Below are 118,390 nucleotides of genomic sequence, written 5' to 3'. Positions count from 1 at the left end.
GTAACTAGAGAAAGCCTGCACGTAGCAACGGAGACCCGATGCAGCCAAAAATAAATAAAACAAATAAATTTATTAAAAAAAAAAAAAAGAAATGAGGTGAACAATTCTACACACACACAAAAATTATTTAGGACCAAATAACCAAATACAATTGTAGCCTATAAAGATTTTCTTACGTTCTTCCTATCGTGGATTTACCAAGCTTCAGGCTTAGGTACTGTCTAAGGCCCCTCTGACTATTACTTTCAAACTCAAGTCTTAGCTATCACACTGGCAATGCAAAAACAGAACCACTCAAGGGAGTGGTTTACTAGTGTGTAAACTTTACACAGTTACACATGTACTGCATCTTACCTTCTCAGTCACAAAAACTCTAGTTGGAACAGGCAGAAATGCCATCGTGACCACCTCTGACATTTTTCTGATGCATAAAAACCTTCAGACGAAGGCATATACAACCGAAGCAAAATTTTGAAAGGAGTATTAGGTGGAAAAAAGCCCTACTTCTTTTTTTTTTTCAGAAAGCAAATATATCATTTATTGCAACTTCAGCATGGAGCGATGTATTGGTTTAAAATAAAGTACAATCAACACAATTTGGTCATTGTGAGTATGCCAGCTGGGTCCACACTTTACTACACATATGTAACTGTAGAGCTTCTTGTGCCCCAGAGAGGAGACATACTCTTGTGTCTAGGACAAGGGAAACATGTGTTGTTATTCAGGAGCTGGAAGCTACAGCATGACAGGAAAGAATTGAAAAACCCTGGTCTACACATCACTTTACCTTGTTCGAATCTTGTTTCCTTGGCTTGCTTCATTGTTTTCTCTCTCCTGGGACTGACATTGTGTGTTATGTATCAGGCATGTAACGTGTAGAAGTTTCAGAACCCAAAATCATATAGATCAGTAAAAATGTATTTCTATATTTTTGTTTAAAATCTATTGAAAATAACACTGGGCATAATTCATATATTCCAAAATTAGTTTGACCCTCTGCTCATGAGATTCTTTTTATGGTATGTCAAAGAAAATTTGGACTTCCATCCCCAATAAACTTTGAGGTTGGAGGACACAAAAGCTTTTGCTCAGACCTAAATTCTGTCTGAAAAAAAAAAAAAGGGTAAATATTATAAGCCCTTTCTAACCTCTCCAGGAGCAGAAATGATTTACAGCTATGGCACTGAACCATAATTTCTTTTTTTTAAAAATAGTAATCTTGTTTTTTTTTTATATATATATTTATTTTTGGCTGTGTTGGGTCTTCGTTTCTGTGCAAGGGCTTTCTCTAGTTGCGGCAAGCGGGGGCCACTCTTCATCACGGTGCGCGGGCCTCTTCACTATCGCGAAAAGCCCTACTTCTATTAAGTTAGCTGGTTGGTCTTTGGCAAATATTTAATTCTCTAGGCCTTAGTTTTCCCATCTGTAAAAACAGGAAGATTAGAGATGAAAAGACTACAGAACACATTTATAATCCTGAATCATGTATATTAGGACACTGTTTGAAAAATATTATTGAAGACTTTCACCTCCTGATATGAATGCAATAAAATGTTTATAAGCTACCACATAAGTATTTTGCCCCACTACCTGGAAAAAAAGTCAAGATTTAATCTAGTCAATCATCTACCATTAAATAGCAGTTTATGGGAAATACACATGATAGAACAGATTGAGTGATAGTACGAAGACGAAATCAGCCAAATCCAGAATATGGGAAATTCAACTAGACAAATGACCCAATCTCTACAACAAATAAATGTCAAGGAAAGAGAGGGGAAGAGAGCTTGTTGAATATTAAAAGAGACATAAGAAATATCAAATGAAATGTATAGATATAGTTTAGATCCCAATTCAAAGAAACAAGCATGAAAAATAATTTTTTTGAGAAAATTAGAAAAATCTGAACACTGGATATTAGATGAAATGACAGCTAAGATTTGTTTTAAAATAATTCTGGCCGAGAGTGGGTTGGGGTGTGTGAAGTGTGTTTACTTCACACTTGTGGCCTGGGTATGTGGCCTGGGTGTGAGGAGGGGGAAGGAAGAGAAACAAAACTGGCCAAATATTCATAATGGCTGAAGTTAGGTGTTGGGTTCATTTTACTGTATTCTCTTTGAAAAATTTCATAACAGTAACAAAAAGTATGACCTTCAAATCTATTAACTTTATGTACATTTACCTGATATATCATTAGGCCTTACTGAAGAAATGGAATTCTCTGAGTACAAAATCTTAAGAAAACAAAAAGACAAAAGTAGTCATTAAAGGCCCAATATAATTATCTAGCAAGTGATACATTCTATATTTATTAAGAAAAGAAACCACTGAAACCTATAAAATTAATATACCCAACTAGCCTCAACAACTATCAACTCATGGACCACCTTTTTCCACCTAAAACCCCATCCATAATACCCCACAAACCCTGGTCTCATATTAGAAATGGCTGTTTTAAAGGCTCATTGGTTTGATTTTGAGTTGCCTTGAAAAGAATTTTTTTAGTCTTTGGAGCAAAGACCATTTCCTATGCTTAAACACACCTAGCTCTATTCTCCACATTTGACAGGTTCAAGATCATACACATATCAATTGTTAAATATACATCTGTATATATATAAAATTTAAAACAAAAAAATCCACTTACTACCAGATATTAAGATTTATTATAAAACCATAGTAATTAAGACAATGTGATGCTGGTCTAGAGGTAGACAAAAATCATAATTAGAGACCAGAAAGAGAACCACATCATTGGCAGACGTGATGTATAACAGAGCTGCCAAAGACTATTCAATAAATAGGACTAAGACAACTGTTATTAGCATGGGAAAAAAATGACACTATACATCTACCTCAAACCAAACTTTAAAAAAAATCAATTCCAGGTACATTAAGGATTCAAATGTAAAACATTCAGAAAAAAAATGAGAGAATATATTCTTTTACTCTGGAGGTTGGGAAGAATTTCTTAAATAAGACATAAAAGAAGACAGGTCATTAAAGGATAAATCTTACTTTCATTAAAATTAACTCCTACCCATCAGTAATAAAAAAACAAATAACAGAAAAGAACAGTGGATGAAGATATAACAGGCATTTTATTGATACAGAAACAAGAAACACATGAAGATATTCAACTCTCCTTAACTATCAGGAAAATGCAATTAATATGACAATAAGATTTCATTCCTTTCCAACAGACTGGAGAAAGTAAAGTCTGACAATATCAGGTTTGGGCAAGGATGTAGAACAAGAATTCTCATACATGCCAGTAGGACTGTAAATCGGTCCAAGTACTTTAAAAATATATTGGCGTTACTAACTAAACTGAACTTGTGCATAATCCTACCATCTAGCAATTCTAACTGTATTTGTTTGCTAGGGTTGCCATAACAAAAATACTAGAGACTGGGTGGCTTAGACACCAGTTTATTTTCTGAGTTTTGGAGGCTAGAAGTCCAAGAATATAGTTTGGTTTCTTCCCAGGCATTGCAGATGTCTTCTTGCAGTGTCTTCGCTGGCCTTTCTTCTCTGCATGCACATGTCCAGCATTTCTCTGTATGTCCTAATCTCCTCTTCTTATAAGAACAACAATCAGACCAGACTAGGGCACCCCCGCCACTCCACCACCATCAAAGGTCTCATTTTAACTTAATTACCTCTTTATTAAAGACCGTATCTCCAAATGCAGTCACATTCTGAGATATTGGGAGGTATTAGGAGTAAGGGCTTCGACATTTGAATTTTGGGGAAACCCAATTCAGTCCATAACACCACCTCTAGGCATATTAGCCAGAGAAACTTTTGCACATGTTTGAGAATGCTAAGTTTAGTTCATAATAGTAAACAATATAGCAGATAACTCAAGTGTGTTGCATTTCTAATACAAAATATTATATGGTAGTGGAAAGGAATGAACTATAGCTGCATGCATAAATTTGGATTACTCTTAGAAACAGTGTTAAATGGAAAAAAAAATTAGTTACAAAAGAATACATGCAAAATAACTACATTCATAATAAGGTTAAAAAAAAGCAAAGATACAGTGCATATTTTGGGGATACACCTAGGTAGCCTTATAATAAACTCAACTCTAAAGAAAAGCAAGGTAACGAATAATATAAAATTCATGATAGTGGTTTCCTCTGGGAAAGAAGGAGGGGGAATACATTAAGAAAGAGACATAAGAGACTTAAAAAGGTACCTTGGTATTCTATTTCTTAATTAGGTGTTGGGTATATGTGTTCACTTTTTTATTCTCTTGTGGTATAATAAAAAAAGTATTTGATCTTTGTCCCTGGTCCCTGGTAGAGTTCCTGAAACCTCCTGAATTTGCTGAGTGATAGAAATGTCATTTGTCATTCCTGAGTCCCTTTCAACCACACTTGAGTTTATGCTAATGAGGTGACTCTTGGTGGGTTGGGAGACGCTAGATAGCTTCAAGATAGAAGCTGGTCACCAGAAAAACCAGCCAGGTGATTATAGAGTTGTAACTTTCAGGGCCCATCCCCCAATTTCCAGGGAGGGGAGAGGGACTAAAGATTTTCAGTTAAATAGCCAATGATTTAATCAATCATGCTTACTCAATGAAATCCCATAAAAAACCTTGAAACAGCCAGGCTCAAGAAGCTTCCAGGTTGGTGAACACACCAATGTGCTGAGACGGTGGCACACCCAGGCAGGCCATGGAAGCTCTGCACTCCCTGCGTCCCATACTTTGCCCCTTTATAATAAAACTGGAGTAGGTAGTATAGCGCTTTCCTGAGTCCAGTCAGTCATTCTAGAGAATTATCACAGCTGGGGGCGGGGGGGTGAGCAGTCATGGGAATCGCTGAATTTGGAGTCAGCTGGGTAGAAGTGTAGGTAGCTTTGGGATACTTTAAACTCCTGGCTGGCATCTGTTGTGGAGGCAGTCTTGTGGGGCTGAGCCCTTGACCTATGGGTCTGTTCTAACTCTAGGTGTCAAATTATAGGACATCCAATTGCTGTCACAGAATTGCCGTTGGAACTACAGATCTTTAAATGGTGTGTGTGTGCGCGCGCGCACAGAAGTGTGCGCACAGAAGTGTGCATGCATCGTATACACTCTTTTCTCTTACTGTATATTATATATTTAATAAGGAAAAATTCAACTACTGTGTATTTAAAGTTAAAGAAAGAAAAAAATATGAAGTAAAAAAATAGGCATGTCATATATACCTTTAACCATAGGGAATAGTCTTAAGTACTGAAAGAGCCAGAATTGCCTGTATTTGGAAATTTATCTTTCAGTCTAATAAGAATGGCTTAATTAATTTTATACACAAAACATTATCAATCTGGGCATTTTCTGGCATATTTCCCAAGAACTTATTTAGAATCTGGCACCCTCAAAATTGAACTTCATTGTTATTTGCCTCAGTCCTTAAAGAAAACACTGATCAAACTTATCCCCAGGTGGCATTATAATGACAACCATTTGATTTCCTCAAGTTCACAATTCAAGACTTTAATAATAACTCATAAAGAAGGTACAATTCATGCAAAAAAAAAAACCCAGAAGCTATAATACTAATTTCATACATACGTGTACAAAATGTACATTTAACATAGTCTCAAAATAATCCTTGTCTGAAATATTTACTAAATAATAAGAATGAAATAATTTTTGAACCAAAAAAAATGGTCTTTTAACTTCCTTGCTAAGTAGAGCACTCATTTAAATATATTTACCTGAAACTGTTCTTAAATTTTTTAAATTAAAGCTAGCATTATCTATTAAATCAGCTTTTAATCATGATCATAGTTTATCCTACAGAAAAAGGTATTATTTATAAGGTCACTTTAATATGACAAATATATGTGTATGTAGGTATGTGTGTGTGTATACTATAAATTAATTTATTTATATTATATATATATTTAGAATCCTAGCTGTTTTTTCTCTAAATTATACAAGTCCTTAAGGTTTTCAATCTGGTAAATTTTTAAATGATATACTCACTCCCTGTGAATGTTAATAAAAACTGGCAAAATTTCCGGAATACTTTCAAGAAGAAAGTAAAATAATTAAAATAACTTGAAATGTCGCTGTCTTCATCTTCCTTCTGTTTGGTTAAAGAAATAATAAACTGCTGCAAATTCTATTTCTCACTCTGCTGCAGGTTCATATTTACACAACATCATAGCATATTTAAGGCATAAACAAATGCCTCTTGAAAAAATGTTTTATTGACAACCAGAAACACAAAACAAATCCTTCACAAACTACATTGATAAAAGACTTTATTTCTAGCACTAACCTAAGACTCTCGGTAATATGAATAATTTTCATTAAACTAAAATCTTCACTCTTTAATAACTCTTAATCGTCTATCCAGAAGAATAAATTGTTGAGAATAGACTTGAGTAATCATTCACCCATGTCTCCTGTTTTTGAGTTACTGCTGTCATGGAGCAAGGCAGCATAGATTTTAAAATATCACATAAGATTCTTTTGATTCTTCTCTACATCCTTGAATCTATTGAGAAACACGTATCAAAGGCACAGTTCAGTTAAAAACGACAACAACACTGGTCTGAATTCAACACTGCCTTTTACAATTGACCCTTCCCATCACACAGCAATTTCTTTTTTACATATATGTTATCATTCTAACTCCTATTCTCAAACTGTTCAGGATTTTACGTAGAAATTTTCTCATCTATCAAAAAACATGCCCCCAATCACTTTCTAGTTCCTCCCAATCCACCTAAAAAAAAGCAATATCTCTCATACGCTGCTGATGGGAGTGCAGAATGGACCACTCTTGAAAGGCCAACTGTCAATATTTATCACATTTACAAAAACATTTCCTCTTTAAACCAGCAATTCTCTTCAGAGGATCTAAGAGTTACCCCTGCAAATGTAAGAAATGACATTTATTCATTAAAGCATTGTTCCTAATATCCAAAGGCTGGAAACAACACAAGTGTCCATCTATAGGAGATTGGCTACAAATCTGAGTATATCCACAAAATGGAATATATGACAGCCGAAAGAAAAAAAAAAAAAGAATGCGTAAGTTTAATTAAATAGTGACAAGAAGGAATATCCAGAATATACTGTTAAGTGAAAAAAAAAACAAAGTGCAGAACAATGCAGAGCATATGGAAGAATCTTTTTGAAATCCTGCAAGTAAAAAAGGTAGTAGCTTGGGGCTTCCCTGGTGGCGCAGTGGTTAAGAATCTGTCTGCCAATGTAGGGGACACGGGTTCGATCTCTGCTCCAGGAAGATCCCACATGCTGCGGAGCAACGAAGCCCATGCGCTACAACTACTGAGTCTGCGCTCTAGAGCCGGTGAGCCACAACTACTGAGCCCTCGTGCCACAACTACTGAAGCCCACATGCCTAGAGCCCATGCTCCGAAACAAGAGAAGCCACCATAATGAGAAGCACATCCACTGCAACGAAGAGTAGCTCCCGCTTGCCACAACTAGAGAAAGCCCGCGTGCAGCAAAAAAGACCCAGTGCAGCCAAAAATAAATAAATAAATAAATAAATTTAAACAACAAGGTAGTAGCTTGAGGTAAAGAAATGCTTTTTGATTTTGTCAAAGTCATGTAAAGTCTTAGAGTTGAAATTAAAACTATTGTATTTAACTCTTTTTCTATTTCTTAAACTAAATTATAATAAAAGGCTAGGAATACAGGTTTTCCTCCATATCTGAAAGTAGAATGTTTCTATGAAACCTTTCGTAAGCCAAAATGGTATAAAGTGAAGAAGCAATTACCATTAATTTATATGGGGAAAGTTTGAGCATTTCCAGACTCAAAAAATAACCTACCAAATCATACCAAATAACACATAAAACCTAAAATAACACTAGCATATAGTAAAAGCAGGTATGATATGATAAACACACTGCCTGGATAAAGTAGAAATAATGTCTGTACAGTATAGTTTCACTTAGCAGAATCGACAGGACAGCGAGCGGCACACTGGAAGGCTGAGAGGTGGTGATGAAGGTGTGTTAGGCTGTGGTGGGGGCGTGTGGAGATGGGGACGTAGGAGACAGAGGAAGGGGGTCACCTATTAACATCTCACCGTTGTTTGAATCCGTCAGAGCAAGCAGGTCCCTAATGTCTTCACCTTCTTCTATAACTGCCTGCCTCAGTGTCAAATGTTGAGGTTCATCAGCTGTGGCTGATGTGGAAGGCTTGAAATATGACAGTATTGCTTGACTGCTTATCCTCATGCATTTTTCTATCATGCAGTTGTTTGCAGGCACTCAAAACATCCTGCAAACTTGCCCTAAACCTACATGCCCTTTCAAAATTAAAGTCATACCTCCTCTGCTATCATTGCAGCACTGTCAATTACAGTGAAAATCTCATGCAGGTGCTTCATGTTGAGTTCCTGGAGGGCTTTACTTTTAGGCTGTTCACTACTGTGTTCGGTTTCAATTAGTATTCGAATAGCATCCTTTCCTCTAGCAATGGCATCACCCCTTCATCTGTCAGTTCTTAGTCATGGGATGCCAAAACCTCTTCAACAACATCTTCAGGGTCAAACACTTATACAAATAACCACCTCCTGTAATTATTTTCTTCAGTTCCGGGAACTTTTTGGCAGCTTCAGTATCAGCGGAAGCACTCTCTCCAGTAACTTTTAAGCTAAGAACCTGCCCTCACCAATCAAACCATCCATGACTACCTTCAAATTCTACTGTTGCAACACTTTCATCACCGTGGTCCAAGTGCTTTCTGTTTCAGCTTATTGGAAAGACTGACCGATTTCTCCATAAGATAACTTAAACACCTCGCTTTGTACAACCATCAGTCCACTCAAGCAATAGACTTTCCAGTTTACCCACTGCCGGATGTCAACTGAGACCACTTTGCTACTAACAGAAGCAATAGTAACTTTGGCAGCTTTCAAGATTCTTTCTCTCTGCGTGGAAACGGTGGACCCAAGCAAGTTCAACTCACACACAATGCCCAGTTCGTTCACCCCAATCAAAACACTTAAAACTACATCTGGTTTTATGTTAAGCTTTTCTGATACTTTAGGACACTTGCTGACGGATGCACGAAATAAATCGAGATGCAGCACAGATGCTCACAGACACAGTTCCAAGCTATGGGGGCTTGATGCTGAGACGCTGAGTGTATTTCCAGGGAAGGAGCCTGGCTGTGCCACTCAGGCTGCCGGGTCTGCGCGCTGCCTCGGTAAAGGATCCCTGCAAAAAAACCGCTGAAGGCTAAGCATACCAAGTACTATCGCTTTTTGCCGTTTTTTCGTAAAAGTGAAAACCCTCCAGATTTCCTTCAGTTATGAAAACAGGTACTAATACAATACAGGTCTTTTGTAAAAGCGAAGTGGCCTAAATCGAATTTTTGAAAAGTGGGGGGACACCTGTATATTAACCTGAAAAATAGTTTGTAACAAAAATGAACTTCTTTGCACTGACTTATTCTGTTCCTAAGAAACGTGTTTTGTTAAAATCATTACAGGGCAGAAATACAAATATATATATTTAATATACATTTTATATCTATTTAATGAAATGCAGATTTATGTTAAAAATCGGTGAACTTCTAACCTAGAGACACAAGCCTACTATGATTACAAAGAACAATATGGTTCTCTAAATAAGTAAACAAGGTAAATGATAGCAGAATTGAAAAACATCTCTGTAATTCCCTTACAAAGACTGACAAAGTAACGTGCTCACGGGTGTACCAGGCGGGGCGGCAAGGGGTGGCGGGGACCGCCGAGCCGTAGGTGCGGCTCAACGCCACCACCAGCTTCGCCCGGTTCTGATGCGGCTGCTGCGCAAGCTGGGAGGCCTCCTTAATCGGCAGCAGCCTCTTGGCCCCCACGGCGCCAGAACCCGGCCGGGACGAATGTGTCCGCTCTCGGCTGCATTTGGCTCGACTGACCACAGCCAGATTTTCAGCAGACAAAATTCACACTCCGGTCAGCCGGCCGCGGACAGCCGAGGGCGTGGTTACCGCCAGAAAGCTCAAATAACTCTCGCGGGAAAAGGCAATACCGCGAGACGACCGCGAGGGCAGGGGCGACTCTTAGCTCCGCGCATGCGCAGAGGACCGAGTCAGCCCTTTTCCGGCTGGAAGTGTGAGTTCTGTGAGTGTTGAGGTTAGACTGGAAGTGGTGTTGTGTAGAGAATGGGGGGCGAGGCGCACCGCGGGTCGGCAGGCGAGGCGCGAGGCTCGCGGCGTGAGGCTGGAGGTGAGAAGGAAGAAAGGCAACCTCTGGTGGGAGTGGTCCGGAGTCCACTGAAGGGAGACATTCCGGGGTTCGTTGGCGGGAGGCACGTTTTGCTTTTGCTCAGGGGGCGAATGGACGTCTCCCGGGGGAAGGGGTCAGCGGTCCGGGATCCGAGGGAAGATGTTCTCGGGTCAGCTGAAGGGGTCAGGCTGAGGTTCTTAGGCCTAGTTAGGTCCCTGGAGAACTGGAGCAAACGGGAGTCTCCTGGGAAGAGGGTTACATTCTAATCTACCTAAAGCTCGTACCTGCAAGTTCCTACTCTTAAGGCCTAAGTATTACTGATGTGTGCACAATGGCAATACAGGAAACAAAGGAGAATACCAGAGACAGAAAGAACATAATTTTAAATTACTGGTTATGGGACAGGTTTGCAATGCCTTCAGGAAGGAATCACGCTTTAACCATCCCTTTTAAAAATAGAATATCTTTAGACAGACAAAAAGTAGAAATAAAACTATAACTAATACATATGTACTTGACACCCAACTGGAGAAATAGTTATTATATAACTGATGTCCTTTGTCTGCTCCACCCAATCCCGTTATGTTCCCTCTTGACCAAGGTAACCACCCTTTTAATTTCTGATTGCATATAGTGCTGTTTTGCATAGTTTTAACAATCAGAAATTTGTATATCCTTTGGCAGCTTTCTTTAAAGTAATGTAAGATTTGTCAGTGTTATGTAACTCTAGTTCATTCCTTGTAACAGCTGAACAGGTGTTCCCTTATATGAATATATCACTATTCATTTTCTTGCTTTGTATCCCCAGGACCTGGCACATTGTAAATACTTGCATGTTAGTTGATTGGATGAATGCTGTAGCATTTGAGCTAAATCATGAAGAATGAATAGGATTTCAAATGACTTAAGGCAAGGAGAATACCAGCCAGAACGAAAGCAGAAGCATGAAAGTGCATGACGTATTTCAAGAACTCCCATAGTCTTAGAGCTTAAAGTGTAGAATAGTATGGAGATATGGGATGAAGGAGAAACCTAGAGAGATAGGATGAGGCTTAGATTTAAACGACATTATCCTGAGGAGATTACACTGCTCAGAGCCGATAGAGATTTTTGAATTATGAGGAAACTGATCAGAGCTGTATTTTTAGAAGATAATAGCACCATGGAAATATGTCTGAGAGGTAAAAATTCATGGCAGGGAATTAAAGACCACACCTATCAAGCATCATAGCAGTAATGATCATTGCATTAAGCATGTAAGGCAATCATGCAGACCTGCTTAAAATCCTAACACATTTTCCTAGTCCATTCGTAGCACCACTTTTGTAAACAACTATTTCATACCTTCTTCTGTCAAGCTTGCAACATTTTCTACTTCTGACTCCCATTTAGCTGTTACCTTGCATCCTCTTTCAGTTAGAAAAGGATTTCCCCATGCTTTCATCCCCACATCTATCAGGTCTATACCTAATATACTATGTCTGCTATTATTGTAGGTGAATTGTCTGCTTGAGGAGAGAGAGTAAGCCCTTTAAGAATACTTTTTGGATATAACAGTCTGAAGTATAGCCGATTATGAACGCCCACAGAGAACTGGATTGAAATGAGAATAGTAAAAATATAACAGAACAGAATGATTTAAAGACAATTGTTTTTGTCTAAAAGAATAATTATTGTAATACAAATGAGATATTAGTTTTTTTTAATGTGTTTCTTATTTTCAGGTAGATTTAAGTGTTAGGCTTTATAAGATAAATCTGAATATAGTTTACATTTATGTTTTTATAAGACCATTGTTTCTACTACTTAACATTATAAGCAGTTTATTTTGAAATAGAATATCGTTGATCCAGTTTTAAAGAATAGGTCTTACTAACCTTTGTCTTACATATTACCAAATTGTTCAAATATAGTTTGGTAACTTATTTTTCATTAATAAAAACAATGTACATGGTACAGTTTGCTACAGTTGTCATTCTCTCATTCAATCTTTCAAATACATTTACTGAGTACCTACCATTACAACAAACACTGTTCTAGGAATAGGTCATTATTATTGCACCTTGGTATATAAGAAACTTTCAGCTACAAGTATTTGGTCACCTTAACTGAAATTCTCTCCTAAAGAATGGCTAAGATAGATGCACACCCAATTAAAGAACATTATTGCTCTGAAATGTGGTTATATATCCACAGCAGTCAGCCTCAACACACACATCTTAAGCATCAGTGCACACATCTATAGATTTTTGAAGTTTTGGCCAGAAAGGACCTGTCCCAGCAGAACCCATCTGGGTTATGGAATCACACATGTAGTTATTCATGTTAACATATGTATATGCTCTGATTTACATTGAGTTCTAATTGAGAATATCTCTGTTTAAAGTTCCAAAACTTACGGTTAGACCAAAGCCCTCAGGTTTGAACCTGTCCCTCCAAACTCCTGTGACTTGCCATTAAGGCACCTTTCAGAGACATAGATAAAGAAAAGAGAGGGCAAACAAAAGACTTTGGAGAGCGTTTTAACACTGTTTTTCTTTAACTGTATAAGGTAAATGTCTATAAAATATCTGGGGAGAGGTGGCATACAGGATAAAATTGTAGTGGTTTGAAATTTCATGTGGAGGGAAGGAACATTAAAAACAAGTGAGCATCCTTCACTGTGACAGGAAGAATCAATAAATGTTCTCTTTCAGCTATTAAGGGCAGTTATATATCTGAGTCAGATTGCTTCAAGGCTGTTGTGAATTGCTCTCCAACTCTTCTTATTCATCAAAGAGATTTAGATGCAGTTGCTTTTTCAGCAGTTTAGTTCTGATTTAATGTATTGATGTTGTCCACAATGCTGTGACATCCAATAGGCATCTGCCATAAACTCTTTAGTCCTACTAACTACCTTGGCAGACAGGACATAAGACCTCCAAAGAAAAGCTTTGCCCATTTCTCAGACCAGGCCCTGAATTCCCCCCAAATGTACTCTTTTTTAAGTATAATCAGGTACCATATACATTAGATCTCTAGCAACTGGTCCTAGTTAAAGCATTCATAATATAATAAGTAATCAAGTTGATATTTTCAAGCCCATCCTAAGGCAACCAACACCTAAAAATGCCACCATCCTAATAAACCCTGACCTTTGCCCCTATTTGTAGGTCTTCCTGTTGACACCAATGCTTTATGTTACTAAACACGGAAAACTATGCCAAGAGACTGCTAGCCTAGAGACAAGGTTATACATTTTGATCTTGTGCATATTACAACTTAACCCTACTCTCTATAGCAAAGTTTTCTCAGATGGCTCCTGCTGCCACCTTCCTGGCACATTCCTGAAGCTGCATTCCAACAGCATTGTTCTAGAATGCCCTTTAAAACTTTTAATCTCATAAAATATCTGCTCCTAAATTCAAGATTTAGTATTTGTCCAATGCCAAACTGACCAAATAGTCTTATCTTGACAGCTCCCCATGTCCCTCTTTCTCACTGAATTATACTAAATTGTGTAACCCATCTCACCAGCCACCTTTACCCCTCAGTTCTGACTTGGTTCTGTTTATTGGCAGTTCATTTCAGAGACATCAACAGAATAACTCAGTACCAGATAGGCCATCACAACTCAGGAAATCCTAGAGCAGTCCCTTTGGCATTATTTGAAGTCTGTCAGCGTGTGTGAGTTATGTTAACAAAAGCTGGCACCATTTCAAAAAAAAAGTTGAGCAACATCTATGCTTTATCTATAAAGCATAATCTGTGCCCACAATATTGACAAGCTCCAGCAACAAAAGGATACACAACCTTTGCTGGGATCCTCTTTAAAAATGTACTTGTACATACGATGCAGCAGTCAGGTTCCTTAGTATTTACCCAAAGGAGTTGGAAACTTTTGTCCACACAAAAACCTACCAATGTTTATAGCAGCTTTATTCATAATTGCCAAAATTTGGAAGCAACTAAGATGTCTTTCAGTAGGTGAATGGATAAATAAACTGTTACAGCCAGACAATGAAGTATTTTTCAGTGCTAAAAAGAAATGAGCTATCAAGTCATGAAAATACATGGAGGAACCTTAAATGCGTATTACTAAGTGAAAGAAGCCAATCTGAAAAGTCTATATACATATAATTCCAACGGTATGGCACTCTGGAAAAGGCAAAACTGTGGAGCTAAGCTGGTAAAAACAGACAAACAAAAAAATTCAGTGACTATTAGAGATTGGTGGCAGTGAGAGTGGGGATAGGAAAGAAGGGAGGCAGAGGCACAGGATTTTCAGGGCAGTGAAAATACTCTATGAAACCATAATGATGGATACATGTCATTATACATTTGTCAAAATCCATGGAGTGTACAACACGAAGGGTGAACCTTAATGTAAAGGGTGGACTTCGGGTGATTATGATGTGACACTGTAGGTCTATCAGCTGTAACATGTACCACTCCGGTGGGGGGTGTTGGTGATGGTGAAGACTGTGCATAGGTGGGGGCAGGAAATATATGGGAAATCTCTATCTTTTGCTCAGTTTCGCTGTGAACCTAAAGTTGCTCTTAAAAAAAATAAAGCTTATTAAAATTTTAAAAAGTGCAGTATACATGACATAATGTAAGTCCCCTTCAAGTTTACTGTTAAAAATAAGTAATGAAGTCTCAGGGAAGAATCTCACTAAGGCCTTCTCCATCTGGCAACATCTTGTTTCAAGGTCACCATCTGCTCTGATGCCTCTTTCAAAGCTGGCTTTATTATTAAAAGATTAGGCCCCCACATAAATACAGTGGTGACAGGCTGGTGAAAATTGATGGCATTCAGATAATTTGTAACACATTTTGAGTGCTGCCTGGTATTCCTGAAACCTATACCTTGTGTACTGTATGATACTGTTTCACTCACAGGTGAAGGATGGGTGATAGCTAGAATGACAAATATTTAGTATGTCCCCAAAACTGAAGGATTCCAATCTTCCTCTCAAGTGATTGGGGGAATCCATTCACCAGGCAAGTAATAAAAGTAATCTCGAGATACGGGTGTTTCAGCTTTAACACTATGACTTAGAAGAACTCATGGAATGCAAAATTTATGCTAAAAAATAACAGACATTATGTGGAAAATAGGATTAGGGCCAAACTATGCAACTTTGTAACTTTGTAACCAGAACAAAGATGAAGTAAAAATGATTTACCTACAATTTGTTTTAATCAGGTATGATAAGGCAAACAGACTTGAAATGGCTGTCATGACGTAGGTAGTTTTTATACTCACAGATCCCTAGATACAGGAGGTAGGGCATGCTGTGCCATGCTATACAGGGTGGCCACATGGGAAGCACCAGGGTTGGGCAGGAGGGAGAGGGGGTGGAAGGGGAAATGTGGAAAAGCCTGTATTGTGGTTTTCTCAGGAAGGAATTGGCCAAGCAAGGTAAGCAGGTTTCAGATTGGCTTTCTTAACAGTTTCACCAGGATTCAGGGCATGGGGGCTGTCCCTAGTTCATGGTTACCTGGCCCTGGGGTAAACAGGGCAGGGGAATATCTGGAGAATAAGAACCTGATTTGGGAGGGTGGGGGAAGTGTGGGTAGGGCTGGCTCTAAAGTTGTGTTCCTGGGTTGAGCTATCAGTCAAGTTGTTTGCTATCTCTAGGAATTACCCAACCCTGGGAGGATTAGTTCCCTCTCTGATTAGTGAGAACCCAAATGCCAGAGCATCAAGAATTACAGAAAATAAAATCTAGTTAGTGCAAACAATCCTAATAAAACTATTAACACTGTTAAAATGTTTAATTTCTAATAAACACTACAGTAAATGTAAGACTTTACCCTTCCTCCCCCACCTCCCCAAAGTGGCATTATTTGATGGAGTGGTTTGTAAGGAAGTGCTGTATTATGCTGATAAGACCCAAATATCCTAAGTTCAAAGAGAGCAGTGCGGGAAGTACTTACAAGATGGGCATGGCCAGACTGAACTAAGAGGAAGTATATATAGTGAATGAACTGTGCTCCTCCATGGTTTGCTGTGTTTAGCTTCGTCAATGTACTTTGCATCTCCTGATGCCAACTCCCAGGTCTTATATCATTTTTTCTATCTCCCAATCTTGGTTGAGGTGGTTTGCCTTACAGAAAAAGGCCTAAGCCTATATAACATTGTGTTGAGAGCTACCAGCTTTTTGCTTCAGCACCCATGACCTTGGATTCTGTAAAGGTCCCTATAGCTGGCAACACTATTTCTCTGTATTGTAATGCTTAATGTCATATCTCTGGTCTTATTCCCAGGTCAAGGATGCATTCCAAGACAGTTCTAAAAATATGTCACCAACTCCAACCTTATAGTTGACCTAGCCATGGAAAACCTCATTGGAACCTCACAAGATCAAACCATACTGGCACTCTTAAAAACCCTTCCCATCAAAAAGTATCAGGAATGAAAATCAGGAATGATATATACCTACCACTTCAAGAAAGTTTCTGTATCAGCCAACAGTTTAGCAGATCAGCTAGTTTCTTTGATCATCAAGCAGACGTAGTCAAGCCACTAACACAAAAGAGGAAAACGTCTCTATATCAGTGTTTTTCACATTATGCATGTGACCCATTTAGTAGGTCATGAAATCAATTTTGTGAGTCATGACGAACATTTTTAAAAACAAAATAAAATATAAAATATCAGAGTGCTTTACATGAATCCTTTGCCAGAATTATACACCTTGCAAGGAATACTAAGGTCAGTTTCAATATGTGGAAAGATATTTGATGGAGGGGATATGATGAATAGAATGTACATTGATTGCCTAAGAAATGGTTTTTAAATCATTGTCCGCTGATGTCTTATTTGGTTTTCATAATAACAAGGTTGATCTGCAGTCTAGTTGTATATTACCATGACTTGCAAATGGATATAAAGTCTGAGATGTTCCACTGAGATTCAGTTGCAAACTGCATTTTTTGGAAAGATGTTATCTAGGCAGTAAAAAAAAAATATATATATATATATATATATATATATATTAGTGACAATTATAGTTAGTGGCAATTATAATATTTTATTCAAAATTGCTTTTAAAATGGATCATTTCTTTTTTAAAAGAAAGAGGAATAATGAAGCAAAGTATGCAGAAGCATGTTCAAGTTCTACTGCTGGATCTGGAAGTATGAATAGTGACAATATTGAGAAAACTATTGACTCTAATCTGCAGACATCAACTTCGTTTGAGCCACGTTTCAAAAAGAAAAAAGTAACTGCAAGGCGTTATAATGAAGATTATTTAAAATACGGTTTTATCAAATGTGAAAAACCCTTTGAAAATGACAGACCTCAGTGTGTTATTTGTAATAATATTCTTGCAAATGAAAGCTTAAAACCTTCAAAATTAAAAAGGCACTTAGAAACACAGCATGCTGAACTTATTGATAAGCCTCTTGAATATTTTCAAAGAAAGAAAATAGATGTAAAATCATCAACACAATTTCTTAGCTGCTCTACTACTGTTAGTGAGAAAACCTTATTATCATCATATTTAGTTGCATATCGTGTGGCAAAAGAGAAAATGGCTCACACAGCTGCTGAAAAAATTATTCTTCCAGCATGTTTGGATATGGTGCGTACAATTTTTGATGATAAATCTGCTGATAAATTAAAAACGATTCCTAGTGATAACACAATATCTCTTCGAATTTGTACAATTGCCGAACATTTAGAGGCAATGCTTATTACTCGGTTGCAGTCGGGAATAGATTTTGCAATCCAGCTTGATGAAAGCACAGATACTGGAAGCTGCACAGCACTTTTAGTCTATGTCAGATATGCGTGGCAAGGCGATTTTATGGAGGATTTTTTGTGTTGTTTAAACTTAACCTCACACCTAAGTGGATTAGATATTTTCACAGAATTAGAAAAGTGCATTGTTGGTCAGTATAAATTAAACTGGAAAAACTGCAAAGGAATTACAAGTGATGGAACAGCAAACATCACTGGAAAACAGAGCAGAGTAATTAAAAAATTGCTAGAAGTTACTAGTGGTGCGTGGAATCATTGTTTTATACATCGTGAAGCGTTAGCATCCAGAGAGATTCCACAGAAGCTCATGGAAGTATTGAAAAAGGCAGTGAAAGTTGTTAACTTTATTAAAGGGAGCTCACTAAACAGCCGACTTCTTGAAACGTTTTGTTCGGAGATTGGAGCTAATTATACCCACTTACTGTATCACACCAAAGTTCGTTGGTTGTCTCAAGGGAAAATACTGAGCAGGGTTTACGAACTCAGGAATGAGATCCACGTTTTTCTCATTGAAAAGAAGTCTCATTTGGCAGCTATTTTTGAGGATGATATTTGGGTTACGAAACTGGCATATTTAACTGATATTTTTGGCATCCTTAATGAACTACGTTTAAAACTACAGGGGAAAAACAGTGACATATTCCAACAGGCCGAACGTATCCAAGGATTCCAGAAGGCGTTACTGTTGTGGCAAGCGAGGCTTAAAAGCAACCGTCCTAGCTACTACATGTTTCCAAGGTTTTTGCAGCACATTGAAGAGAATGTTATCAATGAAAACATTTTGGAAGAAATAAAACTAGAGATATTGTTGCACCTCACTTCTCTCTGCCAAACCTTTAACCATTTATTCCCAGAAGAGAAATTTGAAACATTAAGACAGAATTGTTGGGTAAAAGATCCGTTTGCTTTTCGAAACCCAGAATCAATAATTGAGTTAAACTTGGTGCCTGAGGAAGAAAATGAATTATTGCAGCTCAGTTCTTCATATACATCGAAGAATGATTATGAAACACTAAGTTTATCAGCATTTTGGATTAAGATAAAGGAAGACTTTCCTTTGATAAGCCGAAAGAGTATCCTGCTGCTATTACCATTCACAGCAACTAGTTTGTGTGAACTAGGGTTTTCGGTCTTAACCCAGTTAAAAGCAAAGGAAAGGAACGGATTAAATGGCGCAGCAGATATGCGAGTAGCATTATCCTCCTGTGTTCCAGACTGGAATGAACTTATGAACGGGCAAGCACACCTACCACGTTAAATAAATCTTTTTTTTTTTTTTAATTGGAGTATAGTTGCTTTACAATGTTGTGTAAACAAATCTTACCTGGTTTTTGTTTCTGCAGTTCTTATTTTGTGATTTTTTTATCTGTTGTATTTAAATGTTAATACAGCAGTGTATGTGATAACTTTGTTTTTATTTTTGTTATATTTTAATACGAATAAAATCATAATGTAATTTTATGTTCATTGAACAAAAATTTAATGAACTTCTATTAGAGGTCAGGTACCGTTCTAGACACATTTGGGATACAAAATGAAGAAAACAGACAATTCTCTAGTGGAGCTTATGTTCTGTCAAGGAGAGAGAGAGACAATAAACATAATAAATAACCTTTATAATATTTAGAAGATAATAAGTGCTATAGAAAGTAATAAGAAAGGAGGTCAGGGAACTATTTGGGGACCAAATCATGAAGGGCTCTAGACCATTATAGGGGCTCTGGATTTTTGTCAGTGAAATGGAGAGCAGTTGGGTTCTGTGGAGGAAAGACATGATGTGAATTAGGTTTTAAAAAACTCACTCTGACTTCTATTTTGAGAATAGATTGAATTATATGTTACTTCTTTAAAGAGGTCTTTCCTAACCACTTTAGTTTGGGTACATCCTTCTTTATTCTTCCTTTTATTTCTTTGTTTTCTTGGTAGTATGTAATTTGTAATATTTGTATTTATTTATGTGATTACTAGTTCTGTCAACCTGCCACCTTGGAATGAATGCTCCATAGGAGCAGAGATCGTGTCATCTTGCATGATACATAGCAAATGGATATTCCATTTACATTTGCTGGAGAAAAAAATCAATAACATCTAATACCTGTAACATGAGGTCATATTCCCAGGAATAATAATTAAATGTATGGCAAATTTCTTTGCCGCTTTTACATTTTAAAATCTGATTTTGTCAGATAATCTCTATAAGCATCCCAAAACGGCATTGATTGATGTTGCTTCCTCACATCATTGCTGAAAATTAAGCAATTTAATTGCTTAATATGTCTTCCTCAAACTAATTTCAACTTCTGCCTCTCTTTACATATTTGCTGACCCCACTGGGTGATGTTTCTTTGGGTGTGGTCTTTCTCTAAAATCATACAGGTTAGCAGAAATATTTGATTTTTCAGATTTTCTATTCTATTAAAGGTAATAGATTTTCCCCCCTTCTTGGTGCTTAAAATACAGTTGGAAGACAATTTTCCATGAATAGCTCACATTTCTGCACAGTCTGGATCCTCTGATTGAAAGTATTTGCATTTAATTTAAGAACACTTGTGTAAGGGGACATTCCAGAATGGTGAAACTAGAGACATTTTCCCAAGAAACATCCCAGGGAAATAAAGATAAAGCCTTTTCCTACCTCCCTGGAGACATTTGCGTGCATTCCAGGAGTAATGAGTAATCTCCCTGTAGGGAAGGGTGAGAGGATGTACCAGCAGCCCCCACTGTGTGCAGAGCTAACACCTGTGGGAATTGGGGCATGGGAAACCAACCCACAATGCTGATCTGGCTCCTTTTTTTTTTTTTTGGCTATGAGTAATAAATTGTATCTCTGACCCAAAGGTCTTGTGTCTTTATGTCAGTATATGTCACTTCTACAAAATCCCTTTTACTATGTACAACATATTCACAGGTTCCAGGGATTAAGACTTGGCTATCTTTATGGGGTACCATTATTCAGCCTATCACAGTCCACTGCCAGTCCTCAAAGACTCATACATCCCACATGAGAAATACCTTCACCCATTCCAAGGCCCCCCAGAGTCTCAGCCCATTACAGTATCAACTTAAGTCTAAAATCTCATATCTAATCATCTAAATTATGGGTGCAGTTCTGGATATAATGTGTCCTGGGGCAAAATCCTCTGCCTGTGGAGCTGTGAAACTAGAAAGCAAGTTTGTGCTCTAGAAATACAGTGGTGGGACAGGCATAGCGTAACAGATCCATTCTCATTCAAGAAGGGAGAAAATGAAGAAAAAGAGTCAGTTAATCACTTTTGAAGTCCACCTAGGCAAACTCCATTAAGTTTCAAAGCCTGGAAATAACTTACATGGCTCATGCCTCTGCCTTCTGGACCCCTGACTCCACTCTCTGGAGCTCTCCACCCTTGGAATCATCCTTTTTCATGAAGAGTAACACATGTCTGCCACTGAGTAGTTTTTCTCAGCATGTTTTCTGCCTGTAGAATTTTGAGAGTCTTTTCATTTTTGTCCTCTGTCCCTTTTAGTCCAACTTGACAATGTTTTTGTTGGTATAGCATTCTCAAAAACTTTGTGGGTCACAGAGATTCACTTTATTAAAAAACAGGCTACTCCTCAGATCTTTCCTGAATAATTTCATCTGTTTTTGGCTTCTGAGTCTTACACCCCTTCAAAGAGCCCTCTATATACTTGAATGTGCTAACCTTTTGTACTTTCCAAGTACTAGCAAAAGTCTATCCACACTTAAAAATGGTTAAGATGATAACTTTTATGTATATTTTACTACAATTTAAAACATTTTTAATCAAAAAGAAGCTGTGCAACTACATCATTGGTTTACTCTCCAGAGCATGCTTTCCTGGCAGTGGATCTCTTAACTTCAGCATTGTTTGCAATCTGTGTAGGCTGAGAATTTCCCAAATCAAATTCTGCTTCCTTTTTGTAACAGTTCTCTCCGTTCCTCTCTCACATTTTACTAAAAGCAACCAAGAAGAAACCAGGTCACACCTTCAATATTTTGCTTGGAAATCTCAACCAAATACCCAAATTCATTGCTTACAAGTTCTGTTTTCTGTATAATTATAGGACACAATCTAAGCTTTCTACCATTATATAACAGAACCCCCTTCCCTCCAGTTTCCCAAATCACGTTCCTCATTTCCTCTGAGACCACACCAGCAGTCTTTAACACCCATATTTCTACTAACAGTCTGTTCAAGGCAATCTAGGACTTTTCCATCATGTTCCTCAAAATTCTTCCAACTTCTACCCATTACCCACTTCCAAACCACTTTCATATTTTTAGTATTTGTTACAGTAGAGTTGCCATAGTTTGGAGCTAGAAAAACATCTTTCTTCTGATGACTGAACTCACCTCACTCCTTCTCCAATCTCGCTTCTTCTTTGGGGCAACCTCCTTGCAGACTCTGGCCAAGATTAGCGAAGAGTAATAATCCTGTGCTAATGATGTCCCAAGCTCAGTCTTGGAACTGAGGACAAAGGGAGGCAGAAAGAGGGATACTTTCAGATACCAAAATCTGTACTCATTTACTACGGCTGCTGTAACAAATTACCACAATATTAATGGCTTAAAACAACACGAATTTATTCTCTTTTGGAGGTCAGAAGTCCAATGATAGTCTCATTGGGCGAAAGTCAAGGTGTCAGCAGGGTTTGTTCCTTCTGGAGACTCCGGGGAAGAATCTGTTTCCATACTTTTCAAGCTTCTAGAGTCTGCCTGCATTCCCTGCCTCACATCTTCAAAGCCAGCAGCAAATCACCTTCAGATATCTCTCTGCTTCCATCATCACATTGCCTTCTCTGTACGATCACCTCTCTGGGTGATTGCCCTTCTCTTATGATTACATTGGACCCATCCAGACAATCCACTGTAATCTCTCCATCTCAAGATCCTTAAATTAATCACATTTGCAAAGTCCCTTTTACTATGTAAGGTAATGTATTCACAGGTTCTAGGGGACTAGGACATGGACATCTTTGTGGGGCCATTACTCAGCTTACCACAACCCAAAATAAGCACAAGGAACAAATAAGCTGATGATAAGTATTTGAAACATTCATTGAGAGGACACTACGAAACACCGTTTAGGAACTTCAAATTCATGATCTCTCTTGCTTCATCCTCAAGCAAGCAAAAATGCCAACCAACAAACAAGACAAAATTTTCGATAAGGAAGTTCAGAAAGTATTGAAAGCTCTTGATGTTCAAGAGCGCAAATTTTGGAGAGCACCGAAATCACAACTAACTGCTGAACAGTCATCAACAGGAAGACACTGGAACTCACCAAAAAAGATACCCCACATCCAAAGACAAAGGAGAAGCCACAAAGAGATGGTAGGAGGGGTGCAATCACAATAAAATCAAATCCCATAACTGCTGGGTGGGTGACTCACAAATTGGAGAACACTTACACCACATGAGTCCACCCACTGGACTGAAGGTTCTGAGCCCCACGTCAGGCTTCCCAACCTGGCGGTCTGGCAATGGGAGGAGGAATTCCTAGAGAATCAGACTTTGAAGGCTAGCAGGATTTGATTGCAGGACTTTGACAGGACTGGGAGAAACAGACACTGCACTCTTGGAGGGCACACACAAAGTAGTGTGTGCATCGGGACCCAAGGGAAGGAGCAGTGACCCCATAGGAGACTGAACTATACCTACCTGCTAGTGTTGGAGGGTCTTCTGCAGAGGCAGAGGTGGCTGTGGCTCACTCTGGGAACAAGGACACTGGCAGCAGAAGTTCTGGGAAGTACTCCTCGGTGTGAGCCCTCCCAGAGTCCGCCATTAGCCCCACCAAAGAGCCAGGTAGGCTCCAGTGTTGGGTCACCTCAGGCCAAACAACCAACAGGGAGGGAACCCAGCCCCACCCATCCACAGACAAGCAGATTAAAGTTTTACTGAGCTCTGCCCACCACAGCAACAGCCAGCTCTACCCACCACCAGTTCCTCCCATCAGGAAGCTTGCACAAGCCTCTTAGATAGCCTCATCCATCAGAGGGCAGACAGCAGAAGCAAGAAGGACTACAATCCTGCAGCCTGTGGAAGGAAAACCACATTCACAGAAATATACACAAAATGAAAAGGCAGAGGACTTTGTACCAGATGAAGGAACAAGATAAAACCCCAGAAAAACAACTAAATGAAGTGGAGATAGGCAACCTTCCAGAAAAATAATTCAGAATAATCATAGTGAAGATGATCCAGGACCTCGGAAAAAGAATGGAGGCAAAGTTTGAGAAGATGCAAGAAATGTTTAACAAACATATTAGAAGAATTGAAGAACAAACACCTAGAAGATTTAAAGAACAAACAAACAGAGATGAACAATACAATAACTGCAATGAAAAATACACTAGAAGGAATCAATAGCAGAATAACTGAGGGAGAAGAACGCATAAATGACCTGGAAGACAGAATGGTGGAATTCACTGCCATGGAACAGAATAAAGAAAAAGAATGAAAAGAAATGAAAACAGCCTAAGAGACCACTGGGACAACATTAAATGCAACAACATTCACATTATAGGGGTCCCAGAAGGAGAAGGGAGAGAGAAAGGACCCGAGAAAATATTTGAAGAGATTATAGTCAAAAACTTCCCTAACATGGGAAAGGAAATAGCCACCCAAGTCCAGGAAGTGCAGAAACTCCCAGGCAGGATAAACCCAAGGAGAAACATGCCAAGACACATAGTAATCAAATTGACAAAAATTAAAGACAAAGAAAAATTATTGAAAGCAACAAGGGAAAAATGACAAATAACATACAAGGGAACTCCCATAAGGTTAACAGCTGATTTCTCAGCAGAAACTCTACAAGCCAGAAGGGAGTGGCATGATATATTTAAAGTGGTGAAAGGGAAGAACCTACAACCAAGATTACTCTACCCGGCAAGGATCTCATTCAGATTCGACAGAGAAATCAAAAGCTATACAGACAAGCAAAAGCTAAGAGAATTCAGCACCACCAAACCAGCTCTACAACAAATGCTAAAGGAACTTCTCTACATGGGAAACACAAGAGAAGAAAAGGACCTACAAAAACAAACTGAAAACAATTAAGAAAATGGTAATAGGAACATACATATTGATAAGCACCTTAAACGTGACTGGATTAAATGCTACAACCAAAAGTCACAGGCTCGCTGAATGGATACAAAACCAAGACCCATATATATGCTGTCTACAAGAGACCCACTTCAGACCTAGGGACACATACAGACTGAAAGTGAGGGGATGGAAAAAGATTTTCCATGCAAATGGAAATCAAAAGAAAGCCAGAGTAGCAATATTCTTATCAGATAAAGGAGACTTTAAAATAAAGAATGTTACAAGAGACAAGGAAGGACACTACATAATGATCAAGGGATCAATCCAAGAAGAAGATATAACAATTATAAATATATATGCACCCAACATAGGAGCACCTCAATACATAAGGCAAATGCTAACAGCTATAAAAAAGGAAATCAACAGTAACACAATAATAGTGAGGGACTTTAACACCTCACTTACACAAATGGACAGATCATCCAGACAGAAAATTAATAAGGAAACACAAGCTTTAAATGACACAATAGACCAGATAGATTTAAATGATATTTATACGATATTCCATTCAAAAACAACAGATTACACGTTCTTCTCAAGTGCACATAGAACATTCTCCAGGATAGATCACATCTTGGGTCACAAATCGGGCCTCAGTAAATTTTAGAAAATTGAAATTATATCAAGCATGTCTTCTGACCACAATGCTATGAGATTAGAAATCAATTACAGGGAAAAAAACGTAAAAAACACAAACACCTGGAGGCTAAACAATACATTACTAAGTAACCAAGAGATCACTGAAGAAATCAAAGAGGAAATCAAAAAATGCCGAGAGACAAATTACAATGAAAACACGATGATCCAAAACCTATGGGATGCAGCAAAAGCAGTTCTAAGAGGGAAGTTTATAGCAATACAAGCCTACCTCAAGAAACAAGGAAAATCTCAAATAAACAATCTAACCTTACACCTAAAGGAACTAGAGAAAGAAGAACAAACAAAACCCAAAGTTAGTAGAAGGAAAGAAATCACAGACATCAGAGCAGAAATAAATGAAATAGAAACAAAGAAAACAATAGCAAAGATCAATAAAACTAATAGCTGGTTCTTCGAGAAGATAAACAAAATTGATAAACCATTAGCCAGACTCATCAAGAAAAAGAGGGAGAGGACACAAATCAATAAAATTAGAAATGAAAAAGGAAAAGTTACAACAGACACCGCAGAAATACAAAGCATCCTAAGAGACTACTACAAGCAACTCTATGCCAATAAAATGGACAACCTGGAAGAAATGGACAAATTCTTAGGAAGGTATAACCTTCCAACACTGAACCAGGAAGAAATAGAAAATATGAACAGACCAATCACAAGTAATGAAATTGAAACTGTGATAAAAAATCTTCCAACAAACAAAAGTCCAGGACCAGATGGCTTCACAAGTGAATTCTATCAAACATGTAGAGAAGAGCTAACACCCATCCTTCTCACACTCTTCCAAAAAATTGCAAAGGAAGGAACACTCCCAAACTCATTCTGCGAGGCCATCATCACCCTGACATCAAAACCAGACAAAGATACAACCAAAAAAGAAAATTACAGAAAAATATCACTGATGAATATAAATGCAAAAATCCTCAAAACATACTAGTGAACAGAATCCAACAACACATTAAAAAGATCATACACCATGATCAAGTGGGATTTATCCCAGGGATGCAAGGATTCTTCAATTTACGCAAATCAGTCCATGTGATCACCATATTAACAAATTGAAGAAGAAAAAGCATATGATCATCTCAATAGATGCAGAAAAAGCTTTTGACAAAATTCAACACTCATTTATGATAAAAACTCTCCAAAAAGTTGGCATAGAGGGAACCTACCTCAACATAATAAAGGCCATATATGACAAACGCACAGCAAAACATCATTCTCAATGGTGAAAAACTGAAAGCATTTCCTCTAAAATCAGGAACAAGACAAGGATGTCCACTCTCATCGCTGTTATTCAACATAGTTTTGGAAGTCCTAGCCATGGCAATCAGAGAAGAAAAAGAAATAAAAGGAATCCAAATTGGAAAAGAAGCAGTAAAACTGTCACTGTTTGCAGATGACATTATACTATACATAGAGAATCCTAAAGATGCCACCAGAAAACTATTAGAACTAATCAATGAATTTGGTAAATTTGCAGGATACAAAATTAATGCACAGAAATCTCTTGCATTCCTATACACTAATGATGGAAAGAGAAAGAGAAATTAAGGCAACACTCCCATTTACCACTGCAACAAAAAGAATAAAATACCTAGGAATAAACCTACCTAAGGAGACAAATGACCTGTATGCAGAAAACTATAAGACACTGATGAAAGAAATTAAAGATGATACAAACAGATGGGGAGATATACCATGTTCTTGGATTGGAAGAACCAATATTGTGAAAATGACTATAGTACCCAAAGCAATCTACAGATTCAATGCAATCCCTATCAAATTACTAATGGCATTTTTTACAGAACTAGAAAAAAAAATCTTAAAATTTTTATGGAGACACAAAAGACCCCGAATAGCCAAAGTAGTCTTGAGGGGAAAAAACAGAGCTGGAGGAATCAGACTCCGTGACTTCAGACAATACTACAAAGCTACAGGAAACAAGACAATATGGTACTGGCAAAAAACCAGAAATATAGATCAATGGAACAGGATAGAAAGCCCAGAAATAAACCCACGCACCTATGGTCAGCTTAGCTATGACAAGGGAGGCAAGGATATACAATGGAGAAAAGACAGTCTCTTCAATAAGTGGTGCCGGGAAAACTGGACAGCTACATGTAAAAGAATGAAATTAGAATACTCCCTAACACCATACACAAAAATAAACTCAAAATGAATTAGAGACCTAAATGTAAGACTGCACACTATAAAACTCTTAGAGGAAAACATAGGAAGAACACACTCTGACATAAATCACAGCAAGATCTTTTTTTGATCCACCTCCTAGAGTAATGGAAATAAAAACGAAAATAAACAAATGGGACCTAACGAAACTTAAAAGCTTTTGCAGAGCAAAAGAAACTACAAACAAGATGAAAAGACAACCCTCAGAATGGGAGAAAATATTTGCAAACGAATCAACGGACAAAGGATTAATCTCCAAAATATATAAACAGCTCATGCAGCTCAATATTAATCAAACAAACAACCCAATCAAACAATGGGCAGAAGACCTAAATAGACATTTCTCCAAAGAAGAGATACAGATGGCCAAGAAGCACATGAAAAGGTGCTCAACATCACTAATTATTAGAGAAATGCGAATCAAAACTACAATGAGGTATCACCTCACACCAGTTAGATTGGCCATCATCAGAAAATCTACAAACAGCAAATGCTGGAGTGGGTGTGAAGGAAAGGGAACCCTCTTGCAATGTTGGTGGGAATGTGAATTGATACAGCCACTATGGAGAACAGTATGGAGGGTCCTTAAAGAACTAAAAATAGAATTACTATATGACCAGCAATCCCACTACTGGGCATATACCCAGAGAAAGCCATAATTCAAAAAGACACGTGCACCCCAATATTCATTGTAGCACTATTTACAATAGCCAGGTCATGGAAGCAACCTAAATGCCCATCGACAGACGAATGGATAAAGAAGTTGTGGTACATAGATACAATGGAATATTACTCAGCCATAAAAAGGAACGAAATTGGGTCATTTGTAGAGACATGGATGGATCCAGAGACTGTCATACAGAGTGAAGTAAGTCAGAAAGAGAAAAACAAATATCGTATATTAACACATATATGTGGAACCTTGAAAAATGGTACAGAAATAGGGTTTTCAGGGCAGAAATAGTGACACAGATGTAGAGAACCAATGTATGGACACCAAGGGGGGAAAGTGGCTGGGTGAGGGGGTGGTGGTGTGATGAATTGCAAGATTGGGATTGACATGTATACACTAATATGTATAAAATGGATAACTAATAAGAACCTGCTGTATAAAAAATATATATAAAATAAAATTCAAAAAAAAAGAAAAAGAGCACAAAGTTCAAATTATTATTGTGTCCAAGGTCTTTAGGATATAATATATAGGGGTGGGATAGGGAAGGTGGGAGGGAGACGGAAGAGGGAGGAGATATGGGGATATATGTATATGTATAGCTGATTCACTTTGTTATAAAGCAGAAACTAACACACCATTGCAAAGCAATTATACTCCAATGAAGATGTTAAAAAAAAAAAAAAAAGAAAAAGAAAAAAAGATATATGACCCTAGGAATTCCCTGGAGGTCCATTGGTTAGGACTCCATGCTTTCACTGCCAATGGTATGGGTTCAGTCCCGTGTCAGGGAACTAAGATCCTGCAAGCTGCGAGGCATGGCAAAAAAAAAAGGTATGACCCTAACTTATTTTGTCAAGTCTCAACCTGTACCCTATTTATCAGTCAAAATAAAATTGTACGTTTTTCAGGAGAAGCCCCATGCTTTCCCATTATTCTGTCTTTGCTCAGGCAATTGGTTCCATCTGAAATCTCTTTTCCCCCAATTCTGTATATCAGCATCCTATTCCTTCTAGAACTTCATGTAAGGAGAATAATAAAGTGTGTATTATTTTACATCTAGCTTCTTTCATTTAGCATATACATTTTTCTTACATTCTTCAGTGTATCAGTAGTTCATTCCTTTGCACTGCTTAGTAGTATTTTATTGTAGACTATATCACAATTTGTTTATTCTTCTCTTGTTGGGTATTTGCATTGTTTAGGGGTTACTATGAATTAAGCTGCTATGAACATTTCATGTATAAATCTTTGGGTAGACATATTTTCATTTTCTCTTTGGAAAGTACCCAGTAGTGGAATGTCTTTTTTGGTGAGGTACCTGCTCAACTATTTTAAAAGCAGGTACCATTTTAAAATTTGGGTTGTTTTTCTTATTTTTGAGTTGTTGAATTCTTTCTATTTTCTGGATATAAATGTTAAAGCAGTAATTGAAACTGTGAACCTCAGATTGCGACTCGAACCCACGTGGCTGGGACTTGAACATGGCCAAAACCCTGCTTGGGACTCGGACTCACGGTGTTTTAATTAGAATCACTCACCTGGTGTCTGGACTTACTGAGGCTCATGTTCTTTGTGTCTCACGTGGAAAGAATCCAGTGAGAGACAAAGTGATAGGTAAGAAGCAGATTTATTTAGAGTGAAACACACTCCACAGACAGAGTGTGGGCCGTCTCAGAAGGTGAGAAAGGCACCAGGGTATGAGGTTGTCAGGTTTTATAGGGTGGGTAATTTCATAGGCTAATGAGTGGGAGGAGTATTCCAACTGTTTCAGGAAGGGGCAGTGATTTCCAGGAATTGGGCCACCGCCCACTTTTTGATCCTTATGGTTGGCCTTGGAACTGTCATGGCACCTGTGGGTGTGTCATTTAGCTTGCTGATATGTTACAGTGAGCATATACTGAGGCTCAGGGTCTAGTGGAATTTGACTTATCTGCCATCTTGGACCCATTTGGTTCTAATCAGTTTATGTCATGTCCTCTGGCTATGTCATTGTTTCAAAGGTTGTGCCCTGCCGCCTTCCCTCCTGTTTCATAATCAGCATTTACTTTATTATGACTTGTGAATATTATTCATGGCTGAGCTTAGAGTATTATATGACTATATATATTTTTCTTATAAACTTGCTTAACTAGAGGTAGTAATCGCCTCCCTCCCCCTCCCCCCCCCCCCAGCTTATTTGTTTGATTGGTATTCTACATACATTTATGATTATGGTTAAATTCTCCGCAAGACATATAAATCTTACAATGCATTCAAAAGCATCAGTCAATACTTCAGGTGGTGTGTGTGTGATTTCTTTCTCTCTGTCTCTCTCTCTCTTTTTTTTTTTGTTTCTTGGAAGCATCCTTCCTAGAGCTGTCAGCACAATGAATGGAAATTACTTGCTCTCAAGTTCATCTCCGAAATTTCATACTCTTGAGATTTATCCTAAAAACTTCCAGAGAGAAGGTCCAATAAACAGGATTAGGAAAAGGGCTCTAGATTTTTCAATAGTAACATAGAAATCAGAGAACAGTGGAGCACTGCCTTCAAAATTGTGAGGGAAAATGATTTGCAACTTAAAATTCTCTCTAACCAAACTTTCAATCAAGCATGAGGGTAGAATAATGACATTTTACATTATTATGCAAAAGTCAAAAAATTTAGCCCCTATGGCATCTTCTCAAGGAGCTATTGGAAGGTGTGCTCTACACATGGGATCTAGGAAACAGGGCATCAATCCAGGAGAGACAAGAACAGGCATCTTCCTGGGTCACTGCAAGACAACTACGCAGCAAGTTGAGAGTAGACTGGGACAGTAAACTGGACAAAAAAGGGTGTTTCCAAGAAACAAAAAGAAAAGAGAGAGAGAGAAAGAAATCACACACACCACCTGAAATATTGACTGATGCTTTTAAATGCATTGAAAGATTTACATGCCTTGTAGAGAATTTGACAATAATCATAAGTGTACATATAATATCACAAACAAACAAATAAGCCAGTGGTAGGGGATGGTGGGAGGGAGACTATTATTACCTCTAGGGTAAGCATGAAGTTCACAAGAAAGGAAACAGAATCATAGAATACTACAACTCAGCCATGAATAATATTCACAAGTCATAATAACGTAAATGCTGATTACTGAGTTAAAGCTTTTGATAAAAAGACTTGGACAATGAAGGGTGCAGAAGGATGCCTTTTGAGGATGTGTGGGGTTAAAGATAAAATTTCCTTTGACGTGGTGGGAAGTCAAAGAATAGTATCCAAAATGGAAACATCAAGAAACAGCATACAGGCATATTATTTGGAAATGTGGAAGTAAATGCCAGGAAAACAAAAACAAAAAACCTGTTGAAATAATTTAAAATGCTTATTTCTGGAAAGTGGACTCGAGTTAGGGAGGGGCTGGACAGGACAATGAGAGTTTTGGTTATAAACTTTAAAAATAGAAAAGAGAGATTAAAATAAAATATTCCAGAACCCTCCACCCTACCTCCCACGGGCCTCCCACATTTATCCCGTCTGCCAGGCACATAGCTATCACTACCGTAGAAATTGAGGACTTGACCCTCCAGTGAGTTCTGTTAATCTCAGATCTCTACCCTGATTGTCTCTGGAATTTTGCATCTATCTGGAAGGGAGATTGTGACCTCCGACAACCTACTTAACTTCCCTGAATTCACTCACCTGTAAATGGGAGTGATAAACCTAGCTCGGAGGGATATTGTGAAAAGACAATGAAAATTATGCTTGTAAAGTGGTTGGCACATAGTAACAGCTCAATACATATTAACTTTTGTGGTTATTATTTCCTGAAAACAAACACCGTCCACTCATCATTAGCCAGTGAGAAAGAGGGTGGGTGTCTGTTAAAGTTGTCATAGTTTGAAGCCAGAAAAATCTTCCTTCGGGGGACTGAACTCGCCTCACCCCTTCTCCAACCTCGCTTCTTCTTTGGGCCTCCCACCTCGTGGACTCCGGCCGTGATTAGCCGAGGGCAATAGTCCTGCCCCCGGTAATGTCCCAACTCAGTCCCGGAGCTGAAGCAGAAAGAGAGACAGGAAGTGAGCGCAGGTTCCGGTAGGGCGAGAATCTTGCCCAGCGGCAGCTCGGGGAGCCACCTCAGCGCGACGGGAGGAGGCGAGTCCGGGAGGCACCCCCAAAGTGCCTGCGATGGAAGCCCGGGGGTGCGCGCGGTCCCGGCGGCCGCTGCCGGCGCTGCTGCTGTTCGTGCTGCTGCCGCCGGCCGCGGGCGCTGCAGGCGCTGCGACCGCGCGCTGGAGCGGGCAGGGCACCATCCCGCACCTGCAAAGCATCTTCCTGGGCCGCTGCGCGGAGTACATTGCGGTGCTGAGCCCCGAGCTGCGGTGAGCGCGGCGGCTGGAGAGGGAGCCCGAGAGGGAGGGGAACGGAGGGGGAGAGGAAAGGGAGGGGCAGGGGAAGAGGGAAGGAGGATGGGGAATCTACTGGGGAGGGTGCACTGGGTGGGATCTGGAGGTGAAGGGGGTGTGTGTGTGTGTGCGTGTGTAAAAATGCAGCAGGTGTTGCGGGGGGAGTGGATGAGGATTAGGTAGCGGTGAGTTTGGACGACAGCCAGCGTAAGGCTAACCAGAACCCATCAGACCCAGGAATATGGTCTCCAGCTGCAATTCCCCAGGTACTTTGGGAATTCAAATTTCAGGTCTTCTAATTTAGAGGACTTTTAAAGTTTGAGTCTCTCTTGCCAGCACTGTGCTTCTTACTAATTTTTGTTCCTTCCTTGGACACATTTTTTCTGTTTTCATAAAGTCCCTCTCTTGTGCCAGTTGTTTTTATTGTGACAGATTTTAGGCCAATAAAAAAGAACGGAAAATAATACAGGGAACACCCATGTTACCACCCAGCATAAGAAATAAGTTACAAATGGGGTGGGAAATGGTTTTGGAAAGCTAGGTTGGACTTAAGGAGTTGCAGCAGACCCTGGAAGTCATACTTTCTGCCTTAGCAGGAGGTGGAACAGTCTTTTTCCACACTCTGTGCTCACTCCTGATTTTACAGGGTCTTGCATGTCCACTTGATCTCACCTGGCCCCCAACCCCAGGATGGACCTGTGTCTAAATGAAGGGGCACCTGAAGCTGGCAGCCCATGTGGTTTATTGGAATTGTCACCGTCTAGCTCTGTGCATTTTCTGCTGTCTCTGTGAGCCTGTTCTAAGTTCTAAGAAATGTGTGTTGCACCTCTGAAAGACACTTCCACTGTCAGATTTCTAAATCCATCACCAAAGTTATTTTTCTTCCTCTTCTGAATTGGGTTAATGCAAGAGTTATGACAATTTCCTGTCTTTTTTGTATGCCCAGTTCTGAAGAGTTGATATTTGACAAAATCACTAGTAAAAAACTTGGAGAAACGGAAATATATCACACTGGAATGTGGTCTTTTTTTTCTTTTTCTTTTCTTTTTCTCTTTTAAACTTGTACTTTTCCGCAGGGACAAGAACTGCACAGCCATCTGGGAAGCCTTTAAACTGGTGCTGGATAAGGATCCCTGTTCCGTGCTTCCCTCAGATTACGACCTTTTTATTAACCTCTCCAGGCACTCCATTCCCAGAGACAAGGTAACTCTACCTTCGCCTCGCTAAAACGTTGCTCTGTCTCTATAGAGACAGACAGTGTCCAGGCCAAGCAACCAACTCACAATGTGCGCCAGGCTCTCTGGTGGGAAAGTGGCTCTGTCTTCAACGGTGCTCCTGGGTCTCCTGCCAGTCCTGGGCAGAAGGAACTTTCCTAAGTCAAGAAGTCAGTGCAGAAACCACAAGAACATCAGCGAGTCACCACACCTTTCCCACGGGGCCTCTGCACCTGGCCAGTTCTGAACAATCTCCATCCTAACTGGCTCCAAAGGCCTGAACCTTGAGTACTTCAGAAAACCCTCTATGTCAGTAGCCTCCCAGGAGACCAATACCTCCTCTTAACAGGTCTTAAGATTATATCCATTCAGGACCAGTTTCTTGAAGAAACTGGTTAACATATAATCATGTGGTTTACATGTCTGTATTCTGTCTGCACTCTAAGCACTAATACAGTGAAAGTAAATGAGAACATCTACATAAATTGCTTGTTTAGAACAGTACCTTGAGTTATTATTATTATGTGAAAACATTGTAACTTCATAGTGGAAACTATAAAGTATAATTTATTATAAAGGTAATGTATTTTTGAGACACTTTACCCTTTAGGAATTCATTTTGTGATTGCATATCATCCTAACCACAGCTCTGGGAGAAGAGAAAGGGGTCATACTCCCCATTTTCCACATGTGGAAACTGAGGCACAGGGAGATTACATGCCTTGGTCAAGATCACACATTTAGTATATGACAGACCCAGAATTTGAACCTAGGTCCATTGATTTAAAAAAAAAAACTATCTATCTATAACTACTAGAAAAAATATATATGTATGTATGTATTATATTTTTTCTCTGCTGGGAAAATATTTCATTAACATTTGCATGATACCCTTGGAATAAAGAAAAGAGCGCTGGTAGCACTCTCTGAATGGGTAACTAAAGACAAAGACAAAGAAGGCTCAGTTGTTGTGAGGCAAGTCCCAGGTGAATGAGAAATGGCTGGCCTGACTTGTCTTGATGATACTGTGCCTGAAGAAATCGGTTTTGATTTCATTTTGTGTTGGTTTTTCCTTAGTCCCTGTTCTGGGAAAACAACCACCTCCTTGTCACCAGCTATGCGGAGAACGGCCGCCGCTTTATGCCACTGTGCAATGTTCTGTATGGCGTGGTTGGAGATTTCTTGAGCTGGTGTCGACAGAAAAATGCCTCTGGTAAGACTTCTGCACGAATCACAAGAAACGTCAGGGTTCCTATTTACTATGCATTTGCCATTTGTGCTAAGTGCTTTCATATGCATTTTTATCTCTTTGGATCCCGCCCCCCTCAAATCCTCTCAGGTAAAGTGGTCATAATAATAATTAAATAATAACAATGATAATAGAGAAAGAGAGTCTGTCTTTTGCTAGGTACTGTTCTAAGCACTTTATGGACATTAACTCATTTAATCCCTGCAACAGCCCCATGGCATAGGTCCTATCCTGATTCCTATTTTGACAAACGAGGAAAGTGAGGCACAGCAAGATTGAGAAACTTGCTCAGGAGTGCACAGCGCGTAAACAGCAAAGTCAGACAGTCTGACTCCAGGGTCCTGCATGACTCTGTCTCACTCTCCTCATTTTCCAGAGGGGAAACCTGAGGCTTTGGGAGGTTAAATGACTTGAAGAACTAGGGCCAGGATTCTCCCCTCTTCTCACTGATTCTGAAGCTGCTCCAGGCCACCAGCAGATATTTTGAGGTTCAAATTATTGACTTAAAACAAAAAAGCACAGGGCTTCCCTGGTGGCGCAGCGGTTGAGAATCCGCCTGCCAATGCAGGGGACACGGGTTCGGGCCCTGGTCTGGGAAGATCCCACATTACCGCGGAGCGACTGGGCCCGTGAGCCACAACTACTGAGCCCGCGCGGCTGGAGCCTGTGCCCCGCAACAAGAGAGGCCGCGACGGTGAGAGGCCCGCGCACCGCGATGAAGAGTGGCCCCCGCGCTTGCCGCGACTGGAGGAAGCCCTCGCGCAGAAACGAAGACCCAACACGGCCAAAATAAATAAATAAATAAATAAATTTATTAAAAAAAAAAAAAAAGAAAAAAAAAAGCACAACGTGAAAGCTGAGAGTTAAGCTTTATTTAGGGCAAAATGAGGACTATAGCCCGGGAGACAACACTTCAGATAGCTCTGAGAACTGCCCCAGAGAGGTAGGGGGAAAGTCACTGTTATGTATGATTTTAGCGAAGGGGGTGGGTGTGTGCGGTCAGGTACACATTTTGGCAGAGACCTGCTGCCAGTCAAAAGGAACAGATGTCACCATTAGTGATTTTAGTACTTTCCTAGATATGAGGAGATGCAAGACTTGGGCTCATGAAATCTTCTCCTGAAAATACCTTAACCATCTAAAGACCCGTTTTGCCAGTTCTTCCCAGAGCACAGAGTGCCTCATGCTTGATCTCCACCCTGAACTCCTTTCAGGGGAGTGTTGAAGGTCAGCGGCTGCAGCGGCTCATGATTTGATCCTTGTAGAGGTAGATGGCAAGTGCCAATTTTGTAGTTGGCAAAATCACAGTGAAAGTTAAAGTCACAGGGGCCGGCCTGATGGTAAGGAAAACGCTCCTCATTCACCTCACCAGCTAGGAGCTGGTGATACAGCGGCCTCTGCCCTCAGGAAACATGTAGCTTTGTGAGTGTGGAGAGGTGTGCTCTGAGGCGGGAACGACCCAGAGCTAGGGAGTAGCAGAGGGAGACACCGGCATAGACCAGAGCCTCGGGAAGCTTCCTGGCGGCTCTAGCTCTTGATGAGCCTGAAGGCTGAGCAGGACGAAGGCCAGCAAGGAAAGCGGGTGGGGGGAGGTGGTCCCTTCGTGAAGACTGGAGGTTCTTCCTCCCTGGGTATTGGAGTCACTTAGATCCCACATGCCGTGCGGCATGGCCAAAAAAAAAAAAAAAAGTTAACCTAAGCTCAGTTTTGTTTCTTGCTCCTCCATTCATTCATCCATCTATAAAGTGTGTAGAGTGCCTCCTCCGTGCCAGTCCTTGCTCTTCTAGGCAGCAAGAGAATAGACCAGGAAAATAATACCTCATCCTTACATTATAGGGGCAGGGGTGGAGATAAGACCGTCAGCAGGCAAGTAAAAACATATATATACAGTTCGCCATAAGATTATAAAGGTTACAGAGAAAAACAAAACAGGGAAAAGAGGGTAGGGAGTGCTGGCTGGTGAGGAGGGGAGAGGGAAGCATTGCAGTTTTACACAGGCCCAGGGAAGGCCTCACTGTGAAGCTGATGTTTGAGCAAAGACCTAAAGGACTTGAGGAAGAGCATTTCCTGACAGAGGGAACAGCACGTGCAAAGGCCTTGAGGTGGGAGTGTGTGTGGCATATTTAAGGAACAGAAAGGCAGGCAATAAGTGAAGAGGCAAGTAGTAGACTGTGAGGCTAGAGGAACGAAGGAGGGCCAGACAGCACAGGACATCTTGAGGATGCTGACTTTCACTCTGCGTGAGATGGGAAGCATGGCAGGGCGCAGATCAAATGGACATGGCCATTCTTCCAATGGACTGAGACCAGGAGGCCTCAGCTTGATGATCCTACAGAGGGTGAGGGAGAATGGAGGAGGGGTGAGATGGAAAGATCATGAAGGGAGGGAGACTGCAAATTAATATTTGGTCTTGGTCCCCCTGGTTCCTGGCACACAGCTCCTGAAACCCTTGGACTCTGAGGAGCGATGAGTGTCTTTTGTATGGTAATGGGATGACTGGTGGTTGGGAGCCCCTAGATAGCTTCAGATGCGGGCTGGTCACCAAAAAGACAGAGGCATCATTAGAGAGTTGGGACTTTCAGCCCCATCCTCTGTCCTCTGGGAAGGGGAGGGGGACTGGAGATGGAGTTAATCACCAATGATTTAATCAATCATGTCTACATAATGAAATCTCCATAAAAACCCCTCTCTGACGGGGTTTAGGGAGCCTCCAAGTTGGGGAGCACATCGAGATGCTGGTGCACCCAGAGGGAGCAAGGAAGCTCCATGTGTTTCCCTTCAAGAAGTTCACATTTTGCCCTGCTTGGTTCTCCCTGGAACGAATTGTCAATTAACACTTTCTCCTTTTCTTATAGAGTAAATGGGGAACAAATCCCATTATATATCTGCTGAATTTTTTTTTTTTAAACTTTGGGTTTATTTATTTAATTAATTTATTTATTTATGGCTGTGTTGGGTCTTCGTTTCTGTGCAAGGGCTTTCTCTAGTTGTGGCAAGCGGGGGCCACTCTTCATCGCGGTGCGGGGGCCTCTCACTATCGCGGCCTCTCTTGTTGCGGAGCACAGGCTCCAGACGCGCAGGCTCAGTAATTGTGGCTCATGGGCCCAGTTGCTCCGCGGCATGTGGGATCTTCCCAGACCAGGGCTCGAACCCGAGTCCCCTGCATTGGCAGGCAGATGCTCAACCACTGCGCCACCAGGGAAGCCCTATCTGCTGAATTTTGTCCTTAAAATTTTTTAAAATGTAATACATTTTAACATTTTCTATATTTTAAATGTTATAAAATTTCTGTTTTCTGGTTAAGGACTGTTACTTTCTTGGTCTATTTTTCTTGTATTTACTTCGAAGACCTGGGTTAATTGGAGAAGGCATTTCTCCCAACAATGCAAAAAAAAAAGTTATATATGTAATAAATATCAATTTTTTAATGTATAATTTTTAATATGGATACAATGTATAATATAATATTATATATAATTTTTGGATATATATAGATCACTTGCTAGCGCTCCAGTAGAGAATTCACCCAGCTGTTTAGTTCTCCGCCTTCCTCACGTTTGTGCCGAGCACAGTGACAAATGTCTTTGTATCAGGGGTTGGGTGCTTCCTCACCAGGCTCCTTGTAGACTGGGTGGGCAGAACTATGAATGTTAAGCCCATACACATTATGTAGAATGAGGTTCAGTATATTTTGTGGAGCCAACGAATATTTTCAATTAATTCTTCCTTGATATAATCTTTGAAATAAAATGTGTTTGTCTGTTTTCCCTGTAGGACTCGACTACCAATCCTGCCCTACATCAGAAGATTGTGAAAACAATCCTGTGGATTCTTACTGGAAAAGTGCATCCATCCAGGTAATCCTGGGATGGCTGGCTGGGCGGCTGAGCAGGTGTGGGATCTGTGAACAGGGGACGGGAGGGTTCAGAGGCTGGGCCATTGGGTCATTACTAAACTTCTCTGAGTCTCAGTTTCTACCTTTGCGACATTCTGATTCACGCTCTCTGTTCCATAAAGGGGTGAGGACTTAAGAAGCTAAAATGCTTAATGCAATGCCTGGTACAGAGAAAAATACTGAATGTTAGCTCCCGAAGAAGGTATTAAACAGTCATTATTACTCTGGGGTTGTGGTTGTTGTTAGTAGTTCAAATCAATGTGATTTTGATTGAGGTGTGAAGTGGGGTAACCCCTGCTTTATAGGAGAGCCTGGGACCCCTAAGATCTAGAAGTGGGCATCAGAGATGTGCACAAGGTTGATATTAACTGAAGAGGAGGCAATAGGAGACCAGGGATAAACTGGAGACGAAGAAATGGTCCCCTAAATGTGGGTCTGTTTCTCGGAGGATATTGTCACCAGAGTTGATGATAGCTATCGGTAGCTATAACATGCCAGTGACGACAGCTTACATTTTCTGTCACCAGCGTTAGACCAAAGATTCCAAATAAAGAGGGTGCAGTCCTTAGCTCAACTACTGAGCAAAGCAGTCAACTATGAACTGTTAGCTGTACTGACTAGGAGGCTGGTGGATGTCAGGTCCTTCTACCCACTGCCACCAAGCTCCTTTCAGGGCTATCTGTGTCTCTTCTGGTCCTACTTCCTGCTCTGGATCACCAGGTGTCCACTGGGTCCACTGTTAATCAGGGTGAGAGAGACTTTGGTCAAATCCTCCACCACAGCTGCAGTTTGGATCTGAGCAGAGGACCCGCTCCAGACAGAAGCATTCTTATTCCTGTGCTCTCCTGCCAGCTCCGGTCGGAGCGCTCCGTCCATGCCCACTCCCCACAGGTTCTGCTGGGGTGCAGGCTCCAGGCAGCTGGCAGTGAGCTGCCCGAGCCCCTCAGTGAGGAGTGGGAGGCGGTGGATACATCATCACTTGAACATGGGATCATAACGACAACTTGGGGGTGATGTCAACGTTATATGTTAAAAAAAAACAACCCATATTCTCCCCAGCAGATCTGCCCAACTTCAAAGTGTGCTCCAAGCCACCATCTTATATTTCCTTCAACTGTAGAATGGGAATCTAATAATCTAATAACCATGCCCACATTTTATGAGCCCTTAGAATATGCTGGATAGTCTGAACATGAGAGATACTATAGTATAGTGATGAGGAGAGGGTCTGAACTATAGCAAAGAAGTATTCAATAAATGTTAAGCATTATTTTAAGTGATTTGATGTTTACAATCCTATGGGGTAGGGACTCTTATTACCCTTGTTTTACAGATAGGAAAAATGAGGCAGAGAGAGGCCAAGAAACTTGATCAGACTTATTACCCAGCTACTAAGGGCAGCAGCCAGAAACCAAATTTTCAACCATGACTTCATAGAGCCTCACTGTATCTGCATGCATTTTTTTAATGAAAAAAATTTTTATCATCAATGTAATAACTGCTCAGGATAGAGAATGACAAATTATAGAAAGTATAAATAAGAAAACTAATCATCCATATTCATGCTACCTAAGGGCAAATAGTGGTCATCAGACCTTGACATTTGCAGATTTAACTGAGACTGTTAGCCTCCTTGGAAGCAATCTGAGACAGGAGCGGCATGGAGTACATTGTTGCTTTGTTGCGGCTGGCATTTGGCGTGGCTCTGCTGGGCACGTGTCACAGAGCTGCGCGATACCCCCTGCCGTCCCCCCAACCCGGCTTCACACTAGAATAAACGTTTTATCAGGGAAATTATATGCTCCAGTAGTGTTCTCAGCTGGAGATTTGGGAACTTCTCTGGACCTGTCTGTCCCTTGGGAATTTCAGGGGTTGACTAATAGTCCCAGACTTCTGCCTATTTATTTTTAACACAGTGGAGCACATGCTCTGTCCACCTAGTCTTGCTTTTTGCTTTGAATGTAAGCACTTTCTATGTTATTGCATATTTTTGTAGACTTTTATTAATGGCTGGGTAATATTTCAGACATGAAAGTGCCATAATTGACTTATCCTTCCCTGTTGTTGACTGTTTTAGACTGGTTACAAACCATGCTGCAATATACATCTTTGCCCACATCTCTGTGCACCAGGTGATCCTTTGTGCTGTTTACCAAGTATTTCTGGCTCATCTTCTGAGCATGTGGTTTGCACTCATTCTGTCTCTTGAAGTTACTTATGTGTGACTTACACTGGCCAATAGGATGTGAGTAGGAATGACTGTGTGACATCTGGTTGGAAGCTTTTAAGAACTGGTCTGTGATTTGCCACTTTCTTCTCCCTTTCCTGATAACCAGTGACTCTGCAGTTGTGGAGACTTCATCAGCTTGGGTCCCAGAGCAAGGACATATGGAGCAAAACCCAAACCCCAAATCCAAACACTTGTGATAAACATGTAGTGTGTGCATGAAATAAATCTTTCTTGTTTAAAGCCACTGTGATTTTGAGGTTGTTTGTAATGGCAGCATAAGTTAGTGTACACCAGCTGATACAATGCTGGAATCTGATACTAGTTTGCATTATTTTATAATGGTAGATTCCCAGGCATGGAATTACTGTGTTTTTGACATTTCAAAGCAATTTGCTTTCCAAGATAAGCCAGTTTGCATCCCTCTGGCTCTATGAAATACCAAATTTATCACATTCTTGCCAGTATTGAAAATTGTCAATATAAAAAACAATTGACCATGTCATAGGTTAAAAATGACATCTTAGCTTACTCAAAATGCTTGCTTCTTTTCGCAGTATGCAAAGGATAGTTCTGGGGTGATCTATGTCATGCTGAATGGTTCAGAGCCAACAGGAGCCTATCCTGTAAAAGGGTAAGAATGCAGCACCAACATGTAAGACAAAGATGCCAAAATGTGTTTTTAGTTGTTTTTTTGTTTTTAATTTTTTTTTAAATTTAAAAAAAAAATTTTTTTAAATGATATTCTTGTCTGCTTACATTCTTTTTATTTATGTATGTATGTATGTATGGCTGTGTTGGGTCTTTGTTTCTGTGCAAGGGCTTTTTCTAGTTGTGGCAAGCGGGGGCCACTCGTCATCGCGGTGCGGGGGCCACTCTTCATCGCGGTGCACGGGCCTCTCACTATCGCGGCCTCTCGTTGCCGAGCACAGGCTCCAGACGCGCAGGCTCCAGACGCGCAGGCTCAGTAATTGTGGCTCACGGGCCGAGTTGCTCCGCGGCATGTGGGATCTTCCCAGACCAGGGCTCGAACCCGCGTCCCCTGCATTGGCAGGCACATTCTCAACCACTGCGCCACCAGGGAAGCCCTTTTTGGTTGTTTTTAATGGAGGCTTAAGAGAATCATCCACATCCCCAGTCTAATGCTTGCTTCTATAAGATCAGGTAGAGAAAAACAATTGAATGACCTGGAGATCAGAACCATGTCCATACATTTATACCACTAACAGCTGATGAATGCCTGAATGAAATAAGTAACCTAAAAATTAAAGCTAAAAAGTACCACCCCCCCAAAGCTTTAAAACAAATGTGTAAGTCTACTAACATTGATATGGGAACAGTATCATATTGCTTTAGGACTTTAAGAAATGTCTTTCCTTGTTTCTCAGGTTTTTTGCAGATTTTGAAATTCCTCACTTACAGAAGGATAAAATCACATGCATTGAGATCTGGGTTATGCATGAAATCGGCGGATCCAATGTGTAAGTTATGGTGCTGCTGGTAAAGATCTTTGTGCAAACATGCTTTTCTTGGATGTGATATGATCCAGTCTGATTTACATTTACATTTCTGGGGAATCAACAGTCTTCTCTGTTTCTAATGTGGTGGACAGAGAAAGGCAAAGGCTTGACTTTCTGGAAATGCCATGAGTCAGTCCTGAGCCCAGAGAGAAAATCTCCTTTATCCAGATATTCCTCTCAGCCTTTCTGAGTAGGTCATTTGTGTAGGTCAAAGCCAGTTTTTCTCCCTGGTCATTTAAAGCTCAAAAGCTTCACTGGGAGTTCACAGGATGGACTCATGGACCATGTAATGAAGACGTTCTTCTCAGAGAACAACCAGTTTCGCAGCTGGGTCTCAGGTAACTGGCTAAGGAAACTTTTATGATCCATATTTTTCTGGGAAGCCACTAACTCAAGTGGTTATATCAGCTCAGATATCAATGCAAACTTGAACTCATCCTTCTCATCAACAAAGGGCACTGCTGGCAAAACTAAAGATAAAAAACGTAAACCCAGTTGGCTCAGAGACAAGCCAATGAGGCCAAGCCTGGTAAAAGCTGTGCAGCCGTGATGGTGCTTCAGAAGCAGCTGGGGCCCTGTCCTTCAGAGCATTGAAGCTACATTGGGGAAAGCATTGAAGGGACGTGTTACTGAAAGAATGTTCTGGAAGAATCTTAGCAAATTCCCCATTTCAGGCTGCCAGGACCCCCTAAGACTCACCATATAATGAGTGATATTTTTTTTCTGTCTCTTGGGCAGTAGATTAAATTTGCAAATGACTTATTACATAGTCATACCAGAATCTGCTTTTCTCTTCCCAGAAGACAAATTATACTTATTGTTGCATGAAAAACAATGTGTATTGTTTTTCTTGTTTCTGTGAGAAGTTGCTTTTTGTCTAGATATTATGCTTGCTTGTTGTTTTAATGTATCTATCAGAGAAAGATCGTCCTTTGAATCTTTTTTTTTTAAACATCTTTATTGGAGTATAATTGCTTTACATTGTTGTGTTAGTTTCTGCTGTATAACAAAGTGAATCAGCTATATGTATACATATATCCCCATATCCCCTCCCTCTTGCGTCTCCCTCCCACCCTCCCTATTCCACCCCCTTAGGTGGTCACAAAGCACAGAGCTGATCTCCCTGTGCTATGCGGCTGCTTCCCACTAGCTATCTATTTTACATTTGGTAGTGTATATATGTCAATACCACTCTCTCACTTCTTCCCAGCTTATCCTTCCCCCTCTCTGTGTCCTCAAGGCCATTCTCTATGTCTGCGTCTTTATTCCTGTGCTGCCCCTAGGTTCTTCAGAACCATTTTTTTTTAGATTCCATATATACGTGTTTGCATACGGTACTTGTTTTTCTCTTTCTGACTTACTTCACTCTGTATGACAGACTCTAGGTCCATCCACCTCACTACAAATAACTCAGTTTCGTTTCTCTTTATGGCTGAGTAATATTCCATTGTATATATGTGCCACATCTTCTTTATCCATTCATCTGTCAATGGACACTTAGGTTACTTCCATGTCCTGGCTATTATAAATAGTGCTGCAATGAACATTGTGGTACATGACTCTTTTTTGAATTATGGTTTTCTCAGGGTATATGCCCAGTAGTGGGATTGCTGGGTCATGTGGTAGTTCTTTTTTTAGCTTTTTAAGGAACCTCCATACTGTTCTCCATAGTGGCTGTATCAATTTACATTCCCACCAACAGTGCAAGAGGGTTCCCTTTTCTCCACACCCACTTCAGCATTTATTGTTTGTAGATTTTTTGATGACGGCCATTCTGACCTCGTTGTAGTTTTGATTTGCATTTCTCTGTTGATTAGTGATGTTGAACATCCTTTCATGTGTTTGTTGGCAATCTGTATATCTTCTTTGGAGAAATGTCTATTTAGGTCTTCTGCCCATTTTTGGATTGGGTTTTTTGTTTTTTTTGATATTGAGCTGCATGAGCTGCTTGTATATTTTGGAGATTAATTCTTTGTAGTTGCTTCATTTGCAAATATTTTCTCCCATTCTGAGGGTTGTCTTTTTGTCTTGCTTATGGTTTCCTTTGCTGTGCAAAAGCTTTTAAGTTTCATTAGGTCACATTTGTTTATTTTTGTTTTCTTTGAATCTGTTTTTAATGAGATAAGGAAATTGCAATTCATTGTCATCTCAGCCCACTATTTCTGTGTCAGGAGAGATGATAAAGGGGTCAGAACACCTGGTTGTCCACATCTGTGCCACAGGATGGAGGTGCAGGTCATGAGCTAAGAAAATGAGGGTCCCAAACTGCTCAGATTTTAGGGGAAAAAAATCGTAGAGAGTGAAAAATCACATGGCTGATAGCTAATTGTGTTTAGCACTGCTTTGATTGCTTTTATTTAAAAAAAAAAAAAAAAAAGGTAAAATAACCCATTGACTGAGCTCTGTGTCTAGGTGTCCTGAAACCTCCATGTCATTGCTTACCAAAAAATTCTAAGTAGTGAACTTGGCCCAGAGAAGGACATAGTCCCAGATTTTGGCAAGGTTTTAAAACACGATGTCACTCAACACCTTACCCTCTTCATTCCCGTAATGCCTAGAATTCCACTTCTGTGAAAACTTCCTCCAATGGCTCATTTCCTCCCTGTACACTCCCTCTCTGTTAATTTTATAGTGGGGAAGCTGTTCACCTTCCCACTCCAGGTAAACTGAGGCCGGATCCTGTCTGCAACGTGAATAACATACCTACTCATCACAGCTGACAGTGTTGTACCCACCTCTGTTTGCCTTTATCAATCCCCCTACGTAACTATGACCATCGGGAGGGCACGAATCCCTGTTGATGAGAATGTGGGGAGATAGACATCTTATACTCTGTTGGGGTGGTCAACATGGGGTTCAGTGTGGCAGTGCCATCAAGAGCCTTAAAATGCATTCAAAACCTCGGTGACAGAAAACCTACTTTCAGGAATGTATGCTAAGGAAACAAATAATTAAGCCTGTGTATGAAAATGAAACTCCAACAAGGTTTTTTTGTAGTGTCAGTGACATTGAAATATAGGAATGAAACTTGGTCTTTAACAAGAGGCGACTGCTTTTATGAATTGTGTTCTGATTATGTAAGGTAGACCAGGCAGGAATTAAAAATGATGGCAGAGAGGTATATATGTATATACACAGACATGGGCAAACGCATATTACAAAATGCGTTGGGCAGCACAATCACATTGTAATATTTTAAAAGTCTTGTGGGAATAAATATATTGTAAAAGTCTAGAATGATGTACACCAAAATGTTAGCAGCAGTTATCTCTAGTGTTGTGAGATTTGGGTTTTTTTCCCTTTTGTTTATTTGCGTTTTCTAATATTTTTTGACATGTATGTTTTTGTTTCCATTTGAGGCTTAACTTAATACACTCTGGGCTGAACAGGTTGGCCCTCAGCTTTGGTCAGGCTCGGCGCTCAAGCACGGCGCTGCATTGGCGGGTGGGGCTATGATGAGCCCTGTGGCGCACCGCGCATGCGCCGGCAGAAGCCCTCCGAAGGCGTGTGACTTGCAAAACTTCGGGCAGTTTTGAAGGTTCAGAGCCCCCCGTCCTGGGCACTCGCGGTTTGACTGCTGGCAGCCCTTTTGGGTCCAGAGAGTTTGCCACGTATTTCTCCAGAGAGGAGAACATCTAGGGAGCACACGGTCAAAATATTTTTTAATTAACATAGAAACAGCTCCCCCCATCCTCTTCTTCTTTTATTTTGATAGTTTTTATGTTCTTGTGTTCCAGAGAATCCTGTGGAGAAGGCAGTGTGAAAATCCTGGAAGAGAGACTGAAGAAAATGGGTTTCCAGTATAGCTGTATCAACGACTACAAGTAGGTGGCATATTATAGTCAGTGTATATCTTCAAAGGAGGAGCAGAGTGTTGCCGAAAAGGTTTTTCAGAGATCAGCTCCAAAGGCCTCGGAACTGTGCCGTCTGGGTTGTCACTGGGTGTGGGGACTGGGAGTGCCTTCTGGCCAGGGTTCCACCTGGCCCCCGCCCACTTCTGTCCAGAGTCCTTTTCAATGATGCTGAAAGGACAGACAGCAGCCATTTGTCATTTGTGTATGTCTAGTTTTCTCTTCACTCGCTTACGGCATGTGCGTCACCTGAGAACAGGGACTGTGGTCCCTGCATCTCTGGATGCCACGCTGCCCATGACATGTGCCAAGGTGGAGTTTGAGATACTTACAGAGAGAGATGCACGGTGACTGTGGACCAACAGGAAAATCATCATAGCTACCATTTATTGAGCACGCTATGGGACAGGCACTTTATATACGTATAATCAGAGATCATTTCAGGGCGTTCCTGATACTTGGAAATGTAGGTAAATTTGGCTCAAACCCTGCAACGGTTGAAAGCCCTCCCCTGGACTGGGAATTACTCACCTTGCTGCTTCCTTCTTCTCTCTGTGTCGGCACCTGAGTCTGCAGGCCTGTTTGTCTCCTTAGGGGCTGGAGTCCAACACTGCAAGGACAGTGGCTTTCCCGAACGTTTGTGGGTATGGCAGGGTGCACGTTACATCTGCAGTCTTTGCCAGTGCCCGTGACCGTCCAGGTGGCCCTGCTGCCCTCTGCTGTCTCAAAAGTTCCATGGACCTGGTAACCGTCCCACCTGAGCAAAGCCCCCGGAAGTGTGGGTCTCCCCCTACTCTGGACTCCCCAGGAGAACAAGCCCCTCAAAGCTGTTCTTTTTCCACAGCTTGAAGCTGTACCATTTTACTCATCTGTCATTGCTAACGCTCTCAGGAATCTCTCAAGTTAGGTGTTGTTATCACCCTCTTTTGAAAACAAAGTGAAGCACATACTCTTTTTTGGAAATATAATCTGTGTACAGAAACCATAAGTATACAGGTGGATGAATTTTCTCAAGTTCAACATACACATGTACCCAGCATGTAGATCAAGAAACAGAGCACAACCAGCACCCCTAGTCTCCCCTTGGCTTCCCTTTCAGGCTCCCTGCCTGCCCACAATAGTAACCACTCTCTAGACTTGTAAGAGCATAGGTTAGTTTTGTCTGTTTTTTTTTTTTTTTTAATTTTATTTTTATTTATTTTTGACTGTGTTGGGTCTTCGTTGCTATGCGTGGGCTTCCTCTAGTTGAGGCAAGCGGGAGCTATTCTTTGTTGTGGTGCACAGGCTTCTCATTGAGGTGGCTTCTCTTGTTGTGGAGCATGGGCTCTAGGCATGCGGGCTTCAGTAGTTGTGGCACGTGGGCTCAGTAGTTGTGGCTTGTGGGCTCTAGAGCGCAGGCTCAGTAGTTGTGGCGCACGGGCTTAGTTGTTCCATGGCATGTGGGATCTTCCTGGACCAGGCCTTAGAACCCGTGTCCCCTGCATTGGCAGGTGGATTCTTAACCACTGTGCCACCAGGGAAGCCCTAGTTTTGTCTGTTTTTAAGGTTTATATAAATATTCCCTTTTCATGGATGGGTAAATTAAGTGTCAAGAGAGGTTGAGCAAGTTCCCAAAGGTCACCACTCAGTGACAGAGCTAAATTTTGAACCCAGCATTGTGTGGCCCTGAAGATTCCTCTTTTCTTTCTACTATAGAATTCTAATTCTTAACGAAGGCATCAGATTTTAGTAAATTAAATAAAAGGTAATTCTTATTCTAAAACAGCTCAATGATAGAGAAAACCATGGCTAAAAACTCCACAGTTATGACCCCTTTGCTTCGGTCCAGGACCTCCCCCAAGGAGGCTAGGCTGTCTTTTTATAAGGCATCAGGTCAAGTGTGGGAGCCCAGCCAGGGTCTCCTTCCTGACTCACGGCTGTGAGCCTCAGGGTCTCAGCCTGCTTTTACTGGCTCGAGTTTCCCCCACCAAAGCTGGTTTCAGGGCTCCTCCCTTGCCTGGCTCAGCCTCCCAGCTCCCATTTTTGTACTGCTCCTAGGCTCTCTCTGTGTTAAGGTAGGGTTTTTATTGCTCCTGGGAGCCCAGAGACGATAACAACAGGCTTAACATGGGAGAGTGAACAAGGTTAACAAATCAAACTCAAGCCAGATGCCTCTCAAAATTCAGGTGACATTGACCTCTGTCCTGTGGCAGTCGAAAGTTCTCCCCAGGATTCCTACAAATTTTGGTGAGGTCTTTCTTCAAAGCCTCTCTTGTCTCTTGATTGTTTTCTGTATTGATCCAGACTCAGTGAAACTCAATGCATCTTTTTTGGGGAGCGTAACACAGCAATAACAAACTACTCTTGTGAAAAATATCTGAATAATGTAGACTGAGAAGTAGGGAGTCCTACGGAGGGGTCACATAGCATGCCATAGGCCAAACGTATTTCCTGTTCTTCCAGAGTCCCCTCTGGTCCCCCTACCCAGAGATCCTCCCTTGGCCTTCCTCCCACTGTTACCTGGCTCCTGTCTTCACTGCTGCTTTCCCTTCCCTCCTGGCTGCCTGGACCCCACATCTTCTACCGCTACTGTACAGAGCAATTTAACTTTCTTCGCTGAAGCCTGGGCACCAGCCATCACCCGTGTGCTTCAAGTCCAACCTGCCCACAGTTCTTATCAAGAGGTTTTTCCAAGCAAAATCGTACATCCTTAAAGAAGTGGTTCCATGCTCGGGCTCTGGAGTGGAGGTTCAAGTTCAGCTCCACAGCTTGCTACTGTGAGAACTTGGGCAAGTTCCTCTGAACAGCTTTCTCAACTGTAGATTGGAGATGATAATAGTACCTGCTCTGTTTGGCTGTTGTGAGGATTAAATGACATAATCTATGTAAAATATGTAATCAGATTTCTTGGTACATAGTAAGTGCTCAATAAATGCTGGCTAATATTTTTAAAAAGAAACTATGTTCTTCGAGGTCAAAGACTTTGTATCTCCAGTACCTTGCAGGCCCCCCCATAAACGTTTGATGAATGAAAGTCATTTAAATAATCCCTTCAATATTACTTCTTTTCATTTTATAGACCAGTGAAGCTCTTGCAGTGTGTGCAGCACAGCACTCATCCCGACTGTGCCTTAAATTCGTAAGTGAATGTCTTAACCCAACTTCCTTGCTTCCCCAAAATAATCAGTCCGTACTATTTATAGAACGCTGGTGGATTGCAATATCATTTTACACCCACCCCCTAAAACGTCTGGCTGCAGAGTAAGACTGGTACTTCTGCAATGCACTTCTCTCCATCTCTGAGCTGCTGGGTTGGTGCAGGTTTGCTGAACATCTTTGCAGCTGAGCTGAATGAACCCCTGCCATGTACACAGAGCAGAGGCTGCCCTGATGCCTCAGCTTCAGCACAAAGGCTGGGAATGGGGTGGCAGGAGGACCTATTAAAACTTATTTCTGTTGCCCTTAGAGCTGACAGTTATTTTACCAGCAAAATGGGTTTATTTGGGAATAGCAGAGGAATTACAGTTTGGGACAAGCAGGCTATAGCAAAAGCCATAGACAAGTCCAATAAATGAAGGAGATGAACTTTATTTTATAGAAAAAAAGGAGGAAGTTGGGAAGGGGTGTTTTGAATGAAGATCCGTCAGAGAAAAGTGAGAATTCAAGGTGATGACAGTTTCTCATTGGCTGAGTTGCTGGGGTAGTCGATTTCTTACAGAAGATGCAGTGTACATCTCTCCTGCTGTGGCCTGTTGATGATTGATGATTGTTCCTGTGGATGATTCTGTTGGGGTCTGTAATCAACAATTCTTCCTGTAATTGATGTGAGTGGCACTGCGTGAGAGCTCCCCCTTCTGACCTCCTGACTTCATTTAAGTGGTGAGGTTTACATTTCTCAATCCTAATGTATATATTGTTTTAAATTAATTAATTCATTTGTTTTTATTTTTGGCTGTATTGGGTCTTTGTTGCTGCGCGCGGGCTTTCTCTGGTTGCGGCGAGCGGAGGGCTACTCTTCGTTGCAGTGGGCGGGCTTCTCATTGTCGTGGCTTCTCTTGTTGCAGAGCACGGGCTCTAGAGCGGGCTTAGTTGCTTCGCAGCATGTGGGATCTTCCCGGGCCAGGGGTCAAACCCGTGTCCCCTGCATTGGCAGGCGGATTCTTAACCACTGTGCCACCAGGGAAGCCCTATACTATTAGTATAAATGATACTATACATAGGATTCTGCAACGTGCTTTTTTCGCATAATAGTGTCTTGGTGTTGTTTTCCTATCTGTGGTGTTCTGTTGTGTGCGCACAGCACGATTTATTTAACCCATTGCCCATAGGTGGACATTTAGATTGTTTCCAGTATTTAGCTATCATCAACAGTGAATAAGATGAAGGCTTTTCCCTCTACTTCCATTTCCTGAAAGTAATTTCTTTCAACATTTTGGTCCATCTCCTCCCATACATCCCAGTACACACATACACATATGTTACCAGGCAGAGATGTAAGTTTGTTCATCTGTTTGTTTCTGGTTTGGTCTTATTTTCATTTATTTACTTGCCTTTGTTTTCGTACAAAAAGCAGTCATGCTGGACAGACTGTTCTGCTGTAGCCCTTTTTCACTTAACGATATAAGGCCATCATCCTTTTCTGTCTGTGCGTACTTTCTGACTGTCTTTTAGTGGCTGTGGAGTACTCTGTAGGATGGCCACTCGTCATTTATTTAACCATTTTTCAGTCATAGGCTGACTTAGTTGTAGGTTGTGGTTGTAGTTGTTTATTATTATAAACAATGCTGAAATATAATCCTTGATTCCATACCTTGAGCTCTTGTTCAAGTGTCTGTGTAGGAAAGATTACCAGAAAGGGAGTTGCTGGGTCAAAGGATGTATTTGTAGTTTGAATTTTGATATGTTTCAACAAAGCTGCCCCAGTGTGCACTCCCACCAACAGTATGTGGCAGGTGCCCCTTTCTCCCCTTCTTCACTAACCCTGGGTATTATCTGTACTTGTACCTGTATCTATACCTAATTTTAGTCAGTCTTATGGATAAAACATGATGCTTTATTGTTGTTTTGATTTGTGTTGGCAGGAAGATTTCCTGAGTTCTCTTCCCTTCCTTTCCTATCTGCTAAAATTTTATGTACCTTTGAGGACCCAACTCCAAATGTCCCTTTGTCTGTAAGGCTTTCCTGAGTCTGCAGGTGGGTGTAAGAACTCCCTTCTCTATGCTCCACTGACCTTGTACACAACCCAACTACAGCGCTTCCCTCTTTCCAGTCATGTTGTAATTCATTCCTCATCATCTGTCTCCAACACTCGACTTAGAGATAGCATGAACTCCCTCTTTGTGTGTTTCATCACAATTGCACAGAGTAGGTGCTCCATGAATGTCTGTAGGATCCATTTTTCCATCTAGAAGGAGAAGAGAACTAACCTGGGCTGGATATCAACTGTATGCCAGACGCTGTGCTGTGTGCATTGCATAGAACATTCCGTTCATCCTTCTAACTGGTCCATTAAATAGACACAGAGAGGGGAGAGAGAGAGAGACAGACAGACAGACAGACAGACAGGCAGAGAGACTGCTCATCATGCCCATATAGCTCCTCTTCCCATCTTCATTTAGTAATAGAACCCTTGAATGTTAGTTGGCCTCATGGTTGCCAAGAATAACAATTGTACTTCCCAGCCTCTCTTTCCTCTGTGGCCGAGTGATGTGGGTGACTTGAAAGGAAAGAACATTCATTCCCTCCCCCTTTATTGGCTGGTGTATGGACCCAGAAGGCGTGGTGGTGAGCCACCTTCGCTGGGCATGGCAGAGCACGCCATAGAGGGAGGCTGGGTGCCCCCTACCCTGGAAACACAGTATCAGCCTGCACAGTTATGGAGAGAGAGATAAACATCTGTCTTGTCTAAGCCCCTGGGATTTGGGGTCATTTCAACAGCAACCAAACCTATATCTGAACCGATATAGATAGGTTCTGTTACCCTCATTTCAGGGGTGTAGAAACTCTGGCTTAGAGAAGATAATGAAGGATTTGCCCAAGAAAAGACTACCCAGCCAGTGAGTGGGTCTGAAGTGAGTCTATGAGGTTTCCAGAATTCACCCTGGCGACTGTTAGGCTCTTTTTTTTTTTTTTTTTTTCACACACACACACACACACACACACTGTATTTTATTTTTACAAGAGATAAACAGACTGACACCAAGCATTGTACATGGATGACCACAACAAAAGCAACAATGATTGCAATTACCAAACATGAAACACACTCATACTATGTCATAATATTGACATTCAGTCCAGTAATCCTCCACTGTAACAGCTCCTTTACTTTGCAGTGAAAATTGATTTGTATATTCTTTGCCTCTGAGTCCTTGTGGGATTTTTTTTTTTTTACTTCAGACAGAAAGTCACAAAAATTATAGTCATCCTCATCAGTTCACTCAGTCCCATGTAATTAATTTTTTTTTTCATCTTGATCTTTTGTTAGCACTTTTATGAGTTCATCAGTTTTTCATTAGGGTTCTGAAAATGCTTATTCATTCAGTTCAGCAGTACAGTCAGTTACCAGAAACCTGTACTTGTCAGAGTCTTTTCCATGAATTTCTTGAAGATGAAACCCTTTTATAGGAACATATTTGCAAAATCATCAGAGCACACCCAGAACTGTCTGTAAATGACAAAAGACTTAAAAATGACCACGGTTAAAGATTTGATGAAAGTTCATAATAATGCAGTTGACAAGAAAATTAGTTATTTCTGAGATATACATTTTAAAGTAATAACTAGGATTGTTACTTATAACATTACACCAGAACATATAAGATTTTTAGAAATTTCATGTAATGTCTGAAACATTTATATTAACATATTTCCATACAAATAACCCAATGAAAGTTTAGTATTAGTTGTTTTGTTTGTTTTTTTATACTGCAGGTTCTTATTAGGCATCAATTTTATACACATCAGTGTATACATGTCAATCCCAATCGCCCAATTCAGCACACCACCATCCCCACCCCACCGCAGTTTTCCCCCCTTGGTGTCCATATGTCCATTCTCTACATCTGTGTCTCAACTTCTGCCCTGTAAACTGGCTCATCTGTACCATTTTTCTAGGTTCCACATACATGCATTAATATACGATATTTGTTTTTCTCTTTCTGACTTACTTCACTCTGTATGACAGTCTCTAGATCCATCCACGTCTCAACAAATAACTCAATTTCGTGCCTTTTTATGGCTGAGTAATATTCCATTGTATATATGTACCACAACTTCTTTATCCATTCGTCTGTTGATGGGCATTTAGGTTGCTTCCATGACCTGGCTATTGTAAATAGTGCTGCAATGAACATTCGGGTGCATGTGTCTTTTTGAATTACGGTTTTCTCTGGGTATATGCCCAGTAGTGGGATTGCTGGGTCATATGGTAATTCTATTTTTAGTTTTTTAAGGAACCTCCATATTGTTCTCCATAGTGGCTGTATCAATTTACATTCCCACCAACAGTGCAAGAGGTTTCCCTTTTCTCCACACCCTCTCCAGCATTTGTTGTTTGTAGATTTTCTGATGATGCCCATTCTAACAGGAGTGAGGTGATACCTCATTGTAGTTTTGATTTGCATTTCTCTAATAATTAGTGATGTTGAGCATCTTTTCATGTGCTTCGTGGCCGTCTGTATGTCTTCTTTGGAGAAATGTCTATTTAGGTCTTCTGCCCATTTTTGGATTGGGGTGTTTGTTTCTTTAATATTGAGCTGAAAGAGCTGTTTATATATTTTGGAGATTAATCCTTTGTCCGTTGATTCGTTTGCAAATATTTTCTCCCATTCTGAGGGTTGTCTTTTCGTCTTGTTTATGGTTTCCTTTGCTGTGCAAAAGCTTTGAAGTTTCATTAGGTTCCACTTGTTTATTCTTGTTTTTATTTCCATTACTCTAGGAGGTGGATCAAAAAAGATCTTGCTGTGATTTATGTCAAAGAGTGTTCTTCCTATGTTTTCCTCTAAGAGTTTTATAGTGTCCAGTCTTATATTTAGGTCTCTAATCCATTTTGAGTTTATTTTTGTGTATGGTGTTAGGGAGTATTCTAATTTCATTCTTTTACATGTAGCTGTCCAGTTTTCCCAGCACCACTTATTGAAGAGACTGTCTTTTCTCCATTGTATATCTTTGCCTCCTTTGTCATAGATTAGTTGACCATAGGTGCGTGGGTTAATCTCTGGGCTTTCTATCTTGTTCCATTGATCTATGTTTCTGTTTTTGTGCCAGTACCATATTGTCTTGATTACTGTAGCTTTGTAGTATAGTCTGAAGTCAGGGAGTCTGATTCCTCCAGCTCCATTTTTTTGCCTCAAGACTGCTTTGGCTATTCGGGGTCTTTTGTGTCTCCATACAAATTTTAAGATGGTTTGCTCTAGCTCCGTAAAAAATGCCATTGGTAATTTGATAGGGATTGCATTGAATCTGTAGATTGCTTTGGGTAGTATACTCATTTTCACAATGTTGATTCTTCCAATCCAAGAACATGGTATATCTCTCCATCTGTTGGTATCATCTTTAATTTCTTTCATCAGTGTCTTATAGTTTTCTGCATACAGGTCTTTTGTCTCCCTAGGTAGGTTTATTCCTAGGTATTTTATTCTTTTTGTTGCAATGGTAAATGGGAGTGTTTCCTTAATTTCTCTTTCAGATTTTTCATCATTAGTGTATAGGAATGCAAGAGATTTCTGTGCATTAATTTTGTATCCTGCAACTTTACCATATTCATTAATTAGCTCTAGCAGTTTTCTGGTGGCAGTTTGAGGATTCTCTATGTATAGTATCATGTCATCCGCAAACAGTGACAGTTTTACTTCTTCTTTTCCAATTTGTATTCCTTTTATTTCTTTTCTTCTCTGATTGCCGTGGCTAGGACTTCCAGAACTATGTTGAATAATAGTGGTGAGAGTGGACATCCTTGTCTCGTTCCTGATCTTAGAGGAAATGCTTTCAGTTTTTCACCATTGAGAATGATGTTTGCTGTGGGTTTGTCATATATGGCCTTTATTATGTTGAGGTAGGTTCCCTCTATGCCCACTTTCTGGAGAGTTTTTATCAGAAATGGGTGTTGAATTTTGTCAAAAGCTTTTTCTGCATCTATTGAGATGATCATATGGTTTTTCTTCTTCAGTTTGTTAATATGGTGTATCACATTGATTGATTTGCATATATTGAAGAATCCTTGCATCCCTGGGATAAATCCCACTTGATCACGGTGTATGATCCTTTTAATGTGTTGTTGGATTCTGTTTGCCAGTATTTTGTTGAGGATTTTTGCATCTATATTTATCAGTGATATTGGTCTGTAATTTTCTTTTCTTGTAGTGTCTTTGTCTGGTTTTGGTATCAGGGTGATGGTGGCCTCATAGAATGAGTTTGGGAGTGTTCCTTCCTCTGCAATTTTTTGGAAGAGTTTGAGAAGGATCGGTGTTAGCTCTTCTCTAAATGTTTGATAGAATTCACCTGTGAAGCCATCTGGTCCTGGACTTTTGTTTGTTGGAAGATTTTTAATCACAGTTTCAATTTCATTACTTGTGATTGGTCTGTTCATATTTTCTGTTTCTTCCTGGGTCAGTCTTGGAAGGTTATACCTTTCTAAGAATTTGTCCATTTCTTCCAGGTTGTCCATTTTATTGGCATAAAGTTGCTTGTAGTAGTCTCTTAGGATGCTTTGTATTTCTGCGGTGTCTGTTGTAACGTCTCCTTTTTCATTTCTGATTTTATTGATTTGAGTCCTCTCCCTCTTTTTCTTGATGAGTCTGGCTAATGGCTTATCGATTTTGTTTATCTTCTCAAAGAACCAGCTTTTAGTTTTATTGATCTTTGCTATTGTTTTCTTTGTTTCTATTTCATTTATTTCTGCTCTGATCTTTATGATTTCTTTCCTTCTGCTAACCTTGGGTTTTGTTTGTTCTTCTTTCTCTAGTTTCTTTAGGTGTAAGGTTAGATTGTTTACTTGAGATTTTTCTTGTTTCTTTAGGTAGGCTTGTATAGCTATAAACTTCCCTCTTAGAACTGCTTTTGCTGCATCCCATAGGTTTTGGGTCGTCGTGTTTTCGTTGTCCTTTGTCTCTAGGTATTTTTTGATTTCCTCTTTGATTACTTCAGTGATCTCTTGGTTATTTAGTAACGTATTGTTTAGCCTCCATGTGTTTGTCTTTTTTACGTTTTTTTCCCTGTAATTCATTTCTAATCTCATAGTGTTGTGGTCAGAAAAGATGCTTGATATGATTTCAATTTTCTTAAATTTACCGAGGCTTGATTTGTGACCCAAGATGTGATCTATCCTGGAGAATGTTCCGTGCGCACTTGAGAAGAACGTGTAATCTGCTGTTTTTGGATGGAATGTCCTATATATATCAATTAAATCTATCTGGTCTATTGTGTCATTTAAAGCTTCTGTTTCCTTATTTATTTTCATTTTGGATGATCTGTCCATTGGTGTAAGTGAGGTGTTAAAGTCCCCCACTATTATTGTGTTACTGTCAATTTCCTCTTTTATAGCTGTTAGCAGTTGCCTTATGTATTGAGGTGCTCCTATGTTGGGTGCATATATATTTATAATTGTTATATCTTCTTCTTGGATTGATCCCTGGATCATTATGTAGTGTCCTTCCTTGTCTCTTGTAACATTCTTTATTTTAAAGTCTATTTTATCTGCTATGAGTATAGCTACTCCAGCTTTCTTTTGATTTCCATTTGCATGGAATATCTTTTTCCATCCCCTCACTTGCAGTCTGTATGTGTCCCTAGGTCTAAAGTGGGTCTCTTGTAGACAGCATATATATGGGTCTTGTTTTTGTATCCATTCAGCAAGCCTGTGTCTTTTGGTTGGAGCATTTAATCCATTCACGTTTAAGGTAATTATCGATATGTATGTTCCTATGACCATTTTCTTAATTGTTTTGGGTTTGTTTTTGTAGGTCCTTTTCTTCTCTTGTGTTTCCCACTTAGAGAGGTTCCTTTAGCATTTGTTGTAGAGCTGGTTTGGTGGTGCTGAATTCTCTTAGCTTTTGCTTGTCTGTAAAGCTTTTGATTTCTCCATCAAATCTAAATGAGATCCTTGCCGGGTAGAGTAATCTTGGTTGTAGGTTCTTCCCTTTCATCACTTTAAGTATATCATGCCACTCCCTTCTGGCTTGCAGAGTTTCTGCTGAGAAATCAGCTGTTAACCTTATGGGAGTTCCCTTGTATGTTATTTGTCGTTTTTCCCTTGCTGCTTTCAATAATTTTTCTTTGTCTTTAATTTTTGCCACTTTGATTACTATGTGTCTTGGCGTGTTTCTCCTTGGGTTTATTCTGTATGGGACTCTCTGCGCTTCCTGGACTTGGGTGGCTATTTCCTTTCCCATGTTAGGGAAGTTTTCGACTATAATCTCTTCAAATATTTTCTCTGGTCCTTTCTCTCTCTCTTCTCCTTCTGGGACCCCTATAATGCGAATGTTGTTGCGTTTAATGTTGTCCCAGAGGTCTCTTAGGCTGTCTTCATTTCTTTTCATTCTTTTTTCTTTAGTCTGTTCCGCAGCAGTGAATTCCACCATTCTGTCTTCCAGGTCACTTATCCGTTCTTCTGCCTCAGTTATTCTGCTATTGATTCCTTCTAGTGTAGTTTTCATTTCAGTTATTGTATTGGTCATCTCTGTTTGTTTGTTCTTTAATTCTTCTAGGTCTTTGTTAATCATTTCTTGCATCTTCTCAATCTTTGCCTCCATTCTTATTCCGAGGTCCTGGATCATCTTCACTATCATTATTCTGAATTCTTTTTCTGGAAGGTTGCCTATCTCCACTTCATTTAGTTGTTTTTCTGGGGTTTTTTCTTGTTCCTTCACCTGGTACATAGCCCTCTGCCTTTTCATCTTGTCTATCTTTCTGTAACTGTGGGTTTTGGTCCACAGGCTGCAGGATTGTAGTTTTTCTTGCTTCTGCTGTCTGCCCTCTGGTGGTTGAGGCTATCTAAGAGGCTTGATGGGAGGCTCTGGTGGTGGGTAGAGCTGACTGTTGCTGTGGCAGACAGAGCTCTAATCCACTTTAATCCACTTGACTGTTGATGGGTGGGGCTGGGTTCCCTCCCTGTTGCTGTGGCGGTCAGAGCTCAGTAAAACCTTAATCCACTTGACTGTTGATGGGTGGGGCTGGGTTCCCTCCCTGTTGGTTGTTTTGCCTGAGGCAACCCAACACTGGAGCCTACCCGGGCTCTTTGGTGGGGTTAATGGCAGACTCTGGGAGGGCTCACGCCAAGGAGAACTTCCCAGAACCTCTGCTGCCAGTGTCCTTATCCCCACGGTGAAACAGAGCCACCACCCGCCTCTGCAGGAGACCCCCCAACACCAGCAGGTAGGTCTGGTTCAGTCTCCCCCAGGGTCACTGCTCCTTCCCCTGGGTCCCGATGCACACATTACTTTGTGTGTGCCCTCCAAGAGTGGGGTCTCTGTTTCCCCCAGTCCTGTCAAAGTCCTGCAATCAATTCCCACTAGGCTTCAAAGTCTGATTCTCCAGGAATTCCTCCTCCCGTTGCCGGACCCCCAGGTTGGGAAGCCTGACGTGGGGCTCAGAAGCTTCACTCCAGTGGGTGGACTTCTGTGGTATAAGTGTTCGCCAGTCTGTGAGTCACCCACCCAGCAGTTATGGGATTTGATTTTACTCTGATTGCGCCCCTCCTACCGTCTCACTGTGGCTTCTCCTCTGTCCTTGGATGTGGGGTATCCTCCTTGGTGAAGTCCAGGGTCTTCCTGTCAATGATTGTCCAGCAGCCAGTTGTGATTCTGGTGCTCTCGCAAGAGGGAGTGAGAGCACGTCCTTCTACTCCGCCATCTTGGTTAATCCTCTCGAAAAATAAATTTTAACTTCTGTCTTCATGGGCACGGCTAGCCCTGCTGGCCTGTGCAGCCGAGGGAGAAAGCTGGTGCGGCCTGCGCTGGGCCTCGGCCTGGTGAGCAATTCGGTGGTTCTCCCTGGCTGAGGAGGCCCCACCTCAGCCCTGGCTGTCACGAAGATATCTGCCTGTTAGGCTCTTTTGACTAGAAATTGGGATAAGAGATCCACCAACACCAGCATGTGTCCCAGGGTGGCTGGCGAGGTTGAGTCCTCTCCCACTCTTTGCTGTTCACTGTCTGTGTATTAGGCACGCGTGTTTTTGAGTCTTCTCACAGGAAGTAAAGAACAGTCTGTGTACCTGGGCCTTCACTTTCCTCACCTGAGGGTGAAATCCACTCCCCTGTCCCTTCTCCTCAAAAACCTTCAACGTTCCCTGCTACCGAGTCTAGACTTCTGGCCTGGCCTTCCTGGTTCGTATCCTCCTTCTAGACACACCACCCCCTGCTCCCCACCAGAAACTTTCACTGCGGGCTTGGATCCACTTCCCTGAAGACATCCTGTGCTTCCCTGCCCAGAGTCCTGTGGACGCTGACCCTTTTGGCCATGGTGAGAGCAATGCAGTTGGAGTCAGATGACCTGAATTTGACATCTACAAAACTGAAATAATGGAAACCGCCACATGGGTTTGTTGTGAAGATGGCGCCCCACCTCCCTTCTAGACAGGATCCTAGAAAGACTCCCCAGAGCCTGGACCAGGCGCAGGCTTCAGGTTCCTACAGTTCAAGTAAGGAGCACATGGGTCGAAACTCATAATTGCAAAGCATCACACACCAGATCCAGGTAGCTCAGCAGAAATGGGATGTGTTGAAGGATATTGGGTCACTCAGAGTCTTCCTGGGAGAGCCAGAGAAGCAGGGCTGGAGGCTATGCCAAAGTCCCACCCAGAACTGCCCTAGGGGACATCCCCCTGTGGCCTGTTGGGCACAGACACCGCAGAGAGTTCCTTTGATGCTCGTGTCTGGATGCTCCTTCTAGAATCTCTGCCACGGCTGCCTCGGAGAGCTGGTGCCAGGGCATCCCCGGCTAGAATGAACCCTCGGTGGCATCTGCTGTTTTAGTCTACTATGCCCACAGCTATACCCAGATGTGGGTACATCTGTTTGGCAGAGTTTTGGTCACGTGTTTGTGCTCTAACTCCCGGGAGGTTGGGAAATTGAATCTCTGCTTTAAATCCAGTCTCACGGCTTTAAATCTCATCTGTATGCTGGTGACTCCAAAATGAGTATTTCTAGTCCAGGCCCTGTACTGAGCACCACACTTGTATATTCAGCAGTTTACTCTGATGTCTAATAGATATTTCAAATGCAACACATCCCAAACCGGACTCCTGAATTTACCCATGGTGGTAGGCTGAGTCATGGCATCCAAAGATATGCATGCAGTTCCTAATTCCTGGAATGAGTGGATTTTACTTTATATTACACAAGGGGCTTTGCAGATATGATGAAGGTAACGATCTTGAGGTGGGGAGATTATTCTGGGCTATCCTGGTGGGCCCTGCATGTAGCGTAAGTGTCCTTATAAGAGCGAGGCAGAGGGAGATTTGGTTCAAGAGGAGGGGAAGGCAGTGTGGTTATGGAAGCAGAGATAAGAATGATATACTTTGAAGGTAGATAAAGGTCAAGGACACAGATTCTCCCCTCAGGAGATTTTCCAAAAGGAACCAGCCCCAATGACCCCTTGACTAACCCGGGAAACTGGTTTCAGACTCTTGACCTCCAGAACTGTAAGAGAATAAATAAAGCTGTGGTGTTTTGAGCCACTGAGTTTATTACAGCAGCAACGGGAAACTAATACACCCCTCAGTTGGTCTACCCATACATCCCTGTCTCAATTGATGGTAACACCCACCTTTCCAAAAATCTCCAAACGCCTGTTCCTAAAATCTTAGTGCCATTCTTGATGCCTTCCCTTCTTTCACCCTTCAGCAAAAAATCCTGTTGATTCAACTTACAAAATTAATGGAAAATCCCATCATCTACTGTGACCAGCCTGGTCTGAGCCACTGGGCCTCTTTGAAACCCAGCTACTAAGAAGTTAGCCTTTTATTTTTATTGTTTACTAGGGAAATTTCAAACATGCACATAGTATAAGGAATAGTCCTTTAAAAATTCAGTCACGTCTCTCATCTGCTCACAGCCCTGCAGTCAGTCCCACATCACTCAGAGTAAGAGCCACACAGCCTTCCCAGGACCCCCAGCCCCACTTCTCTCCGACTTTTTTCTTCCTCCCCTTCCCTCACTGGGCCTCAGCCGCAGTGACGTCCTGGGACTTGACAGCACATTCCCACCACAGGGCCTTGGTCGCTGTTTTCTCTGCCCGGAAGTCCTTCCCCATGTGGCCAACTCACTTACTTACTGTGTTTGCTCACATCTCAGCTCCCTGAGGCAACCTTGACCTCCATGTTTAAAGCTGCAGCCTGCACCATCAACTCTGGCTCTGCAAACCCCCTCGTGTTGCTCTGCTTTTCTTTTCTATAGTGTTTGTTTATCATCTTCTGACTTATTTGTTTGTTAAGTTTGTTTTTTATTACCTGTTTCCCACCTGTTAGAACATCAGCTCCAGGAGGACAGGGGCTTTTTCTTTTTCTGTTCACTGATGAATGTGACTCAAGAACCTAGGAGGGAGCCTGCAGCCTGGTAGGCACTGAGGAATGAATGAATGAGTGAACAAATGATTGATTTTTCTACCCTGGGGAGGCATAGATTTGAGACAAAGGATGTTGAAAGGGGCTGGGCAACTGAAGGGCATGACACGGGTCCTGTGAGAGTTTGTCCTATAAGAAGTGACCAGGGGCAGCATGTGTAGAAGTTCCAGATTTTGATTTTAAGAAACAGAATCCAGCTGTGGCTCATGTAGGTGGAAAAAAGGGGAATAAAGTTGTTGAGAGGATTTAATAGAATAGACTCTCCAGTGAGCAGGGGGCCTCATAAGGTCTGGAGAGGTAAGTGTCCTTATTGTCACCGTGTAACTTAGGTCTTTCTGGTTTTACTCTGTCTCCTTAAACAGACTGTAAACTTTATGCAGATACAGATCATGTAAAATTCCTTCCTGTAAAACCTGTTGCCCCCTACGCTGCCGTTCCCAAAATAGGCAAGTGGGGCCACCCTGGCAGCGGTGCCTGCTTTTCCCTCCCCTGCTGCACGCTCTGTACAGTGAATGAGGGCAGCTCTCCCCACCAGTCTTCAGGTCTTTCTGAGCACTTCGCACATGTCAGCCTGTCAACGTGGTCTTTGGAGTCATCATCTCATTGCATTCCAACCACATTCTTGGAAGGTGGGCAGTTTGATCGCCATTAGTGATGCTGAGGTTCAGAGAGGTTAAGTGACCCCTTAAAGTCACTCAGGACTGGCTGGAGGCAGAAGTGGAAGCCAGGTCTGTCTGTGTGTAAAGTCCTTGCTCTTCCCACTGAACCACACTGCCTCCAGATGTTTCTGGGGTTCACACCACAGCAGAGAAGTAAGAGGTTTATAGTTCCTGACCTGTTCTTCTTTCCTTCTTTGGGCATTCTTTCAGTGACTGTTGAACAGATTTATTTATGACAGTTCTTTCCCAAGTCCATTGAACGTCAGGAATAAAACCCTCTTTCACGCTTTGCTGAGGTTTTCTGCACTTTCATTACTTTGGAAGGAATTTTACTAATCTCCTTTAAAAATGATTTAGCAAAGAATACTGGTAAGATAATTTACAGAAGAGGAACCACCAGTGGCAAATATGAAACATTATTTTATTGATCTAATAATAATGAACTACACATTCAATAAGGGGCAATTTCCACCTCAACTTCTTTGACATACCGCAACAAAAAATAGCAGAAAAATATTTTAAAGATGTTATTCAACGCTTGATGGCATTGTAAGTTGCTAAAATGCTTTGGGAGAACAACTTGATAATATGTATCAAGAATTATAGGTGTCGCGCTGCGGGGGTTGCGGTTGGGGTCGAGGAAAAAAAAAAAGTAAAAAAAAAAAAAAAAAGAACTATAAAAATATTCATAATCTTTGACCTAAGTCAGACTTTAGGTACCCTATTCTAAAGACATGATTCAAAATATAGATTCAATCTACATGCTCACAGATGTTCACAAACAATTCTTTTTAATGCAGTATCGGAAGTGCAAACATTGGGAGCTGGAGCTAAATATTCAAGGGTAAGGGAATGGTTACATCGAAGGGTTATACTTACTACATGGAATAGAATGTAGCCATTCAAAACAATGGTAGGTGGTTTATGTCAGTTATATCTCCATAAAGCTGGGGGTGAAGGTGAAACAACCGTAATCATGATAATCATGCAGCAATATGGACAAATTCTCACAAACAAAGTGAAAAACATGTAGAAAACAACTTTATACGCTTATAGGTTATAATATTGGCCCAAAATTCAGTAGATGGATAATCTACAGGATTGGTGAGGATATGAGAAAACAGACGTACTCATGTTACTGACATAGGGTTCGCTGTGTCAGTCAGGGTTAAGGGAAAACGTCAGATTTCCCATCTTGGCCTTAATTCTCTCTCCAAAATGTGTCCCCCCCCGCCCCACCCCGCTCTGCCCTGGCCCTAGGCCACGGAAGTGGGATGGCAAATTTCACTTGCTTAGGAATAGTGGGGTAAAAGACTTTGAATCTACAAAAGTTTAGAATCCAACTCACATTTTTGTGGTAAGTTTAGGAACAATCTTTTTTTTTTGATATTTAATTTATTTACATCATTTTAATTTATTTACAACATTTTAGAGAGTTTAGCATTTAAGAATAGCTCTTGGAATAGCCCTGTGATTCCAATATAAGTGTAACTATTAAATAACTGATTAAAAAAAAAATAACAAAACTGATTTTAGACTTAGGACTTTTAGTTGAAAGTGATAAGAGAATTTTACTAAGTTTTCAATCAGTATTGGAATGTTTAAGAGAATTAAGATTAAATTTTATACATTTATTAGATTTATTAGAATTAAGTATTCGAGAAGGTTTTGCTCACTTAAAGTCATTTAAAATATTTTATAAAGAAAATGTAATGTTTTAAAATGTAAGTTTAGGGAGATTAACCAAGATGGCGGAGTAGAAGGATGTGCTCTCACTCCCTCTTGCGAGAGCACCAGAATCACAACTGGCTGCTGGACAATCATCGACAGGAAGACACTGGAACTCACCAAGGAGGATACCCCACGTCCAAGGACAGAGGAGAAGCCACAGTGAGACGGTAGGAGGGGCGCAATCAGAGTACAATCAAATCCCATAACTGCTGGGTGGGTGACTCACAGACTGGCGAACACTTATACCACAGAAGTCCACCCACTGGAGTGAAGCTTCTGAGCCCCACGTCAGGCTTCCCAACCTGGGGGTCCGGCAACGGGAGGAGGAATTCCTAGAGAATCAGACTTTGAAGCCTAGTGGGAATTGATTGCAGGACTTTGACGGGACTGGGGGAAACAGAGACCCCACTCTTGGAGGGCACACACAAAGTAGTGTGCGCATCGGGACCCAGGGGAAGGAGCAGTGACCCTGGGGGAGACTGAACCAGACCTACCTGCTGGTGTTGGGGGGTCTCCTGCAGAGGCGGGAGGTGGCTCTGTTTCACTGTGGGGACAAGGACACTGGCAGCGGAGGTTCTGGGAAGTGCTCCTTGGCATGAGCCCTCCCAGAGTCTGCCATTAACCCCATCAAAGAGCCCAGGTAGGCTCCAGTGTTGAGTTGCCTCAGGCAAAACAACTAACAGGGAGGGAACCCAGCCCCACCCATCAACAGTCAAGTGGATTAAAGTGGATTAGAGCTCTGTCTGCCACAGCAACAGTCAGCTCTACCCACCACCAGAGCCTCCCATCAAGCCTCTTAGATAGCCTCAACCACCAGAGGGCAGACAGCAGAAGCAAGAAAAACTACAATCCTGCAGCCTGTGGACCAAAACCCACAGTTACAGAAAGATAGACAAGATGAAAAGGCAGAGGGCTATGTACCAGGTGAAGGAACAAGAAAAAACCCCAGAAAAACAACTAAATGAAGTGGAGATAGGCAACCTTCCAGAAAAAGAATTCAGAATAATGATAGTGAAGATGATCCAGGACCTCGGAATAAGAATGGAGGCAAAGATTGAGAAGATGCAAGAAATGATTAACAAAGACCTAGAAGAATTAAAGAACAAACAAACAGAGATGACCAATACAATAACTGAAATGAAAACTACACTAGAAGGAATCAATAGCAGAATAACTGAGGCAGAAGAACGGATAAGTGACCTGGAAGACAGAATGGTGGAATTCACTGCTGCGGAACAGACTAAAGAAAAAAGAATGAAAAGAAATGAAGACAGCCTAAGAGACCTCTGGGACAACATTAAACGCAACAACATTCGCATTATAGGGGTCCCAGAAGGAGAAGAGAGAGAGAAAGGACCAGAGAAAATATTTGAAGAGATTATAGTCGAAAACTTCCCTAACATGGGAAAGGAAATAGCCACCCAAGTCCAGGAAGCGCAGAGAGTCCCATACAGAATAAACCCAAGGAGAAACACGCCAAGACACATAGTAATCAAAGTGGCAAAAATTAAAGACAAAGAAAAATTATTGAAAGCAGCAAGGGAAAAACGACAAATAACATACAAGGGAACTCCCATAAGGTTAACAGCTGATTTCTCAGCAGAAACTCTGCAAGCCAGAAGGGAGTGGCATGATATACTTAAAGTGATGAAAGGGAAGAACCTACAACCAAGATTACTCTACCCGGCAAGGATCTCATTTAGATTTGATGGAGAAATCAAAAGCTTTACAGACAAGCAAAAGCTAAGAGAATTCAGCACCACCAAACCAGCTCTACAACAAATGCTAAAGGAACCTCTCTAAGTGGGAAACACAAGAGAAGAAAAGGACCTACAAAAACAAACCCAAAACAATTAAGAAAATGGTCATAGGAACATACATATCGATAATTACCTTAAACGTGAATGGATTAAATGCTCCAACCAAAAGACACAGGCTTGCTGAATGGATACAAAAACAAGACCCATATATATGCTGTCTACAAGAGACCCACTTTAGACCTAGGGACACATACAGACTGAAAGTGAGGGGATGGAAAAAGATATTCCATGCAAATGGAAATCAAAAGAAAGCTGGAGTAGCTATACTCATAGCAGATAAAATAGACTTTAAAGTAAAGAATGTTACAAGAGACAAAGAAGGACACTACATAATGATCAAGGGATCAATCCAAGAAGAAGATATAACAATTATAAATATATATGCACCCAACATAGGAGCACCTCAATACATAAGGCAACTGCTAACAGCCATAAAAGAGGAAATTGACAGTAACACAGTAATAGTGGGGGACTTTAACACCTCACTTACACCAATGGACAGATCATCCAAAATGAAAATAAATAAGGAAACAGAAGCTTTAAATGACACAATAGACCAGATAGATTTAATTGATATATATAGGACATTCCATCCAAAAACAGCAGATTACACGTTCTTCTCAAGTGCGCACGGAACATTCTCCAGGATAGATCACATCTTGGGTCACAAATCAAGCCTCGGTAAATTTAAGAAAATTGAAATCATATCAAGCATCTTTTCTGACCACAACGCTATGAGATTAGAAATGAATTACAGGGAAAAAAACGTAAAAAAGACAAACACATGGAGACTAAACAATACGTTACTAAATAACCAAGAGATCACTGAAGAAATCAAAGAAGAAATCAAAAAATACCTAGAGACAAATGACAATGAAAACACGACAACCCAAAACCTATGGGATGCAGCAAAAGCAGTTCTAAGAGGGAAGTTTATAGCTATACAAGCCTACCTAAAGAAACAAGAAAAATCTCAAGTAAACAATCTAACCTTACACCTAAAGAAACTAGAGAAAGAAGAACAAACAAAACCCAAAGTTAGCAGAAGGAAAGAAATCATAAAGATCAGAGCAGAAATAAATGAAATAGAAACAAAGAAAACAATAGCAAAGATCAATAAAACTAAAAGCTGGTTCTTTGAGAAGATAAAATCGATAAGCCATTAGCCAGACTCATCAAGAACAAGAGGGAGAGGACTCAAATCAATAAAATCAGAAATGAAAAAGGAGAAGTTCCAACAGACACTGCAGAAATACAAAGCATCCTAAGAGACTACTACAAGCAACTTTATGCCAATAAAATGGACAACCTGGAAGAAATGGACAAATTCTTAGAAAGGTATAACCTTCCAAGACTGACCCAGGAAGAAACAGAAAATATGAACAGACCAATCACAAGCAATGAAATTGAAACTGTGATTAAAAATCTTCCAACAAACAAAAGCCCAGGACCAGATGGCTTCACAGGTGAATTCTTTCAAACATTTAGAGAAGAGCTAACACCTATCCTTCTCAAACTCTTCCAAAAAATTGCAGAGGAAGGAACACTCCCAAACTCATTCTATGAGGCCACCATCACCCTGATACCAAAACCGGACAAAGACACTACAAAGAAAGAAAATTACAGACCGATATCACTGATGAATATAGATGCAAAAATCCTCAACAAAATACTGGCAAACAGAATCCAACAACACATTAAAAGGATCATACACCACGATCAAGTGGGATTTATCCCAGGGATGCAAGGATTCTTCAATATATGCAAATCAATCAATGTGATACACCATATTAACAAACTGAAGAAGAAAAACCATATGATCATCTCAATAGATGCAGAAAAAGCTTTTGACAAAATTCAACACCCATTTCTGATAAAAACTCTCCAGAAAGTGGGCATAGAGGGAACCTACCTCAACATAATAAAGGCCATATATGACAAACCCACAGCAAACATCATTCTCAATGGTGAAAAACTGAAAGCATTTCCTCTAAGATCAGGAACGAGACAAGGATGTCCACTCTCACCACTATTATTCAACATAGTTCTGGAAGTCCTAGCCACGGCAATCAGAGAAGAAAAAGAAATAAAAGGAATACAAATTGGAAAAGAAGAAGTAAAACTGTCACTGTTTGCGGATGACATGATATTATACATAGAGAATCCTAAAACTGCCACCAGAAAACTGCTAGAGCTAATTAATGAATATGGTAAAGTTGCAGGATACAAAAATGTTATAAGTCATAATCCTAGTTATTACCTTAAAATGTATATCTCAGAAATAACTAAAAAGAAAAAAATGTAAGTTTAAAATAATTTAACCTAAAATAACTTGAGTTTAAAATATTCAGGAAATTGGAATAATTGTGAAGCCTCCTTAAAAGGTATTATCAGAGTTGACTAGGCTTTTAAATTAGAAGAATACTGTTCATAAGTTAACTAGAATAGTGTATGGGAAAGTCAAGCTTTTGAATTTATAAATTTAATAGTTAGAATTAATTTTTAAAACCAAAGTAACTGCAAATAATGTGCTTTTTCTCTGCATAAACACCACCCTCAAGCACAGCCTCACAGTGACATGAAAAGCTTAAGCTAAAATGTGACAAGTGGACCCAGGCATCTAAAGTGAAAAAAAACAAAACTATATTCTGTTTGTGCATGATAATAGGCGCAAATGTTAGAAATAGATCTAAGATAAGCTCCCAATGGCTAGGGAAGGGAGTGAGAACTGGAAAAAGAGGAAGGGAGACTCATTATTACTGTGTTTAGTTCTGTATTATTTTATTTTCTTAAAAAGTAAAAGTAAATTTGTCTTTGTCTTAATTGGTTAATTATTTAACAGCAAAAACACTAATCAATTTTGGATGAACTGTCTGGAACATTAACTGAATTAGAAGTGCAATTATAGAAAATGTCCAGCAGGCGGAGCCCTAGTACAAATTTGTGGGCTGCTCGAGATTCCTTTAGCCAAAAAGGGGCGAACAGCACTCATAGGGAGTAAGCAACTTTCAAGGACCCCAGCCACTAGTCAGGATCCAGGGAATAAAAACCTCAGATTGTTTCATAATTTTAAAAGTTTATTTTTTAATTGGTTTCAAAGAATTCAGTAATTTCTGTTTTTAAACAGGGTCTGGTGGTCAGACCCTATTTGCTATGACCAGAGTCCCTATTTTGGCCAGATCCTCTCTCAGTGTCTGTATGTCATGACTGGTTTTTCCTCACCAGTTAAACGGTGATGATGTAATGTCCATCAATAGGGAACTTGGCGAACTTTATGGTACATCCATACAATCAGAATTCACCCGTGAGGAAGAATGAATAAACTCCATATGTACCCATATGGAAGTATGTCCAAGATGTGCTGTTGGGTGAAAAAACAAGTTGTAAATTCCATCTGTGCTTAGATAAAAGGATATGTGAGTCTGTGTGTGTGTGTGTGCGTGGGAGTGTGTGTGCGCACACGTGTGTGTGTGTAGGGAGTGTGTATCGCATTTCTGGAAGGACAAATCAAAACTATCAAGGATGATTCTCTATGGAAAGTGGGAATAGGGAAGCTAAGGAGCTTTTACTTTTCACTTTGTAACTTTCTGTACTATTTATTTATTTATTTATTTATTTATTTATTTATTTATTTTTGGCTGCATTGGGTCTTCACTGCTGCGCGTGGGCTTTTCTCTAGCTGTGGCAAGCCGGGGCTACTCTTTGTTGCAGTGCGTGGGCTTCTCACTGCAGTGGCTTCTCTTGTTGCAGAGCATGGGCTCTAGGCACGTGGGCTTCAGTAGTTGTGGCATGCGGGCTCAGTAGTTGTGGCTCGCGGGCTCTAGAGCACAGGCTCAGTAGTTGTGGTGCATGGGCTTAGTTGCTCCGCAGCATGTGGGACCTTCCAGGACCAGGGATCAAACCGGTGTCAACTGCGATCTGCAGGAAGATTCTTAACCGCTGCACTGCCAGGGAAGTCCCATGTACTATTTAAATTTTCCGCAGTGTGCATATATGTTTTTGAAAGTAGGTGTCATCCACCAGTACTGACATTTTTTCTATTTCCTTTTTAATTTGCAGGGCAGCAACATCTACTCAAAGAGAAGCCCTGTCCCTTTATGCAGAACAAAGTGCCAGCTTTGTCTTTCCTCTCTTAGTGGCTTTGGCTTCAGTTGCTCAGATGTAACTAGGAACTCAGCTGTGTTGCCCTAAGCAGCCTGCAGTCCTGAAACCTGCCATTGCCCAGTCATCCTTCTTGTTCTGTGTACACCAGGTGACTCCATTGTCTAAAGAAGCTTCCTGCTGGGAAAACAATGTCCTGAAATGGGTTTTGAATGATATACACGGTCAGGATTTCAGAAATTAAGCTAGTTCTATTTAACCAGTTAAAACTACTGCATTAACAATTTGACTGACATATATACACTACTATGTATAAAATAGATAACTAATGAGAACCTATTGTACAGCACAGGGAAAAAAAAACTACTGCATTAGAATTAAAGCTAGTTATTATTTTCTTATTTTCATAATGATACAACATACTGAGACAGACTGTTTGTTATATAAGCAAACATTTTAAGAAAATTTTGGTAGAACTGTATATATATATTTTTATATTTTCTTATACAACCAGCAGGGCACACTGCATGTTTGTTGATAGCTTCAAATATATGTATACTATATAAGTGTATTCATACATGTTTGGTAGGCAAAGAGCTATGTATAATGATGTCCATTTAAGGGTTATTTATAATGAGGGGGAACTAAACATTCTACTAATAGGGAACTCTTTGCATATGTTTTGGTATATCTGTAGGATGGAATATCATTCAAATAGGAAAAGTTATGTTTACCAGCCCAAAAGTCCTTCATCTGGTGAATGGATAAACTAACCTTGGTATATCTATACAGTGGAATACTACCCAGCAATAAAAAGTAACTAGCTATGGATAAATGCAGCAGTGTGAGACTCAGTGAGACTCAGTTGCAGCATGCCAAGTGAAAGAAGCCAGACCAAAAGGCTGCATACAGTATAATTCTGTTTACAGGACATTCTGGAAAAGGTGAAACTGTAGGAATGGAGAACTTTTTGGTTTCAGGGTTAAGACTAGGGGGAGGGGCTAACTGAAAAGGAGCAGCCTGAGGGAATTTGAGGGGAGTGACAAGTCTGTTCTGGATCAATGGCTATGGTGGTGGCGACAGGAATCTATATTTGCCAACACTCAGAACTGTATGCCATAAAGTCATTTCACTGTTTGTAAATTAAAAACTTTCAAAGAACATTTCGTGACATAGAAAAATGCCAGCAATCAGTGTAAGACATAGGACATAAAACTGTTTATATGATCTAATTGTCTAAAATATAATACAAATGTAACATTATGGATGTATGTTTGTATTATACGCATATTGTAAATGAACGAAAGGAAAAGAAATAAGCCCAAAAGCGGAGCAGTGATCTCTGGAGAATGTTCTTATTAGTGATCCCTATTCTTGACTTTTGACTTCTTGTGTTTTCCCAATTTTCTCTAATGAGCATGCATTACTTTTCTAATCAGAAAAAGAGAAATAAGCACATACATCATCTATGTGTGGTAATTTGACACAACACAAAACATTTCCAGACGAGGAAAAGAAAACCAAAACTCCTCACAGACACTTCCTGTTCTTACTCCTTTTTTCACCTCAAGTGAGCGTGGGAGGTTTAGACGTGAGAACTCGCAGATTCTGGTGCCCCAGCGGCCAGCAACTGGGAGTGAGAGCTCTCACTTTCTGTTGTTTCCTGTAAATCTCTGGAGAGAAAAAAATTGCCCATTGCGGGCAGAGCCATTCCTCAAACCTGCTGCCCTGACTGCAGAGCTCTGTCTTCCTCCTGACAGAGCCTCTACTGCATTTTATGTAACCACTTGCCCAAGTGTTCACTGTGAAGCTGGGAATCCTCACAGCTTGATGATTGTTTTATATAACACACATTTACAATTCAATCTCATGCGTATTTAGAGATCACTTCAGACACTGCGCTGGGCAGGGAATCTCACTGGGAATGATTGCACAGGTCACCCAATAGCTCCCTGTGCCTCCCATCTCTTTCTCTCTTGGTTCCTTCTCATCTCCCATCACTACCCCTCTCTTGTGGGGTCTACACACTCATCCGCCCCATGCCATGGTGCTCATTCCAGGGTTCGGGAGAGGCCAGGTCCCTTGACCATCACCATCAGTCACCTTCATCATCTCCATCATCATCTTCACCATCATCATAACAGCCATCATCACCACCATCATTATCACCATCATCATCACCATGCCTAGTATTTATTGAGTTCTTACCATGAACCAGTCACTGTTGTCAATTTTTTTTAATATTTCAGCTTTTTTTTTTTTTTTTAAACTTTGGGTTTATTTACTTATTTATTTATTTATTTATGGCTGTGTTGGGTCTTCGTTTCTGCGCGAGGGCCCTCCCCAGCCGCGGCAAGTGGGGGCCACTCCTCATCGCGGTGCGCGGGCCTCTCACCATCGCGGCCCCTCCCGCTGCGGAGCACAGGCCCCAGACGCGCAGGCTCAGCAGTCGCGGCCCACGGGCCCAGCCGCTCCGCGGCACGTGGGATCCTCCCAGACCAGGGCTCGAACCCGTGTCCCCCGCATTGGCAGGCAGATTCCCAACCACTGCGCCACCAGGGAAGCCCCCTGTTGTCAATTTTTAATCATTCTTTTAATTCTCATTACTATCCTCATTTTGCAGATGAGAAAACTGAGGCTTGACAAGGTTAAATCACTTCTGCAAGGTCACGCAGTTAGTAACGGAGGAGAAGTGTTACAACCAGGTGGACTGACTCCATCATTGGGGTGCTTTTCCATCTGCTGCACTAAATAAGGACCCAGGAATGTTAACAACACTTGGATTCTGCTCCAGAACCCTCTGAACTCACTTCCCCCTTCCTCTTTCTATTTCCTCAGTCTTCTTAGATATCCAACCCCACACTCCACCTACCATTTATGTTTTTGCTTTTCTTTCGCACTTTGACACCAGAAATAGTCTCTCTTGTCCCAAACTGAGCTCCCATCTTTTCTACACCTGCATCTCTCCTCCTCACCTCAGCACATTTAAGGACACTTGTCAGGGTAACATGCCTTCTATCTCACCTTCCCAGAGCTGACACTGTCACATCCCTATTCAGACCGCCTGAGCATTGTAGGTGGGCATTAGACTTACAGCTAGAATCCTTCCAGGTGTGCAGGTGAGCATGAGGTATTACCAGTGTCAAGATTTTTTCTTTCGTAGCTGAGGCCCCATGGGTTTTGGAGAAGCCTGGTATGGATGGTTGAAACGGGATTTTTTTTTTTTTTCTTTTTATATAAATGTTGAACACATGTATCCTTTGTCATGAAATACCAGGTTATGGATGTCTTACATTAGCTTCAGAGAATACATTTGACCAAGGTTTATAGAAGAAAGAAAGAAAGAAGGAAAGGAGGAAAGAAAGAAAAGAAAGAAAGAAAAAGAAAAAGAAAGAAAGAAAAAAGAAAAAGAAAGAAAGAAAGAGAAAGAAAGAAAGAAAGAGAAAGAAAGGGAAAGAAAAGAAAACCTTCTCTGTAATGTTTCACAGTGCTGTCCCAGTTCACTCACCATAACAACCTATATGCCATGACAAGAAGTAGAGCATTATAAAGAGAGGCAGGGTGAACAAGCTTGCCAAAGCAACTTTTGTTCTCAATTCAGCCTTGGAATTCATCATTTCTTCTTCTTTGTGTAGGTTCCAGAATTTTATGATACCTCTCCCCCCTACCCAATGAGCTCTAATAGGTTTCCAGAGGGATCCAGACCTTACCATGTATCTTATTATTGAGGATATCACTTGAGTTACCACCTCTTCCCACCACGTCTAGCAACAGTAGATTAGACAAGTGTCCAAACCACATAAATCCTACTGGCCAACCAGAAGAAAAAGGAGGAAGAGGCGGCTTCAAGGGTTGTGATCTGTGCAGTTACACCGGGACCCATGCTCAGAGGGGCCCATGCTTGGTTTAATGTTCTTCTGTCTCTGTCTTTAGAGTCTTAATTTTTGAACACGGAGCACAGCATTTTCGTTTTTCACTGGGACCTGTAAATTATGTAGCTGGTCCGGAGTGGAAGTAAAGCGTTCCAAAACAAAGGGAGCCTTATTCTGTCTAAGGTGGCCCTGTTTAATATATAAGAAATAGGTGATGGAGGCTCTGTTCCCAGTCTTGATCACAGGCTTTCAGTGCTTTATGGGAGCTGAAAACACCCCTGTTGGCTCCTCTTCAGCATATTTCATATACCTGGGGAATTTTTTATCTTCTAAGTCCCACTTCCCCAAGAAGGAAGCTAGCAGCATGCTTTCCCAGTCTTCCTTGAAACTAGGGTGCAGACATGTGACTTGTACTTCGCTGGTCAGGTGCTCATGCAGGAGACTTCCCTTCAGGGGAAAGAGAGGTGAACATGGAGATGCATCAAGGATTTGGCCTGATCAGAGGGGAAAGGCATGAAGAGTGGGGTGTTATTGGTGTCTTGACTGGTGCAGGCTGAGGCGACAGTGCCCAGTGGTCACTGGGCTCAGAATCTCTGCTGGGTGGATGGACACTGTTAATTTGGGTGTGGTTTCAGGTTTCATAGTCTGGAAGTTTCATTCCCTGACTCTCCTGGAGATTCTATGAGTGCTTTCTGCTTACACTGGCTGGAGTGGATTCTGTTGTTTGCAACTGATAAGCTTCTGACTCTAACTGAAGACCTCCCCAGCCCAAGGTGAAGGTTAGAGATGACTTGCTCAGCCATGTCTCCACATTTTGGGAGCTTATGAGGTTTTTCACTGATGAAGAGGAGCATCCCTATGTGAAATGGCAGTGTTTGCCAGTGTGGACAGAGCTGGAGGGACTGGCTTGTCTGGGCTTGCCAGTTTCCTGTGGTTTCTGGTGCCCTTGTGGTATACTTTCTTTCTAACCTGCAGTGGTGGACAGAAGTGCTGAGTGTCCATCACTTTACACTTCAGCTGCTGAGGTTTGAGCCACCATCTCTTCTTGTATGAATCACAACAACTCCCCTGCTGCCCCCCCCCCCCAAAAAAAGGATACTGTCTTAGTCCACTTGGGCTGCTGCTATAACAAAATACTACAGACTGGGTAGCTTAAAAACAGTAGACATTTATCTCTCACAGTTCTAGTGGCTGAGAAGTCCAAGATCAAGTTACCAGCAAGGTCATGTTCTGGTGAGGACCCTCCTCTTGATACATAAGCCAGAGCATTCTTGCTGTGTCCTTACATGGAAGAACGAACTAGGGATCTCTCTGGAGCCTCTTTTTAAAGACACTCATCTCATTCATGAGGGCTCCACCTTCAAGGCTTAAGCACCTCCCCAAACCATCACTTCAGGCATTAGGATTTCAACATTTTGCGGATGAGTTTTGGGAGGAACACAAACATTTAGACCATAACAAGTACCGATGCCCAAGCCAACTCAGAACTCTTCACAGCTCATCCATCTTGCACTCCACCCCTTCACCTTAGAGGGTTCACCCAAACTCTATCCACAAAGCCATCTGGCTCTCCCTATGTGCTCAGAATGCTCTAACCTTCTGCCCCACCCCCTACATCTCTGCCAGTTATCTCCTGCTCATCATTTGGATCTCAGCTCAAGGGTCTCTTCCTCCATGAAGCTTTCCCTGACCACCATTCCCACTCTAGGTCAGATTCAAAGTTCTTTTCCTTATTTCAGTTTGTAATTGTACATTTGTTAATATGAATATTGATTAACATCTGTACCTGCCCACTAACAACCAGGCCAGTGACCAGAGATAGCATTAAAAATAATTAACCATCACTGTGGCAAAGGCCTGACCAATCAGAGCAGACACTGAATGTCCTAATCAGGAAGGCCACTCGCTTTAGCAACTGGCCAGCCATGGTGAGGGTACCAGTAGCAGCCACAGCAGGGATGGGATTAACTCTCCTCATTGTATCTTCAGCCCCTGGCCCAGTGCATGGCACATAAAAAATGCTCAATAAATGTCCCCGTGAATAAATGATTGTTCTCTGTTGTTGATCCTAGATTTGCTCCCAAGCAGTCCTGGGACCTAATGTGTTGGACCTTCTGTGACTTCCTAGCCTGCCCTTACTCAGGATGTGGGCACCCGTTAGCCCTGCTCCCTGAAGCTACTGGTCATGCTTTCCAGCTTCCATGTAGAGCAGACACTCAGGTACCTGGTAGAAGAGTGGATTCCTCCCTCCAAGCCAGGACACTCTGGGGACCACCGTGTGGTAGGACACTGGCTCCACAGGGAGTGGATGGGGCTGGGAACCAGGTCAAGCTCAGAATGGGCTAAGTAAACAGAGTATGGGAAGAAAGACGGTAGAGGAACGAAATCCAAGAAGGACTGGCATGATGTAGAATGTTCACTGGTGTGGCTACTGCTATCAATTGTGAGTGGTGTCAGCATCTTCGAGAGGCTGTACCCAGCTGGGCACTATCAAGCCAAGTAGCTTGCCATAACCAACCCAGATGTGTCCTGCTTTCTCACTCCTTGGGGTCCTGAATGTGCTGGTCTCTCGGCACTGATTTCCCTTCCTGCTCTGGCATCCATTTGTCAGATTTTAAGGCCCATCTTAAGCATCACCTTGTAGGGGAGCAAAATTTTCCACGCCAAAATATCTCTTTGACATGTGGATTATCTTGAGCTGAAAATAACCAAGGCCCAAACGACTCAGGAAGAAACTTTGAAATTCCCCCTAACTGCCTAAAAGAATTAAGAAAGAGGGCCAGTTCCCTAGAATAGAGCTATCGCCAGAGATACCTGCAAAGATATGGGCTCCGTGTGGAGGGGGAAACTCAGCAGGACTTACAGATCAGACAATGGGTCCACTCTGTGACCCATTGTCTCTGCATGACCCAGCAAACATTTATTTACCAGACATTTGCTTTACTATCTTCTTGTGAATTGCATTTTTTACCCTTTGAAGTCCCCAACCACTACCCTCAATGTCCTCTTTCATCTTTAGCTGAAGATAGTATTTAAGGTAAAGGCTTCAGTCATTTTGGTGAGTTACTCAGTTTATCTTGGTCTCTCCCATGTACACGTTATTAAACTCCTTTTTGATTTCTCCTGCTAATCCATCTCATGTCAATTCAATTCTTAGGCCAGAAGCACCTAGAAGGGTAGAGGAAAATTTCTTCCTCCCCGACAGCCTCCTGAGTCCTCTGGTACCTCTACCACCAGAGCCTTGGTTGTTCTTTGCTCCTTTGCTGCCTCAGCCCCTGTGCATTCCCCTAAGGTGGTCCATCTTCACTGTCTTGTCATCGTTGGGACTGTGGTTTTTTGAAGACTTACTCATCATTTCCTCCCTGGCCTGACCTTTCCTGGATAAAGTGGACATTCCATATGTGGCTTTAATGAGAGAATGGATATGTGAATGAACTGGGTTTCAGAGAAGAAAACACAGGGTGGGTGATTCTTTAATTTTCTTTTAATGTAAGTTTTGTTGAAGGAGGTCAGGGATGGTACAAGGGAAGATTAAAAGCATCACATGTCATACTTTTCTGTATTTATGCTATACTTCAATAAAACACGTGAAATATGTGATATATTCTAGTGTGGGTGAGGGGAGTAGAAGGGGGGATGACAAGTGGCATAAGAACTTGGGATTCCTAGAAAGGAAGAGAAAGGCCCCTACTGACTTCCAGTTCAGCTTGTCTCAGGGTCAGCTGGCTCCTCAGGCTAATCCCATGGAAGCCCCAGCCAAGGGCATCTCTCAGGCCAGGCTTGGAGAACACAGTGTCCACTGCCTTTGGGTTGCCTGGGTTACCAGTGGATTTACACAGTCACTCACAGCACACCGGCCTGTGACTTAATTAGATGCTGTCATTTTGAGCTCTGTGGAAAAGAAAGTGTTTTATTTTTAAAAAAATTAAAATTACTTTTTAATGACAGCTGATCACTTGGAAAACTTTAAACAATACAGAAAAATTAAGGAAGAAGGCGATAAATATCCTCTGTCATACTATATGCAACGTAGCAGATTTTTCTCTCTATACATTCAAACACATACTCGTGTTTTTTGAACACATGAAGCTATGTTTGATATCAGGAATACAAGTGAGAGCAGAATCATTCAACTGCAAGTTCTAGGCTTTTCACACATTAACATGCTGATTTCAAACATTTCCTGATCTGTTTCCTCTCCAGCCTAACTTCTACAGTGCTGCCAGAGCAAGCACCCTAAGTGAGGGTCCTGACCGCATGATCTGATCCCCTACTTAAGATGTCGTAGGAAAATGGGGTGTGAGAGGATGGTCACATCCCAGGTCTCTAGTGAGTCCCTGGGACTGGCCGCCAAATGAGGGTCCTTGGCTTCATGCAGGAAAGGATTCCAGAGCGAGCTGAAGTAGAGTGAAAGCAGATTTAAAGCAGAAATACACACTCTACAGACAGAGTGTGGGCCATCTCAGAAGATGAGAGGCCCTGAAATATGGGGTTGTTAGTGTTTATGGGCTGGGTATTTTCATAGGCTAACAAGTGGGAGGATTATTCCAACTATTTTGGAGAAGGGGCAGGGATTTCAAGGAATTGGGCCACTGCTCAATTTTGGCCTTTTATGGTCAGCCTCAGAACTGTCATGGCACCTGTGGGTGTGTCATTTAGATGCTAATGCATTACAATGAGCATATGATGAGGCTCAAGGTCCACTGGAAGTTGAATCTCCTGCCATCTTGGGCCTAGTTGGTTCTAACCAGTTTATGTCGTGTCCTCAGCGGCTGAGTCCTTCTTTTAAAGGTTGTGCCATGCCCCCTTCCCTCCTGTCTCACAAACTCATCAGTGCAAAATAAAATCCATAGTTTTAAATCTAGCATTCAAGATCTTTCCATTTGCCCCCAAACTGCCTTCCTCACCTTGTGTCCCCAGAGACCCTCCATGCTCTGCAGCCGCTTATTCTCAGTTCCCCATTCTCAACAAAACCCTCATATCCGGTCCCTTCACTCACCTCCTCCTTGAAGCCTCACTTTGTTCCAGTTTCAGATGCATTTGTTTTTAATGTCTCTCTGAAGGACAGTGACTTCATCCATTGTCTTTGTGTCTGTCAGAAGTCTCCATCCTGAACTACCATGACCCAGTGAGCATTTGCTATGTGAAGGAATCAATACTGAATTTGCATTTAAGATTGAGCAAGATGATCAGGTTTGGGGAATATGAAGAAAAATCCTACACTACTCTTGTTGACCGCAAGTTCATGTGTCCGAAGCACAGTGAGGCCAAACGAAAGGAAACATCGGAGTTTGGAGCAGGGAAAGGTTTATTGCAGGACCAAGCAAGGAGAATGGGTGACTCATGCTCAAAAACCCCAGACTCCTCAATGGTTTGGGGGAATAAGTTTTAAAGGCAAAATCTGGGGTGAGGGATGCAGGGTGTGTGACCTTCCTCTGATTGGTTGGTGATGAAATAACAGGATGGTGTTCCAAGAATCTCAATCATCAGCCTTCTGGCTCCAACCTTCTGCGGTCTCAGTGTGTAGTTACTAGCCAAGTGGAGGGTTCCTGTAGAAGAACTCAAAGATGTATTGTCACGTGTGTCCCTTGGGGAGGAACTAGGTCTCTGCTTTATTGCCAAACTATTGTTTCTTAACTGACTTTCCTTTGTTTCTATAATACATTCTCTCACTTCCCTGATTAGCAACTGTTGGAATCTGCCCTTTGGTTCAGGGAAGGTCTAGGAGGCTGAAGCCTTTTTCCTGCAAATAAGGAACAGCGACACAGAAAGGATTTTGTACCCAGGAGGGCCCCACAGTGTCCTGCTCCATTTCACTACTCCTCCTGGGTTTCCCCTTTACTAGCCACACAGAACACCTCACTTCTGACACGTCTGGTTGCCAGATATGTGGGGTTTTTCCCACATCAAGCAATTCTCTGACACCAGCCGCATGTCCTACATTTCAGCTTGATTCAGGTGCTATCTACCTGGAGACAGCGTTAGATTCCACAGGTTAAGGGCTCAGTCCCACAAGACTGCCCCTCCCCCCCTCCACCAAGCCAGTTGTCAGCCCATGTTTGTTACTGAACCAAACTTGGGTCTGCTGGTCCATGCACAGTAAAGCCAATCTACTGACACTGGGTCATGGTAAAGGAAAGTGCAGCGTGTATTGTAAGATGCCATACAAGGGGTCCAGAACAGCTAGTGCTCAAAAAAGCCTGAACTCCCTGATGAGGTTCAGCAAAGCAGTTTTAAAGGCCAGGTAAGGGAGGGGAGTTGCAGGGTATATGGTCAGCTCGAGCACAATTCTCTGATTGGTTGATGGTGAGGTAACAGGGCAGTATCATAATGATAACTAACATTATCAATTCTCAGGCTCCAGGAAGTCTGGGGGCTACGTGCTCGTGCTCTTCAAGTAGTCAACATCTTCCATGTGCTGGGGGTTTTAGCATCTGAAAAAACAACTCAAGAAATGTGCATCAGATACTGTTAACTAGGTACTTCAGAGAGGAGCTACAGCAGAGGATATGGGGGTGGGGTCTGTCCTGGGAAAGCCCCATAGTGTCCTGCTCCGTTACAGGTTGACACCTGTGCTTCTGACTGACCAGCTATAGATCAGAGGTTCCTACGACCTCCTCTTTGTGTTTGATTCATTTGCTGAAGTGGGTCACATGACTCAAGTCACATAACTCTAGTGTTTACTCACTAGATTTCCATTTAATACAAAGTATGTAACTTAGGAACAGCCAGATGGAAGAGATGCAGAGGACAAGGTATGGGGAAAGGGCACAGAGCTTCCACGCCCTCTGCAACCCACTTCTGCCACACCTCTGTGGATTCACAAACCTGGAAGCTCTCCTTTGGGGTTTCTATGGAGCCTTCCTTACACAGGCATGATTGATTAAATCATTGGCCATTGGTGATTGGACTCAAACTCCAGCCCTTCTTCCCTCCCCTGTGGTCAAGGGGGTGAAATTGAAAGTTCCAATCCTCTGGTCATGTGGTTGGTTCCCCTGACAAGCAGCCTCCATTCTTACCTGTGGGCTTTCCAAAATTTCACTCAGTAAGATAACAAAAGACACATTTACTGCCCTCCTCAGGAAATTCCAAGGTTTTTAGGAGCTCTGTGCCAGGAGCAGGGATGAAGACCAAACCTATATTTCTTATTATAAATCACAATATTACAGGGAACCAAGTGGGGTTGCAGCCCAACATTGCGGCTAAGAGCAGATTCTGTTAGGTGTGAATGAAAAATATTGCCTGCCATATCAGTAATCAAAGGATGTTGCAGCCATCAAGCCATCAGCCACTGCAGTCACCTTCCAACGGTGCACCTTGAGGAGACTCAGGACGAGACAGCACAAGATACTGGCCGCAGATAGCTGAGGTGCATATCAAAAGAATGATTTCAGTGAACCCAGACTCTTGCATCTTCCCATATATAGAAAAGCGCTAAATTCCTTAACTCAAGATATCTGGATTTTTTAAATTAACAGTAATCTTTTGATGTTCCACTACCTGGTCTTTGTTGCAAAAACTCCTCTATATCCTGGCTCCTCCCTTTCCTCTTTGGAGCACTCCCTCAGAGCTATTTGAGATGCTGTATTCTGGGCTTAAGTCCTCAGTTTTGCCTGCCGAATGAAACATAATTCTCAACTTTTAGGTTGTGCATTTTTTTCAGTCGACATAGGTCTGGCCAGTCCTGCCTTTATCACTTGCTAGCTGTGTGGCCCTGGGCAGATCATGTATGTCTCCAAGTTGCATCACCTTGTTGTAAATAGGGATTACAAGTACTCAGAATGAAATTGGTCCATGTGCATAAAGAACCCAGGACAGTGCCAGGCCCGTGATAAGTGAGCAGTGTTTAAGTGTTAGTTGCTAATATTGTTATTGAGACAGGAGGGGAGGGGGCAGGGCACAACCTTTTAAAAGAATGACATAGCCATTGAGGCTATGACATAAACTGGTTAGAACCAATTATGCCCACGACAGTGGGAGATTCGACTTCCAGTAGAAATTGAGCCTCATTATATGCTCATTGTAATGCAGTAGCATGCTAAATGACACACCCACAAGCGCCATGACAGTTTCGAGGCCAACCATGAAAGGCCAAAAAGGGGGCTGTGGCCCAATTCCTGGAAATCTCTGCCCCTTCCCCAAATAGTTGGAATAAGCCTCCCACTTATTAGCTTATAGAATTACCCAGCCCGTAGAAACTAACCACCCCATATTTCAGGGCTTCTCGCCTTCTAAGATGGCCAACACTCTGTCTATGGAGTGTGTATCTCCCTAAATAAACCTGCTTTCCCACTTAATTCTTGGGGCAGAGTCCCCCTGCCTGCCCTCTTGTATCTCTCACAAGGGTCCTGTATTAATAAATCTACTTCTTGCCTATCCCTCTGCCTCTCTCAGAATTCCTTCTGCGTTGAGACATAAAGAACCTGAGCTTCAGTAAGTCCTGATACCAGGTGAGTGATTTTAATTAAAAGACAGAGGGTTCGAGCCCCAGCCTGTGGGTTCAAGTTCTAATCTGAGTTTTGGCTGGTTTCGAGTGCCAGTCTGAGGTGTGCACTTTCATTATTACTACTAGAGATGTTTCATACTTATCTAAACACTATCTACCAATACAGTACTTTCTAGTGCAGTCCAGAGATTACTGTGCAGCAGGCACTGTGCCAAGTACTTTCATAGGTGCCCTTTTTAGTCCTCACCACCCCATGAGATCAGTTCTATTATATCCTGTTTTGCGAGGAGAAACTGTAGAAGTAGAGAGTTTCATTACATGGCTAAGATCACACAACTCCAGCATCTCTGAGAGTTCCTCCTGCCCTGGGCAGGGATGGTAGCAGCCAGCCTTAGCAGAAGTAGTGATATACCAGCTCTGCTTCTTCATGAACTGTCATCCAGTGCCAGCACCAAGCCTGGCACTTAGTAGGTACTTAATGCATATCTTCTGAGTGAGTGAATAATGATTGGCATTTGACCACAAACGAAATGCTCATGAAAGGCCCCAGAGCACAAGAGAGAGAACTGGGCAGGCATGTTGAGGAACTGAGTACTAGTCTATTCTGTTCTGTTCTGGGTCTCCATGGTAGCCACCCTAAAAATTGGTCATTTTCCCTCTAGCACGACATACTTGATAACAAGTGACTTTCGGAACCTGAAGAGGAATGGTAGAAACTATGATGGTGAAAATGGTTAACTTAAAATGATAAAAGATGCAGTTACTTTACCAGCAAAATGGGTTTATCTGGGAGGAGCAAAGAATTGCAATTCAGGACAGGCAACTATGGCAACCATATGCAAGTCCAGTAGAGCAAAGGAGAGGGAACTATTTTATAGAGGAATAGGGGACGTTAAGACGAGCTGTTATAAACAAAAAGTCCACTGGAGGAAACTGGGAGTTCGAAGTATGGTAGCTTTTCATTGGCTGAGTTGTGACAGTCTCTCATTGGCTGAGTTGTTGCCAGGCAAGGAGAACAATTTTCTCCCCTCTGCTGGCAGTAGTAAAATAGTGTCATTTCCTGTGGGAGATGCAAGATACATCTCTTCCTTTTGGGATCTGCATTGACTTAGAGTGGTGCCTGCATGAGAATTCCCCTTCAGCCCTCCTGACTCCCTTTTAGTGAGGTTTCCCTTTATTAATTTTGACAAGATACTGACAGCTCAGCGAGTCTGAAGGCACAAATACCTTTGACTCCCACAGAAAGGAAGCCAAAATCTCCAGCGACCCTGGCTGAGGTCGGTCCATGTCAACGTCCCTCAAAGACTTCAGAAGCAACAGGACAAAATAGAAGCCCAATTTGAAAAGGAATTTCAGACCTTTGAGATAAAGTGTAATGTTTATGAGCCTTTCCTTGCTAAGATATTCAATCTGTATGGTGCATGTATTAATGTAGTGGAGGGACGTGCACAAAGATGAGAAAAAGATGTTAAAGAGGGAGGACCTGGATTCTGAGGCATCTGAGGTAAATTAAAAAGAAAAAGAATGGGAAAAAATCCTAAGAACCTTCCTGAATATTGGTTGATTTAACAAATATTTTGGAAGGCACAGGACTTTGATCAAAAAATGTGGTGACCCTCTTTTGGTGATCTTCAGAGACATGAAGTGGGAGTGATCACATCTTGGCCGGCTGATCGGTTACATGTCTGAAATTCCCCTTGAACACGAATGTTGTGGACTAAATTGGGTTCCTCCCCAGTTCATGTTTTGTTACAGCAGCCCCAGCAAACTCATACAACAGTGAGTATTTCAAAAGTAAGATGTAGAGGCAGACCTGTGCTGAAGTGAAAACCAGCTTTCTCAACTCCTTCTGTGAGATAATGAAAATTGAGGTTTGCAAGAGTGCTAAATAGATACGGTGAATAAAGAGTGTCACATAGAGAAGAATTCATGGCCTCACTCCATGTGGGACAGTCCAAAACAGAGCTGAACCAGCCCCGAATGGTATTCTTCCATTTATTTAGTCTTTCCAAAATTCTTCAGTGCCCGAAAGTGGAACTCATGAAAACGAAACTTCACTGAAGACTTTGCAATTGCTAGAACTTCATTTATAGGCTTTTGAAACACAGAGCTCAGCTTTACACTTTACACAAGGAGACTTGTGGCACCAAAGAAAAGGGTAAACTCAAACACTTTCCTGGCGAGCAGGGCTCAACTGTTGTTGAGACTGGGAAGCTGTCTTTTTAAGACCTGGCCAGGGTTCTGAACATCCACATTAATAAGCAATGAAGCAGGTGGCAGGATCTGCACTATGCTAATTTCAACACAACTATTCATTACTTATAGCCTTATGTTTCTGTGTTTTCTTGGTAGAGTCTATCCCAAAATACGTCCCAATAATAAGAAATGTGTATGTATGAAATCGCTTTACTTAGAATTTTAGGAATATAGTTTTTTTTCCCCCAAAAGATGTGGATTGAAGCAGATTCCCAAAATCATATTTTCATTGTTACGTTATTTTAGTCCTTTCAAATTCCCATTGTCATGTAGCTATTAAAGGGTAGTTGTCAAAATTACCCAAAGTCTTCACTCAAACGATTTATTTACTTGAGAAAAATGCATGTCGAAAAGCCAGTCCACGTGTGTGTGTTTCTGCCCTGTGCAGAAATATAAAGGGTTTAATATGACTTGTATCAGCTGCACCTGCATGATTTTGTGATAGAAATGTGACGTGATAATTCTAAGATGCGGCTTGTAAAATTTTGCTATTTGGGAATAGCTGGCACATAGTTAAAATCTCTTGGAAGAACACATTAAGCTTGTTTGGGCTGGATTCTGTGTGACACAGTGATCTGCACAGAATTATAATCAGAATGGAGTTCTTGTTTACCACTGCTGCTGTTAATAGAATTTAGGAGGGATAGAGAGAGGTGGGGAGGGAGAGAGACTCTCCTGACCCTGATAATTAAACTAGGAATTGCTCTCTATTTTTATGTGTGTGTTGGAGACACAGGGTGCTTTGGGACGGCAGAGTTGGGACCTAACTCAATGTAACATCAGGGAAGGAAGGCTTCCTAGAGGAAGTGACCTCTAAGTTGAGATGGGAAAGATAAGGGCTATTCAGCCAGATAAGAGGTGGGGGCATGAGGAGGTGGGTTGAAAGTATTTCCAGGCATAGAGACTAATATGTACAAAGATTTATGTCCTCAACTTATTGAGTCTGTCTTAAATGTTTGCACTTTGTTTATTTAACACCTTTATACTACTCAGCCAATAGTTACTGGTTATCTTGATTAGGAGTCCTGGGAGAGGTAGTGACTGTTGGAGGTGTCATATCCAAGGACCCAGGACTGTTTGAATTTGGCCCTGTTTCTCCCCTCTCCTCCAGAGGAGTTGCCAAGCATGCTACAGGCAAGCCCAAGCACAGATTGGAAACTGGCAATTATTATTTAACCACTAGATTGTCAGGCTGCTGATTAGGGCCAACCCTGGCTAAGCTGAGTGAATGTGCCCCAGAGCACATCACTCTCATGATGTGGTCATCTCGCCCACGAGTAAAAGTGGCTCAAGAATTCCTTGCTCCCAGCAATCATATCAGGATCTGCTCCTTCCTGAAAGGGGGTGACAGGGCATTGGGGGGTGGAAGGAGGTGAGGCTAGGTAGATTCAGTAGGGAGAAGTGCTGAAACATTCTGTCTGCACCCTTGATAACCTTCATGAAAAGTCACAGTGATAGACATGGAAGCAACCTAAATGTTCATCGACAGGTGAATGGGTAAAGAAGATGTGGTGCATATATACAATGGACTATTACTTAGCCATAAAAAAGAATGAAATAATGCCTTTTGCAGCAAGATGGATGGACCTGGAGGTTATTATACTAAGTGAAGTAAGCCAGACAGAGAAAGACAAATATCATATGACATCACTTATATGTGGGATCTAAAAAAAATGATACAAATGAACTTATTTACAAAACGAAAACAGACTCTCAGACTTCAAAAACAACCTTATGGTTACCAAAAGGGAAAGGTGGGTGGGGGAGGGATAAACTGAGAGTTTGGGAGTAACATATACGCACTACTATACATAAAATAGATAATCAACAAGGACCCACTGTATGGCACAGGGAACTCTACTCAATATTCTGTAATAAACTACACGGGAAAAAAAATCTGAAAAAGAATGGATATATGTATATGAATAAGTGAATCACTTTGCTGTACACCTGAAACTAACACAACATTGTCAATCAACTATAATATAAAATAAAAACTAAAAAAAAAAAAGTCACAGTGATAGATGCCCAGAAGCTCTCAGACTTCCAAGGGGCTCACAACGTAGTTGAGGAGGGGTACAGTTGACAGCATTATTGAGAGTATGTTTGTCAATGGTCCACAGGGGTCACATTTGACCCATCACTTGCTTTTGTACAACCTAAAAGCCATGAGGGGGTTTTACATTTTTAAATAGTTGAAAAAAGCAAAAGAAGAACAATATTTCATGACGTGGAAATGACATGAAGTTCAAATTTCAGTGTCTGGAAGTAAAGTTTTATTGGAACCCAGCCACGTTCACTTGTTTACGTATTGTCTGTGGCTGCTTCTGAGCTACAGTAGCAGAACTGAGTAGCTGCAACAGAGATTGTATGACCAGCAAAGCTGAAAGTACTTATTATTGGGCCCTTTAAAGAAAATGCTTACTGACCTATGACCTAAAAGTCTGAGGAAGTCAGTAGCCCCCAGCCCAGTTGCCACACTGGGAGAAGCATAGACAGTCTGGTTGGTGCCTGATGGCTCCACTCTCTCCTTCCTTCAGACACGTGATGCAAACCAATAATATTACCTTTCCTCCTAACATCCTCAGCTCTGCTGTCACAGCTGTGACAAGCCCGTGACAAGCAGTTTCTCAGCGAGAAGGAGGAGAAGGTCTTTTTTCCCCAGGCTTTTGTTGAGCTGCTTTCCCTGGAGAGCTTGAGAATAAAGGAATCCCTTTTATTAATTGTGCCAGATTAAGCTGTTGACTGACTTAACGACTTAGTCAGAAGTTATACTGACTTTCCTCAAAAGCAGACCTGGTGACAGAAAATAAGTCCAAGGAAATCCCAAGTCAATTTGGGACGTGCTCCCAAGAAACGCTGGTGAGGGAGTGGAAAGTGAGTCAGGGAGGGCAGGAAGGCAATCCAGGTTATCAGGGGAGCAACTGTAGACAGTGTAGAACATGCTTCAGAGTTTCTGCACCTGAGAATGGGAGGAGGTTGAGATATTTTTCTACCCATCAGTCATGGGTGGAGGACGGCTCCCACGAGGACCTCTGGTCTACACCATAGTGGCAAACGCCAGCAGGAGCAGACATGGGACACCGATGGTGGCAGTGCGATGCCACTTGCCCTTTTGTCCCCGAGCCTGTGCTTGTGGCAGTTGCACAAATGTTAACTCTCTGGCCTGAGAGCTGTGACAGAAATTGCCAGTCATAAATGATATCGGTAAATTATTACAAAAGTATACACATAGGCATCGCAACAAAACACGTCAGGGGATTATTGGAATTTTTCAAAGAATTTGGAGTCTCTGGTTTTGAAAACGGCTGCAACATTCCAAAGCAAATATCCACAGGTTTAGAGGTAAAACTAAATTTAAAGATTGATACAATGGACAGAAAATAAACGGTATGTTCACATGAAGTTCTAGATGAACTAATGATTAATAAGAAACCATTTTAAAGTGGATTTTCCCCTGTAATTTAAGGTACAGTGAAAGAATGAATAAAGAAGCACTTAGAATTATGTACAAATCATGAAGCCACTTCTGGTTTGCTACACAAGTTACAGAAACTATCAGAGGAAGCATCAAAATGCTATTGTATAACTTAACGCTTAAAACCGAATTCAGACTTACACAGAAGTTCCTTGAGAAACAGCCAGTACGAGAGGAACACTCTGACCGTCCTCTGTCCTCCTGCAAGCAGGAGTTAAATCTCCCATGTGAAAGGTACCCTCCCTGTCCCAAGAGGATAGAAGGCATCCTTATCACCAGAAATAGAAAATTTGGACTAAGGAGGCTATATAAACAAAGCCTGTTACTTCTTCACTAATTTACTACTCTAAACCCAAAACCCTTTTTCTTGTTAGTTCTTTACAAATTACTGTGTCTACAAGGTATAAAAGCTTTCTGCTTTGGTCACTTCTTTGAGTCTCATAATTTAATGGGGCTCCTGTATGTATGAAATTAAATTTGTTTTTCTCCTGTTAATCTATCTTATGTTCATTTAATTATTAGACCAGCCAAAGAATCTAGAAGGGAAGAAGGGCAAATTTTCCACCCTTACAGTGTCCTCTTGTTCTTAGAGACATTAAAAGTCAAAAGTGTTCCGAGTTATCCAATTAATGGATCCAACCCATATACCCAAGGGTGGTTTGTGCAGTTTTCAACATCCACTGAAGTCTTCCAAGGGGCATACTTCTTTCATAGCAGTAGGAGGTGCAAGATGTAAGATGTTCTTTATTTTGTAGGGCACACCTTGGCATGCCCCAGATCACTGGCTCACTCTAACTTTACTCCTGAATCTTTATAGGGTTGTTTTATCTCCCACATTCTAGCTTGCATGTGTTTTACCAGGGCATCTAGGAGACTTGCTACTTCATACTACTAGTTTTAGCCAACATGAAATCAATATAAGGGGCCAGACTGTTGTTAGACAGAATGTTTAGACAATCAAGGTCTTTTTAGACTGTCCAGGGATCTAGAGCAGTAGAGCTACCATAGCGCTTGGGCAAGATGACGAGTCACCTGCATGTTCCAGGTGAGCGTGAACTGCTTCTGATCCTTCTTCCCAAAGGAGATTGAAAATAAGGCATTCGAAGCATACCAAGTGCCCAAATCTGCGATAATTTACTCTAATAAAGATACTACCTTCTGGCATTGCAACTACGAATTGGGATTACCACTTGATTAAATATATAATAGCCTACTGCCTTCTGACAGAATCCATCTAGTGTTTGGTTTTTGCAGGGGCTAGACTGAATTAAATGAGGATATGGTGGAATAATCCACCATGCTTTATTTTTTTGAGTCTTTGAGGGTGGTCTTAAGCCCTTGCATTGCACCTGGGATGTGGTCCTGCTTCTGGAATGGGGGTCAGTTTCAGAGGCTTCCATTTGGTCTTTCCTACTGTAATAGCGATTACAGGTCAAGGAACCAATGTGAGAAGGGCTAGGGAAATGACCACTGGATGGGTCCCTGGACAATGGGACCCACTGTGGTAAACTTTGGCCAGGAGTCCATTAGTTACCTGGCCTCAGTAAGCCCTTATTTAACTAAGGGGGGCCATGACTGTGTTTTGGGTCTTGTAGTTGTGACAGTTCAAACTTTATAGTCAGTGGTCATAAGAAGGTCAGAATATTTCCATTCTTGTAATGTGCAGTAACTCAGATAAATGGCCATAGGTCATTTTGAAGGAAAGGTTGAGAGAATCACTATTTTATATGTTTGCTGTGGCATTGCAGGACACTTCCTCTCCCTTAAATGATTGGATCTGAGATTCCAGATACAGGTCTGGGGATTGGGTGAAGGATTGTGATCCTCCACTGTAATAGCGGACATCAGCCTTTGGCTCATTTGCTCTTTATCACTTTTGATTGTGAAGGTCAAGCAACATCCTCATTGATTGCCCACAGCTATATCTTGCTCTAAGGAACTATAGGATCTATTAGCCTCTGTCTCAGATTCCTGCCTGCCAGGCCCCCATTTGCCATGTCAACTCATTGCCATATGGCAGCCATATCTGCCTTGCCTATGCCAGTTAAGTGTTGCCTCCCAGTCTCTGCAATTCTGGAATCCTATTTTTCCTCTTGGCACTAGGAAGCACAATCCCATGGCAACATCACTCCCACCATCCCTGGCCTTCAGAACACAGCCACTTATGAGCTTCTCCGTGAGGACAGCACCCCCATCACTAGCACATTCTTTACTGTTTTAACAAAGCGCGTTTCTGGGCCCTCTGAGGGAACATAGTCCGCTGGATGTGTTACACGTTCTTTCCAGCATGCCCATCTCTCTGAGCCTTTAACCCCTTTCTTACTACTCTGCCAAAGTAAAGTAATAAATAAATCTTATCTCATTTACTTCAGGGCGTCTTTTATTCCAGATTTCAAAGAACCATTCCAACAATGTTATTAGGACTAGGTCCTAGGTGTCCTTGTCAGATTGTTAAATTTTGAATTATGGGAGAGTGGCCCCTTATCAATACATTCTTTTTTTTTCTTTTTTAATTAATTAATTAATTAATTAATTAATTAATTTTATTTGTTTTTGGTTCCGTTGGGTCTTCGTTGCTGCGCCCGGGCTTTCTCTAGTTGCAGTGAGCAGGGGCTACTCTTCGTTGTGGTGCACAGGCTTCTCACTGCAGTGGCTTCCCTTGTTGCGGAGCACGGGCTCTAGGGCGCATGGGCTTCAGCAGTTGTGGCACACGGGCTCCAGAGTGCAGGCTCAGTACTTGTGGCGCACAGGCTTATTTGCTCCACGGCATGTGGGATCTTCCCGGACCAAGGCTCCAACCCGTGTCTCCTGCATTGGCAGGCGTAGTCTTAACCACTGTGCCACCAGGGAAGCCCCGAACCTAGTTATGATCTAAAAGCAACGAAGGGAGGCAGGTCCTGAAGAGGGCAAGAATCATCCTGCCATGTGAAGCCTGTGCACATCTTCAGGCAAAGGGAGCTGCTGTCCTCCAGAAAGGAGGAGAAAGCCAGTCCTACCAACTCTGGGGGTTCAAGGTTTTCAATCACATATACAAAGATGTGCCTGTCCTGAGTCTCAGGGTCTCACTCCTTCCCGAGAAGGGATGTAGACCTACCAGGGCTATGAATTCAGATTTCTTGTCACTCTGCTGTGCTCACAGTGAACATACTGGGCTCGCATGATGTTCAGCACAGTCTGCCCTGCAGCTGCAGGAGGTGAGTGTCTCCTTAAATGCACCATAGAGGTCTTCTAGCCTCCCACCATACCTTAGTTGATAGCTGGCTGACCTGATTCTGTCATTTTCTTCCCTTAGCACTTTGGGGGTAGCAGAAAGCAACAACCTACTCCACATTCCTTATAATACTATTTTCCTTACGTCTCTCAGTGGCTCAGATAGTATATAAATGGATGTATCCATTTCCCTGAGCCCATGAGCTTCCCTCCTGTGATGGTCCTAGTGATTGTAATGCCACTGTATGTCAGGGGAGGGGGACGTTGAGACCAGGGAGGGAAGAAGCCAATAAACGGTGGATTTCCAGGCAAATTGTCACTGAGGGCAACTGGAACTTAATCCTGCAGGCAGCTTTGGGTTGACAGGGTAGAACACTTCAGAGGCACATGTGAGCTGAGGTCTTTATTCTTCATTCCAGTCAGTCATTGGTTGAGGGCTGCTCCCAGGGAGGGTGTGAATTCCTGGGCACTTTCAGGCTACCCTGTGTGTGGATAGAGCAGGTATTGGAAGTCAGAGAAAGCTCCCAGACAAAGAGTTGCAGATGCCTCCCCTGGGCAGTTGGACAAGTGCCCAGAAACTGGCCAAGGGGGTAAGCATCACGCACCAGCATTATCTGCTATGGTTGGTTTTTTTCTCACTTGATTTAAATACTTCCCAGTTGAGATAAGGGATTTTATTTAGGGATTCTTTCTGGGATCCTTTCAATTTTGCCTCTGCCTCAAAATCCCTTCTTGCTACAGTACTGTCTAATTCATGGCAGACTTCCTACTCTATCACTTTCCTGGTCACTTTCTTATTTTTCAAAGCAAAGGATACCTTTGAAAATAAAGATATTTATTTCATTAAAGTGACGGAGCTTCCTTGTTTAAAACCAAAACAAACCCAAAATGTAGCAGATGTGGCTTTCTATAGCAAATGACAGTGAGGAGTAGTTAGCAATCCATTCCTACCCCTTCCGGTGAAAGAATTTTAATATGTACCTCTGCTCAAAACTAGAGAGAGTTTCATTTATTATTTGTAAAAGACAGCAGGATGAAGAAGATACAGATCTTAACCTCAAGGAACTACTATTCAGAACTGTGCTGTCCAATATGGTAGCCACTAGCCCCTTGTGTCTACTGAGCATTCCAACTGAGATGGTGTTATAAATATAAAATAAACACCATATGTCAGAAACTTAGTACAAAGAAAAAAGAATGTAAACAATCACATTAATAATTCTTATATTCATTGTATGTTGAAATGATGTTTTGGATTGGTTGAGTTAAATAGAATATATTATTAAAATTAATTATGCCTGTTTCTTTTTTTTTTTTTTTAAATATGGCTACTGGAAAAATTAAAATTACATCTATGGCTTACATTATATTTCTACTGGACAGTGCTGATCTAGAAAGAATTATCACATGGCCCGCCATGAACTACAATGTGAGTCAAAAGTCCACAAATTTGAGCCCTCAGGACAGTTAAGCTATTTCTGAATTCTTGAAGAGGGAACAATTAATTAAAAAATGAAACCATTGTGCACTTCTCACCAATTTACCTGTCACAGCAAATTATTTGATTCACCAATTAGGGCAAGTCATGTAATCTCACCAAATCTGTGTCCTAATTGAAAGGGAACAAAATCCAGTATTAAAGATTGGTGACATGTTGATAACTGTTTAAGTCAGATGAAAGGTGTAGGGGGTGGTTCATTCCTGGTCTCTCTACTTTTGTGTGTTTGAAAAACTAAGTAAAATCTAAAAAGAAGCAAACAAACAAACAAAACAAAACACCAAAACAAAATGAAACAACAACATAAAACCCCAGCAGGGTATTAATTACCGTCCTAAGAGCTCCAGTTATATTGCTATAAAAATCCCAGCCCTCTATCCTAAAGGTTTTGTGAATAAGCTAGAAGACCAGAAATGACTGGACAATATTAGCTAACAATGATGAAGTATTTGCTGTGCGTCTGGAGCAGTTCTAAGTGTTTTCCATGCAGTACCTCACTTACGCCTCGCACTGCAATTTATAGTTAATAATATCCCCCCCCCCCCTTTTTAAGGTGAGAAAACTCAGGAGTGTAGAGCAGGAAAATAAGTCAGCGAGATACCACATCTAGGAAATTACAGAGCCAGGACTCAAACCCAGCGAAGTAACTCTAGAACTTGTACTCTTAACAGCTATGTTGGATCATCCATGTAGTTACTATTTGCCAGAATCATCATCGTCATTATCAACTTCTATCTGCAGGCTCTAATTAATGTATTTCTTTAATTGCCAAAAAATTAAGAAATGTATTAAGTGAAAGTACCTTTGCCACATTTCATTCACTAGAGATAACTGGTCTGAGTGTAGTGGGTATTTTTCCAAATTTTTTCTATTTACACATAGCTTATATTCGAGTGCTTGCTCAGTGCCAGACAGGGTTCTAACTGCTTTACATGCATTAACTCATTAATCCCCACATACATGTTGATTTCAGGGGTGAAGGTCTGAGACTTTCGTTATTGATCAGTTAGTGTGAACCCTGGCTGCAAGATTCCAGAAGCCTGTACTGGGGCTCAAGTGCTGCCCTGCAGCCCTGGTCTGCTCCCTCTTGGTGTGGACTTTCAGGGACGGGCTGGGGTCCAGGGAGAACAGTCCCAGCATCCCACACAGCCCCTCCCAGGGCTCCAGGAGATGAAGCAGCCCCATGTCCTCAGCTTTAGGTCTCCGATTTCAGGAGCTTCCTTCCAAGCAGTGAGACTGACTTCACCTGGTGAATAACTTGCCTGTGAAACCACATGGCTTATTTCCTCCTGCTGACCCTGCCCAGAGACTCTGGGAGAAGTATCTGACCAGTGACAAAGATTCTCCTTGACCTCACTCTAGTGAAGCTCCTCTAAACTCTCAAGACCCTGACCTTGTGCTCTGTTTATGAACTCTGTTCAGTCCAGTTTGAGCAAAGACTCTTGCTAAAGCAGAATGCCGCTGGGTCAGTTTAGCCAAAGTCCCCCACCTTTGATGGATGGTCAAGTTCATCGTCCCCCACCCTCAAAATCTTATCACCCTACCCTGTGAAGGGGAGTAGAATATGTCACCCCAAGATATGCCTCTTGGGCCAAAGGATTACTTTGAGCTGATTAAGAAACAGCAGACGCTTGAGAAGCTCTGAAAACTGAGGGTTAATTACCCTTTTGTAAGGGAAATTTACATTTATAAAGGAAATCTCCATTTGTAAGTGTGTCTCCCACTCTGTACCAGGAAGAGAAAAGCTATATCTTTGGTTTAAGAGAAAAAGGATTAAAACAAAAAAAAAACCAAGAGTTTAATACCACCAGGAATATTTACTATTTGTTCCAGCTGAAATCTGATAATAAGATATTTGAAAGAATTTTTTAAAATAGCTCTATGGTCAGAAGTTAGCCACATTGGAAGTTGCTATTCAGAGGCTGATAGGAGCTATTTTTTTTTAAATTAATTAATTAATTTATTTTTGCCTGTGTTGGGTCTTCGTTTCTGTGCGAGGGCTTTCTCTAATTGTGGCAGGCGGTGGCCACTCTTCATCGCGGTGCGCGGGCCTCTCATTATCGCGGCCTCTCTTGTTGCGGAGCACAGGCTCCAGACGCGCAGGCTCAGTAATTGTGGGAGTCGTCTAAGGAAATCCCTGACCTCCTAGCCAATCATGCCCTGTTTCCATGTTGCCTTTTCTAATATTGTATAAAACTTCCTCTTGCCCAAGATTTTTAGAGAAGGTTGCTCCACAGCTTGTGAGGCACAGCAGTCTCCCAATCCATGGATTGTCTTCCCTTGATAAAAAGACATCAAACTCCTTACTAAAGTGTATTATTTTTGTTATTTGACAAGGTCCTTGCCACAAATATTAGTTAAAGGTTTTGGCCATCTGAGTGGGTAAACTTAACATAGTCCATCTGCCAGAATCACAGTTTGGATCTAACTGTTCTTTTATAAATCAGTGACTTTTGTATCATTGTACCTGTCTCATGACCAAAATTTTAGAACGAAAGCTGTAATATCTCTGTGTCTGTCTTTATGTGTATGTTATAGACGCGTGGTGTTTTTCTACCTCCAGATGATGTTGCTGGTTCTTTAATGTTTTGTTTTACAGATTTAAGGAAGCATTTTTCTCTTTTCTCTTAAGCTATCTGTAACTTACATTAACTTGGTAAATCGTACCTCTGTAAAAAGAAATAGAAAGCAGAAAAGTGGTTGCCAGAGGCTGGTGGGAGGGGAAAACAGGAAGAGGTTGGTAAAGGGGTACAAATTTTCAGTTTTAGGATGACTATGATCTGAGGTGACTATAGCTGATAACACTGTATTGAATAATTAAAATTTGCTAAGAGAATGGAACTTAAATGTTCTCACTGGAAAAAAAAAAAAAGGTAAATTTGTGAGGTAATGGTGTGTCAATTAACTTGTTGGGGGGAATCCCTTTACAATGTATAGGTATATCAAATTATCAGGTTGTACACTTTAAATATCTTACAATTTGTCAATTATACCTCAATATAGCTGAAAACAAAATCACAAGAGAATCTTATCAGTGGAGAAGGCACTGACTTAAATCTGCACAACAAACCTTGCCCTTGTTTACCATGTTTTTCCTGATAACCTCCCAGAACTGTCTCCCCCTGACTCCCCTTTCCCTATTAAGGTGGAATTTAATCCTGAATGCTAAGCCACCTCAGGGAGTTACTCATTTTTTCCTCTGGGTATCTCCCATGTATACATGAGGTATACATGTTAATAAATCTGTTTGTTTTTCTCTGTCTTTTATTACAGGGACCTCGGCCAAAAACTTAAAGGGGTAGAGGCAAAATTACTTTTTCCTCCTCTGCACTTGCCTTTAGCAAAACCCCTAAAGTCAGTTTAGCCACAACCTCCCCTATTCTTGATGTCTCCTGTTGGTAATTTTCCACCCACTGACCTCCCCCTATGCCTTGGCTATAAGTCTCTACTTGTCCATGTTCTATTCAGATTGGAGCCAGCTCTATACCAAGCTCTCTTTTTCCCATATTATAATAGTTCCTGAATAAAATTTGCCATTGCTGTTTTAACTTCTGTCTGATTCTGGTTTTCTTTGAACCCAGTAACGTCTGGAAGTACTCTCTTTCCTTCTCCCCAAGATCCATTGACTGTCTTTTTTTTCTCCTGAATTTACTCATCTAACTTTTTCTATTTCCAACTGTGCAGTTTCCCCTCACTCATTCACCAAATATTTTCTTTTTAATTTTTATTGGCGTATAGTTGATTTACAATGTTGTGTTAGTTTCAGGTATACAGCAAAGTGAATCAGTTATACATACACATATATCCACTCTCTTTTAGATTCTTTTCCCATATAGGTCATTATAGAGTATTAAGTAGAGTTCCCTGTGCTATACAGTAGGTCCTTATTAGTTATCTATTTTATATATAGTAGTGTGTATATGTCAATCCCTATCTCCCAATTTATCCCTCCCTCCCTTTCCCCCCTGGTAACCATAAGTTTGTTTTTTCTACATCTGTGACTCTATTTCTGTTTTGCAAATAAGTTAATTTGTACCGTTTTTTTAGATTCCACATGCAATATTTTTATATTCCACATATAATATTTTCTATTCAGAAGAGAAAAAGCAATGCTTTAGAAGAAAAGTCATGCTGGTCCAGGCATGGAGGAGTGCTGAGTAGGCTAAATAATACATGGACCATTCCATGTATTATTATGTATATAACGGTGAGTATTATAAATAATACTCACCATTTCCTTAGTCATGTTATGTTTACATCCTTGCTTCTCTTTTCTCAACACAACACTGAAAACCCAGAATTTCTCATTTTTCACAGATCATCCTAGTTCTTCTCTTACAACAACTCATGGCAATGGGGGAGGGAGGCTTGTGTAAGACCAGAAGGTGAATTGCTGCCAGTTTACAAGTATGCTAAAAAGCTTTAGTTTTGTCCTTAGAGAAATGTGGAACTATTGAAGATTGAAAAACTTGGACAAGGGAGATGGATGATCAGATCTGTGCTCCAATCTTTAACTCATCCAACAAATATTGTGCGTCTATAGGTTCCAAGCACTAACTGCTAAGATTACTTCAGTGAGCAGACAAAAATCCGTGCCTTCTTGGAGTGCATATTCTAGTAGGTGGGGGAGATGAACAATAAGTAGTCTTTATAAAGAAGTAAATTGTATTTTAGAAGGTGATACATGCTATCAAGAAAAATATAGCAGAGAAGGATGATTGATAGAAAGTGTTGGGCTGGGGGTTACTGTTTTATATAAGGAGGTGTGGAAAAGCCTCCCTGCGAGGATGCTATTTGAACAAAGATTTGAAGGAGTGGAGGGATTAAGCCAAGCTGATCTCTGTGGAAAGAACGTTTCAGGCAAGAGCCTCAGGAGCAAAGGCCCTGGGGGGCTGTGTGTCTGCATTACTCGAGGAAATGCAAGGAGACCAGGATGGTGGGATCAGTGTGACAGAAGGAAAGAGGCCAAATTGGGTTGGATCTTGCAGGCCATTTTGCAGACTTTTCTCTGAATATGATGAAAAGCCATTGGAGGCCTGTTGGAAAGAGCCTTCTGGCCACAGCATACTGATGTCCCAAAATACTGGTTGAGGATATCAATCAAATACCAATCCCTAAGGAGGCGAAGTGCTATTCTGGTAGAGTTTCATCTGACAATGGATTACTCTCTACCTCTGTGTCTTTGAAATAATGTCATATCTAAAATACAAGACACTCTACTCTTCTTCTAAAATGTCAGATTACATGTTTTCGAGCTTTTGTCAAAGCTGTGTCTATCCCTGGGGTTCAGATAGGTCTGGGCTGATGGCATGGGGCTTTTGGAAATCCACTGTGGGAGGGGTTATCAGGTAACAAAGGAATTCTGGAAAGTGGAGAAGAATTAGAAGGTTATCATTATATCTGTAGTAGAGATTTGTTGTGTGTGTGTGTGTGTGTGTGGACATCATACATCCTGTTTGGCCCGCAGTGCCAATTGGTTTCCTTTGTCCTGGTGTAATTATTTAACAGCATCTCTCTCTGGGAGGGAGAGCCTTAGGGACAGAAGGCACTGTGAGACACAGAGCCACGAATAGCATCGTGGGGGGACCGAGCTACCAAAGAGTGACCCAACTATGGCATAGATGCAGGTTGCCAGTGAGAGTGGTCATCAAAAGCAACGATGGGGCAGAATCAAAGTGCTTTGCAGGCAGGGCCAGTCTACTCCCGCAGGGTCCTAGCAGGACCCAGATGACACTCAAATTTGGATAATTTGGAGAAAGTTTAACAAAGGACCATTTACAAAGATATTGAGAGTGCGCAGAAACACTGCCTAAAGGGACCAGCGGATGAAGTGGCCACAAGAATCTGGAAGGAAGGAGTCCCATGGAGAGGTCACCTTGAGAGCAGCAGTGACCTTCTGTCAGTGAATCCGGCAGGTGAGAGGTCACCCTGCAAGGAGGGAGCCAGCTGGGGTAATGGCTGTGGTCTGAATGTTTGTGCGCCCCCAATTCATATGTTGAAATCCTAACCCCCAGAGATGGTAGTAATAGGAGGTGGGGCTGGTGGGAGGTGCTTAACCATGAAGGTGGGGCCTGATGAATGGGATCAGTGCTTTTTGAAAAAGACCCCACAGAGATCTCTCTCCCCTTCTGCCATGTAAGGACACAGCGAGAAGGTTCCATCTGTGAGCCAGGAGGAGGGACCTCACCTGAACACGGCCATGCTGGTGCCTTGATCTTGGACTTCCCAGGCTCCAGAACTGAGAAAGAAATTTCTGTTGTTTAGAAGCTACCCGGTCTTTGTGTTTTGTTATAGTAGCCAAATGAACTAAGACAGGAAATACATAGCTTTCTACTTCCTCCCTCTGGGAGAGCCTGCTGGGGTAGGATGGGGGCAGAGAGCCAAATGGAAGTGGGTGGAGAACCTGGAGGATCAAGTGGGAGGTGTCCAGCCCTCAGCCTTTTCAGTACATGTCACCAGTGGGGGCTGAGCAAGAAAGGAAAATCCTGACAGAAACCACCGGCCGTAGGCAGACATTGTGACCAGAGATGCAATACTCCCCATGAGGACCCATAGAGAGAGTGAGGTGGAGACTCTTGGAAAGGAGCGGATATTCTGCAAAATACATGGAGGCTTCAAAAGGCACTGAGATAGAGGTTCTTAGGGTTATGGTGACCCCACTGTGAACTCTGGCCTCAAGAGACCCTGGGAAATGGTCATGTGTAGCTTGGAAAGATTTCTGAATTTCCAAATAGTCTTTTAGTCATGCATACATCTACCAGGGCTGCTCTCTAAGAGCACTTCCGGTCTGCTGGCTCTGTTCTCAGGGTCCCTGGGGTGGGTGTGGAGGGGCCAATGCCTAGAGGAAGGATGTTGTCATTTACTCTGTGTGGTTTTGAGTCATATGAAGAAACAACAAAGGATGCAGCTGTGTACACAATTTTGTTGATTTCTCAACTGGAGGGTGATTTGATAAGCATGCTTGATGAGAAACACATGCTGCCTCAAGGGTCCATTTTTCTAATATATTATAAGTTGTTTTAGATTACATTGGGTGATTTTTATGTTATTCCTGAAAAGGCAATACTTACACATAGTTCAAAAATAAAAACAACATAAAAAGCCTCACTCCCACCCTTGTCACCTGTTTTGTCCCCTTCCTTTCACTCTGATAACCACTTGTTTCTTTGTGAAAATACAAGAACATATGAATGAATATTATTACTCTCTACCTTTTCTTACACAAAAGGGAGTGTTCCATAAATAATACCTTGTATCTTGCATTTTTCTGCTTACTAATATATCCTAGAGATTACTTTATATCAGCACATACAGCAATTCCTCACTATTTTTTTTTTACAGCTACAAAATTTTCCATGGGAGACATGTTTCATAATTTATTTAACCCATCCCCTGTTGGGGACATCATTTGGTTTGTTTGCAGTCATTTCTCTTATTAACAGTGTTTCAGTGAGTAATCTGGTATACCCATCATTTCTTATGTGGGCAGGGATATTTGCAAGATAAATTCCTAGAAATGGAGTCAGTGGGTCAAGGAGTAAATGCATTTGTAAGACTGATGTATTGATATATTAATTCTTTGCTGGCTATGGTCTAGCAGTGAATTGAACAACCACATATTATTTCCAAATGAAAAGCTCCAAAGATGACAATAAATGCTGAGTCCAGATAGAAACTTCAGTCAGTGTAGAGTGCTGCTTATTAAGAAGGATGAACATCTCAGAGTGTTTATGTGTCCCTGAATGCAAACTTGATGTGTACTCTGAGAATCCAATTTGAAGGAAATCTAGACATTTTGTTATTACTGCAGATAAACAGTACACCCCACCTCCAAAGAAACAAATTTCTTAATTATTTAAAAGGCTCCATCTTTTAATTCCAATGGTCTAGAGGTTTCAGGGGACAAAGGTAAGGTAATTTGAGAGCTGGGAATTCCTCCATCAGGGCAAGTATTGTGTTGATTGATAGATGCCCTAGGGTTCCAAAGATAGTCTGAAAAATCCTCTCATTCCTTGCAACAGAGGCATACACTTCAAAATTACACAGTAAAATAAATCTTTATTTTGCAAGTAACCATGGACTTTGAAAAAAAAAAAAAAGGAAATCCAAACAAAACATACCATTAACAATAACAACCAAATGTGAAAAAAAATCACTTTCCAGTGTTTTTGCTAATACACAGCAAGGTGGGTTTTTAAACGACCATGGGGCCTTCTCAGGACAGACACCCCAGTCCCACCCCCCCACCATGTTCTCTGCCTGCCTCTTGTTTGTAGAAAACCTTTAGCTTCCTAGGCCTTCTTCAAGTTCCAAAGAATAAATTTAATCAGGGAAGTGAGAAAATGCAGAAACAGAGGAAAACACTCAAGCGAGACAAAATAAAAACAGTTTAGCCATTAAACAAAGTCGAGCATATTTAGTTCCTCTCCAGGGGCTCTAGATAATATTCTGAGCCATGTCCTTTGAGCTGTTTTGCAGAGACTGAAACCCCCACCAGGTGGAAGAAGTTAACTGTATGCTGCCCACAAGCCCATTGACCCCAAACCAGTTGGAACCAGAAGGTTGATGATATTGACTCCCGATTACCTCACCTCCAACCAATCAGAAGAATGTCCATGAGCTGATCACATACCCTGCAACCTCCTCCCTCACTCTGTCCTTAAAAACCTTTCCCTGACAACCATCAGGGTGTTTGGTTCTTTTGAATATTAGCCACCCAGATTCCTTGTTTGGTGCTTACAATAAATGCTGAACTTTCCTTCACCACAACCCAGAGTCAGTAAATTTGGTTTTGCTGCACAAAGGTGAGTGGATCCAAGTTTTGTTCATAACAAGTCGAGGGAAGTTTTTCTCATAAAAGAAAAACACAAGAAGTCCTGGCCTTTTAAAGGTTGTGAAAATAGACTGTGCAGTAAAACTTAGCTATTAAAGACCCTCAGGAGAAGAATGGGTTTAGCCCCATGAAACACCCAGTTAGCTAAGAACTTTTCTTACCAATCTCCAATATTTTGGTTTTAGCCATTTTTGTTTGTGGCTAAAGGTGTGCACTTCAGGGCAGGGCTGGGGTTGGGATGTATTTGAAAAAAACATATTGAAGTTATATTTTGAGTACAAGCTACACCCAGGAAGTGACACTCAACCATTTTCTGCAGCTGAGTGGAGATGTGGTGAGAATGTGGTGGATAGTTTAAGAAAGACTGAAAACCATTCTGACTTAAGAGTGTGTTATGTACTTCCTGGCCTTGTGAAGCTGGTACCCTGAATAGAATGTGAATCCTTTCTGGATGAGTCAGGCCATCACCATGAACTTGGGTTATTGTAACGTCCTGCAGGTGTGTCAGGTTGTTGTTCCTGTTGGTGGCCTCAGAGGATGAGGTTTGGAGTGACTTTCACAGTTTTTCTGTGTGATATACAGTTGTGCAGTGGCTGATCAGGTCTCTTTCCATGATGGTCAGTCTTCACAGTGCCTTTCTGGGCCCCAAGATCCACCCCAGTTCCACTATGTCTCTGTCTTGTAACCTTAGCTAACAAGATGGAGCTTCTCCTGTCTGTCAGAGGACAAAGCACACAGCTCCAGGACTGTTGTAAACAGTGGTCCTCCTGTTAAAACATCTCCGCAATCTCACCCTCTTTTCAACACTTCTTCCTGTTAATATTAATATTACAGAGAATCATTTTCATTTACAGGGAATTCATTAGAGAGTAAATGTTCAATTTTTAAAAATATAATAGCACCAGCATTTTGATTAATTATATTCAATATCAATTAATGGTTTTAATATGTATAAGGTATTTGGTGTCATTCCTATAATGAAACAGAACAAAGTGTTTCCCACCTGAGTCATGTATTGTCCATCGCAAGTGGTATGCTGGTCTTCACTGTGGGTGGCACCATGGAGCTACAGTCTTCGCAGTTCAATGCCTTTTGTACAGTATTGTCTATAGGAGTCAATGCCTTGAACTGGATGGGTCTTAATTTACTTGGTCTCTGCCACAGTCAGGGTTCTTAGATATGTAAAACAAAACTATCTCCCAATAGTACATTATACGAAATTAAGTTCCAGAATTTCTAGGAGGGTGAAGGAATTAAGAAAGAACCAGGAATAATATTCAGATTACACCAGTGGTCCAGTAGAGAGCTTACTGCCCAGATTTCTGCACAAAGGAACTGAAACCTGGGCCATGAGGTATGAAATGGGCTGGCTTCATATCAGATCAAGGAGCAATGGGAGGAAGCTGCACTAGAGAATGTAAATGCCATGGGGGGCAGGTTTTTTTTTAAACATTTTTATTGAGATATAATTCACATATCATAAAATTAATCCTTCCAAAGTATACAATTCGATGTATAGTTTTAGTATATTCACAGTTTTGCAGCAACCTCACAATCTAAGTTTAGAACATTTTTATCAGCCCCAAAAGAAACCTCATACCCATTGGCAGTCACTCCCCATCGCCCCTACAATCCAGCCCTAAGCAGCTGAAATGAAGCACAACCCTGCGGGGCCCTCCCTGGTACAAATCCTTTCCATGTCCCCTGTCTCTTGTTTGTAGGAAATAAGCTTCATTCAGCCTCCTTGACCTTTCCTGAGTTCCAAAGGGCAGATTCAAATAGTTGCTAATCAGGGAAGGGAAGGAATGCAGAAACAAGGGAGGAACAGTCAAGAAAAAATAGTACAACCTTGGGGCAGGGTCCTGGTTCCTCCTCAAGGAATGTGTCTAACAATACCTTTGAGTTCTTCTGCTGGAAACAAGGCCCCCACCCAGGTGGAGGATGGTGACTTCAGGCTGAACACAAGATTCCTGGACCACCACCCTGTTACCTCCCCACCAACCAATCAGAAGAAAGTCACTACCCTGCAGCCCTCATCCCAAATTTTGTCTATAAAAACTTCTCCCTGAAAACCATCAGAGAGTTCAGGTTATTTGAGCACGAGCCACCTTTTCACCTTGCTTGGCCCTGCAATAAACCTTTTTCTGCTCCAAACTCTGACGTTTTGGTTTGTTTGGCCTCACTGAGCGTGGGGCACACAAACTGGCGTTTGGTAACACAACCACTAATCTACTTTCTGTTTCTATAGATTTGCTTGTTCTGGACGTTTCATATAAATGGAATTATACAATATATGGTCTTTTGTGACTGGCTTTTTTCACTTAGCATAATGTTTTCAGGGTTCAACAATGTTACAGCATGTGTTAGTACTTCATTCCTTTTTATGGCTGAACATTATCCCATTGCATGGGTATGAAACCGAACAGGACACTGTGGGACTCCTGGGCATAGAAGCCTTTCTGTGTCCCCCATTTCTTGTTTGTAGGGAACAGCCTTCAGCCTCCATGACCTTCCCAGAGCTCATAGGGCAGGTCCAAACAGTTCCCAAACAGGGAAGGGAGGGGATGCAGAGATAAGGGAGGAGCGGCCAGGAAACAATAGTGCAGCCTTGGGGCAGGGTCCTGGTTCCGCCTCAAGGGATACACATAACAATATCTTTGAGCTCTTTACAGAACTAAAACCCTCAACAAATGGAAGATGTTAGCATCCTTCATTCCAGAGAAGACCACCTGAGGCCAGATTAAAGGAGTGCACACCCTGCACACACCCTAATCCTTATCAGCAACCCCACACTTGAACAACTGCTATAAAACTCCTCACCAAATCCTCCCGGGTTGGGACACACAATTTTGAGGGGCACGAGTCTTCGGTGTCCCCCTTTGCCTGGCATAGCAATAAAGGTATTCTTTTCTCCTTCACCCAAACTTTGTCTCCAAGATTCGATTTGGCACCAGTGCACAGAGACCAAGTTTTCAGCATCAGGTACATCACATTTTGTTTATACATTCATTAGTTGATGGACATTTGGGTTGTTTCTACTTTTTGGTTAGTATGATAATGCTGCTATGAACATTGGCTGGGCAGGGATTTTCATCTGGTTTGTTCACTGCTGATATAGTAGTGCTGGCATATGGTAAACACAACACAGGTATTAATTAAGCAAATTGAAAAAATGAATGAATAGTTGTCTGATGAAGACATAAGTTTTCCTTATATAGTAAGCACGCATAAAATATTTTTGTTTGAACATTAAATATGGCATACAGTTTCTTTCTTCTTTCCCTTCCTTCCTTCCTTCCTTCCTTCCCTCCTCTCTTTCTGTCTCTCTGTCTCACTCTCTTTCTTTCTTACTGAAAAAAAAGACCCCTATCTTACACTACTCACAAAAATTAACTCAAAATAGATTAAAAACTTAAGTGTAAGACCTGAAACCATGAAGCGCCTAGAAGAAAACGTAGGAAAAGGGCTCCTTGACATGTGTCTTGGCAACGATATTTTGGATATAGTACCTAAAGCACAAGCAACAACAACAAAAATAAGCAAATGCAGCTACATCAAACTAAAAAGCTTCTACACAGCAAAAGAATCAATCAACAAAGTGACAAAAAACCCTATGGAATGGGAAAAAATATTGTCAAACCATATATCTGATAAGGGGTTAGTATCTAAAATGTATAAATAAGTCATACAACTCAACAGCAAAAAAAAAATCAAATAATCCAATTTAAAATGATTTCACTTGTATGTGTAATCTAAAAACAAAAATAATAAACTCATAGAAAAAGAGATTAGATTTAAGGTTACTAGAGGCAGGGTTTGGGGGGAGAGGGAATTGGAGAAAGGTGATCAAAATGTACAAAATTCCAGTTACAAGGTAAATAAGTACAGTTGACCCTTGAACAGCACGGGTTTGAACTGTGAGGGTCCACTTATATGCAGATTTTTTTCAATAAATATAGTACCTATATTTTCATTTTACAGATCTTTAAATTAACTACGTATGGGGAAAATTTGTGTTCAGAGACCACAGTATGGAGAATAGAAAGAACCAGTGTTTGAGTGCTGATTCTATCCAAACTATTTCAGCTTCCTGCCATTGGGTGAGTCTTTTATCAGTTCATTTGTTTTACTTCAGAGATAGCAGTATGTGGTTTTTTGACTACATGGCAGTTGATCCCTAACCTCCACATTGTTCAAGTGTCAGCTATACTAGGGATGTAATGTACAGCATGATGACAATAGTTAGCACTGCTGTATGATATACATGAAACTCCTAAGAGTTCTCGTCACGAGGACATTTTTTTTTCTCTTTTTGCTTTCTCTCTCTCTTTTTTGTATCTATATGAGATGATGGAAGCTAACTAAACTTATTGTGGCAGTCATTCTGTAATATATGTAAGTCAGACCATTATGCTGTACACCTTAAATGTATACAGTGATGTATGCCAATTATATCTCAATAAAACTGGGAAAAATTAAGACAAACCCACTGAAAAAAAATGGGATTTTGAAATTCCACTCTGGCTTGTGTAATTCTGAGCAAGAGCTTTTTTTTGGTGTCCAGTGTGCCACCCTATCATTCTAAAAGGAAAAACAATTAACTGAGTGTGAAATTTAAATGAGATAATACTGCATATAATAATGCACGTATGGGATAATACAGGCACACATTAAAGTGCTAAAAAAAAAAACGGAGGTAGTTTCTTTACTCTTACCTTTAGGCTGTTCATAGCTGGTAGCTGGAAAACCAAGCTCTAGGACTGTATGTAAAATATGATAAAATAATTTATGAATGAGGACCTAGTGAAATTCTAATTTTAGTTTATTCACTATTCACTCACTCCTGCTGCTACACTTCTGTCAATGAGCTTGTATCATGATGTGCATAACAATCAATTATCCTTAGTTAATAAGAATTCTTTCTCCAGAATAGAATATAGACCTGTACAGGGCAGACACCTTGGCTTTAAAGTCTTTATATTCTTAGAATATAGTCCACAGCCAGGTGCATAGAGTAGGTTCAATGCATAGTTTTGAAGTGTGAACATGAATGAACAAGTAAATTTTTGTGACATTAACTTTAGTGTTTATAGACCATTTTCTTTTTTGTGGATCGTTTTCAGACTTAATTATAAACTATGCATATGTGTGTGTATATATACAACTGTATATATTTTGTCTGCATCATATACACAAAAACATACGTACAATCTGCTCAATGTATATATGATTGTACCTGTACTTTTAGCAGAAGACTTAAAGCAAGCAGTGATACATGTCGTAAGTAGTTTAATAGCTATGAAAAGATAGTAATACATACTATGACAATGACAATCATCTATAAAGCAAAGCAGAAAAAATTGTCTATTCCTGAGGGGAGCTAACTGAACAGCTCATTTAAAGGGTCAGTTTGTCTTACATCTTGTAACCATTTTATCTTTTGGGAAATTTTTTCTAGGTGAATTTCAACTGCTCCAGAGGTATGGATACAAATGCAACAAGTAGTATGAGCAATAGCACAAACAACTGCTTGTTTAGCCAGCATAGAATCTAAGGCAACCCTGTTATCTAATATTACTTGGGCTAAGGAGTTTAGGCATGTCTGTTGTGCTGCAATGCTTTTTGCAGTCTTCTTGGCTATTTGACCAATGGTGATGATAGATTTCTAATCATATTTTTCTTTACACCTACTCCTGCACTAGGAACCAAGATTCCCAAAAGACTTTGCCACCAGGTATCTTGGTGTCCTGCTAACATGGATCTCTTGACTCTGTAATGAAGAGAAAAAGGAGGTTAATCTGTTTCCTTATATACAGACAATGCATAACATAAACCCAATAAAAATAAACCTTCTATTTTCCAGCTGTGAAGACATTTATGTGCCCATCCTTGGGAAAGTGTGTCAATTTCAGTATCCCATGTGAAGACAAAATCTGGGGAAGTGCAGTGACCCCTCCCAAAGTGCTCTTATTGGAAGTTTTGTCAACACAACATCAAACCATGGGTCATTTCTCTTGCAAGCTTTCCAAAAGTCATTTGTGTGGTACTTAACATGTGGGAGTTGCTGGCATAATTTACTCATGTTTTACTCTTTAAGACTTTTTTTCAGTTTAAGTAAGGGAAAGAACAAAGTAGTCTGGGATTATTGTGCTTGGTCTCTAAGGATTGAGGATGGTATCAGACAAGGACTGGACATATTAATCTGTTGAAAAATTTGAACCTGAAAGGTTAGGGAGGTCGGTCTAGGTGCATGGTAACATTAGGAAGACCTGAAAATTTGGTGACAGGTATTATGATAGGCTTATATCAGTCTTGTATTGACCTGGGAATTTGATGACAGATCCAACAATTGGTTAGACTGCCCTCAGTAGCTATACTTTGTGACAACGTTACTAAAGAATTTTCTTTCCATCCTGTATATTGGGGCAAGAGTTAGCTAGAAGTAAAACAATAGCTTTCAATTTTGATAGGGAGACAAATATTTGGTAAACAGTTCAACTGAACTAGTAGGATGGATCTTACAGGCCTGGCCCAGATTCTTGGGTTACAGCTGTCTACTACTGCTGTTGGCTTCTTCTCATCTTGTGATCCTTAAAAAACATTAGGCTACTTCATGTTACGTTTAGAAATATTTAATTCGTAAGCACTTGTTTTTAATTCAATCAAATACAGCTCTTTTACCATCCAGAGGTAGAAACATATATTTGTAACCTACATACAGACATATAGATAGACATAGAGATCACATAGTTTTCATTTTAAAACTTAGTCATGAATCGTGCTTTACAATATAAAACTCATTTGCTCATAAATAATAGTAAGAATAAGTTTACTTGCTTGAGTTTTCAAAGGCCTCCCCCCACCCCCGCCTTTTTTTTCTTTTAGTTTTAGGTTCTACTAATTGAGTCAAAGCCATAGTCTCAGGCAGTGTGGGATGTGTTTACATTTCAAGGACATGATGAAAGAGTTACAGCTTTAATCTTTCTCCTAGGAATAGTTTTGTTCTCTCAGGGTGAGAAGTTTGAAAAACTGTTTTATCAAGCTAACTTTCTCTAACTGCATACACAAAAACCAGTTTGGGAATATCAAAAGAGCCCCATCTTGGCCATTTCAGGGTGAGAGAATTATTGTACTTACAAGTATTGGGTCCATCTCAATTGTACATGAATTCATCTGGAGTTCCAGTGGGTGGCTGGGAGATGGTAGGCTTTAGAAACACAATTTTCCATTTTCTTTCAGTTTCATTTTGCTGTAAAGTACAAATCCTTCCAATTTTAAGCCACATTAAAAAGGATTAGCCAACTCAGTTCACTCCAAAGTTCCCTCTAGGTCTTTCCTGCCTAGAAATGTCCTCTAGGTTCCTTGCTTAGAAATTCCCTTTACGTCCTCTGCCTAAGAACTTCCTCCGAGGTCCCCTGCTAGGAACTCCCCTCTAGGTCCTCTGCTTAGGAAATTCCCCCTAGGTCCCTTTCACCTAGGAAATATACTGGTACCCCCTTAAGACTCCAAGTCTTAAGATAATAGCTCAAATAAAAGTTTTGGAACATTACCCAATACAAGGAGATCCAGATATCAGGAAAACCTCACTGAAGCACCTGAAGAGTGATGTGAAGCTGGGGGTTGGAGGGGCAGGGGTGCTCACAAGGGGCCCATGCTTGGTACCAAAGTAGACTCCAAGTGAGTTTTTCTGATAAGCAGCAGACTATATCAAACAATGTCTATGGAAATAAGCAATAAACAATCTATAATAGGAATAGAAAAGAGTCTTATTTGAGCCAAACTGAGGACTATAGCCCAGGAGACTCAGGCTCAAGAAGTAGTTGAATTGTGTTCCATTGGACTGCAAAATGGGGGAGTCTTATAAAGGCAAACCCCCCCAAATTACATGTCATTTGTCAAGAATCATAATTGGAGCTGGCAAGAAGTAAGGATGCTTGATAAGTAAGGATTGGTTGGGGTCTGAAATGGTTGCATAGTTACAAGGGGAGACCTTGAGATCATAAATTGGCAGTTGGCAGCTGGCAGCAGACGTTGTTTTGAGAATAGTTGGTGGTGTCCTTGAGTCTGATTCAGTTCAGAAAATTCAGTTCTCAGTGTTGCAGGACCGTGTCTGAAACCACAGTGGCCCCCAGGCTTCATTTTGGATGCCTGGACCACAGTTATTCCATCTTGATTTTTAAATGCATTCTTTTCTTTAATGGTTAAAGCAAATGTAAAATGTATGTTATAATAGGCCACAAAACAGGCTGTTCTAGTTAGCATAAAGTTTAAGTTAAATCTTGTATAAGCCAGAATGACTTCCTCATACCTTGATATGGGAAAATTTCTTCCAACCAGTTTTAATGATTATATGTTTAAAATATGTTGTAATTCCCAGTTCTTCGGATTTTTGTCCTTTATCTTCTAACATCAAGAATAATATTTTATTCAAATTCCAGAAGTTATTGTAAGAAAATCTTAAAAGATGTGCCCAGAGGACTTTTTTTTATCATAGCATAGCAAAAGATTGGAAATAGTTGAAATTGAGATAATGATCAAATAAACTATGGTAGGACAATACTATGGAAGACTATGCATTATTAGAAATACTACTTATGAAGAATTTTTGGTTTTATTTTTATTATTTTTAATTTTGTGGCCGCACTGCGCGGCTTGAGGGGATCTTAGTTCCCTGACCAGGGATCGAACCCACGACCTTGGCAGTGAGAGTGCAGAGTCCTCACCACTGGACCGCCAGGGAATTCCCTGAAGAATTTTTAAAGAGGGTAAAGTATCTGTGTTAAAATCCTAGGGTATAAATGTTAGGAAAATCACATATATATATATATATGTATACATATACATAACAACAAATTGTTAATATTAATGATATTTATTTCTGAGTGAAGTTATGAGTAATTTTATTTTTGTCTCTGTAGTCTTCTTAATTTAGAAAATTACATATGAGCACAAAGTTGATATTATAAAAAAAATTATTTGTAGAGCTGTTACTTTTCAAGAAGGGATATCTTTCTAAAAGATAAATTTGAACTTTGCTTAGACTACTAATTATTAAGTAAAATAATCACAATTTTACAATTTATTAGGTTGAAATAAATTTAGTCTCAGAAAACAAAACAACCAAGATGTTCTTCAGTAGTGGAATGGAAAAATAAACTGTGGTACATCCGGACAATGGAATATTATTCAGTGCTAAAAGCAAATGAGCTATCAAGCCATGAGAAGACATGGAGGAAATTTAAATGGAGGTTATTAAGTGGAAAAAAAAAATAATAATCTGAAAAGGCTATAAGCTGTATGATTCCAACTATATGGCATTATGGAGAAGAGAAAACTATGGAGACAGTAAAAAGATAAGTGGTTGCCAGAGGTTAGGGGGAAAAGAATGATGAATAGGGGAGCACAGAGGATTTTTAGAGCAGTGAAATTATTCTGTATGATACTATGATGGTGGTTACATGTCATGTATTTGTCAAAACCTGTTCAGTATACAACACCAAGGATCAATCTTAATGTAAACAATGGCCTTTGGGTGATTATAATGTGTCAATGTAGGTTTCTGGATTGTAACAAATGTGTCACACTGGTGGTGGAGGTTGAGGGTGGGCAAGACAGTGGATGTGTGGGAGAAGGGGGTATATGGGAATTCATTCTTCTCTGCTCAGTTTTGCTGTGAATCTAAAACGGCTCTAAAGACTCGTTTATTAAAACAAAACAAAACAAAATTAGAAAATCAGTGAATGATTTTCAGTACCCTTACTGTCAAAGAATTCTATTTGGTGCTTTCTTTTGAGTGTTTTGTTTATTTTGTTTTTAGCCTGCTCTGAAAAATGCTAGATTGAGAAAACATCATTTTACAGTTGCCTCTTAGATATTCAAGAATGTGTTCCTCCTCCCAGCTGAGATATTTGACCTTTAGCCTCTCTGTGTTGGAATATAAGAATGGAAAGCACAAGTGTCCCAGGGAATCAAGTAAACATCTTATAAGAAAATCCGTTGAGAAAATTTTGGCATGACTTTTGGGGTGTTCTGGGTGGTTTGAAATGCATATGCGGAATGACTAATGTATAAACTTTGCCCAAGTTGCTATGAGTGGGCTAAATTTGACACCAGTGAGTGTGCTTTCCTGTTGTCTTTGAAATTCAGCATCTATTCACCCTTCTTCTGGGGATGATATCCTGATTGTCCTGTGGAGAACTTCCCCTCATGGGGGGCTCTACCCCCCCAGTTCAGGCAGCAGGAGATTCAGACCTAGTCTAATAAGAGCATGCCAGGCCCTGGCCACAGTGATCAGTTCAGAGCTAATGGCAAGGATTTTCTTAAGTGATTGGAATGAGGGATGTGTGTGTGTGTGTGTGTGTGTGTGTGTGTGTGTGTGTGTTTTCTCAGCTAAGAGGCAGTATGGTGTAGAAGAGCATGCATTCTGCACCCCATGGCTTGGGTTTGAATCCCAGTTGCCCAGTTCCACTACCCCCTGGCTTGGTGACCTTGGGTAAGTCACCCATTCTTTCTGAGTCTCAGTCTTTCCCTGTAAAATGGGGCCAAGAATGCTCCCTATCTCATGGATTGTTATGGGGATTGAATGGGTTAATATTTGTAAAGCCTGGCATGATGTTTGTCTCCTCGATGTTTTCACTTGGGCATGTGACGGGCATCTCAAATTTAACACTCTCCAAATGAATTCTTCTTTCATTGTCTTCTGCAGCTCAGTGAATGACATCTCCAGCCTTCCTGCTGCTCAAGCCAAGAATCCTTGGAGTTGTCTTTGACCTCTCTCTTTTTCTCTCTCTCTCTTTTTTTTTTTCGGCTGCACTGCACGGCATGTGGGATCTTAGTTCCCTGACCAGGGATCAAACCTGTAACCCCTGCAGTGGGAGTGCAGAGTCTTAACCACTGGACTGCCAAGAAAATCCCTCTCTTCGTCTCTTTACTCCATAAACAATTCTCAGTTCTGCCTTCAAAATATATCCACAATTCAACCAACATCCGCTGAAGTCAACCTGGTTCAAGCCACCATCATCTCCCGTCTGGATTACGGCACCATAGCCTCCTAAACGTTCTCCCTGCTTCTGCTCTCACCCACTTTAGTTTATTCTCAACAAGCAGCCAGAGTAAGCCTGATAAAACCAAGTCAGATAATGTCACTCTTCTGCACCGCGAGTGTCCATCTACCCCCCTACCCCACACACATGCCATCACATCTCCAGCCTCTTCTCCCACTTCCTCCCATCTTGCTCTCTCTGCACCTGGCACCTCTTATCTGACCTTGCTCTTTTCTTCCCTCTGCTGGGACCCTGTTTCCCCCCATATCATGTGGCTACCCCACCTTCTTCAGATCCTTACTCAAATGTCATCTTCTCAGTGAGACTTTCCTTAGTCATCATTCCAATGTTGCAATCCTTCCTCCCACCTCCCTTGTCCTTATCTCATTCCCTGATTATTTTGTTTCCTAGCTCTCATCTTTACTTCACATGCCTTATGGTTTACTTACAGATTTTGTCCATTATATGTCTGCCCCCTGCCGTTAGAACATAAGTTCCATAAGGATTGAATTTTTTAAACTGCTGTATACCCAGTACCTCAAACAGTTCATGGAAATGCCTTCAACGTATACAGTGATGTATGTCAATTATTTCTCAATAAAACTGGGGAAAAGAGGTAAAAAAAATGAAACAGTTCATGGAACATAGTAGGTGCTCGGTGAATATTTAATGCATGAATGGATGAATATATGAATGAACGAAGAAAGATTTGCATTGAAGTGTGATATTCATCAACACGCAGTTTTGTAGTGTCTACTAGGCCTCAGAGACTTGCTAGTCATTGGGATCATACCTAAGAAAAAGACTGCTTCGAATTAAAGTCTAGTGTAGGGCAAGAGGAATGAGGAAACTGACCAAAAACAAACAAATGAACAGAAAAAACAACCAGGAAGTATAGGGTGCATATGGAAACTCATGACAGGAATGCGAGAGCTTGTAAAAGACTCTAGACATGGGGTGTGTAAGCTGTCATCTGAAAGTTCAGGAAACAGCAAGGAACGAGATGAAGGAGGTGGAGTGTGGGGAGAGCTGAGAAGCTGCCGAATCTGTTAGGCTAAGGTTAGCCCTAACTGAGGAAGTGGCTGGGTTGATTTATCATAACAAGCCTGCCAGGGCACTACAAGAAGAGCAGACAGCTCAAGTGAATTAAAAGCAATCCAAGGCATTCTGCCAAGTCCTATTAAATCCGTTTCATTGAAAATACAGAATAAAGAGTGAATGACGTGGCCTTGTTATGTTTCAAGATATGGGAGGAGAAATCATGCAGCTTTCCTTTTCGCAAGACTACAAGAAGAAAAAAAACCCAGATGACAGGCTGTGCTGTGTTTGACATCAATGAGTGGGCGTTTCTGTTTTTGATATTCAGCATCTAGTCACCATTCTTCTGACTTGAAAACACGTTAGGGAGACAAACGCCTTCCTAGGAAAACAAGTCCACCCTGAGCTTCCCGGAGATGCTCAGAGCCTCATGGCTGCCATGGATGCATGCCCAAGAACAAGCTTCCAGAAGTTCTCACGCTGGACCACAAATCCTCTGTGAGAACAAGTTGAGTCTGTCAACTCTGGGCCAGCACAGAGTGAGAACCCATTAACTATCTGCCGCCTAAGGACGTAGAGGTAGGGTTGGTAGGACAGGCTTGAAATGAGATTGTCTCGGTTCAAAACCCTTCTTGCTTAACTAACTTTGGCCAAATTGCTTACCTTTCTAAGGCTCCGATTCCTCATCTGCAATATGGGAATAATAAAATATTTACATGATGACAATACTGTAGGCTATTGTACGCAAAGTATTCAACACTAATTGATGTTGGTAATTATTACTGAAGGAGGAAAAAGAAGAATTATGTAATTAATCATAGCCTCTCCTCTCCCCTCCCTTCAACACTGCACTTTACTTCTCAGATGAACAACAGATGCCCACTGATGGGTGGGTTTTAGCTGGTGAATCTGATGGAGAGGGAGTTGTTCATTTTGCAGGCATTGCTTGAGTGCCAACTGCATACTAGGCATTGTCCTGGTGCTAGGACAAAACTTGGGCTCTTGTGGAGCTGGGCTTGTGGTGAGAGGCGTGGGGAGAGGAGGAAGCCCCTTTTCTAGAGGCTGTACCGCGCAGAAGTTGGCTGCTCTTTGCTTTATGCGTACACTCCCAGGTTCTTACAGCCAGCTGAACACTGGGAGAGTACCGGATAAGATGCGCAGCTCAAAGAGCTACCTAGGGATGGAGAGTTGGGATTTGAGCCTGGGCTTAGTGTTTTGGGAAAGGATATATGGTCTGGCAGGGACCACATTTGCACAGTGAGGAGGAAAGAGAAGAAATTTAAATAAATAAATAAATATATATATATATATATATAATATTATATATTATAACTACTTTTATTTTTTTATTTTTTTTAATTTAATTTTATTTTTATTTTTTTATTTTTGGCTGTGTTGGGTCTTCATTGCCGCGCACTGGCTTTCTCTAGTTGCGGTGAGCGGGGGCTACTCTTTGTTGCAGTGCGCAGGCCTCTCATTGTGGTGGCTTCTCTTATTGTGGAGCACGGGCTCTAGGGTGCGCGGGCTTCAGTAGTTGTGGCACGCGGGCTCAGTAGTTGTGGCTCGCAGGCTCTAGAGCGCAGTCTCAGTAGTTGTGGCGCACGGGCTTAGTTGCTCCGCGGCATGTGGGATCTTCCTGGGCCAGGGCTCGAACCCGTGTCCCCTGCGTTGGCAGGCGGATTCGCAACCACTGCGCCACCAGGGAAGGCCTATAACTAATTTTAAAGCTGTCAGAGATTAGTAAAAAAGGCTGGAAGGAGAAATACCAAAATGCTAATGGTAGTTGGGTTAGGGTTTTGGAATGGGAGTAGAGGCAATGTTCTTCTTTTCTCTATATCCAATTTTTAAAATGTGATTGTATTACTTGCATGATTTAAAAATGACTAATGGGGCTTCCCTGGTGGCGCAGTGGTTGGGAGTCTGCCTGCCAATGCAGGAGACACAGGTTCGAGCCCTGGTCTGGGAAGATCCCACGTGCCGCGGAGCGGCTGGGCCCGTGAGCCACAATTACTGAGCCTGCGCGTCTGGAGCCTGTGCTCCGCATCAAGAGAGGCCACGATAGTGAGAGGCCCGCGCACTGCGATGAAGAGTGGCCCCCGCTTGCCACAACTGGAGAAAGCCCTCACACAGAAACGAAGACCCAACACAGCCATAAATAAATAAATTTTTTAAAAAATGACTAATGAATCTGACCAAGGAAAAAAAGAGCTTGAAACCCACATTCTAGGACCAGCACTTCCACTAACCAGGTGTGTGGCCTGGGGGTGGTCACTCCTCTGGTGCCTCAGACATCCCAGCGTCTGCCCCCAGTTCACCCAACAGCTCTGTTTCCATGTCTCTCCCCCTTTTGCAAACCATCCCTGCCCTTCCACAGACTCATCTAGTGTCACTGTCTCTCCAAAGCCTTCCGAATATCTACTCTGACTCACCGCCATCCTTCCAGTCCGCACGCAGCTCCCCCATTATTAGTGCTTCTTTGTTGAATACTTGCTAAGGGGTCACTCAGCTATTCTCTCTATATGTTACCTGATTCAATGCTCAAAATAATTCAGTGATGCCCGCAGATATTTTTAAGCCGACTCTATAGAAGAGGAACTTGTCCTTCAGAGAAGTTTTGTTACTTGCCCATGTGGCAGGGATCGCTCAGGTCTACCTGATCAGAGAGACTGTGTTCTTTTTTTCTTTTTATAAAATTAACTTTTTGATCATTATTTCTATTGCTATAACATTATGGTTGAAGAATATGGGCAATTAAATTTCCACTTTGGGAAATATGTTGAGGTTTTTTTTTTTTATTGAAATACAGTTGATTTACAATTTTGTGTTAGTTTCAGGTGTATAGCAAAGTGATTCGGTTATGTATATGTATTTCTTTCAGATTATTTTCCATTATAGGTTATTACAAGGTATTGAATATTGTTCCTTGTGTTAATGGTTAATCCTCATTGCTCATCTATTTTATATATACGTAAGTATGTATCTGTTAATCTGTAACAGTATGTATCTGTTAATCCCATACTCCTAATTTATCTCTCCCCCCTCCCTTTCCCCTTTGGTAACCATAAGTTTTGTTTTCGATGTCTTAATTCCTGCAGACCTAGTCTCAAGCAAACCCTGGTCTAGTTGGAGAGGACACATTGAAGAAATTCTCTGGTCTGGGTGATCCACACCAGAGCTTTTGGGTTCTGTATTGTCCCAGGAGATCCACTGGCATCTGTGTTCTTCTGCTAGGAAAGTGTACAACTTGGAGACCTAACTCAGTTTGGGAGCTCAATGGGGTCAGGAAAGGCTTTCTGAGGAAGTCACATTGAAGGAGATCAGCAGGGGTTGGGTAGGGGTGGGGACGAGTTGCGGAGGTAATGGCATCTGTGAAGGCCCAGCATCAGGGAAGAGCTTGGGTTGGTTGGAGACAGAGAGAAGGGCCCCAGGACTGGAGTGCCATAGGGGCTGGGGGGTGAGGTGCCCCTGGAGGCTGGAGGCTACCATGCCTGCTTTCTGTGTCTAGAGCAAGCGGGGAGTTGGTGTGGGTAAAGTATCCAGAGTTAGGTTTCAAAAGCTACATCTTCACAAAGCGTGGCTTAAAAGAAGGAAACCCTCGCTGACTGGCCTCTTTTTAGATTCCTGACCCCTTAACAACACCCTGGGAACCTCTGATGTCCCCACCCCATCCTCCCTCCTGGTCTCCTGAGCTGCACTGGCCCCACCCACTTTCAGCAGGTGACTTTCTCTATTCACTGAGAAGCAGTCAGAAGCGACTGTCCACGCGTCGTCGCTGTCAGCAAATCCACCAGCCCTCCTCCCGTAAAGCCATGTCCTCTACCTTCCTTCCTTGAGGGTGGAGCACCTGCCACACCAGCTCATGCCTGGGATTCCTCTCACCTACACGCGAGCTTTTCTGCTCCAGCAATTTCCCCTCTCCTGCATTATCAGTTGCCTGTTCA

The 118,390-nt window shown here is 41.3% G+C and overlaps 2 protein-coding genes across 4 annotated transcripts; both read left to right on the top strand.

The window, feature by feature from the left end:
- The first annotated feature begins 10,085 nt into the window (after nt 1-10,085).
- Nucleotides 10,086-19,364, top strand: FAM200B (family with sequence similarity 200 member B). Of its 2 annotated transcripts, XM_068542273.1 has the most exons (3): nt 10,086-10,217; nt 16,470-16,917; nt 17,281-19,364. In XM_068542273.1, the coding sequence occupies exons 2-3, from the start codon at nt 16,874-16,876 to the stop codon at nt 19,226-19,228; spliced, it is 1,992 nt and encodes a 663-aa protein (XP_068398374.1). In that variant the 5' UTR covers nt 10,086-10,217; nt 16,470-16,873; the 3' UTR covers nt 19,229-19,364. The 2 variants fall into 2 exon arrangements, with proteins under 2 accessions (XP_068398374.1, XP_068398376.1); XM_068542275.1 differs by lacking the exon at nt 16,470-16,917.
- Nucleotides 19,365-32,602: 13,238 nt separating this feature from the next.
- BST1 (bone marrow stromal cell antigen 1) lies at nt 32,603-77,052 on the top strand. Of its 2 annotated transcripts, none has more exons than XM_068543197.1 (9): nt 32,603-32,947; nt 34,048-34,174; nt 35,263-35,398; nt 39,209-39,291; nt 42,114-42,190; nt 42,945-43,037; nt 46,814-46,900; nt 49,986-50,045; nt 76,721-77,052. In XM_068543197.1, exons 1-9 carry the CDS (start codon nt 32,754-32,756, stop codon nt 76,992-76,994), a joined length of 1,131 nt encoding a protein of 376 aa, XP_068399298.1. In that variant the 5' UTR covers nt 32,603-32,753; the 3' UTR covers nt 76,995-77,052. The 2 variants fall into 2 exon arrangements, with proteins under 2 accessions (XP_068399298.1, XP_068399297.1); XM_068543196.1 differs by lacking the exon at nt 76,721-77,052 and adding an exon at nt 70,735-72,039 and having other exon boundaries at nt 32,606-32,947.
- Nucleotides 77,053-118,390: the final 41,338 nt, after the last annotated feature.

The sequence above is a fragment of the Eschrichtius robustus genome, chromosome 4 (genome assembly GCF_028021215.1).
Source record: "Eschrichtius robustus isolate mEscRob2 chromosome 4, mEscRob2.pri, whole genome shotgun sequence".
NCBI lineage: Eukaryota > Metazoa > Chordata > Mammalia > Artiodactyla > Eschrichtiidae > Eschrichtius > Eschrichtius robustus.
This window is presented reverse-complemented; position numbering and strand designations above follow the sequence as displayed.

Coding starts and splice junctions, on each gene's coding strand:
- BST1 (XM_068543197.1), top strand. CDS start 32,754: ATGGAAGCCCGGGGGTGCGCGCGGTCCCGGCGGCCGCTGCCGGCGCTG. Junction 34,175..35,262: donor ACTCCATTCCCAGAGACAAG/GTAACTCTACCT, acceptor GTTTTTCCTTAG/TCCCTGTTCTGGGAAAACAA. Junction 35,399..39,208: donor TCGACAGAAAAATGCCTCTG/GTAAGACTTCTG, acceptor TTTTCCCTGTAG/GACTCGACTACCAATCCTGC.
- FAM200B (XM_068542273.1), top strand. CDS start 16,874: ATGAATCCTTTGCCAGAATTATACACCTTGCAAGGAATACTAAG. Junction 16,918..17,280: donor ACCTTGCAAGGAATACTAAG/GTCAGTTTCAAT, acceptor CTTTTTTAAAAG/AAAGAGGAATAATGAAGCAA.